General features: G+C 41.0%; 1 protein-coding gene, 1 long non-coding RNA gene and 1 pseudogene across 5 annotated transcripts; 1 reads left to right on the top strand and 2 right to left on the bottom strand.

Moving 5' to 3' along the window:
• Positions 1–10,563: 10,563 nt before the first annotated feature.
• On the bottom strand, positions 10,564–10,804 carry LOC124514640 (cAMP-dependent protein kinase inhibitor gamma-like; annotated as a pseudogene).
• Positions 10,805–55,125: 44,321 nt separating this feature from the next.
• AK4 (adenylate kinase 4) lies at positions 55,126–123,240 on the top strand. Its single transcript, XM_047085028.1, has 5 exons — positions 55,126–55,458; positions 93,428–93,547; positions 115,341–115,513; positions 118,788–118,906; positions 121,048–123,240. The coding sequence occupies exons 1-5, from the start codon at positions 55,314–55,316 to the stop codon at positions 121,160–121,162; spliced, it is 672 nt and encodes a 223-aa protein (XP_046940984.1). The 5' UTR covers positions 55,126–55,313; the 3' UTR covers positions 121,163–123,240.
• Positions 121,175–140,035, bottom strand: LOC124515947 (uncharacterized). 4 transcript variants are annotated; one of them, XR_006962938.1, is made up of 4 exons: positions 139,629–140,035; positions 137,663–137,776; positions 121,714–121,760; positions 121,204–121,285 (listed from the first exon to the last, which is right to left on the bottom strand). It is a non-coding gene; the product is annotated as an uncharacterized LOC124515947 (long non-coding RNA). The 4 variants fall into 4 exon arrangements; XR_006962937.1 differs by lacking the exon at positions 121,714–121,760 and having other exon boundaries at positions 121,175–121,285; XR_006962939.1 differs by lacking the exons at positions 121,204–121,285; positions 121,714–121,760 and adding an exon at positions 127,851–128,086.
• Positions 140,036–144,179: the final 4,144 nt, after the last annotated feature.

Here is a 144,179-nt window from a genome sequence, read left to right as displayed (position 1 = left end):
TCCTTAGGATACAGGTAGTCAACCCAGCTGCTAGAATTCAGGACTTTCTCCTACTCCCTACCTTCTTTGTTTACTCGGAGCCGCTTTATTCATTTTTCTTTGCAGTAGCATTTTAGTTTTGTTTGTTGGCCTTGAAAAAACAAGTTTCAGATCAATGATGGCACAGAAGCTGGACTGGAGAGAATTTAAGAGAGAACAGGAGAGGGGTGCCTGGGTGGCGCAGTCGGTTAGGCGTCCGACTTCAGCCAGGTCATGATCTCGCGGTCCGTGAGTTCGAGCCCCGTGTCGGGCTCTGGGCTGATGGCTCAGAGCCTGGAGCTTGTTTCCGATTCTGTGTCTCCCTCTCTCTCTGCCCCTCGCCTGTTCATGCTCTGTCTCTCTCTGTCCCAAAAATAAATAAACGTTGGAAAAAAAAAAGAGAGAGAGAACAGGAGAACAGGAATTAGAGGCAGCTAGTACAGTATAGACAACTGTTTGGCTGTGAAAGATTACAAAGAAGTAAGATGGTAACCAAATGAGGGAAATATAACCAAGGGGAGATTTTCCTTTGCTTGTCTTTAATGTGCCTGAAATGATTCTTGTGTATACCAATGGAGATGATGCAGTAGAGGAAAAATTCGTGATGTAGGATAGTGGGGGAGGATTGGCTGACTGGATGTTCCTGAGTCAACAAGAGGGTAGAATCTAATGCACACAGGGAAGCCTGTACATAGGAGCCCTGAGAGTGCATCCTGACTGAGAGGAGGTAAGGCAGGGCCTAAGGGGGCATGCGTATAGGCACATGCGGCTGTGGTGAGAACAAGTGGAAGTTGTCTTCTGATTCTTCAGTTTTCTCAATGAGGAAAGAAGCACAGTCATCAGCTGGGAGTGACCACGGAGAAGAGAGAAAACGGTCCTTTAGCAGAAAGCGGATGTAGTAATGGAGAATATAGGAAGGTGAATGGATGAAGGGGATGTGGGATGTTAGCTGGCAAAGAGCAAGGGTCTTCTTAAGTTCTTGGTGACGAGTTTAAAGTGAGACCAGTAGAGGTGGACAGTTGGACTTGAACAGTATTGTGATTTTGCCAACCAGTATGAGAGGTTAATGCAATCAAGGAAGTTGAGGGAATGATTGTATTTACCAACTCTGAATTTTAAGCTGAGCAAAGAGGGAATAGAGGGCCTCAAGGTACAAATACCCTGTAAAAACAAAACAAAACAAACCAAAAACACGACAAGGTGCCTAAGATGCTCCTCCTTCTGGTCTTTGCAAGACTGGCTCCCTCTTGTGGTTCAGTCATGTTCTAATATCACCCTTTTATTCTGAGTACTTAAGGTACTTTCTTTCTACTTCTCCCTGCTTCTCTCTCCCCCCTCCCCCTCCCTCCTTTATTTCACACTACTAGAACATAAGTCCCAGAGAGCAAGGACCTTGTCGATATCATTCACTATTTTATAGACACAGCACTTACTTGAACAGGAAAATCCAAAAGGTACTTGATAGAAGAATGATGAATGCCTAGGATATGATTTTAAGACCTCCACCGTCCTGATATGCCCTTCTACATGTGCTCCTTTTTGTAAATTTTCACCTTCCAACCTTCCTCCAAGAGAAATAAAAACCCCACCAGGGTTAGAGCTGCCTGCAAAATCATCCCTTTCAAGTCTTCCACGCAGTCTTCAGAGGGTGTGGAAAGGAAAGTTCAAGGACAGTTTTACCAGTTATACAGGCACCAGCTATTTCAAAGGTGAGCCAAAAGGGGTGCTATGAAGTCATAATAGCTTTCTGTTTTGTTTTGTTTTGTTTTGTTTTGTTTTGTTTTGTTTAAACCCTCTTTATAGAGGTTCCACTTAGATACCATAAAATTCACCCATTTTAAATGTAAACTTCATTGAATCTTAGTGCGTTTATATAATTATACAGCCATCACCACAATTCAGTTTTAGAGCACTTTTATCACCACAAAAAGTCGCCTTGTGCCAGTTTGCAATCCATCTCTGCTTCCACTCAGCCCTAGGCAACCACTGATCTTTTTCTGTCTCTAGAGTTTTGCCTTTTCTAAAATGTTCATGTAAATGGAATCATACAATATGTAGTCATTTGTGTCTGCCTCCTTCCATTTAGTATAATGCTTTTGCTGTGAATAATATTCCGCTCTTTAGGTACACAACATTTTGTCTATCGATTTACCAGTTTGATAGACACTGTTTCCAGTTTGGAAGCTGTTATGAATAATACTACAATGAATATTTGTATGAGTCTTCGTGTGGACATACATTTCCATTTCTTTTGGGTAGATACCTAGGAGTTGAGTTGCTAAGTCAATTGATAAGTCTATGTTTAGCTTTTTAAAAAGTGCCAAAGTTTCCCAAAGTGGCATTTACATTCCCACTAACAATGTATGTGTTTCTCTATATCTTAATGAACGCTTGGTCAGAATTTTTTGTTTCAGCCATTCCAATAGGTGTGTAGTGACATCTCATTGTGCTTTTAACTAGCATTTCTCTGACGACTAATGATATTTAAACATCTTTACACATGCTTACCTGCCGTTTATATATCTTCTTTGGTGAGTGATTATTCAAATATTTTGCTCATTTCGCACTGGATTGTTTGTCTTCTTGTTGCTGAATTATAAAAGTTCTTTATATATTCTGGATTCAAGTCCTTTATCAGATCTGTGTTTTGCAAATATTTTCATTCTGTTAATTGTGTCTCTTGAAGAGCAAAAGTTTTGATTTTGATAAAATCCAATGTGTTCATTTTGTCTTTGATTGTTGTTACCTTTTGTGCTATATTTATAAAGAACTCTGCCTAATTCAGGGCTGCAAAGATTTCATCCCATGTTTTCTCTTAAGTTGTTATGTATGGTATAAGGTAAGGGTTGAGTTTCATTGTTTTGGCAGATGCTTATTCAATTGCTCCAGCATCTATATTGAAAGAACTATCTTTCCCATTTAATTACTTGGCATCTTTCTCGAAAATCGATTGACTCTGTAAGTGAAGGTCTATTCCTGGACCGTCTGTTCTCTTCCTTCTATCTAAATGCCTATTGTTTCTTGATTATCATAGCTTTGTGGTAAGTTTCAAAGCCAAGTAAAGTCCTCTGACTTTTTCTTTCTTTTTCAAAATTATCTTACTTTCCCAGGTTCTTTGCATTTCCATATAAATTCTAGAAACAGCTTTTCAGCTTGCACCAAAAAAAACAAAAACAAAAACAAACAAAAAAAAACGCCTACTGGGATAGTCATAGATATTACATTGAATCTATACATCAGTTTGGGAAAATTGCCACCTTACCAATATTGAATCTTCCAACCCATGGATATTGTATATCTCCTATTTTTGTAAGTCCTCTTTATTTTTTTTTAATGCTTATTTATACTGAAAGAGAGAGAGAGAACGTGCGAGCAGGGGAAGGGCAGAGAGAGAGGGAGAGAAAGTATCCCAAGCAAGCTCCACTCTTTCAGTTCAGAGCCTCGTGTGAGACTTGAAGTTACAGGCGGGGAGATCATAACCTGAGCCGAAATCAAGAGACAGACGCTCAACCACCTGAGCCACCCAAGCGCCCCTATAAGTCCTCTTTAATTTCACTCAGCAGTGTTGTGTAGTTTTCAGTGTAGAGATTTGCACTTCTCTTATTAAATTTATTTCTAGGGGCAACTGGGTGGCTCAGTCGGTTAAGCATCTGACTTCGGCCCAGGTCATGATCTCAGGTCCGTGATTTCAAGCCCCACGTCTGGCTCTGTGCTAACAGCACAGAACCTGAAGCCTGCTTCAGATTCTGTGTCTCCCTCTCTCTCTGCCTCATCCCCCCTTGCACTCTGTCTCTCTCTGTCTCTCAAAAATGAATGAATGTTAAAAGAATTTGTTTAATAAAAAAAATAATTTTCTTTCTAGGTACTGTATTCCATTAATGCTATTATAAGTTGAGTTCATTCATTTTAAAACCGCTTATTGATAGTTTATAGAAATATAATTGTTTTTTGTATATTGACCTTGTATTCTATAATCTTGTTAAACGCATTTTTTAGCTTCTTTGCCAAGAAAAAAATTTTTAGCCATTTTGAATCATAATAGACAAATAAAATTGTAATTTATTTTATTACTTAATATTAACTAAATGATATTTGCTTAATAAATTAATAAGTTAATTAAAATTAACTTTCATACTTAAAATGTACATGTGATGATTTGATATACATATACATTATGAAAGAATTCCCACCAATGAATTAACTAATACACCCATCACCTTTCATTAATATACCATTCTTCTTTCTTTTTTGGTAAGAATACTTAAGTTTTACTGTCTTAGCACATTTCTTCTTTTTTAATTAACTTATTTACTTTAAGAGAGAGAAGAGAGCAGGGGGAGGGGCAGAGAGCAAGGAGAGAGAGAATCCCAAGCAGACTCCACGCTGTCAGCGAGCTCCATCTCATGAACCGAAGCGTGAGACCAGGACCTGAGTCAAAATCTTAACTAGATGTCGATGCTTAACCAACTGAGTCACCCAGGCACCCCTGCAAACTTCAATAATTATACAATACAGTATTTTCAACAATAGTCACCATACTATAAATTAAATTCTCAGACCTTATTCATCTTATGACTGAAAGTTTGTACCTTTTTACCAGCATCTCCCTAATTTCCCCCATTCTGTAGCCCCTGGAACTGCCATTCTACTCTCTAATTTTTTTTTAATTCCAGATATAAATGATACCATGCAATATTTGCCTTTCTCTTGTGGTTTCTTTCACTTAGCCTAATGTACTCCAAGTTCATCCATGTTATCACAAGGCAGGACTTCCTTCCTTTTTAAGGCTGAATAATACTCCATTGTGTGTGTGTGCATATATACATTTCCACTGTGTGTGTGTGTGTGTGTCATATTTTCTTTATCCAGCCATCATTGACAAACACATTGTTTCTATGTCTTGGTTATTGTGAATACTGCTGCAATGAACATGGGATTAGAGATCTCTCATTGAAATAGTGGTTTTGTTTACTTTGGATATGGTGATTTTATTTTTAATTTCTTGAGGGAACTCCATACTGTTTTCCATAATGGCTAGACCAGTTTACATCTCCACCAACAGTGTGCAAAGATTTCCTCTGTAATTTTTTACATATGTAATCATATTGCCCAAGAATCACAATAGCTTTTAAGTTCTTTGCTCATTGCATCTCAGTCAACCCTCTCCCTCTAACACCCAATCCTATAGCCCTAAAATAGCCTCATTCTTGATAATGTCAAACACTGTGAGGGTAGGCTAGAGGATCCTTAAATTCTTCCTAAAGACTGGAATGTTCCACTAACTGTTGTGTTGACCTCCATCTGTGGTAATCTTCCACATTCACTTTTTGCACAAAGATAAACATGTCACAAGAACTAAGTGCTTGTGTTCATGAATCTAGGATTCTTTTCCCCTTTGCTCCTATGACTTTCCTGTATCTTTGCTTCAACTGTTGACCAAGCATCCCATGGGCGTCCCTACTCTTCTTTTGAAGTATGATAATACATTTAACCTGATTAAAGTAAAATCCTTGTTGGGGCACCTGGGTGGCTTAGTCGGTTAAGGGTCCGACTTCAGCTCAGGTCATGATTTCACAGTCTGTGAGTTTGAGCCCCAGGTTGGGCTCTGTACTCACAGCTCAGAGCCTGGAGCCTGCTTCAGACTCTGTGTCTCCCTCTCTCTCTGCCCCTCCCCTGCTCATGCTCTGTCTCTCTCTGTCTCAAAAATAAATAAAAACATTAAAAATAATAATAATAATAATAAAGTAAAACCCTTGCCAGGAAGTTTTCTATCTCTAGTGATGATGCTTTTGTCTGCCCTGACCTATTACCTTTTTAAAGTTTATTTATTTATTTATTTTGAGAGAGAGAGAGAGAGAGAGAGAGCAAGAAAAACCAGGGGAGGGGCAAAGAGAGAAGGAAAGAGAGAGAATCCCAAGAAGTCTCTGCCCTGTCAGCACAGAGCCTGACACAGGGCTTGACCTCATGAAATGTGAGATCATGCCCTGAGCCTAAACCAAGAGTCGGATGCTTAACCGACTGAGCCACCCAGGCACCCCTATTACTTGTTTTGTAGTAACTTTGAAAGGGCATTCTTGTTTTTAAATTTCCAAAAGCTGTGTGTGTGTGTGCATGCGCAGGGGTGGGAGCGGATACCTAGTGGTAGCACCTGGCTGTCATCCAGTACTCAAGTCACACTCTCAGTCATCTAAACTCGGTGCAATTCTTTTACATGTATCACTATTAATTCATTTTGCCTCCAACTGATCTATTTTTTGGAACTGTTTAGGACTCGATGCTTAATTCTCTCGCACTTACATCTTGTTAGATTCAGCTCATTTTTCCAGACCACTGAGATCCTGTGCATCCTCAACTCTACCATCCAAGATAACTTACCTCACCAAATTCATGCTTTCCCATATTGGGCAGTAAATCACAGTCTTTATCCAAATAAATTCTGATGAAAAGATCAGAGGGGGACAGTTTACTGTGGCCTTGGAGACCTTCCTTCTAGCTCCTTGTGATAAACAGCACTCTTTAGGGATGGTTGCTCAGCTAGTTACACATTGATGTATCTGTGCTTCCTTTCCCTCTACTGTAAAATGATAACTTTAGTACCCACTCATAGGGCTGTTGTAAGGATTAAATGATTAAACACTCGCAATATACTTAGAACAGTGCCCACCGCAGTATATATGTTCAGGAAGGTGAGTCATTATTATTGCAGAGGAAAGGGCTTTATCGTCAATGGCTTGGCCTTTATCTTCATCTTTTCATTTCGTAGTTGTGTACCCTGAAACGAGTTATTTAACTTCTCGGAGCCTCAATTTCTTCATTGTAAAATAGCTGTGAGAACAGTGCCTTCTTCACAAAGTTGAAGGATTAAATAATGTAACATAGGGTGTTTAATGCAGTGCATGACCCTCAATAAGTATTTGCTGCAGTTGATTCCTATTGACATTTATCTTGGACAATCTCCTACCTCTATTCTCTTACCAAGATATCTCGAAAAGCTTGACGATCTTCAGATACATTATGTCTATAGCATTCCCCTGATCAAACTATTTGGGAATTAAATAACTAGCTTACAGAGTTATGGTTCACTTAACTCATCTTTTAAAAAACCCTAAAATTCTAAAAAATACAAGCAAAATAATTATTTAAGTTTATTTTTTAATGTTTATTTTTGAGAGAGAGATAGACTGTGAGTGGGGGGAGGGGCAGAGAGGGAGAGAGACACAGAGTCTGAAGCAGGCTCCAGGCTCCAAGCTGTCAGTACAGAGCCTGACAAGGGCTTGAGCCCACTAACCGCAATATCATGACCTGAGCCAGTCGGACACTTAACCAACTGAGTCACCCAGGCACCCCACAAAGTAATTCTTTAAATGTTTAGATTATTAATCTTGGACTGATTTCATGATACCCTAGACTTATATGTTATATATATGCTGTATTACAGTTTATAAGAGTACCTTGAGGACCCTTGGAAAGGTTGTGATCATTTAAAAAAATTTTTTTTCATGTTTGTTTATTTTAGAGAGAGAGAGTGGGGGAGGGGCAAAGAGGGAGACACAGAATCTGAAGCAGACGCCAGGCTCTGAGCTGTCAGCACAGGGCCCAACCCGGGGCTCAATCTTATGGACCCTGAGATCATGACCTGAGCTGAAGTCAGAAGCTTAACGACTGAGCTACCAGGGACCCCAAGATTGTGATGATTTTATACACTAGGAAGCATAGTTTGATTATTCAAAATGATTATGAAGGTATATATTTGGTTTTATTAGTGCTTTCCTCTTTGATTTCTTTCATGCTGAGAACAGCTCAGGCACGCAGCCACCAATGAGAGCTGTTTCTATGAGAAGATGGTCTGCCCCACAATGGTCGGCTGAGATGTGGCATCTCGGACTCACCCTGGTGAAAGGTGGATACCGCTTGCCCAATCACAACAGTCCTTACTGTGTCATAGGAAAAGAAGTCCCAAATCTCAAAGGTACGATTTCCACAAAACAAACAATTCAAAAGCTAATGCCTTAGAGCAACTAAGAATCAAGGCTTGATTTTTTAATGTAGTTTTTACAAATTACTATGTGTCAGATTTTTTAGAAAGTGTCTGTGGAAGCACAGTATAAAACCTTGCAAATCAAACGCACTTGTATTTTATTCATCGTGCTTTTTTTTTTTTTAAATTTGGGCACATTACGTATCTTTTTGGACTCTCAGGATTTCTTTTCCAAAATGTAGATAATAATTACCAAAAGGATTGTTCCAAAGATTAGATGATGAGTATAAAGTGCAGAATATAGTGTCTGGCACATGGTAGATATTTAATAAATGTTAGTGCTCTGCCTTTCTTTTTCGTTGTCAGTGGTGATCTAAAAAATATGAATAGAGTGGGAGAAAAAGTATTTTTTTTTAACTTGGCTCAGGTTTGACTTGCCTCCTTTCAAAGACACAAATAGAGTCCTTTATTTTGTTTAGTTTTATTTTTAATGGAAACACCATGGTAGAGTTTTCAGTTGTGGAAGGTGAGGCCCTCGTTGGGGAGCTTTTAAAAAATCCTGGTGTCTACATTCTATCCCCAGACACTTTGATTACTTGGACTAAGGTATAGCCTAGGCATTAGGATTTTGTTCAGTACAATTTAATGCAATAAACTGCACACTTCAGTCAGTTTTGACAATTGATTATTCTCTTATAACCACCACCCTTATTAAAATAACTTTCCCATTACCCGGAAAGTGTCCCTTTCTTGTCACTTTGTCCCACCTCCACCCTCGGTAACAGAGACTCTGATTTATATCAGCAGAGATTAGTTCTGACTGTTTTTCGAATTTCATATGGAATTTGCAAATAGAACCAAATAGTATGTACTCATTTGTACTCAATGCACCATTCTTGAGATTCATCAATGTTGATATCTCTATCAGTGGTTCTTCTTGTTATTATGCACAAAATGCCACAATTTGCTTATCCATTCTCCTCTTGGCTGATATTTGGTTTGTTTAATGGTTTCACTGTATGAATAAAGATGCTATTAATGTTCTTGAATAAGTCTTTTGTGAACATACGTTTGCTTTCTCTTGGGTATGCTTAGAAGTGGAACTCCTGTGTTTTAGGATGGGTATATTCTTTATTTATTTATTTATTTATTTATTTTAAAGTCATTTTATTTTTATTATTATTTTTTTCAACATTTATTTATTTTTGGGACAGAGAGAGACAGAGCATGAACGGGGGAGGGGCAGAGACAGAGGGAGACACAGAATTGGAAACAGGCTCCAGGCTCTGAGCCATCAGCCCAGAGCCTGACACGGGGCTCGAACTCACGGACCATGAGATCGTGACCTGGCTGAAGTCGGACGCTTAACCGACTGCGCCACCCAGGCACCCCAGGATGGGTATATTCTTTATAGTAAACTGCCGAACAGTTTATCCAAGTGGCTGTACCATCATATATCCCACTAGCAATGTATGCAAGTTCCAGGTGTTCTACATCATTGCTAATACTTGGGATCGTGTCATCCCTTAAAATTTGGCCATTCTGGTTGGTATGAAATGGTACCCTATGGTGGTAGTGGTGGTGGTGGTTGTTAATTTAATTTCTTTATTTTAAGCAATCTCTACACTCAACTTGGGGCTTGAACTCACAACCCTGAGATCAAGAGTCACATGCTCCACAGATTGAGCCAGCCAGGCATCCCTCATGGTTTTAATTTGTGTTCCCTGACGAATGATGAGGTATCCTAGGAATTTACGCAGTATTTTCACAGACACCTATGGTTACTATTTTATGTGCTTACTAATGATTCATGTATCTTCTTTTTTGAAATGTCTGTTTTGAAATCATGTCTTTTCTCCATTTTTATTTACTTATTTTTTTTCCTAGAAGTTATCAGCATTTATTTCCTGGGTCCTAGTTATCACTTATCTTGGTCGAAAGGACAGAGAGTTGATCAGACAGTTTTGAGCACAACAGCCCTTCTCTAGAAATGGATCTGTGGAGCTCCATGAGGGAACAGCAAAGCTGCATAGATGGCCAGTTTAGCTTACAACGCCTTCTAAAAAAAGAAAAAGAAAAAGAAAAGTCAGCTCCCTCCCTCTCTGCTAAAAAAAAGGTTTAAAGTTTTTAAAAAGTTTAAAAGTGTTTTTTTAAAAAAGGGGTACGAAGGTAATGACCCAGAAGGTTGAACATGGAGAAGCGGAGACAGAGCTGGGATGTGGTTGCTGCCCAGGCCGCCTGTGGGGGCACATTCCTGGTGGTGGTGGTGGGGGGGGTGGGTTGTTTACCCGGGTGCCCACTGAATAAATCTCATCCCGCAGCCACAAGGTCATGAAAGTGTACCAGTGCAAGATGAGAGGTGGTGGGCAAGTGGAACCTGAGGGTGCCGGTGGAGAGCCTTCCCGGGGTAGGGGCCTTAGTGGCCTCTGGGGGTGCCTTTTCACTCTGGCCTGGCCTGGCCTGCCTGAGACAGGGGCACAGAGAAGAGGCAGCCGGGCCAGTGTCAGGGCTCCCTGACCAGGCAGGGACAGCAGGTGTCTCTTCCACCCTCCATGGGCATATCAGACTTAAGACAAGGTGGTCTCATTGTTGCTCTCAGGCTGGTTGCTAGCTTCTCTGTCTGGGGTGTCTGCCTCTGCCTGTCCATCTGCCCCCTTGAGTGCCAACTCGCCCATGTCTTCTGCCAGCTGCACTGCACTCACACTCACAGCCTCCGAATCCCCCTGGATGTCAAGACCTTGTTCCAAAGGCCTGGCCTGGTCTGTCACAGGATATGCAGACCGAGTAGGAAGACTTGACCCCCATCATGCCTGTTTAGTTTCTTTTTCTTACTTGGCATCTCTTCAGATTTTCACCGTTGACCAATCAGTATGGAAATTCTGGAAGGCTCAGTAGCCCTGAAGCAGCCCGACTTGGGCAGGTATTTATTTGGTGGTAGGGGTGGGGGATGGGGTAAAGGGCTCATGTAGGAGCTTGAGTAATTCTCCTTCCTCTGCCATCAACCCTTTCTATCATTTCACTTTGAGCCTTGTTCCTTTTCTTCTGGAGAGATTTGGTAATGAAGCCTTCACTCTCAGCTCCAGGCTGGTTCTTTTCTCTATTAACAAAACAAAACAAAACAAAACAAAACTGGTTGTCTTTTGTTATTGATTTAGAGGAATTCTTTAGCTGACTCCTGTTTGTGCTGCCCTGTACCTGCTTTTGTTATTCTTATACAGTCAGGAAGAGTTTGTAATTTACACAGCCTGGTGTTGGTACCGCTATGAAGAATGAAGGGGAGAAAGAATATGGGCGTGCAGAGGTACAAAGAGTCAGAAAGGAGAGCAGCCTCAGAGGTCTGATAGTGTGCAGAGTGGACAAGAGGAATCAAGCTGGTGGCAGGGAGGCCAAGTGAACCATAGAAGGAGACTTCCAGCCACACTTAGGAGGAGCAAGACCACAGAAATCTTGGTGGAGAGGTGTTGTAACTTCCACACGGCCCTGAGAACAAGGATCGAGATTTTTTTAAAAAATGGAGATATTTATATATACTTACTCTCTCTCTCTCTGTATATATATATATATATATATATATATATATATGGAGACATCTATATTTACCTATAGAGATTATAGAGATATATAGATATATAGAGATATCTCTATTTTATATATATACACACATACAATATGTGAAGATATATACACAATATGTAATATATAATATAAAAAACAATATATAAAATATAAAACTATAATATATAATGTGTAAAAATATATAAAATGCCAGAAGACTGGCATACTTCTGTGTCAAAGATACAATTCGGACGCTTTTATAAGCAATTCAGAAGACAATATGTGGCTCAACTTCTACCTTGCTGTGAACTCCCCAAATGTGGCAACAAATCCTTTTAGAGTTTCTTAGAACAGAGAAAATCCAACTGCAATGCTACAGAATATTGGCTTCTCTCTTGTGTTCTTCTTGGTTCTTCTCTCAGCAATCTTTTGCTGTGGTTTCTTAGGTTACAGGTACAATTAGTGAGTGAAGGCTTTAATGTATGGGTAGATGCTTATTATTATTATTATTGGCTTTAATGTGACTATGGCTTAAGTCTTATTTCTGGACTTCAGTCATTACTGTCATCGTTAGATATGCTGATCATCAGTCATTCCAGGGCCAAAACCAACAGAACACCAGCAACTGAAATTCCAAAGACAATATGATCAACTCTGTTATTCAGGAACTCATTAATTCAAATCCCCAACTTAGAATTTATTAGAATTCCCCAATTGGATGTGCATTCGAGTTTAACTTTGTTGTGTCAGTAGCAAAAGACTTTGCAAAGCAAAATAATAAGCAAGAACAAGATTGCAGGAGGATGTTCACCCAACTAAAGAAAACAGTAGGATGAGAACATTGGGAACTCATTAGAAGTTTCCATTTACTTAAACAATTAGAAGCATGCACACACACACAAAGATACCACACTGTATTTTGCCGGTTTATTTTTCTCTCCGTTTTCCTCGTTAGACAGGGCTTTGTTGAGGGATAGGAACAATGTTTATGCACAGAACTATGTTAGCTAAATGAGTACGTCTTTCCATGCTGCATGGATGATTTTGTTGTTAGTCATACCCCTCAGTTCTTTACCTGTGTGTGTGTGTGTGTGTGTGTGTGTTTGTGTGAAACTTTGTCAGGAGGGTCCACTCAACCAGAGTTACTAGTGTAAGAGTTTTGTTGAGGATAATTGCCTGTAGAAGATACAAGGGGGGGAAAGCATCGTTGTGCTAGAAGAGCCTCAGACCATGATGTAGATCTGAGAAAGTCTTGGAGAATGCACAGGGAATCTCTGGAATAAAGATTGCCCATTAGAAGAGTGCCATTTCGGGCAAAAACAGCCAGGCCCTAGTATCTCCACCATATTTAGTTGTTGGCTGGGGCTGCTGAAAAAAGAGCATGGCCTCAGCTCAATAGCTGAGACAGATCCTGAAGAGGCCCACAACCAGAAGCTGTCAGCTAACTGTACTCCTGGTAGGCAAGCATCAACTTCTTTCTTGAAGGAAATCTGAGTGCCTTTGTAGTTGCCACAACTCCCACAGTAATAACTGTCCCTCATAACACAAGTTCAGATATGAGGCAATTGACCTTGCCACGTCCCAAATCATCACCCCATCTCTCCTCTGAGAAGGTATGTATAGAAAACAAAGAAGACGGTATGCATAGGAAGGCAGAGAGTTCTGTTTTACAAAGGCAGCCTGATGTCCCCAGTATTGGGTCACCCAGTTGGAGAGTCTGCACATTGTTACTGTTATTTACCACCAGTTGCAAGTCCCAAACACAGCCAGGGCAGAGACAGGTTGGGATGGCATCAACCGAATACTCCCTGGCTGGCTCCTCTGGTTTGCCCTGGTCATTTCAGTAACCTCACAGCACCAAGGCACCACACCACACTTAACACAATGGAATTTTAGCCCCAAGGATGCTATGATGGGGCTTTATTCTAATCATAATGTGTATCTTTATTCTTAATTATACAACTCTAGCTTGCTCTTTGTAGAAAATGTAAACAATGCAACTTATTCTACAGAATAAAGTAAAACCATTCGTAATATCACCTTCTAGAGACAATTATTAGCGATTCTGTGTTCTCTCTTCCAGTCATGTACGTAACAAAATATCCCTCCTTTTCGTCGATTTGTCAAATGTCACGTACATGTCTCAAAGACAGATGATTCTTGTTCATTCTTTGGTGCATCTGGAGACCTGGGCTGAGAAGTTCCTTGTGCTTCTCAGAGGGCAGAGCGGCTTGTAGGAGGGAGAGTGGGCTGGGGGAGGCGGAGGAGTTAACTTCCAAAGCTGCATTTTTGCTTTGGGCACTCTTTGACCAGTAGACCTAAGGGTCTTGGAATCTCATGATGAAAGGATCATTTTCTTCTCCTTGGCTTGGAGTCAGGCTGGGCTTGTGGGTGTTTTGGGGTCTGGGAAAAACACAGGGCTAAGGCAAACTTATTCCTCGGGTTCATCTATGTGTATGACCACCCCCCAAGCCACTGCAGGCAATTGCAGACCACTTTACCTAGCTAACATTTACTAAGTGCCTACTGTATGATAGAACATTTTTCTTGCCCTCAAGGAGTATAAAGCATAGTGAGGGAAACAGGAAAACTGAACTTTAATTTTTTTTAATGTTTTTATTTTTATTTTTGAAAGAGAGAGAGCGTGTGCGCGCGCGCGCGCGCGCGCGCGCACGCACACACACACACACACACACACAAGCGGGGGAGGGGCAGAGAGAGAGGGAGACAGAATCTGAAGCAGGCTGCAGGCTCTGAGCTGTCAGTGCAGAGCCAGACGCGGGGCTCCAACGCACGAACTGCGAGATCATAACCTGAGCCAAATTTGCACACTTAACTCACTGAGCCACCCAGGCATCCCTTAACTTTTTTTAAGTGAGTCTATGCCCAACACGAGGCTTGAACTGGTGACCCTCCGAGATCAAGAGTTGCATGCTTTACTAAGCCAGCCAGCCACCACAGGAAAACTGACCTTTAAAATATGTTCTGATATCTACTAAGCAGTAGGATGTACATGTGCAACAAAAGAATAAAGGAGGGAGTGTTTATCTGCATCATATACGTCTGGACTTGATGACTATGTTGACTTTCACCAGAAGGGACTATCAAGGCTGAGACAATGCCACGTGTAGAGACAAAAGAGTGAGATAAGTGTAGGGAAAAGGATGATGCTTACTTAGTGAGAGGGGAGGGGCAAGGGAGAGGCAGGGCTTTGTGGTGATTGATTTCATTGCATTAAAAAAAAAGCAATGATTGAATGCTAATTAGGTGCTGGACTGGGAATACAAAGTGAAATAACAGAATTTTGGGTAGCAGTCTTGTTGAGAATGAACCTGGAAATGTTGATTGAGACCTAGTAGCATCAATAATTCTGGGAGTTCCACTAAAGCAGCTCTCAAAGTCTTTCTCAAGCCAGTTACACATTTAGTAATCCCAAATTCTTGGTCTTCCCATCAAAGAGAATTTAAATCTGAAATAAAAATTAGCCAAATAATTTAATTTATAATATCTCTTTAACAAACTGTAGAACATGTAGTTTTAAAACATATGCAATGCATGGCGTGCCTGGGTGGCTTAGTCGGTTAAGCATCCGATTCTTCATCTTGGTTTAGATCAACTCATGGTTCGTGAGTTTGAGCCCTGTGTCAGGCTCTGTGCTGGGATTCTGGCTCTCCCTCTCTCTCTTTCAAAATAAATAAGTAAACCTTAAAAAAGAAAAGAAAAGAGAAAGAAAGAAAGAAAGAAAGAAAGAAAGAGAAAACATATCCAGTGCACACATATTGTTATGGGTTGTATTATATCCTCCCAAGTTCATTGAAACCCTAGCCCCCAGTATCTCAGAATGAGACTATAATTGGAAACAGGGCCTTGAAAGGGGTGATTAAGTTAAAATAGGCCAATAGAGTGGGCCATAATCCAATCTGACTTGTGTCCTCACAAGAAGAGGAAATCTGGACACAAAGAGACAGCAGGGGCATGCACAAAGGCAGGACCCTGTGAGGACCCAGCCAGAGGGCAGCTATCTATCAGCCAAGGAGAGAGGCCTCAGGAGAAACTAATCCTGCTCACTTTGATCTTGGGCTTCCAGCCACCAGAGCTGTGAGAAAATACATTTCTGTTGTTTAAGCCACCCAGTCTGTGGTATTTTGTTATGGCGGCCCTAGCAAACTGATAGAGTCCTGTTGCTTTGCAGGAGTGTCCATTTTGGTGGAGGAGACAAAGAAGGCAAAAAACAACAAAGGGGACGCCAGGGAACCATGGGCACACAAAGGTGGGGGACATCCCAGTCAGACTGAAGAGGGTGGTGTCAGGAAGGAATGTCTGGAAGATGTGCCCCAGGGAGCAGAGTCCTGGGAGAGGAGGAGGGAGGAAGTAGGAGGAAGCAGGAGCCTCTGCTCCTGCAGAGGATGCAGAGGCATGGGGACAGGAAAGAATATGGCACCTGAGGGACAGGCGAGTCAGCTGAAACACAGTGATGGAGAAAGTGGAAGTGCTATTGTATGATTCTGACACAAGCACATCGGGACCTACAGGAAGGAGATGTTATTAATGACAACAGTGATAATATTTTTTATAGTACTTTACAGTCTGACAAAACACTCCCTTATGCCTTATCTGTCTGTGTCAACAGGAGGGCTGAACTATTTCATACATGAGGCAAATGAGGGTCGAGAGGCTAAATGGTTTGGCTGCAGCCTTCCAGGAAGTTAGTGTCTAACGCTCACGGCCTTTTCTTCCCAATTCTCCATGGGATGGAGTGTCAGGAGCTGTGTTTCCTTGCCTCTGACCTTGCTCAGGGCTATACACAGGGCAGTGTGGGGACAGGAGTGGCTTAGGTTTGGTGGGTCCTACTGGACAGGAAGGACCTGGCCAAGTAGAGTCCCATTTGCAACAAGACCACCACATCCTAAACACAGTGCCTCCTGGAGAAGAGTCTGGCCTCTGTGGAAGTGCTTATCTCCTCGTTCATTCTGTCCCTAATTAAATGGTGATTAAGGTCTCCTTATCTGCCAAATGGAGACAGAGTAATACACACCCATAACCAGCACTGGGGCCCTCCCTGCCTTTCATGCAGGACACCTCCTAATTCCAGGAACCCCAGCCAGAGATGGATATTGGGGCCCCCTCTGGAACTGCACAACTTTGTAGGGGTATCTTCTTAGGACTGATGCCTTAGAGAGGTGAAAGAAGAATTTAAAAATCTAAGGTGTTTCATATAAGTAAGATAGTCCTTTTATCAGTTTGGGATGGATTGTGCTTAGGACCTGGGGTAGGGGAGAAAGAAAAGGTTTCAAGTAGGCCTTCTCCCTCACTCCTCACTGTATCCCTATAGCAAATACTGTACGTACCCCCCCCCCCATACCCTTTGGCCTTAACCGCTGCCATAGTCTCTGGTGCCCGCATCTCTTTTCTAGAGAACGTTCTCTAGATGCCAATGACCACTATGCCCTCAGCTGCTGCGTGCTGGGACCACCATGCGGTTAATGCCCCCTGGGAACAGCTCTCAACCATGGTCTAATGGAACTTGGTGGATAAGTACCCCAGTTCCTTCCTCTCTTACCAGGGTAACTACACTGATTCCCAGAGTTCTCCAGTCAAATTAAGCTCTGGTTGTCTATAGTGACGACTTGTTTAATATCACAATTTTTATTGGTATCTGTTCCTTCTCCACCTCACTTCTCCACTCCTCTGCCAGTGTTTCCTGGGGTCACCTCCTAAATAGACAACTCACGCTCTGATCCTTGTTTCATGGTTTGCCTCTGGAGAAACCCAAACTACAATGACCTTCTCTGTCCAATGGTTTTGGTGTGTTTTGTTTTGTTTTGTTTTTGCTGCTTTGAGCGTTATGAATGGGGATGCGGAGGAGAAAAGGGAAAGATACAGAAATATAATTCATCCATTCATGCATTCATACATTTTTCACTCAGTAAATACTTATCAAGCGTCTATTTCATGCCAAGCACCATGCTGGGGGAGCTGGGGTGGAGGGTAGTTAGAAATCTCATTTCCCAGAGCTCTCAGAAGCCATCCATCACTCAAACCCTATCTCATACACCCTGGCCAGCACTGCCTGGGAGATGGAAGCATGTGAAAGGGGTAGAGCCTCAAAAGGGGAGGAGAAGACAGAAGTTCTGGGAGTGTGTGGGAGGGGAATGACAAGAGTAAATGAAGGCCGGTGGGTGGGAATGAAACTCAGTCCTGAAGCAGCAAAGGCTTGGGGTGAGTACACGTGTCACCTTTTGAGGACCCGATTCTTGGGGGCATCTACTGTCAGGGCTGACAGAGCCTCAGAGGTCACAGGTAGATCTCCTTTACTTTACTCCTTAGGAAACCAAAAGAAAAGACAAAGTGATTTCCCCAACTCCTTATACTGTGAGTGTTCTTTCTCTTGAGGGAAATAAGGCTAGATCAGTGTTTCTTAAAGTTTTAATCATTATTGCCCTGAAACCTTTTTGGAGATTTTTTCCTAATGATGCTTCTCCAGTGAAATCTTAATACCACAGATATATTGTACATCAGTTATATACTATGGGTCTGTTTGTGTGCTGTAGACATAACAAGGGGAAGATTATTTTCAATCCCCAAGAACCGATATTTGCTCCCTTGGGGGCGATATTGCCCTGGTTGAGAATACATGGGACAGAGAGACCAAATGTGGTCAGGTAATAACCTGAAGCCTTGAAATTCCATCAGAGAAGCTGGATTTGGTGTAGTAAGCAATAGGAAGCCATAACAGGTTCTTGAGCAGAGGGATGCAGTGAGGAAAGAGGTGGACAGCCTACCCCACATAATAGTATCCATCAAACACCCTGGGCAAGCTGCTCTCCCAGCACTGTCAATGTCATTAAGAAAAAGGCCAGCATGGCTTTCTTATGCCCTTATAGACAATTGTAAGTATACATACAAACAATTATTTGTGAGAATTGTGATATGCTACAACCAGTTTTATTTTATTTTATTTTTTGTTTTATTTAACCAACATTTACATAGTGCTTATTATGTTCCAGATGCCAGGCTAAGCACTCTATAAATATCAGCTCATTTAATCTGAAGAGAGAGGTATAATTATTATACTCATTTTACAGATGGAAAAACTGAGGCACAAAAAGTGTCTTGCCTAAAGACACATGGCTTGTAATGGTAGAGATGAGATTCAAACGTAGGCAGTCTGGCTCCAGAGTCAGTGTTCTGAACCACTATACTATGATTTGTAAAATACTATCTATTTGGGCAAGGTGTAACCATAATTCTGTCTACACCCAGTGCGGGGTGCCAATATAAATTCATGGACATCTTGCAATACTCTAATGGAGCCGAGGACTACAGCTGGAAACTGGAGGGCTAGTAGATTTTTAATGTCTGTTTGACTCTAAAGTTTATAATCTTGGTAAAATTTTTCAAAGGGCATGGGAATTAAGTCTGTCTCAACATCAGCTGAAGTAACCAGAACAAACCATCTGACCTCAGGCTCCCTTCTCAGCATTGAGCAGAAGAGGCACCCTACTCTCTGCTACATGCAGAAGAAATGTAACACTGGGGCTGTAACTAAGTCATACATATGAGTCTCTAGTGAAGGACATATGTGCCCTTGGACTTGAAACTGGAGAGACAATAAAACCAAAGACATCAGCTCATGTTTTACTATTTGGCCACCTCTGTACTTTCTCCTTTCCGCCCTTTGTTACCAATGAATGAGATAGATTTTTTTAATGATAATTTTAGCTTACAGAGGACTCATATACCTGCTATAATCTGTACTTTTTTCCTTTAATTAAAACAATATCTGTTGTCTTTTAAACCAAAACCTGTTTTCTCTATGTGGTCTTATCCTACTGCTTTAGAAGGGAGTCCAAGATAATGAACAATGAACTAAATCCAGAAGAAATTCCTCTCCAAACCTATCTTCTTGTTGCTGTCCTGTCCATATATTTATTGAACACCTACTATATGCCAGGCACTATGGTAGATGCTGGAAATATAGAGGTCAGCAAGTCATTACTCCTGTCTTAATGGAACTCACAGATGAGTAGGGGAGGCAGATATGTACAGATATCACTGCCATGTGGGGGATATATTAATACATGTACCGCATGCTCCATGATATTTTCAGCCTGCAGACTTTTACACATGCTATTCCAAGACTGGGGATGTGTTTCCTTGGCATTTTGGCATGCTGGTTCCTGTGGGATAGAGCATAGAGCACGTAGTAGAGAGACATCAGAGAAAGCTTCCTGGAGGAGGAATATATAGGCTGAGACTTAAAGATTAGCACAACTTGGATGTCAATGCTGGTCTCCTTGGCTGAGTGGGGTACCCGCCCGCCTTTGTGCTCCCTAGCCTCCTGTCCAAACTCTTATCCTAGCAAAAAGTAAATATTTACGACTGCTGAGTAAATAGCATGCATCAATATCCTATAATTTCTATAAACTAGTTACCTTCTCCACAAGACTGGAGCTCTCCAAGGGAAAGGAGAGTGTAGGATTTATCTTTTTATCTTTGTCAGTAAGGAAAATGCCTTGCCACGACAAGCCCTCGCTGTGTTTGCAGTTTCAAGGATGGGTGGAGGCATGGGTGGATGGATGGGTGAGAGGTTGGGTAGATGGGAGCACAGGAGAAAGTAAATAACAGTGCTCAAGTGGAGGTATGTGGACAGGTTGGATAGGAGGATCAGTGGCACTTTTATAGAATGATGACTTTGAGTTGAACTCCAAAGAATAATCTAGTGTAGTGCTTTTCAATGTCCAGTGCATTCAGAAATCACCTGGGGATTTCCCACCTGTAAGCAGGCTCTAAGCAGGAAGATGAAAGAATAGGGGCTGGAAGACACCTAGGACTGGTTGTGAAGGTACGAGAAACCAGGCTTTCACAGAGACTCGAGGAAGCTTGAAGCAATGGACATGGCACCTGAAGCTGAAATGAGTGAAAAGCAGGCAGAGAAGACAATAATGTTCCTTGAATACTTAGGTATCTCTCTTTATATCCTAATCTATACCCACGCCTGTACCTAGCCATCACACTACATTATATCCTCTCAACAGCTCTGAGGAGATGCAGAAGATAGAGATCCTTCCTTCCTTCCTTTCTCCTTTTTTCCTTCCTCCCTTTTTTCCTTCCTTCCTTTTTTCCTTCCTTCCTTCCTTCCTTCCTTCCTTCCTTCCTTCCTTCTTTCCTTCCTTCCTTCCTCCCTCCCTTCATTCCTCTCTCCTTTCCCTCTCTCCTTTCTATCTTTCTTTTTTAAGTTGCTTAGTTCACTATGGTATCATTCTTTCAATGTGACACAGGTTGCAGGTTCAATCCCTGTTGAAAATCACACAGAAAACATGGTTTTGGCATCTCAGTTTATGCCATTGATCACAGAGAAAGAGAAACATAGATCTTAAGTACTTGAAAATGAATAAAATATATTGAACTAAAAAAAAAAAAAGGATATGGAGACTCAGAAAGTGAAGGTCACTTGTCCCAGGTCTTACAACTAGTGACAGCTAGGATTCCATCAAGAGTTAAGTAGGATGTTGGGGCGCCTGGGTGGCGCAGTCGGTTAAGCGTCCGACTTCAGCCAGGTCACGATCTCATGGTCCGTGAGTTCGAGCCCCGCGTCGGGCTCTGGGCTGATGGCTCGGAGCCTGGAGCCTGTTTCCGATTCTGTGTCTCCCTCTCTCTCTGCCCCTCGCCCGTTCATGCTCTGTCTCTCTCTGTCCCAAAAATAAATAAACGTTGAAAAAAAAATTAAAAAAAAAAAATAAAGAGTTAAGTAGGATGTGAAGACCCAAATAAGTAGACAGAGATTCAAGAATAGCTCTCAGTCTTGGTGAAGAATTCAAGTATAAATGAGAAATTTGGAGTCCTCATGCAGTTGCAGAATCTGGGGCAGGAGATCATGATTCTGGAGGGCTGGCATCTGAGGGTCGCTGAAGCAGGGTCCCAAGGCTCCTAGCACATTCAGGGTGGAGCCCAACCCCAGATTCCCAGATTTTTGTAAAGCTAGGGCTGGAGACAGAGGAGCCCCTTCTGTCCACGTGACAGAGGAGCCCCTTCTGTCCAGTGGACAATGCCTGCTGAAGAAGCCCACGATGAGGAGTAAAGAGGGCTGGGTAAGACAGGAAGAGGGAGTAGAGGAATATTTTATTTAGAATAAAATTAGAATGAAATTTATTTAGAATATTTCAGAAGTGAAAAATGCCCTTACTTAAATGTTAACAGATTTCCTATCTCTTGCCATAATAAAATCACAACCTTCTTGAGACATACACACATAGATTCTTTTTGAACAACTCAATACAAAGGTTCTCCCCAACCCCATCCATTCATTGAATGTTAGAGACTACCTGTTTAATTTCCAAGGACTACAACTTTCTTTCTTTTCTTTTCTTTTTTTAATGTTTATTTATTTTGAAGGAGAGAGAGACAGAGCATGAGCAGGGCAGGGGCAGAGAAGGAGGGAGACACAGAAGCTGAAACAGGCTCCAGACTCTGAGCTGTCAGCACAGAGCCCAATGAGGGGCTAGAACTCACAAACTATGAGATGATGATCTGAGCCGAAGTCAGATGCTTAACCAACTGAGCCACCCAGGCGCTCCTAAGGACTATAACTTTCAACTAAGAAATGTCTAAAATAAAAATGTTTGTTTTAGGAATGCAATTAATTTACTTAATTTGTAGTTAGCAGTATTGTTCCAGCCCATTACTTTATGACTCATTTAGTCACTTTATCAGAAAAACAGGAGACCTACTTAAACCTCTATGTTGTTGTTGTTTTTTAACATTTATTTATTTATTTTGAGAGAGACAGAGAGAAAGAGAGAGAGAGGGACCATGAGTGGGGAGAGAGAGACTGAGCTCCCCAGCATCCCCTAAAACTCTACGTTTTGTGCAGAGCTCTGTACAAACTAGGAATAAGTGGGAACTCTCGAAGTAAACATAAAAATATATTGTGTCAAAAGTCAAAATGGCAGTGCTGAGAGTGAGATCCATGCACGGGAGCTCCCCAGGTAGGATAGAGAACATGACAAGTCCAGGAAGGAGGAGAGCAGGACACTGAAAGACCCGCGGGTGAAGAGGTCACAGGCATTGTGATGGGAATAGTTCTACAGAAACAGAAGCTGCAGCAGGTGCCCGAGGGTTGGCAGGTGGTGACAACAAGGTGGGTGGGTGGTGGGCAACATGGTGGACGATACAGGACCCGCTGCTGGGGCTTATAGGGTCCTGGAAGTGTCTCTTAATTCTTTTCACTAAGAAGTTTACAACTGGGACCTGGTGACACACCATTAGGATCGTTATGTTTCTTTTAGTTAAGCTTGTGTGAATCAGGCATTGTTCTGAGTACTTTTACAAATAGTAAGCCACTTCATCCTCTGAGGGAAGTATTGTTACTATCCCCATTTTACTGTCAAGGAAACTTAGTCATACAGAGAGTTTAGGTCACTGCCTGAGCCTTAAGAAGCACGTAGTTCACTTGAAACACTAAAGCCCAAAGAGGTGAAAATATTTGTGCAAAAGCCAAAGAGAAGCAGGAAGGGTTTAGAACTCCTGTGTCCTGAGTCTCAGCCCAGTGCTTTGGAAACATAACATCTTGCCCCCTTGCTCAAGTGTAAGATTTGAGAAACAAAAGCATCATTTCTTTGACGTCTTCTCTGGTCCTCTGTGTCTCCACTAAACTTGGCCCGGACCATCTGTACACTTACCCCATTGTCCTTCAGAGGTTTGTTCTCATGTTCCCTACTAGACTGTGAGCGGTGCCTGGGTGGCAATCCTCTTTTTTGTATGGGCAGCGGCCGAATACTGCCTTTGGCTCATACTAAGTGTTTATTGAATGAATGAACGGATTAAATGCCCCCAAACCCACCTTCATTCTTTCCTGACTGCTGGTGCTTGGGATTTATCTTCCCGATGGTGTGGAAGCCTAGTCTGGAGGCATCGCCTGCCCTACCCGGTGGTTGTCTGTCTCATCAATGTTTCATAACTGCAGGCTGCGTGTTGCTCATTCCGGGGCCTGGCACTATGCCAGGGAGATAGCCGGCTGAGCGGTCTTCTGCAGAGCAGCCTTGATCTTCCGTTTCTCCGGTTATTTTAGTTCCTGGGTCTTGTTTTCTTCATATAAGCACTAGAAGTTTCATAGATTCGTCTTTGTCTCTGCTTTTCAGATCGAATGCGATGTCGAGTAAGCTGCATATATAGTGTAAGAACTTAAGACAGATTTATTTTGAGTAAACTGATAATGTATCACACATTAGCTATTTGCTACATACCTTGTATCCATTATCTCATGTAATCCTCAAAAACCTTATGTGAGAGAGGTGCTGTTATCCCCATTTCACAGAGGTTGAAAACGGAGGCTTAGAGGGGCTAAGTGACTGATCCAAGGTTACACAGCCAGTAAATCTTTCCTAGGGATTGTTGTGAGGATCCTATGAAATGACAGAACACATTTTGCACTTAGTCTAATAATGACCATGCCTGGCACTTTTCTAGAACCTGCATTTTAGGGAGCAACACCTGAAAACTTAAGATCAGAAGAAAAGAAAGGAAGAGAAGAGAAAAGAAGAGAAAAGAAAAGAAAAGAAAAAAGATTTCTAACAGTGTAAATCAAGGCATGACCCAGTGAACACGCTCCTATTATGAACAGCAAGGGCCCCAAGATCTTCCTGAATAAATAGGGCTCTGCCTGTAGGAAATGTGATCTGATTTTTCCTCTTCCTTTGCCATGGAAAAATTCCACTCCCACCGCGAGCGACTCCTTTGGCTAAGAGCCAAGAGGCAATCAGGCTGCCTTTTTCTACTTTTCTCCTCCCCTAGAACACAGAGTTCTGTTGGACCATTCCAGAGCTGGGCTTCCACAGCCCTCCGTGCTGTTACTCAGCAGGCTGGTCAATTGAAGAAAAGATTTCTGCAGTCCGGCCAGAGGATGTTAGCCTCCGTTTTTCCCTTTTTCTCCAGGTATACCGCTATAACAAGCTAACCAGGGGAGCCTTTCAGAGGAGTCAAAGGAATCTTACTTCTTAGAATGGTTTTTAGACTAAAAGCATCAGTTGAAGACTTTCATCTTCAAAGTCTGTGTGTGTGTGTGTGTGTGTGTGTGTGTGTGTGTGTGTTTAAAATTCAGGTTTTCACTCTGAAGTACAAATGTAAAGCCAGCTTGAGGCAACACATCAAACAATACCATTGTGTAAAACAGTCAACAGTATCCTCTTCTGCTTAATCTGCTGCCTCCACTATAATAAATGTGAATATTTCGGTATGTATCTGTCACAACCTTACCTATGTGTGTGTGTTTCAATATATCTATGTACACATACACTGTATACATGTATATATATATTCATATATTTAGATATTTTTGTCATGCTTTTTTGAAATGAGACTGTATAAACTCATAAAATAACTTGCTTTCTCTTCATCTGTGTTTCATTCACATGTCTCTGGACAAATACATATAGATTTAACTTATTATTTTTATGCATCATATCCATAGTTTGTATATACCACATTTTATTTATATATTCCTCTATAATACATATCCAAGTGGTTTCTGGTATTTTTGTCTTTTGCCCTTTCAAATAATACATTGCGTGTCATGTATTGATGTTCTTATTTATTCATACTTTTTGTTTATAGAAGGTATTTCCAAAAGTTGAATTTCTGGGTTCACCTGAGGATTTTAGATATCACTGAAGAGAAAGACTCCATGCCTAGCAAAACACACAGCCCTTTGGTGATAGCTGGCTTTTCCCTCTTTGTTGGAAAAGAGGCCTGGAAAAATAATGTCCCTTTCTCTTCCTTCCCCACACCATTATTCTCCTGCAGTAGAATGGGCAGGGATAATATATCCTTTGTAATACAGAAAGGAATAAGAATTACCAGTTTGCTGGGTTATTAGAGGATAGAAGAGAGGCCCAAATTAAACAACCATATATTCCTCCAGTAAGTCTTTCATTCCGTTTTTTCTCCCTTTATGAAAAGGCAGGTAATAGGGAAAAGGATGCAACGAATGATGGATTGTGCATTACTGGGCTTTAACAGGCAAATAATTAAATGATGGCACCTGTAAAACCATCGACTTATAGGGTCTGAATAGATCTTCCTTCTCTTTGTAGATCAGAGAAAAGAGGGAACAAGATGAATGAGATGAATCAAACATAAGTCCTCTTTCATTATTAATTTTCAGTTTTCTCATCCTACAGACTCATCAGAGTTCAAGGTTGGAAGGGGCCCCAGGACATCTAGCCTATTTTCCCCATTGTGTCTGGCCTCATCCTCCTCCTAGTTTTTGCATTCTTCTTCAACACATTTGGACTCAATTATTTCTCTCTTCCCTCCATGCCTTTTAGAAGAATATTTATTATAAGATCTCAAGCTAGATTCTGGGGACAAAGAAAGACACAGACCCTGGTCTCGAAGACCTTACAAATAAGGGGAAGAAAAATCAGCTGAGTTAAAATTATAAGGGAATGACCAAGATGCATGCAAGTATTAAGGCAACGCAGAATGCAGAGGAGAAGCACCTAACTAAGCAACAGCTAGGAGCGCAGGCAGTGAGAAGAGGCTAGTAAGAGTAAGCTGTGACTTTAAGATTGAATACAATTTGGGACACCTGGGTGGCTCAGTCGGTTGAGCATCTGACTTCGGCTCAGGTCATGCCACAGCTCCTGAGTTCAAGCCCCACTTTGGGCTTGCCACTGTCAGTGCCGAGCTGGCTTCAGATCCTCTCTCTCCCTCTCTCTCTGCCCCTACCCCCCCAAAATAAATAAACATTAAAAAAAAAAAAAGATTGAATAGAATTTTTCCAGCATTGACTGTACAGAAGGTGAATCACATACAAAGGCATGGGCATCAGTGAAAACATGACAGATTAAGGTTGTGTTTGTGATTGGTTTAGAAAAGAAGAAATATATTTTGCCTGTGTGGAGTAATGGAATATGAGGTTGGAGAAGTGGTAGGGCCTAAACTTGAAGGACCATATGTTCCTTCCTAAGAAGTGTGGGTTTCATTCTGATGGAAATGAGGAGAATTTTAACTGTAGAAGTGACAGGACTGGATATGTAGTTCATAAAGATCATTCTAGATTCAGTGCAGAAAATAACGTCAGGAGATAAGAGCCTGGAAGCAGAGAGACCAGTTGGGAAGCTGGCAAGTTGGTAAGAAATGGCAAGAAATGGGGGAGGATCTGCATTACTAGTGACACGGGGCACAGAGAACCCAATAGTAGATTGAATAGACTGGTCCTATGACTCTTCGAACATGGAGGGAAAGGCAGTAGGACATATCTTGAAGACATTTAGGTTTCTAGCTTAGGCAACTAGGGAGATGGTGCTTCCCACCAATTTAGATAGGGAATACTATGCAAGAAGCTTCTTTAAGTGAAAAGGTAATGAGCTCATCTACAGTCATATTAAGTTTGAAGTTCCTAGGATATACCCTAGTGGAGGTGTGCATAAGGATCAGTGCATGAGTTCAGAAAAGAAGTATGGGTTAGAAATATGAACCTTGGCTTCATCAACATGTGAGTGGTAGCTAAAGCCAAAGTCATGACTGAGATCACTCAATGAGAAAAATAGAGAGTGATTAGAAAAGCAGATCAGAAACAAAGCTGTAGGAAAATAATGCCCTGTTTAAGAATTAGTTGCCATTTGCTATAACAGGATGAAACTGGAGGACATTATGTTAAGTGAGATAAGCCAGACGGAGGAAGATAAATAATGTATGGTATCACTTATACGTAGAATCTAAAAACAAAACAAAACAAAAAAGCAGATTTCTAGAAACAAAGAATAGAATGGTGGTTGCCAGAAGCCAGGGGGAGGGGAAAACGGGAGGATGTGGATCAAAGGGTACAATTTTCAGTTATAAGGAGAATAAGTTCTGAGTATCTGCTGTACAGCATGGTAACTGTAGTTAATAATACTCGAAAGTTGCTGAAAGTAGATTTTAAGCATTCTTACCACAAAAAAAGTTAACTATGTGAGGTGATGGTCGTGTTAATTATCTTGGTCTTGGTCACCACGTCATGCACTTTAAATATATACAAGTGTATTTGTCAATTATTCCTCAATAAAGTTAAAAAATAATTAGATGATGAGGAGCTCAAGCACAAGAATGAGATGGGATAGACAGAAAAACAGTGAAGAAAACTAGATGAGAATGGCATGGTAAAAGACAAAAGAGAATTTTCAAGATGGAGGAGGTGGTCAACAGCTGGTGAATGTTGCAGTCACATAAGGTTAGTATAGATAAATGCCCTTTGATTGGATTTAAGGATTCCATTCCCCACTCTCATTTGGCTATTTGCTTTGAGATCTTTGTACTTGCTATTCCCTCTTCTTGAATTCCTCTTATCCCCCAGATATTTGTATGTCTTATACTCTAATTTTGGTCAGATCTCTGCTCAAAAGCCATCTTCTCAAAGAGGACTTCCTTGACCACTTTATGTAAAATAGCACACCAATCTCTTTATAGCCCCTTATCCATGAGAATTTCTCATCGTGGCACCTAACTCTACTTGACATTATATTTTTAAATTAATTGTCAACCCTACTAGAAGGAAAGTCTGTAAGTACAGTGATTTTGATTTGTCTGTGGCTGCATTCCCAGTGTCTGACACAGAGTAGGCCTTCAATACATACAGTTGAGAGAGTTAAGTGACTGAATGGTCATCTTGATAAGACAAATTTCAGTGGGTGGTTGGGCAGAAGTAAGATTGCAATGGACGAAGGCATGAGTGACAGTTAAGGAAGAGGAATCATGGAGTGAACACAATTCTTTCTAGAAGGGAAGGAGAAAGAGCTCAGGATATGAAAGACTTGAACTGGAATAAATAATAGAATAGGAAAGCAGTAGTGAGAGAGAAGTGGAAAATACAATACAAAAGAGGAGATAATTGAGAGGATGAGATTCAGAGCAATGGTGAACCAATTCACTTTGTGTGGGTGGAAGGACTTCTCCAGCAAGAAAAGGAAGAACAATATAAAGGTGAGTTTGGGAGACATGGGTAGTTCTATTCAAATGGCTACCATTTATTGAGCACTCATTATATGCCAGGAGCTGCCATTTTATTATATCCAAATTACAACTATGCAAGATATACCGTTTTACCTTCCAGAAAGCTGGGGGCAAGGAGTTAGGAGTTAGAGTTAGTTTATACAGTTAGTAAGTAGGTTGCAGAGATGTGACTCAAATTGCAGTCTTCTAATTAAGATTTTATTTCACATTCACGGTGCCTTTAGTAAACCTTTCCAAAGTTGAGTAATATCACTCCAGAGTCTCATTCTTTATTCCCTCCTCACCCATTGGGACATCTGCCTTTTAGCCTTGATACTTTTTGTATAGTTTTGACTGTGTCCCTACTTTTATTCATTCTTGTGGACACTATTTTTATGGCCAGACCTAATTCCTTCCTTATGAATCTGCATTTGCATTCATTCTCCCAGGGTCTGGTCCTCCCCACTGGACAAATCTAGCTCCAGCTTCCAATTCCTCACTGCTCTGAGTAAATTAGATTATTTTTAAAATAATAATAATAACTAGATGTTATAGTGTGTCTACTTTATGCACTAAACATCTATTATTTCTAATCCTGAAACTCCAGGCAGAGTATAGAGAGAAAATGGACTTCAAACTAGGGTATGTGTACCCTGCAAGTCAGAAAGACTTCCAAGGGGGGATAGGCATGGTTACTTTTAAAGAAATTGATTTTCAAAAAGAAAGGAAGGAAGGAAGGAAGGAAGGAAGGAAGGAAGGAAGGAAGGAAGGAAGAAAAATTTTCAGGGGCATCTGAGTGGCTCAGTCAGTTAAGCATCCAACTCTTGATTTAGGCTCAGGTCAGGGGATTGAGTCCCGCGTTGGTCTCCATGCTTAGCATGGAGCCTGCCTGAGATTCTCTCTCCCTCTCTCTCTGCTCCTCTCCACCACCCCTTAAAAACAAAAGAAATCAGTTTCAAATCCTGAGCTGTCATGTGCTGGTCCCAAATTAATCTGCCTAAGAAAGTGACCTGGAAAAGGTACAAGTCCTCTTTTCCAACACAGCTCTTCATCACCAGTCCTCTTCCCACTTCAAGAAAATAAAGGTGTGCATCCCACTCATGTCAATTTTGGGGGGCACATTACTCTCAGGATATTTGTAAAAATATCCAAACAAAGAGACCATTCAAAATAGCGGTGAAGATCCTGGGACCTGAAAGACCCTAATGGCTGGGTATCAATTCCTTTTTCAAGCCAGATGTTTTCAGTTTTTTTTGTTTGTTTGTTTTGTTTTTAACAAAACTGAAGGAAAACCTAATCAAACTGATAGTTGACGGATCATTAAAATTAGTTTTGATGACATGTAGCTGTGTTTCTTGACATACAGCTCAGAAGTAGTTCAAAAAACTGAGTAACATCGCTATAACAAAACTCCTTCCTTTCCCATCTACTTAATTGTATAAACATGTTTCTCAGTTCTTACATCCATAAAAACAAAAAACAAGAATAGAATTGAAGTGCAGCCTTCCCCATTCTAACAATAGCTTATATTAATCCAACTAATTGAAAAGGCAAAAACAAAACAAAACAAAAACTTCCAAAACAAAAATAAAACAAAGCAAAAACAAAGCATAACCAGCTCATTTAAAAATGGATTTCTGGGGCGCCTGGGTGGCTCAGTCGGTTAAGCGTCAGACTTCGGCTCAGGTCATGATCTCACACTTTGTGACTTCGAGCCCCATGTCAGGCTCTGTGCTGACAGCTCAGAGCCTGGAGCCTGCTTCAGATTCTGTGTCTCCTACTCTCTCTGCCCCTCCCCAACTTGTGCTATGTCTCTCTATGTCTCTCAAAAAATAAATAAATGTAAAAAAAATTTTTTTTAAATAAAAATGGATTTCCAATAAAATTTGCTTTTAATTATTTATCAAAATTTCAATATATGTATTTTTTAAGTTTGTTTGTTTGTTTATTTATTTATTTTGAGAGAGGGAGAGAGAGGGTGAGCAGAGGGAAGGGAAGAGAGTGAGGAGAGAGAATCCCAAGCGGAACAGAGCTTGACATGGGGGCTTGATCCCACCAACTGTGAGATCATGACCTGAGCCAAAATCAAGAGTCAGACGCTGAGCTGACTGAGCCACCCAGGAGCTCTGATCAATATATGTATTTTTAAAAGAGGCATGTGCAAGGATGATCAACAAATGACTTTCCTACATAAAATAAATCACAATAGAAAACAACTTTGAAGAAGTGAAGGAGAAATAGGAGTCCAAAAAGAAAAGGGAAAATTGCCATCCATTATGGACCTGCTCATGTGTTTTTAAAATAGATAATGTGGATATGAACTTACTTTTAATTTTAAATTCCACTGGATACATCTTAAAAAGTGATGCAGCTCTTTCTCTCAGTCCCAGATTGAACACAAGTTGTAAGATGCCAGTCTAGTCTCAAAATGGAAGTAAAACCAGGGTGCCTAGATGGCTCAGGCAATTGAGTGTCTGACTTTGGCTCAGGTCATGGTCTTGTGGTTCATGAGTTTGAGCCCTGCATCGGTTTCACTGCTCTCAGTGCAGAGCCTGCTTTGGATCCTCTGTCCCCCTCCCTCTGCCCCTTCCCCTCTCACACATTCTCTCTCTCTCTCTCTCTCTCTCTCTCTCAAAAAGAAATAAACTTTAAAAATAAGAACAGATAAAATCTCTACCTGATGGCCCCCTCCCAGACTCCAGCAGCCACCAGAGGACAAGGAACCAGAGTAGTTGAGAAAACTCTCTACTGGTGGTAGGAGGTTTGAAACTACAGATAATAGTTTAAGAGAACATTTTGAGCAATGAGGCACACATGTTCATTGTATGATGAGACCTCCGACCAAAATGTTCCTGGGGCTTTGTGACTTACTCTTATATTAAAGAGTTGAATGCTGCAGTTTGCTTAGATGAGGTTGATGGGCATGTAGTGGAACCAAAGAGATTGTTTCTAGAAAGGATTCCCCAAAGACTGGTGCCCATCTAACAGTGAAGAAAAATTTTTGTTTGTGGTATTAAAGAAGATACAGAAGAGGCGTGCCTGGGTGGCTCGGTTGGTTAAACGTCCAACTATGGCTCAGGTCATGATCTCATGGTTTGTGAGTTCAAGTTCTGCATCAGGCTGTCTGTTGTCAGCTCAGAGCCTGGTTCAGATCCTTTGTCCTCCACCCCCACCCTCTTTCTGTCCCTCCACTGCTGGTTTTCTCTCTCTCTTCCACCCCGTCAAAATACATAAATAAAAAAAAAAAGAAGATACAGAAGAATATAATTTTGAGAGACTACTTTGAAAACTGGTAAGATCGAAATCACAGAAGTTATGGATGACAAATGGAGTAGAAGAAAAAGATGATTTGCTTTTGAAATTTTTGATTACACAGTTGATAAATTCGTTGTTCAGAAATATTACACTATTAATGGACCTAACTGTGAAGTGAAAAGGCTCTTTCTAAAAGTACAGTCTGTTTGGGGCACCTGGGTGGCTTAGTCAGTTGAGTGCCTGACTTCAGCTCAGGTCATGATCTTGCACTTCTTGAGTTTGAGCCCTGTATTGGGCTGTGTGCTGACAGCTCAGAGCCTGGAGCCTGTTTTGGATTCTGTGTCTCCATCTCTCTCTGCCCCTCCCACACTCATGCTCTGTTTTTTTTTCTCCCTCTCTCCCAAAAATAAACATAAATAAATAAATAAATAAAAGTACAGTCTGCTAGATCACAAAGAGGTCGCAGGGGAGATCTGGAAACTTTATGTATTGTGGGGAACTTCTGCCATGGTGGAGGGCACTTTGCCCATGGTGGTCACTTCAGTGGAAGAGAGGGCTGTGGTGATGGAGCTGGTGGCAGCACAGATAATTATGGATGACATAATGGGACACATAGTGGATTTGGAGGTGTTGGTGGCAATTACAGCAGATATTGTCCTGGTTATAGTAGTTGAGGGGGTGATGAACCAGGTTGTGCAAACCAGGTTAAAGGATATGGTGGCAGTGGTGGAGGACATAATGGTTACGATGAAGGAGAAAATGTTGCCATTTTGGTTTTGGAAATTATAGTGGATAACAGCAATTAAATTACGGGCCAGTGAAGGGGGGGACATTTGGTGAAGAAGTTCAAGCAGTCCCTATGGTAGTGGTGGTTGTGGATATGACAGTAGAAGGTTCTAAAATCTTCGCAGAAAAGGGCTTCCGTTCTTAGGGAGAGGGAGCATAAGGAGTTGTCAGGAAAATTACAGGTCACTTTGAGCCCATTGTCCCAAATGCATTAGAGGAACTACAAAAATCTGCCGGGAAAGGAGAGATGGCCATCCGTAGCCAGAAAAGTTACTTAGATGGGAAACCTAAACTTAATAGCCCCTTAAGTAAGAAACTTTTTGTCAGGTCTGTCATTGCCACAGTTTGCAAAAAGTGCAATTAGTGATTAACGCAATGCCGGTCAATTAGATGTACATTCCTGAGGTCTTTCATATGTTGTAGATTTTCCTATTTTTTAGTTGCATCATGCATATTGCTCTGATTTGTAAATTGTGCCTGTGGTAGAGGAATCAAAAATTAAGGAATTAAAAAAAATTTTTTTAATGTTTATTTATTGTTGAGAGAGAGAGAGAGAGACAGAGCATGAGCAGGGGAGGGGCAGAGAGAGAGGGAGACATAGAAACCAAAGCCGGCTCCAGGCGCTGAGCTGTCAGCTCGGAGCCCAATGCAGGATTCGAACCCATGAACCATGAGATCATGACCTGAGCCGCAGTGGGACACTTAACCGACTGAGCCACCCAGGTGACCAAAAATTAAGGAATTTTTAAGTAACCCCACAAAGGTGATGCCATTTTTAAAAAATGTCAGTATTTATAATACCCAGGAAATTACAGCCTTTGCAATTACTTCAACTAATAATAAAAAATAAAAAATTCAACATCAAAGTTGCAAGATGAGTAAAAACATTGAAAGACCACAGGTAGAGGGGAAAGGGCAGGGGCTTTCCACGGGAGAAGGCATAAAGTCTGCCTGTCAGTGGTGTGTCCTTGGGCTAGTGACTTTACCTCTCCCATTTCAGTTTCCTCCTCTGTGCATGCTGACGTTAAAATGCATTTCATAATAGCACACACTTCCTATGCAGGATTAAGGCAGATAAGACACATAAAAGAGCCTGAAACGTGGTAGGTAGGTACTCAGTAAATGTTACTTCTTTCTTTCTTACATCAGTGCTGCAGGAAGTTATTGATTGATTAATTCAAAAGTTATTTTTAGCAGCCACGTATCAGCCGCTCTTCTGGGGACTGGAGATATGGAGTGAATAAGGCAAACAAGGGCCCTAAGACACAGGTAAGAGTGAGCTCTCGGAGCCAGATTGTCTGGATTTGAATCCGCTCTTCGCTAGCTGTATAACCACTGACAACTCACTTAATATGACTCTGTTTCACGCTCTGTAAAACAGGAATAATAGTACCTTGAATGATCTGGGTATTGAATCGTAAAGGAGTTAGCAATGTACCTGGTACATCATAAGCATTCTGTGAACGTCAGCTATTAATGTTATTCTTCATGAAGCTCATACTCTTAATGTGGAGAGTGGGGAGAGACTAAATGTATGTATTTTACAGGTAAAGAAACTGAGGTTCAGAAAGGTTAAGCAAACCACCTAAGTCAAATAGGTAGTAGGGGTGGAGGTGAGACTTCGTCCTCTGTTCCATTTGACTTCAAAGCCTACACACTACTTGTCAGGCAGAGTGGACCCTTTCATGACACGTCTTCTTTAGGACATTCCCTGCTATAGAATTCTATTGGTGGGCGAAGGAATTTTAGAGTTTCAAATTGGAGGTCTTAGAAAAATCCAAGAACACAATTTATAAGCCTCCCGAGCCCTTCATTATCTCAGGTCCATCAGGTGCGAAGTCTAGCTTCTGTCCCTTTGGGTAAAACAGAGCATTCCTTGGTCCATCAAACAAGTCATCTGGAAGGAAGTCAGAATGAGACTCAGGAAACGCATATTGCATACAGGCTGTGATTGCCTTACGTTCAATATAGTATCCACTGGCCATTTATTTGTTTCACATTTTACAACAGTGCTATGTTCCAGTCACTTTCATGCACGACGAGGACCCCAGGTCAAATACAACAGTCTCTGACTCTTCACAGTTAGTGGAGTCCCACACCTAAAACCAGAACCCCTAGCACAAAGCGCTACAGCCTACGATAACGTTGATAAGAAAAACCAGCCACAGGACTCCTGAGAAGGAAGCAATTAACTGACTAGAAGGGCCAGGTGGGAAGAATACCCTGGGGCCTGAAATGGGTTCTGGAAATCTGAGAGGGAAGGACACTCAGATGGAAGGGACCCGAACACCCTTGTGCAGGAAGGAATTCTGTGGTGAGGCAAGAGGGTGGAGCTCTGTGAGGGCAGGGACTTCCCTTATCCACTCAGATGCCTAAAAAGTTGCCCGGCACAGAGCGCTACTCATTAATTACTTGTTGACTAATTGAATGCTAAAATCCTGTGTCTACTCCCAGAGATTCTGACCAGGGAAAGGGCCAGTGTTCGGGTATGTTTTAAAAACTCGCCAGGTGATTCTGATGTACTTCCAGGTTTGGTACCACTGGATTAAATGAATGACCTGAACCAATAGAGATGAGGAAATTTACAGTTTTCTGTAGATCATAAACTGTACTCTTTGAAAACAGCTTGGATGAAGGTGCTATGGTGCTTTCCTGTTTTACAGAAGGGGAAATGTAGGCTGGCAAAGATTAAGAAGAGATAAGCCGGGGCGCCTGGGTGGCGCAGTCGGTTAAGCGTCCAACTTCAGCCAGGTCACGATCTCGCGGTCCGTTGAGTTCGAGCCCCGCGTCAGGCTCTGGGCTGATGGCTCAGAGCCTGGAGCCTGCTTCCGATTCTGTGTCTCCCTCTCTCTCTGCCCCTCCCCCGTTCATGCTCTGTCTCTCTTTGTCCCCCCAAAAAGTAAATAAACGTTGAAAAAAAAATTAAAAAAAAAAAAGAAGAGATAAGCCTTGGCAGGTATGGTGAAATTAATAGTAGAATCTGGGCAATGGGTATATAAGTGTGTATAAAACATTTGTTTCAATTTAGATATATTTCAAAATTTTTTCTTTCTTTCTTCCTTTTTTTTTGAGAGAGAGAGAGTGTGTGCACAAGCGGGGGAGGGGCAGAGGGAGAAGGAGAGAGGGATTCCTAAGCAGAGTCTGCCTCTAGTGCGGAACCCAACTCAGGGCTCGATCCCATTACCCTAGCTGAAATCAAGAGTAGGATGCTTAACTGACTGAGCCACCCCGGTGCCCCTCAAATTTTTTCTTTTCTTTCTTTTTTTTAATAGGGGAATTGATAGTAGTTTTGTCACTCTCCACTCTTTCCTTTTTTAAAAAAAAAAATGTTTATTTGCTTTTGACAGAGAGACAGAGTACAAGCGGGGAGGAACAGAGAGAGAGGAAGACACAGGAACTGAAGCAGGTTCCAGGCTCTGAGCTATCAGCACAGAGCCCAACGCAAGGCTTGAACCCATCAACATGAGATCATGACCTAAGCCAAAGGGGGGACGCTTAGCCGACTGAGCCACCCAGGTGGCTCAAATTTTTTTCTTAATAAGATGTTGAAAAAAATTAGCTTAAGCCAGAGATAAAACATGCTAATTGAGTCTCATTGAGAAATTGGTAAAAACTTGAGTGTCATTTAGTCCAGAATTCTATTAGGAAGCAGAGGCCTTCCAGGTAGAAAGGGGAGTGGTCCTGGGGTGGTAGGTTGGTCTCGGCTGGAGCAGAAGCAGAGGGTTTTGCTGAAAGAGCCTGGGATGTCACTTCAACCGGGTTCAGTTACCTTGGGTAATTGGTGTGGTGTCTTTGAACCTTAGACTCCTCATTGTTAAATGAGAGTCACATTAATAGAGGTTTTAAGTACCAAATTCACAGAGCCATTGTGAGGATCAAATGGTATACATGGTAGAAATCAAATGATTTTTAAAGATAGATACAGAGACTTTCAAAGAGATATGGTGGCTCAGATCATTTTAAGGAAACCAGTTTCTGGATCTTGATTTCCTTATGGAATTCTGCCCAAAGGGATTTCTCTGAGGAAATGCTGACTGTTGACATGTTATGTTAGTTTTCCTATCTCAACTCCCTTTCATAATCCTCCTTATCTCCTTTGATAAAATAAAAAGGTATACTTGGCCCCATCTTATCATATACCTTGCACTGGTTGTAAACACCCCCAGGGCTCCACAGAGACCATTCAAAGTACTGGGGTAGGCTAAGCTCTTTTAATCCAGACAGTGTGTCCTCAAAGTAGGGCTTGTGTTTGTCTTGATTTATCCACATCCTGTAAAAGAATGAAAGGTGGCATGTTGGGATTTTTTTTTTTTTAAGTTTATTTGTTTGAGAGAGACAGAGACAGTCTGGGTGGGGGAGGGGCAGGGAGAGAGAGAGAGAGAGAGAGAGAGAGAGAGAAAGAGAGAATACTAAGCAGGCTCTGAGTTATGAGCACAGAGCCTGATTTGGGGCTCCAACCCATGAAGCTGTGAGATCGTGACCTGAGCCAAAACCAAGAGTCCAAGGCTTACCTGACTGAGCCACCCAGGCACCCCAGGATGTTTTAAATCTAGTTCCACTAGGGAATAAGTAGGTCATGATGACAATTTTTGCTTTCCATCCTCTTTTTGTCAAGGAATCTATCACTTCTGAGAGTCTTGTGACAACAAATAAGCAAAAAAGGGGGGCATATTGAGAAAAATATTAAACAAAATAGCACTTTACATACTTTATTCCATTCAGGAACAAATTCTCAGCAAGGTTCTCCACTCTCTTTGAATTCAGAAGTGAGCTGGTTGTCATGGGGATGTGTCTTAACATGTTTATTTGAATAGAAGACATGTAGTCGGATCTTTTGTGACAGAGAAAAAATCTGATTTGGCCGGTTGGTTTGACAGTGAAGGGTGACTTTGCTAGTTAGGTGGTAGCTGGGTCTTTTCCATAAATCAAATGAGCTAAAAATACTGCACCAAGGTTTTTGAATAAAATATATTTAAATCACATGATTTAAGAGAGAATTCCTTGTCAAATTTTTTTATCACTCAAGATATTTTGGAATTAATACTATCTTCATTTTCTAGTCTTTTCTATACATGTCAGGTTAACCAAAATGCCTCTAGATGGAAAAGTATGATTTTAATCATCATTGATAATTCTTGAGAAAGCCTTTTTGATAAACTTTTCAGAAGTTCAGAGTGAATGGGTCTCATGACTAGGTGACAAATGCTTTTGCAATTCAGGTGCTTTCTAATTCTTTGCTTGCCACAGAATTGAGGGGAAAATCAAGTTTCTGATAACAAATGACTAAAAAACGCATTAAAATTTTTTTTAATTTATTTTTTAATTTAATATTTTTTAAATTTACATCCAAGTTAGTTAGCATAGAGTCCAGCAATGATTTCAGAACCAGATTCCTTAATGCTCCTTACCCATTTAGCCCATCCCCCCTCCCACAACCCTTCCAGCAACCCTCTGTTTGTTCTCTATACTTAAGAGTCTCTTATGTTTTGTCCCTCTTCCTGTTTTTATATGATTTTTGCTTATCTTCCCTTATGTTCATCTGTTTTGTATCTTAAAGTCCTCATACAAGTGAAGTCATATGATATTTGTCTTTCTCTGATTAATTTTGCTTAGCTTAATACCCTCTAGTTCCATCCACATAGTTGCAAATGGCAAGATTTCATTCTTTTTGATTCCCGAGTAATATTCCATTGTATGTATATACCATTTCTTCTTTATCCATTCATCCATCGATGGCCATTGGGGCTCTTTCCATACTTTGGCTATTGTCAATAGTGCTGCTATAAACATGGGGGTGCCTGTGTCCCTTCAAAACAGCACACCTGTGGGGCGCCTGGATGGCTCAGTCGGTTAAGCGTCCGACTTCGGCTCAGGTCACGATCTCATGGTTCGTGGGTTCGAGCCCCGCGTCGGGCTCTGTGCTGACAGCTCTGAGCCTGAAGCCTGCTTCGGATTCTGTGTCTCCCTCTCTCTCTGCCCCTCCCCTGTTCATGCTCTGTCTCTCTCTGTCTCAAAAGTAAATAAAAAACATTAAAAAAATTTTTTTAAAAATTAAAAAAATAAAAAATAAACAAAACAGCACACCTGTATCCCTCGGATAAATACCTAGTAGTGTAATTGCTGGGTCATAGGGTAGTTCTAGTTTTAGTTTTTTGAGGAACCTCCATACTGTTTTCTAGAGTTGCTGTACCAGTCTGCATTCCCACCAGCAGTGCAAAAGAGATCCTCTTTCTCTGCATCCTCTCCAACATCTGTTGTTGCCTGAGTTGTTAATGTTAGCCACTCTGACAGGTGTGAGTCAGAATCTCATTGTGGTTTTGATTTGTATTTCCCTGATGATAAGTGATATTGAGCATTTTTTCATGTGTCAATTGGCCATCTGGATGTCTTCTTTGGAGAAGTGTCTATTCCTGTCATTTGCCCATTTCTTCACTGGATTATTTGTTTTTTGGGTGTTGAGTTTGATAAGTTCTCTATAGATTTTGGATACTAACCCTTTATTTGGTATGTCGTTTGCAAATATCTTCTCCCATTCTGTCGGTTGCCTTTTAGTTTTGCTGATTGTTTCCTTCGCTGTGTAGAAGCTTTTTATTTTGATGAGGTCCCAATAGTTCATTTTTGCTTTTGTTTCCCTTGCCTCTGGAGACATGTCAAATATGAAGTTATTGCAGCTGTGGTCAAAGAGGTTGTTGCCTGTTTTCTTCTCTAGGATTTTGATGGCTTCCTGTCTTACATTTAGGTCTTACATCCATTTTGAGTTTATTTTTGTGTATGGTGTAAGAAAGTGGTCCAGGTTCATTTTTCTGCATGTCGCTGTCCAGTTTTCCCAGCAATTTGCTGAAGAGACTGTCTTTATTCCATTGGATATTCTTTCCTGCTTTGTCAAAGATTAGTTGGCCATATGTTTGTGGTCCATTTCTGGGTTCTCTATTCTGTTCCACTGATCTGAGTGTCTGTTTTTGTGCCAGTACCATACTGTCTTGTTGATTACAGCTTCACAATACATCATGAAGTCCAGAATTGTGATGCCTCCAGCTTTGGTTTTCTTTTCCAAAATTGCTTTGGCTATTTCTGGTCTTTTATGGTTCCATACAAATTTTAGGATTGTTGTTCTAGCTCTGTGAAGAATGCTGGTATTATTTTGATACAGATTGCAAAAAAAATTTTTAATGTTTATTTATTTTTGAGACAGAGACAGAGACAGAGTGTAAAAGGGGGAGGGGCAGAGAGAGAGGGAAACAGAATCTGAAGCAGGCTCCAGGCTCTGAGCTGTCAGCACAGAGCCAGACATGGGACTTGAACTCATGGACCAGGATATCATGACCTGAACCTAAGTCAGATGCTTAACTGACTGAGCCACCAGGTGAACCGCCACCCCACCCCCCCCACCAAATGCATTTTAATGACAGATCACTCTGTGGTTTTTGGAATATAACTTGGAAGGAGTTCAAATAAGTGAATGGTATTGCTTCAGCAAAACTCCTCCAATTCCCATCCTTTGACTTTTGTAAACAAGTTTTCTCAATTCTTACGTCTATAAAAATGGAAAATAGAACAAAATTAATGCTGACTAGTATTTCAGTCTAGCAATAATATTTATATGAACTATAGTTTTAAAAATTATAATTTATATTAGTAAAAGAGGCTTTTATAATAAAACATTTTTATTTCATATTTTTGATCAAAATTAGTAATGCATTAGTCATTTTGATTAGTAGTACATGACTAACAATTTTGACAACTTAGTTCCTATAATCAAATTCTTTATTTTTTTTAATGTTTATTTATTTATTTTTGAGAGAGCGAGAGAGGGAGAGAGAGAAAGAGAGAGAAAGGGAGTGCAAGCACAAGCGGGTGAGGGGCAGAGGGAGGTGGGGGACACAAAATCCAAAGCAAGCTCCAGGCTCTGAGCTGTCTGCGCAGAGCTTGAACCCACTAACTGTGAGATCATGACCTGAGCTGAAGTCAGGCACCCCAGTCGGTTCTTTAAAATAGAGCACCTGGGTGGCTCAGTTGGTTGAGCGTCCAACTTTGGCTCAGGTCATGATCTCACAGTCTGTGAGTTTGAGCCCTGCGTTGGGCTCTGTGCTGACAGCTCAGAGCCTGGAGCCTGCTTCGGATTCTGTGTCTCCTTCTCTCTCTCTGCCCCTCCTCACTTGCCCTCTGTCTCTGAAAAATAAATAAATGTAAAAAATTAAAAAAAAATACAATAAAATAGAGTGTAAGATCACAGGAAATTATCAAAATTAATTTCGATCTGTATAGATATTTTTATCACCAAATATGTTAGGGTAGTTGAGAAAAGACTTCCAAAAATGAAAATATATTACCTCACAATAAAATTGGGAAAGTAGGATGGACATGTTGGTTTGAGGTGCAAAAGAATTGGTGTAAAAAATTGAGTAGAAGAGCTTGTTCCCATAATTTTCAAGAGGATGATGGTGGCTATTGATATGCTATGGTATTTACATTCAAATACACTTAATAGAGATGGGGCGCCTGGGTGGCGCTGTCGGTTAAGCGCCCGACTTCAGCCAGGTCACGATCTCGCGGTCCATGAGTTCGAGCCCCGCGTCGGGCTCTGGGCTGATGGCTCAGAACCTGGAGCATGTTTCCGATTCTGTGTCTCCCTCTCTCTCTGCCCTTCCCCTGTTCATGCTCTGTCTCTCTCTGTCCCAAAAAATAAATAAACGTTGAAAAAAAAATCAAATACATTTAAGAGAGTGATATACGCTATATTTTAAAATTTCAGTCTTATAATATGGCTGGAAATTACACCTCTTGCCACTTTTGCATTCGTGATGTACAGTTTTAATAGTTGATGTCAACATGTGTTGGGGTTACATGTTTCAAAATTATTTTAGGAGATACTGGGGCACAAAGGTTCAAAGACCCTTGAAACAATACATGTGAAAAGAAACCCTCACCCCTCACCAGCTCCACCCCCTCCTGTGTTTCCTGGCTTAGTGAGGGGTGCCACTTTCCCTTGGCCATAAAAGTCATAAAACTTGAGCAGCATCCTTACTTCTCTTTCTTCCCTTACATCTGACCAATTTATGCTATTTCTTAGTAATTCTTAGATTCATTGCTTCTATCTCCCCAGCCTCTGTGTCTCCTAGAATATTGTTAACATCTTCTTAATTAGTTTGCCTGACGTTAGCCTCAATCCATTCTGCTGGGGTGTCTGCAAGCAGGACAAATTTATCTTCCTAAAATTCAAAATCAATTATGTCACTCTTGTATAACTCAGTGGTTTTCCATTCTCTTAAAATAAAATCTAACTCATTAGGACTATGTAGAAGTCTTCTGTGATTGACTCCTGCCACCTTTCTTGCTTTTTTTATCCTTACTCCTTTGTTCCCTAATCTCTAGTAATTCTGGGTGTTCTTCTCCCTCTATATCCCATATCCTTGATGTCATTCCCTCTGTCTGGGATACATACACTTTTGTGCTTTTGACCCCTTGGCTGATGCATCCTCCAAACCTAACTTCAAGAATTATTGTTCTTGCTGGGTAGGCTCCCTTGCCTCTCTCAGACAGACTTAAGTGATTTCCCCTTTTCTTCTGTTGGCTATCCACCTTTCCTTTTTTTTTTTTTTTAAATATATGAAATTTATTGTCAAATTGGTTTCCATTATCCTTTCCTTTTTCACTTTTCCTCTCCCTCTCCATGATTTGAAGGATGACCTCTCAAAGAAATTACTTGTATCCAATTCCTTTTCTCAGGATCTGGGAGAATCCCAAGCTAAGAAAACTAGGTTCCAGGAATACAATAGTGAGCTTTCATCATACACACCTTCATTTATTACTTTGCATGAAAATAGTCATGTAAGCTGCAGAAGGACAAGCGTTTTGTTTCTTTTTAAAAAAATTTTTTTATGTTTATTTATTTTTGAGAGAGAGAGAGAGAGAGAGACAGAGTGCAAGTGGGGGAGGGGCAGAGAGAAAGGGAGACACAAAATCCGAAGCAGGTTCCAGGCTCTGAGCAGTCAGCACAGAGCCCGATGCAGGGCTTGAACTAAAGACTTGTGAGATCATGACCTGAGCAGAAGTCCGACGTTAACAGACTGAGACATGCACATGCCCCAAGCGTTTTGTCTCTTATTCACTGATATATCACAAACATGTAGACCAGTGCTTAAATCATAGTGTTGAATAAATAGTAGTGATAGTATTTACTGAGTGCTTACTATGTGCTTGATAAATGATTTTTTTCAGAAAGCATTTAATCACCAAGAAATCTTATGAAATAGGTATTATTCCTCTTGCAGATATGAGAGCATTAAGATTAACCAATGGAGGGGTGCCTGGGTGGCTCAGTCAGTTAAGCGTCCAACTTCAGCTCAGGTCATGATCTCACGGTCTGTGAGTTCGAGCCTCACATTGGGCTCTGTGCTGTCAGTTCAGAGCCTGGAGCCTGCTTCGGATTCTGTGCCTCCCTCTCTGCCCCTTTCCCATTCATGTTCTGTCTCTATCAAACAATGAATAAACGTTAAAAAAAAATTTTTTTTTAAAGATTAACCAATGGATCCAAATCAACCAGGTTGTAAATGGTGGACCTGGTTTCTAATTAAGGTCCCTTTGACACTAGAGCCCATTCTTTCAAAATTTTGGTTTTGATTTGTTTTACTTTTATTGTTATATGTCTGACTCCTTCATTAAACTTAAAGTTTATTAAAGGCAGGAACCCCGTTCAAGTCTGTATCCTTGACTTAACAAGTCTGTATCCTGGAATATAGTAGGAACTCAGTAATCTTTGTTGAATGAATAAAGTGAAACCTGGCTTATTTATATATACTTATGTTAAGGAAGAAAGGACAATGATGTTTTCTGGAGCCAGTTAAAGAAAAGTCTTGAATATAGCATGAGGCAAATCATTCTTAGGATGCTCCCAATTAAAATTCCTTTGAGATTTTAACTTCACAACCAACTCAACCTGGACACCATTTGACTAGTTTTAGTTTTGGGAGATGCCTTCCTTGTTGAATTCTCCTTCATCTGAGAATATAACCCATTTATTTGTTTGTTTATGTATTTGTGTATTTATTTATTTATTTTTAAGTACACTCCATTCCCAGTGTGTAGCCCAACACAGGGCTTGAACTCACAACCCTGAGATCAAGACCTTAGCTGAGATCAAGGGTCAGATGCTTACTGACTGAGCCACCCAGGTGCCCCTCTTTCTTTCATTTAAATCGTTCCTGACCAGAGGCATCTAAACAACTGCTAAACCTGGGACACCTGGGTGGCTCAGTCTGTTAAGCATCTGACTTTGGCTTAGGTCATGATCTCCTGGTTCATGTATTCAAGCCCCATATCAGGCTTTGCACTATCAGATTCCCTCTCTCTCTCTCTCTCTCTCTCTCTCTCTGACCCTCCCCCTTGCATGCTCCCCCACCAAAATAAATAAACTTCAAAAGAAAAATAAACAACTTCTGAACCTGAATTCCTTGCATCTGATACTCTGTTAGTCAATGAAAATAGGGACTCTTAAGCACTGTTGTGTTATCAGGGCTGATTTCGTGCCTGGCGTGCAATGGAGACTGCAATAAACACTGTTAAATTAATGAATGAGGCAGAATTAGAGTAGGAACTGTCTAGTTTTCAGTGATTATCCATGAACAATTATGAAAGACATCTTCAGAGTTTTAGGTCAGTATGAAGTCATAATTACTGGGTTTGCCAAAAAAAGCAACAATTTCAAGTTTAGATTATATGAAATTTTAGCAAAAAGAATTGTAGTATTTCAACCACAATGTGAAAAATTGTAACTTTAAAATTCTTCTGTGACTAAAATTAATATTTATTTTGAGCTTAAGTTAGAATGCCTTAACTACAGGAAGTAGTTACCTTAAATGATATAGAATTTATCGGCTAATGTAAGAGGAAGCTCAAAGGTAGGGAAGAATTCAGGATTGGTTCAGAGGCTAAATTATGCCATCAAAGACCAATTTCTTTTCATCTTTCTGCTCTGCCATCCACGCTGTTGGCTTCAAACTAATGCTAGTCCCCCTCATGACTGTAGGGTTGCTGTCAAAATTAATTGGGCTACAAAGACATCTTGTTTGAAAGAAAGATTGATGGATTCCCATTGGTTGCTGTGAACCTTCCCAGAAACTTCCATGCAATTGCTTCTGCATAATTGGTCAGACTTGGGTCACTTATCCATTCCTGAATTAAGTAACAGCAAAGGGTAGTTGAAATACTCTGGGACCAATCAGATACAACACTGGAGTCAAGGTCAATTCCTCAGGCTTCATTAGTGGTATTCAATGAGACAGAAGGAACAGATTCTGGGGAGCCAACCACAATGTCCAACTCAAAACATCAGTTTTTGGTAGGTGGTAAAAACCTCATTTCAGTCAATTCAGTGTCTCTATGCTTTGCCCCAGTTTTGGTGGAGAGTGGGAATTTGGAATTGCCATAACTTTGAGGAAGCATTCTGGTCTGGTTGTCACCTATCCGCATCAGCATTCACTGAGACATTGTTGTTTACATTGGTTTTCAATCACACGGGATCTGTCTCTCTTTCTTTCCTTCTCATGCCACTCTCTTGAGTAAATGGAATTACTCTGCTGAGGCACATGTGAGATTATTTTCCATGTCCATCTGCCTAGTCAGGGATTTTAAACTCAATTGCCTTTATAGAGGCTAGTCAGTAAAATAGACCAGGTGTAAGATAACAGGGAATAAGGACAGAAAAACCTAGAGAGGGTATGCTCCACTCAAAGTCATTCAAAATCAAATTATTTTAAAATTCTGTGCTTGCCAAATAAGACCTGCTCATAGACCATATTGTCTGTGATACACTTCCCTCTGGTGTCTTGCCCTTTCTCTAGGTCCTGCCTGGGAAAGGGGATATAAACCTTCCCTGCATTTGGATCTTTCCAGCCTGTCTCCTTTCATCCTCCATGCTGGGGCTCAGTCCTGGGAAGTAAACAGGTGTGCACATCCTTTTTTCCCCCAAGGAATCATTCCCACTTAAATTTCCCTCTGACTCTCCCCTCTCTCCAACCCAGGAGATTTTTCCTAGTCCAGGATATGGGGAGTAGGAAGACTTCAGCCATTTACAGATTCCCAAATCAATTGTATTATATAAGCACAAGCATGTTTTCCACTTCTCGGGGCTTAGCCCTAACCTCAAACCCAAGAAAAGACTCTTGGCTTCTCTTTTCTACTACACTATTTCTTTCTAAGGTGATGGGCATAAAATTCCTTAGCTGTTACATGAAGAGGGAGAAGGATCATGGGTGGAAATATGGGAAAATATTATCCTGCTCTATAGTTAATACTGCTATGTAGTATATTTGAAGATTGCCAAGATAATAGATCCTAACAGTTCTCATCACAAGGAAAAATACATTTTTTTCTACCTATATGAGAGGTTAGCTAAACTTATTGTGGTAATCATCTTACAATATATGTAAGTCAAGTCAATATGTTATATACTTAAACTTGCATACTGCTTTTTGTCTGTTATATCTCAATAAAGCTAGAAGAAAAAATAAAAATACACTATCCTGCTACAGAAGAAATATAGTGTTCAGAACAAGAGGCTGCTTATCAGACTACATCTGGAATGTCTTATGTATTGCTGTGTACGTCACCTTAGAAGGAACATATTCATCCAAAGAATACCCAGTGTGTGAAGGGATTCTGAATCACATTATGTGAGTATAATCAATAAGACTTCTGTACAACATTCAGCATCCTAGGCTGAGAATGTAAAAGTCAAGATAGGCTAGCTTATGATGTGACTGACCTCAAAAATCTTGGTGGCTTAAGGGGTGCCTGGGTGGCTCTGTCTGGTATCCAGGATTCTTGATTTTGGCTCATGTCATAATCTTGCGGTGGTGAGATCGAGTCCCACATTGTGCTTTGCCCTGACGGCATGAAGCCTGCTTGGGATTCTCTCTCTCCCTCTCCTCTGGCCCCTCCCCCATACTCATTGCCCTCTCTCTCTCTCTCTCTCTCAAGAAGAAATACACATTAAAAAAAACTCTTGGTGGCTTACAACAATAAATATTTATATTTTCCTCATGTTACATGTCCATCATGGTTCAGTCTTTTGTAGGGAGGTGAGGTCATCTTTACTGTGGGACCTAAGCCATTTGCTGGCCATTGTGGCAAAAAAGAAAGGAACAATAGGAACGCTGGCTTTTAAAGTTTCTGCTTTCATTTCAAAGCAAGTTATGTGGTCACTCCTGAGATAACAGGATGGGGAGGGAAATCAGAGATCATGTGGAAAGTCCCGTATCATTCTGTTTGGGGATCCTCTATGGATCATCTTAACTCCCAGGAATTTGTGTAGTTCAAAACAAGATATAGTAGATGGCATAGTAATATTCAATAAATACATATTAGCTAGTATTGTTATTATTACATTTCATTAAGAAGGAAAAATTCTTTCCATATGTTGTGTATCTATAAATCTTTTGAGGATGAACAGGGGAACTTCCTAGTATTCCTTACTCAAGCAGCAAAAGACACACTGGTCTGTTACTTGCTAGTAGGATACCATATTACTTAGGGAATGGCTGAGTAATTCAGAATATTTAGCATAAAGAAGAGACGCTTCAGACAGGACAAGCAGCTGTTTTCTTTTTCTTTTTTTTTTAACTTTTTAATTTATTTTTGAGAGAGAGAGTAGGGGGAGGGGCAGACAGGGAGGGGAGACAGAGGATGCGAGGCGGGCTCTGTACTGACAGCAGAGAGTCCGATGTGGGGCTCGAATTTAAGACCTGAGAGATCCTGACCTGAGCCAAAGTCAAATGCTCAGCCAACTGAGCCACCCAGACACCCCAAGACCTCTGTTTTCTAATATATGAAAGTCTACGTGAAAACAAATTACACACACAGATAATGTGAGGGTCCTGAGAAGATAGCCCTGGTAGTAGAATAAGTTTGTCTGGTATGGCTTAATTCTTCCAGGGACCTGTCTTTAGTGCCATGAAGCACATTGTGCTTTGTGGGAGTTGAAGAAAGATTAATAACGAACTTATATAATGCTTACTCCACGCCAAGTGTTGTTCCAAGCCTTTGCATATACTAACTCATGTATACACAACAACCCTATCAGATCGAAACTACAACTATTCCCATTTTTCAGGTGGAAAAAATGAAGCACAGATTAAGGAACTGCTATGGTCACACATCTGATAAGTGGTTGAGCCAAAGACTGAACGTGTCAATCTGTCTATAGAGGCCACTCTCTTAATCCTTGTGCTGAATTGCCTTTCTATACTTGGAATTCACTTGGAAACCCTTATCTATTTGATCAGTCGATCTTAGAACTGGTCATCTCATTTCTGACCTTTGTTTCTCCTCTGGGTCTTCTGTGCAACTCTTCAACAAGATACACTTTTATTTATTTGTTTGTTTGTTTGTTTGTTTGTTTATTTATGTTTATTTATTTTTGAGAGAGAGAGAGAGAGAGAGAGAGAAACAAGTATGAATCAGGAGGGGCAGAGAGAGAGGGAGATACAGAATCTGAAGCAGGTTCCAGGCTCTGAGCTGTCAGCACAGAGCCAGAAGCGAGGCTCAAACTCATGAGCCATGAGGTCATGACCTGGGCCGAAGTCAGATGCTTGACTGACTGAGCCACCTAGGCACCCCCAAGACACACCTTTTAAATTATACTCCCTTTCTATCTTTTTGGTTTATCTCTCAAAATGACTTGTCCATAGTGACCTCTCAGACAAGTGGGGTCTATGATCTGGGTTGGGGATCTAGGAGCCATGTTTGGGACTGGTATGGTAGAGAGGTGTGGTAGTGGCAGGCGAGGACAGCTGGAACTTGACACTAGAGTTGGCAGGCTGGCCTGCGGTCATGGTGAAGAACAAAGTGGGAATGCCATTTGCGAGCCAGGTCAATAGTGAGCCCAGTGTCAGGTCAAATGGGTCTGGCAGCAAGACCAAAACCTGGGATACAGCAATGATTTGGCAACAGGTTGGCAGCAAGGACGTTGATGGATGAACTGGCAGATTCAGGAAGGGAAGATGTAAGTTAAAACCTGAGGAGATTCCTGAGAGGGAAGTCCTGGTGGGAAGAGCCTTTCATAGGTACCTGGTTGTTCAATCTGGCTCTTGAGGAAACCAAGCCAGTCAGGGCATGAGTGACTTTCTCTTTGTTAGTATTTCTCTATAGACCAGCAATCTGGTGCAGAACCCTCCTGACAGCCTCCTCGGACTCTCTTCACCCAAGTACTAGGGAGACTGAGCAGGGTGTAGTGGTTATGTGGTTTGACCCTGATATCTGGGTTCAAATCCCACTTCTTCCACTGACTGGCTCATTACACTGAAGGATGAATTACCTAACCTTAAAGTGTCTCAATTTCTTTATCTGTAAAATAAAAAGATAACAATGTTACTCCAGAGATCTCCGAATCAGCGTTGCACAGCGATTAAAGAGTATGGGCTCTGGAGTCAAGATGCTTGATTTATGTCCTTCATCTTCCACTTATAGCTATAAGACCTCAAGCAAGTTACCAGATCTCTTGCTTCAGTTTTAAGGTCTATAAAATGGACACACAATAATGGGCGTGACATAGGACTTTTGTAAGAATTAATATGATATATAACATATATAGTCTTTACTGCCCTTATCAGAAGATCAAAGTTAAAAGGCTCCCACAAGTGGGATCCCCTTTACCCACCCTGCCTTGGCGGAATAAACTCAGTATTCAGTTCTGTTGGAACAGGAAGAACATGCATTCCCTCAGGCAGTTAACTTAGCACACAGGAAAGACACACCCAAAGGCATTTCATCTCCAGACACGCCTACTAACCCAGAGGCAAATTCTAAAAGGAACCCTGCTGTTGATGGTGGTGAGGAAGGTAGAGTGAAGAGAGGATTGACACAGGCTTGTCCCTGCCCACTGCCAAATGTATAAATCAGAGTAAAGTTCCGAGCAAGACACCATCATTGTATCATTATATTTGGAGGGTAGAGCATAACTGATGGTTACTGTGATTTCCAGGATTTCACAGTGAAAAGACCAAAGATGGTAGTTTCCCATCTTCATCTCTTGACAGAGGCCCTCCATTACAGACTGTTATTTCAGGAGCGATTTTTTTTTAATGTTTATTTATTTTTGAGAGAGAGGGAGAGAGAGACCGAGTGTGAGCAGAGGAAGGGCAGAGAAAGAGAGGGAGACAGAGAATCCGAAGCAGGCTCCAGGCTCTAAGCTGTCTGCACAGAGCCCGACGCGGGGCTTGAAATCACCGACCACGAGACCATGACCTGAGCCCAAGTGGGATGCTTAACCGACTGAGCCACCCAGGCAACCCAGGAACGATTTGTAAAGGGTCTGTTGCTCATGGAAAATAACGGGTCATGCCAGGTAAATTGCAAGAATGTTGATTTCATTCATCCCAGTTCCTTTTTTAACTTCTTGGCTTAAGAACGTGTGTGCACACATGAGCATGGGTGTGTGTGACCGAGAGAGCAAGCTTGTAGAATAAATGCTGCTGCCTCTTTTCAGTAACTGTTAAGATGTTATAGGTTAATAAGCATGTGAGCTAGTAAAATTTGGGGATGATTCTTTCACTCTTAAGAATTCACTATAGTCACAGATAATGCCATGTTAGTCTTTTATTCACCATTTATTCTCTCAATACAACCTTATGACTTCTTGAGTATTTAATAAGTGCCTGCAGGGAGAAGGCAGCAGGTATACCGGGACTGGTACCTTGTCCCTTCTTCCCATTATTTTCCAGCCTTTTTTTTTTCCCCCTGAATCTTGACATGTCCAAGTAACTAGCCTTTCTTCCATCTCTTCAGTGAAGCTTCATGGAGGGCAAAGAGAAGCTACTTTATGTACTCATTCATTCAGCAGTGAGTCAGTTGTGCAGTGCTATTTGCTCTTCGTGTCTGTACCTAGCTATGTGGAGGCCATGATGAAGCCACTATGTTCAAGGAGCCTATGGTCTCCAACAAACACAACAGAAGGAAGCCTGAAATGATTTTAGAAAGATAGTAATGAAGAAGTGATAGCTAGAAGAACAGCAGGGGAATGGGGAGTCTAATCTTTGAAGTGGGATCAGTACCTTATCTGTGAATTGTGGTTGGGGTGACTGCATCATTTGAAAAGTCCTAATGAGTTATATTTCAAAGGTATGCTTTTTTATTTTTTTTAATGTTTATTTCTGAGATGGGGGTGGGGGGGTGGGGGGAGAGGCAGAGAGAGGGGTGGACAGAGCATCTGAAGCAGGCTCTGTGCTGACAGGAGAGCCCGATATAGGGCTCAAACTCATGAATGGTGAGATCGTGACCAGAGCCAAAGCTAGACACTTAACCGATTGAGCCACCCAGGCATCCCTCAAAGGTACACTTCTAAGTACATTAGAGTATGTGACATACATCCTTGATTATGCAAAAGATAATATGACATGAGACTAGAGATGATTCTAGGTGGCACATGGATTTGGCTTCCATTAAACTGGCTTCAGTTTAATACAATTAAACTGAATATTAAGAAATTCTTCTCAGTATTCTCTTTCTAATTCTATTTTGAGCTATGTGATTACAGATAAAGTTTCATTACAAAAAGTTTCATTTAGATGCTGTATGTCTTTTTTTTTTTTTTTAATTTTTTTTTTTTTTTTTTTGGGACAGAGAGACAGAGCATGAACGGGGGAGGGGCAGAGAGAGAGGGAGACACAGAATCGGAAACAGGCTCCAGGCTCCGAGCCATCAGCCCAGAGCCCGACGCGGGGCTTGAACTCACGGACCGCGAGATCGTGACCTGGCTGAAGTCGGACGCTTAACCGACTGCGCCACCCAGGCGCCCCATAGATGCTGTATGTCTTAAACGCCTGTCTAGGACTTGGTGAACAATCCCCTTACTTTTTTTTTTTTTAAATAAGGACTAAGTTCAGAAATTCAACAGGCTAGATTGGTAGGTTCCAGCTAGAATTTGCTAGCCTTATTTTTCTCATATTATTTTAGTGTGTCCCTTTATTTATGGTTAGTGAGTTATATTCAGTTTTTTAAAATAAATTATTTAAACAAATTGAGTCGATATAAAGAAACATGATAAGCGGATAAGAACCAAGGCAGTACAAGGTCATAGCAAAACTGCGAAAGTAATATGGAAATGACTCAAGTTTACTAAACAAGGACACTGCAGTCTAGATAAGAGAATCTGAGGAAGAAGTGTGTAAAATGTGATCAAATGTAGACTTTGTATTACTGTCCAGTGAAGTCACAGAGAGCTCTGTGCCAGGGTTTGAGGTTGAGTATGTTAGGAGAAGGGGAGGGGGAGGTTTGCCAACATTGACAGAGTACTTATTGCAGGCAAAGTGCTGTATATTTTTGAGGATAGAAAGATGAATAAAATTTGGACTTGCTCTCAGAATGAGTTTACAGTTTGTCTCTAGAGGAGACAGACACGTAGATGTATATATTCTTTTGTACACTATGATAAATAATATAAACAGATTTAAAACCCTAGGCAAAGGAAATAGGAAGAAGTTGATGATAGGAGTGTATGTGTGATAAGAATAGCTACCATTTATAGAGTATCTTCCAAGGGCCAGGAAGTTTACTAAATAACTTTGTCACATTAGCTCATTTATTCCTCGCAATTTGGGAACTGAGATCAGAGAAGCTAAATAGTTGTCCCAAAGTTAATAATAGTGATGATGTTCATGACTGAGTCCTTATTATATGCCCAGCACTGTGCTAAATCCTGTATGTACATTAATTCATTTAAGCCTCCCCACAAGCCTAAGAGGTAAGAATTAGCTCCCTTTTACAGATTAGCAAACCAAGGCTCACAGCAATCAAGAGACTTCAGAGTTAGTGAATGGCGCTGTTGCAACTTAAACCCAGGGATGTTTGACTCCAAAACCCATTTCTTCCAGTTCTACTGCTTCCAATAAGCAGCTGAGCTGTGGGACCATGAGTTGGCCGTGCACGGGGAAGGTTCATGGATGGCTCTTTTGTGAAATGCTAGGTTCAAATCTCAGCTGGGTTTCTCTATTGAGTTTACCTATGTCACAACTCCTTCTGTTTCATAATATAATCTCCTAAACTCCTAAACCACTAAATGCTAGGACTGCATGAGTGGCTAACACTGCTCCATGATATTATAAGGTGATGTTGGTAAAGACATTTCAAAAGTAGGCAAAAGAACTCGGTGATAGGGAAGGTTCATCCAGTTTGTGAGGACTAGAAACTATTTCCTGTGTGAACTCACACAATCCCGATGCTTGATAAATACAAAGGAATCTTTGGGAGTACTAAATCCAATGTCCTCATTTTAGAAAGAAAAAGAAACAAACAAACAAACAAGCAAACAGGTTAAGAGCCAAAAGTCCCATAGCAGGCAGAGGAATTAAGAGCCACACATCTTCCACGTCTCAATGCTCAATGTGGTAGACCACTGGTTTTCAAAGTGTGGAAATCACGGTTTTCCAGCGCTAATCTCCAGACCCACAGCCTCAGCAGTATCTGGGAACTTGTTAGAAGTGCCCACCTCAGACCCACAGATTCGGAAAATGTGAGGAAGGAGCTCAGCAATCTATTTTAACAAGCCCTCTGAGTGATTCTGAAGCATGCTCATGTCTGAGGAGGACTGCAAAGTATCTGCTATATATTATACAGCATATGGAGGGAAGAAGAGGCAAGATTGAAGTCACTCCCACATTCCCATAAGCTCTTCTCTCTCTTTGTTCCCAGGTGAAGGGCTGAAGGGGTTCAGGGTAACAACCTCCTGATGTCTACAGCAAACTCTGAGATATTTTTGACAAGGGGATGAGCCTATGGAACAAACACTGGCCTGAAGTGGGTGGCCTGGGTGTGCTCCCAGGTAGCCAGAGACTAGGCACTGTCTGGCTGTCTGTCTATGGAGAACTTACTAAAGGAGAAGGGCTGAAGATGCCAGGGAGGGGCAGAAAGGAATACTCTGCCACACTCTTCCTCACCCAGCCCCCAACACAAACAGTGCAGCCAGGACTCTAGAGGAGGTTCTTCTCCACGCTCTCCCTCCGCGTCTGTGAGCCATGGGTAGTTGCACTGAAAATCCTGCACTGATTTCCTGAAAGGCAGGAGGCCTGCAGAAAGAGGAGGGGGCAGGGGAATTTGCAAAGGTTTTTGGCAGGCACCTGTGTGTCCCTTTGTAAGATTTTTTATCCTGAAGGGATGATTTTTATCCGAGGTGAGGAAATAATAGAAATTGATTTGCACTTTACCAATGTCTCTGGCGGTTGCATTGAGGATAGACTAGCGGAAGCTAGCAGCTTACATGGGCTGGCAGTTATCACACTAGTCTCAGTGGGAAATGGGGGCCATGTGGGGAGTGGGAGCAGATTTAAGAGAATATGGATGGGGATACGCAGGGGAAGGGAGGGAGGAGATAGTGCCCCTGGGACTGAGTGAATTGTTAATTGTAGTGCCAACATCCTGGGCCCTGAAGTCCTGAAATTAGTAGGCTCTAAAAACCCGAGCCCAGGTGAGTGACCATTTCCTCCTTCCTTCTTCCCCAAAGAGCCTGGGCTTTGGAGCCAGGCAGATGAGGGTTCAAAACTCCCGCTGCACTCTGGGCAAGATTCCACCTCTTTGATTCACAGCTATATGCCAAGCGCCTAAAACAGTGTCTGGAACACGGTAGGAGATCAACAAACGTTTGTTGAATGAATGGCGATACTCCAAGCCTCCTTTCCTCATCTGTGAATATCTGGAACGGTTGTTGCGTAAGGAAACCACTAGCCCTGAACTTGACGCATAGTAGGCACTCAACAAGTTGTATTTTTCCTTCCCCTTGACAGTAAAAACGGGGTCCCCGGGCGAGTGCAAGAGGTGGGTCTGAGTCCTGGCGCCCCCCGCAGGGTGGTGGGGAGCACGTGGGCTGGGAGGGCGGGGTGGGAGCCGAGCGGCGGTAAGGGGAGGGGGCGCCGGCCAACAGCTCGCGCGGAGCCGGTCTCCCCGGCTTACGTAAGGCGCGAGTCCCGCGCGGCCGGCTGGGGCTCGGAGTGGGGGCGGGCGGAGGCGGCGCCGCCCAGCGGGATCCGGGCTGGAAGCCTCTCGGAGCGCCGCGTCCCAGCCGAGGTGTGTGTTTGACTGCTTGGGGTGGAGAGACGTCGGACTCGGGTTCCCCGCGGCGGGGAGCGCATCCGTCCGCCCTCGGCGGAGGTGGGCGCTGGGCGGTCCGCGCGGGCGGCGGGGGCCGAGGCGACTCCCGGGGATTGACAGCCGCTGGGGAGGGGCCGCGGCGCAGACTCAGCGCTGCCCACGTGCGAGGGTAGGGGCAGGGGCTCAGCCCCCAGGCCGACCGGTGCGTGGGGCGACTGGGGGCGCGCTTGGAGTCACCGCCCCTCCCGGCGTCCCCCTCGGTGGAGACTGGCGCGGGGATGCCAGGCCGCCCGGCCCCTTCCTCGAACGCCGCGTGGGAAACGAAAGAGGAAGGGATAGAGGTGGGCCTGGCCGGGCCGCCCTCAGAGCCCCCGGGGCCGACCCCGCCAGGGGCGGGGACTCCGGACTTGTCCTGAATCGCGGCGTGGGGGCGAGGAGGGCGGGGATGGGTAGCGTGGCGCCTTTCTCCGCCTTCGAGCCGGCCCCGGCGCGGGGCTGAAGGGAGGGGTTGTCTCAAAAGTCACTCCTTCCCCCTGCAGGGGCGCCCGGCGAGTCCCCGCGCGAGCGGAGAGTGTCAGAGGCAGAAGCAGAAGCCATAAAGTTCCCCGGGCTTCTCTGAGGCCGCTCGCTGTCCGGGTTGTCCGTTTGGCCGCCCCCTCCCTGCCTGGCGAAGGCAATGGCTTCCAAACTCCTGCGCGCGGTCATCCTTGGGCCGCCCGGCTCGGGCAAGGGCACCGTGTGCCAGAGGATCGCTCAGAGCTTTGGTCTCCAGCATCTCTCCAGCGGCCACTTCTTGCGGGAGAACATCAAAGCCAACACGGGTGAGGGGTGCGGGGGCGAGGGGCGGGGGTGAGCCGTAGCGGGATCGGGTTGGGTCGGGTCTCCTCGGTCCCCGGGCGCCCTTCCCCCGCCCGCATGTGGTCGTGCAGGCTCCTACGTGCCTGGGAGCATGCAAACGGTGGCCCGCGGTGGTGCGGCTTAACCGCGCCCCAGGAGGGTGCCGAGGCTCGCCGGGAGGAGGGTGGGAGGTGCATGCTTCTCCTCTCCTCGCCTGGACTCCTCTTGCCTTGGGGAAAAGCCTGTAACCACCCAGCTGAGGGAGAACCAGACAGCTGAAAACCCCGAGCTTCCCTCTCGCCCTGCTTCCTTAAGGATAAGCCCTCCCAGCCCACGCGTCCCCGGGGAACTGGGGCGTCCCCCCGCTCTCGCCGCCCACCTGTGGGAGTCCGGTCCCGCTGCGCTCTGGGGAACCTGTGGCGCCGCGGGGCCCCCAGCCGCGCACTGTTCCTGCCCCTCCGCGTCACCCTGGGCCTCCGGGCAGAGCCCTGGTGGCTTTGAAAGGCCTGTCTGTCCGCTGCCGCCTTCTAAGGTAAACTCTCACCACTAACAACACCCCTCCTTCGCAAGCCGGGGCCTGGCCGTTAGGAGACTACGTAGTAGGAGACTCAATCTGAGAAATTACATTTTGAATCCAGCTTCCCTGGAAATGGCTTCTTGAGAATGCCTCCCTTGGCTGGCGTCGTGAATTTGGGGATGTAAATCGCCTGATCGCTTAGTCTTTCAATAGGGCCCTTCACCCTTCTCCTTCCACCCCCACGGCAACCCCAGTTCCTGATGAATTGGCATTGACAGGCAAGAGGTAGCTGTTGCGCCGCTGGTACATAACCTTTCTGGGATGCATATTCTCATAATAAGCATCTCCTTTATGAAAACTTGTTATTTGCAAACGGGAGCTTCTCTACCGCCCTCAGCGGTGTCCGGGGTGGTTAATGCCCATCCGTGGGCTAATTACCCAGGGATCGTCATTACAGAAGCGCAGATTAGTTTCAAGAGGACTGTGCTGGAAAACAGCGTAAAACCTAGGAATCTAGGAAGTATCTAGGAAGTATCTCAAAGGCAGAGTTTTATTTATCTCTTAAACATTGCAAAAGCAAGCTTTTATTTTGATTTTCAAGAAGACTCGCCCGCTGCCCCTCATCTCTCAGAAGGAAAAGTTGTGTGTACCAGGTTGCACCTTGAATTTTCTCTTGCCTCAATTGGGTCTGTTTTAATTTTAATACCACTTTTCAATGCATTTTATTCTTTTTGTTTTGGAATGCAGTTTGGGGGAAGAGCAGTGTGAGAGGGAAGGCTGGCTCTCAGCCGGAGGGTTTTGTGATTGGCTCCAGCTTCTCCGTGGTAGGGAGCCAGAGACTTGGTCAGGGGAGGAAACGCTTAAGTGGCATTGGGCCCGTTTCTTAGCATTCTCTCTACCTGACTTGGGGACTCGTTTCCTTCTGGCCTGGAAGACCTCACCCTGTCCATCCCAGACTGGATTAGTGCCCTTTCCATTTTTAAAGAGAATGTGATAGGAAGTGGCTTACTTCAGAACTTTCTTAGAGGTTTTGAAAACTTTCCACTTGCTGTTTTCCCTTATTCTCACTTTTTTTTTTTTAAACTTTGTTTGGTTTTTGGATTTTAGTTTCTGTTCTCTTTCACACAGCTTCATTTTCTCCAAGTGTTTCTCCCTACAGTATGACATGACTACAAAATGTTTAGATTTTCTTTTTCTGTTGGGTACCAAGTAGTTTTTTTATAAACCAATTTAAAAACTGTTTATCAGGGAAAGAGAAGAAAAATGAAGGACAGCAATTTGTTTTCAAAGTGGCTTGTTTCTAGTGGACTTAGAGGGTTTTCTTGGATTATTTTTCTCGCAGAAGTTTCTTGGAGTCTCACAGTCTCATTGCCTGGTAAACAAAACATTCCACGGTATTTTTCTTCTGCCTGTTTGCTTTTAGCTAATTTCCTGATAGAGAAACACAACAGCTCCTCTGTATGTATACCTTTATAGTTGGAACATTTGAAGAAGATGAGGAAGCATAACAGAACCCCCGGAAAGAAAACCTTGGTAGGAATTCGAGTTGGAAAGTAGCTCAGGCCATCTGCTCCAACCTTGATTCCGGAATACTCCTGTCCACATGGCTTTCCTGCAACCACTGCCTGCTGAAAAAATGCTCTTCCAGGGAAGTGCTACTCATTGCTTCTGGAAGTCTTCCCTTACCTGCCCTGGCAGAATTCATTTCTTTCCTCTGTGCGTGGCTTTGTTGATTCTGTTGCTGCTGTCACATACAGTTACAATGCATTACAGCAAATGTCTGTCTGATTCATCCTGTATTTACCAAGTACCTTCTATGTGTCAGACAGTGTTCTAGGTACTGGGGGGCTGTAGCAGTATTTAAGATAATCATGTGTCACTTGTCACTTCTAACTTCACCATGTTCCAGTACCCTCTGAAGAGACTTCAAGGTCAGGGATATGGCAAAGTACTTAATGCATAGAAAGAGTTCAACAGGTCTTTGGGTCACAAATTCTGTCTACTATCCAAGAGTCAGATAGTCTCCAGCAATTGAGTCCATTCTGTTCAGTTTTGATTTATGGTAATAGTTTGTGCCTACTATGGATCTGAGATTAGTCAGTCTCATGATAGCTGTCACCCTTTAACTTTGTCTAATTGGCCTGAAGCAGTGTAGGCTGAGACTTAATCAAAGACTTTATTTGAAGACTCACACCCAAGTCTTTGGTTCTCATTTTCTTTCTTTCTTTCTTTCTTTCTTTCTTTCTTTCTTTCTTTCTTTCTTTCTTTTTTATTTTTTTAATGTTTATTTCTGAGACACAGAGACTGAGCATGAGTGGGGGAGGGGCAGAGAGAGAGAGGGAGATGCAGAATCTGAAACAGGCTCCAGGCTCTGAGCTGTCAGCACAGAGCCCAACTCAGGGGCTTGAACTCATAAACCGTGATATCTTGACCTGAGCCGAAGTCGGTTGCTCAGCCGACTGAGCCACCCAGGCTCCCCAAGTTTCTCATTTTCTTTAGTGTATGCATTGCATGAGTAAATAGAAGGGAGAATTATAGATTGCCAGGAGGTGGGTCCTACATTCTGTCATAAAGAATATTAGCTTTTCTGTGTATGTGTGTATATGTGTATGAATGTGGGTGCACACACACTGCTGGTGCTTAGTGGTGAGTCTTATTAAAACTTTATTAGAAGTTTGCTAGAGACATTAGTCTCCATTTGTTGAGTGATAGTGGCTGAAACCTCCCTCTGAAAGGATGTGAGAATCCCGTTTTAAGGGTTGGACAAACAGTGGCATTTAAAAAAATCACCTTATTCTGTACTGGATCTCCTATCTCAAGTACAGGAAAATTGGCAGATTTCCATTTGGAAGCATCCTGGACTTGATTGGGTGAAAGAATATTCGAGAGCAAACGTGTTTCTGCTCTTAATTAATATTAACTGCAGCTTTTGCTGGGGTTTGCATATGGGACCAGCATTCCAAATTAGACTATGGCCTGAGCCTCTTTTCTGTGAAAAGATGACCTAGTTCAGAGGGCTCTGGATTTTTTTTTTTTTTTTTTGCATTTGTTAAGTATAAATGTGTATCTTATGTAAGAGTGAAAACTTCTGAGTCTTGGAGGATAGAGAGGTTGTATCTAGAGACTTGACAGAGTTGAACAAGATAGCTGAAACAAATTTAAATAGTTGTTCTGTAGGATATTAATAGGATTTCTGGGATATGCTATGTTCCATTTTTTTTTCTAGCTTGGTAAGACTTGGGGTATAGCTCGGGTCAAGGGTCTGACCATTTTGGAGGATCTGTCTATTCCACAGGTCCACTCTACAATGCCTGGTTTCTTTGAGGGTTTTTATGGGTGTTGAAAGAACAATTTGTGACTTGAGTAAGGTGTCCCCTGAGAGTACATCTGCTTTGGCTACATGAACAGCGGAATCTAAGCAGTCTTCAGTGTGGTCTTTTTTTTTTTTTTTTTAAGTTTATTTATTGATTTTGATAAACAGAGTGAGCTAGTATGGGTGGGGGAGGGGCAGAGAGGGAGAGAGAATCCCAAGCAGGTTCTGCACTGTCAGCATAGAGCCCAACAGGGGCTTGAACTGGTGAACCATGAGATCATGACTTGAGTCAGACACTCAACCAGCTGCCCAGGTGCACCCAGTGTGGTCATTTTTTTTTTTATTTTTGAGAGAGCACAAGCAGGAGAGGGGCAGAGAGAGGGGGACAAAGAGTCTGAAGCCAGCTCTGCCCTGACAGCACAGAGCCCGATGTGGGGCTTGAACTCATGAACTGCAAGATCATGACCTGAGCCAAAGTTGGACGCTCCAACTACAGAACCACCCAGGTGTCCCCAGTGTGGTCATTTTTTAAAAGGAGCTTTAGTTGTACCTTGTGGAAAATTTGGAAAATGTGAATTAGATTTTATCTAAAGGGCACTAAAAAGCTATTGAAGAGTTTTAAATAAGATAATGACATGAAAGGATTTACTCTAAAAGTTGAACTTTGGGATGCTGTGTGAAGTGACTCCAGTTAAGCTAGAGTGATACCAGGAAGACCAATGTAGATGAGGAGAGTGGACCATGGCTTGGGTTGGGGGGTAGTTGTGAAGGCAGAGAGAAATGAAGGGCTTTAGGATGCACATGAAGGCAGAGCTTATGGGGGATGAATGAGCTGGTGGTGAGCCTTGATGGAGAGAAAGCAGCCCAGAGATCAGTCCTGGGATTTTGGCCTTAGCACTTGGGTGAATGTGCCTTAGGGTTGAACTGGAGTGTGCCTAACCACTCTGGTGTGGAACATTTGGGTTACTTGCTGTTTAATAATGCTCTTATGAACGTCCCTGCATGTAAATCATTCAGCAAATATATTTTCCTTGGCATAGGTTACTAGAAACAAAATGACTAGGGGTACCTGGGTGGCTCAGTTGGTTAAGCGTCTGACTTCTGCTCAGGTCATACTTCTGTTCACTTCATGATCTCATGGCTGGTGAGGTGGAGCCCCGGGTCTGGCTCTGTGCTGACAGCTCAGAGCCTGGAGCCTGCTTTAGATTCTGTGTGTGTCTCTTTCTCTCTGTCCCTCCCCCATTTGTGCTCTCTTTCTCTCTCTCAAAAATAAATAAAATTAAAAAAAAAATTTTTAAAGAAAAAGAAATAAAATGACTGGATCAGAGTAGTTTTTAAACTGTAGAAGAAAGGAATTTTAAACTTAGCTTACAAGAGTGCCTGGCTGGCTCAGTCAGTAGAGCACGCAACTCTTGATCTCAGGGTTAATGAGTTCAAGCCCCATGTTGTGTGGGGAGCCTACTTAAAAAAAAAAAAAAAAAAATTAGCTTACAAGCCTCTAGTCAAGGGCTTGGTTGAAAAGTAGATAATAGGTTCTAAATTATTCATGTAGTTTTTGGCTTACTAAATATTTAAGTATAGACATGGGTACACATACATTGATACATATGTATTTAAACTCTCCTTGTTTTTCTGGTTATAAAAATAGTACGTGTAAGTTATCAAAGGTTTAAAAAAAACAAGAAAAATAAATAAGACAAACACTTGTAATCCCACTAACTGGAAGGAAAAATACTGTTAATACTTTTAAAAACAGTATATCCTTCCAGACTGAATTTCAAGAATAAACTTTGTATTACTATTTTGAAAATTGCTTGCTTTATTGCACAACATATCATTTATTATTTTCTGGTGCAATTACAATGTGTTCTTTAATATGAGCTTAGTGCCCCTGTACTCTTTTAATATAATTTTTATCCCACTTTTGTTTTTTTGGAAAGGTAATATGTGCAGATGGTAAAATTTTCAAACTACACCAGAAATGGTGTGGAAAGTCTCTCTCCCCTCCTTGACCGGTGGTTCCCCAGTTACTCTCTATAGGAACACATGTTCCCTGACCCATGGTTCCTCTCTCTACCAGGATACCTACTAGTTACTTTTCTTGAATGTTCATCCAGAGAATTTATGCATACATATATAGCATATATATAGATGGCAGTAGCCTCTTTTTTAAAAAGTACAAATTTATATTTTGTTTTTCATATCTTTCTTTAGACTTAGCAGTATAGCTTAGACATGGTTTCTATTAGCAGGTATCAATCTATCTTACTCTTTTTGAAAAATGGCCACATACTCTTTTTTTTTTTTTAAGTTTATTTACAGAGAGAGAGAATGGCTGAGAGAGGGGCAGAGAGAGAGGGAGAGAGCGAGGATCCCCAGCAGACTCTGCACTGTCAGTACAGAGGCTGATGTGGGGCTTGATCTCACAAACCAGGAGATCATGACCTGAGCAGAAAATCAAGAGTCAGACGCTTAACCAACTGAGCCACCCAGGTGCCCAGACCCATAATTTTATGTTACAGTTGTACCATAGTTTTTCTAACCAGCCATTCTCAGACATTTTGGTCTCACATTTAAAACTCATTGAGGGGGACCTGGGTAGTTCAGTTGGTTAAGCACCTGACTCTTGATTTTGGCTCAGGTCATGACCTCACAGTTCCTGAGATTGAGCCCCGAGTTTGGCCTGGGGCTGACAGTGTGGACCCTGGCCTGCTTGCTGTGCTTTCTCTCCCTCTTTCTGTCCCTTCCCCCATGCATACTCACTTAAAAAAAAAAACAAAACTCATTGAGGGGTGCCTGGATGGCTCAGTCCATTGAATGTCTGACTCTTGATTTCGCTCAGGTCATGATCCCAGGGTCATGGGATCAAGCCTTGACTTAGGCTCTGTGCTCAGTGGAGGATTAAGATTCTCTCTCTTTCTCTCTCTGCCCCTCCCCCACTCTTTCTAAACAAAACAAAACTCACTGAGCACTCCATAGAGCTTTTTTTTTTTTTTTTAATTTATTTATTTGTTTTCAGAGAGCACCCTCGAGCAGAGGGAGAGGAGAGAGAGAATCCCAAGCAGGCTCCATGCTGTTGGCACCCAGCCTAACACTGGGCTCAATCTCAGGTTTCATGAACTGTGAGATCAGGACCTGAGCCGAAATCAAGAATTGGATCCTTATCTGACTGAGCCAGCCACCCAGGCATCTCAATAGAGCCTTTTAGATGGATTATACTTCTAGCTACTAACTATATTAGAAGTTAAAACTGGGAAATTTAAAAAAATGTTTGTGAATTCATTAAACATGACGATAAATCCATTACATATTAACATTTCTATGAAAAATAACTATTTTCCAAAACAAAATCTGAGAAGAATAGTGTTGTTTTCATCTATTTGCAAACCTCTTCAACGTCTTGCTTTGTAAAAGAAAGCTGGATTCTTCTATCTGGTTCTTCATTCAGTTTGTGTGCTGTGTTGTTTTGGTTAAAGTACAGAAAGAATACTTGGTTTCACATAGATGTGTAGTTAGAGAAAAGGGGAATTCACAGACCCCAGAAAGGGTGTTAATGGACTCTTGGGGTCCTTGGACCTCACTTGGAGAACTGCTGATTTAACTAATCTTCTGTTGATGGAATTTAGGTTACTTAGTGTCCTTTGGTATACAAAGCATGCTTGACTAGGACTTGAATGTCCTAGTAACTATGTCTTTCAGCAAATATGTAAGTGCCAAGCAGTGTTGACTTGTGGGATACAAAGAAGGGAGACAAAGTCTATTTCCTGAAGGAGGTTGAGGCAGGTAAACAAGGGTAAGGTAATAGAGGCTGAAAGATGTACATGTGTAGGTCCTGTGGGATATGGGGTAGTATGGCCAACCTAGCATTGAGAAGGTGGTGAGATTACGGAAGGGTTTCTAGAGATGATTCCCGAGCTAAGTTTTGACGGATGAGTCCAGCTGCCAGGTGAGGAGATGGGATGGTTGTTGCCACCATATAACTGGAACTCCTTTCAGAGCTCGTGTATGGTCCACAAGAGATCATTGCTCTTGTGGCTTGATCACACCTGTGTGTTACCATTTTGGCCTTTATTCATCTCTTATTATGCTATTAAAGGAAAAGGTTGCTGTGCCTGCTACATATCACTTTTTCCAGTTTTCATTACTTGGTGCTTATCTTTAAGATACACACAAATATATTAGCATCATAATTTATGAAGCTTTTACACTTCTGCTCCAAACTTCCTAGAACTCAAGTGATGGCACCTGATCATGAAACTCATAAGTTGGGTACCAGACTATTAGCTATAAATCTACCCATTATAGAGGACATATTGAATTGCCTATTTCCTTTAAAATCTACCAAGTAAATTGTTAAATGGTATTAGGCTACTCTGTTCTTAAGCAATCTGTGTAATGCATGTTGTAAGAAGATTTAAGGACTAGGAAATTGTTTTTCTTGTAAACTTTTAGACAGTATTCTTTTACACAGTGGGTCAGATAGCTCAGCTCTTTTAGCAAACTAGATTGTTTTTTAAAGCATGATCAGGTAGTAGAGACTTTGAATTACTCTGTGCCCCCCCCCACACACACCTTAATGTTTAGTTCTCAAGTTCACCTTTAAGACATGGTCCAAAAGGTCTCATTGGTACAGTTTCATGAAGTACAATTAGATGGCTGATGTTATATTTTAACAGTCCCATGTCCAAGTTCCAAGAGTTCTTGGTACTAGTTAAATGACAGACCTGGCAGCAAGCATCCCTTATTTAGCCAGAGAGGCTGATGATATTGAAATAATGCACAGTCACTCCTGTTCATCAAATTCCCAACAAGCTAGAAATCAATTGTTTTCTGTTCTTCAGCACTTTGTTATTGACCTACGACCTGTGACTTTGGCACTTTATAATTCCTGCCACTTGGTCATCATAACTAACATTTGCACTGGTCGAGCATGTGCTAGGCCCTGCACTGGCTAATGGATGTGTCTTATTCTCTAGTCTACACACAAATCTACAGAGCAGTTGTTACTACATCCTTTTGCAAATGAAGAAATGGGCTCAGAGAGGTCGGATTACTTGCTTTAGGTCAAATAGCTAGTAAGGTAGAGAAGCTAGTAGTCAAACTTGGGACTCCATAGGTAGGGTTAAACTTCCCATTATGTCATGCTGCCATCCAGGTACTCCAGTACATAGTGAAATATCCACTTCATGTCTTATAAACAGGACACGGAACAATGGATGGCCAGGGCATCATTGCAGCTCAGCTCTCCACAAGTACACTGAGGTCAGCAGGTTCCAGGGTAGTCTAGAGGTATGTGTTTTGTTGTTCTGTTCCTGAAACATTTAAAACAAAAATCTAAGGAAATGCTGACTTCCTCCTCCCTCCCCAAAAAAAGAACCCCAAAAGGTCTAAAATAGAAACTTTATGCAACTGTGAGGAGGTAGAAATTACCGTTCATTGTAATGGTAAGACTTCTGGAATAATACCTGAGCCTGCTGTTTCGTTAGTCATTTGGCAGATGTTTCTATGCCTACATTAGGTATGAGGAGGCATGCAGAAGAACCCTTGAGGCACTCACCATTTCGGGTTCAAGTTCTAGGTTTCGCATTATGTTCCCATGAGTCATGGTGGGATGTGTGTGGGTGAAGTGTTGTGAGGTCATGGACAAGGTGGGAAGGGCATTGTTCAGGTGCACCTTTCTCCTGGAATGCCTTTCACACTTAATCTCTCAAAGTCTATTTTCAGTCTCATCGCTTCTGTGAAGTTTTCCACAGCTGTTGCAGCTACATACCATTTTTTTCTCTGAAATTCCTCTTATACCCATCTGTATCTATAATATGGCATTCATTATCATCTCCCTGTAAGGTGATCTGCTTTGTAACATCAGTTATATAGTCTCTAACCATCTCAATAGTAAATTCACTAGTGTCAGTTTAGTTCAACAAACGTTTTGATTGCTTGTTATGGCAGGAGGGGAGATGGGCTATAAACAAGGGAAAAATAGTCAAGGTAACCTTGTATACCTTGTGCTTTAAGCCTTGTATGCTATATAAGTATTCCCCCCAAAATATGATAGTGCAGTGATGGAGAATGCCTGGGAAGGCCACTTTAGACTGTGGGTTGGAGAAGGCCTCTCTGAGATGATGTTTAAGCTGAGCCCTGAGTGAGGGTAGGAGCCAGGTGTGTGAAGATTTGGGGGCAGAGGAAGGGCATGTGGAGAGACCCTAGAGTAGGAGTGATTAGGATTTACATTTCTCTAAGAACTAATGATAATTGAACATCTTTTCATGTGCTCTTGACCATTTGTACATCTTCTTTGGTGAATGTCTATCCTGTCCATTTTTTAGATGGCCTCATATGTTCCTTCTGTGTTGAGTTCTTTATATATTCTGGATACAAGTCCCTTTTTATTTTTTTAATTTACTAAAAAAATTTTTTTTACGTTTATTTATTATTTTGAGTATTATTCTGTCAGCACAGAGCCTGGCACGGGGCTCAAACCCACAAACTGTGAGATCATGACCCGAGCCAAAGTCGGACACAACCAACTGAGCCATCCTGGCACCCCATGAGTCCCTTTTTAGATATATGACTTGCATATATTTTCTTCGATTCTGTGGGTTGCCTTCTTACCTTTCTTGATGTTGTCCTTAGAAGCACAAAGTTTTAAAATTTGATGAAGTCCAGTTTATCTGTTTTTTTTCTTTTGTAGCTTGAGGTTTTTGGTGTCATTGCCTAATCCAAGGTAAAGCCCTTGTTTTTAAATACGGTACTGACAATCTGATTCATATTCTATTCTGCTTGAAGAAATATACTATTTTTGTTTGTTTTATTTTATTTTAATTTTTAGTTTTTTTGAGAGAGAGCAAGAGAGAGTGCATGCAAGAGGTGTAGAGGGGTAGGGGGAGAGAGATTGAGTATATTAAGCAGGCTCCACACTCAGCACACAGCCTATTGCGGGGCTCCATCCCACAAACTTGGGATCATGACCTGAGCCTGGGATCATGACCTGAGCCTGGAATCATGACCTGAGTCGAAACCAAGAGTCGGAAGCTCAACTGAGCCACCCAGGCACCCCCATTCACATTTTAAATAGATCACTCTGGCTATTTGTAAACTAGATTGGAAGGTTCTAGAATGAAAGTAGGGAGAACAGTTAAGATGTTAAAATGTCAACAGATGGGTAGACTTCAAATATCAGTAACTACTTGTTAAATTCGGCATATTCCAGTAGCATCCTGTTAATAGGAATCAAAAATGGTCTCTACCTTTAAGGAGATGACAAGGTAAAACGTACACCCAATTAATTGTTTATTAAGGCAGATTATACTGAGTGCTATTAAAAAAAATGAATGAGGAGCAGCTGGGGTGGGCTCAGTTGGTTAAGTGTCTGACTTCAGCTCAGGTCATGATCTCATAGTTTGTGAGTTTGAGCCCTACATCGGGTTCTCTGCTGTCAGCACAGACCTCTGTCCCCCTCTCTTTCTGCCCCTCCTCTGCTTGCACTCTTTCTCTCAAAAAATAAACATAAACATTTAAAAAAACCATAAAAGAATGACAAATTTTTTATAAGAACACTGAAGGGGTGCCTGTGTGGCTCAGTTGTTTAAGTGTCCGACTCTGGATTTCGGCTCTGGCCATGATGTCCTGGTTTGTGAGATCGAGCCACCCCAGGTTGGGCTCTGTGTAAAGAACACTGAAGTCATTTGTATAAACTTACAGAGTTCTTTTTGTATTTCCAGTGTCTGACATACCGTCAGACAGTGTTTAATAGTTGTTTGATCTATTTCTGGATGAAAAAGTCCATGAAAGCTGTGGGAGAGATGGTGTTAGAACTGAGCCTTGTAGGATGGGTAAGGTACTGCAGGTAGAAAAATGGGAGCAGGGTGTTTTTGATGGAGGGATCATATATGAGAGGAGGTGATTACAATTAAGGATATTTTGATTGAAACCTAGAGGTGGAACAATTACAGGCATGAAAGTTAGAATTGTCCTTTGGGGCTTTCATGTAATTCCACATTGAGTTTATAAATAGGAAGGTGGTTCGGAATCAATTCCTTCCTCAAATTCCTTTAGGGGTATGATAGCTGTTTTTCATAGCAAAGTAGGAGTGGATTGTAGGGGAGAGAAAGTGGAGCACAGCTAAGGTGGTGTCACAAACAGTTTAGATAGGTATAAGGTAAAAGTAATGAAAACGGGAATTTGGGAGAAGCTGCAATACCTAATATGACTCTGTGCATGGGAATGGCAACGCCAAATGCAACTCTTTAAAGGGATGAGTTTCAGTGATTGTGGGGGCAAGTGGACCTAGTTAAAAGGAAGATAGTCCAGGGTTGATGATAATGACAAGTTTAACATACCTGCAGGAAGTTCCAGGTGCAAGTGTCTAGTGGATTTTGTCATAGCGAATGATAGGCACCGGCAGTTGGCTCTGTGGCCTAGAGGAAATAAGGTTGGGCTTTGGAGTCATACCTCTATCATACCTCTGTCTAAACTTCTTATGGACTTAGTTAACTTTGGGGAGAGTTAATTAACTTGATTTCCTCAGTTGTAAGAACCCCACCTCACAGGGCTGTTTGGGAGGATCAGATGGGGTCATCTGCGTAAAATGCCTGACAAGTAGGAGGGTTCTCTCTGTGGTTTCTTCCCTCTTCCCTGGAGTAGTAATACTTTGATTTCATTTAAAATCTTCTGCAGTAAATGTGGTGCTTTGAATGGAATCACTGGCATAATCTAGTGGGATTTAGGCAATATATAGGTGTGTGTGTGTGTGTGTGTGTGTGTGTACGCGCGTGCACCACTCAGCTGCTCAGCAGAGGCTACAAGCACTCATTGTTTTTAAACTATTAATTGTGCTGACCTAATTTTTAAAACTGTCTTGTTTCCATTCTTGTCCAAAGAAAAATACTTCCACTAAATTTCTTTGTGTGCCTCTTTTGGAAGACTCCTTTGGGAAGACCCAAAATTGCTTTTTAGAAATTTTGTCATCATTAAGATGGACATTTTTCTAACGTTACCTGTGTGTCTGATTGGATAGATTTTCTCAAGGTCTTTTAATGTATTGGGCTGCTGATGTATCTGATTTGACTTTGGCTTTGCTTTGTTTTCCTAAATTCTGACTTAACTGCTTCTGTATTTTTTCTTCTGCATGACCTCTGTAGATCTTGGTAAGAATAGCTAATGTAGTTTGCAGGAGAACTATAAAATATTGATTGCATATATGAGTACAGCTTCCTAATTTTCTTAAATGGTAACTATAAATACTGTCTCAGGACACAGTTTATTTTTTCTATAAGGGAGATTGATTTTTAACTTGTATTACTTCAGTGGCTTAGTTTTAAAAAAATCAAGAATCTAGCTTAGAATACAAAGAGCAAGACCTCCTTCCCATTGAGCTCATAGTTTTGTTTTAGTTTTCTAGGGTTTTTGGTAACTAAACACTATGCACAACAATGAATGTGTTAAGTTTAATTATTTGTTCCTTTTCTTAATGCCTTAGAATTGGAAGGAATTTGAGTTCTTCTGTCCAAGTGGCCATTCTGTGCTGGGTCCCTTCTCTAGGAGCTGACAGCCAACTCCCCCACTGGAGAAGGGCTTTTTCATTGTTGGATGGGCCTAATTGTTGGAAGACTTTTTTCTTTATACTGAGATGAAAGCCAGTCCTTGAAACCATCATCCATAAGCTGTCATCCACTTGTCCAACTTGAGTCTTTTGGTGTCACACAAATTAAATCCACTAACTCTGCAGATAATTGAAAATAGTTGCTAGGCACCACTTCCCGGACCTAAGTTGTCCTCCCCCCGGCCTCCCATCCAGAAGAATAGCTCTGGTTACTTCAACCATTCTTTCCAAGATAACTTTTCTAAATTCTTTTCAGCCTGATTTCATTATGACCCTTTTAAACTCTGATGGCTACCTTCAACAAACAACTGACTAAAATGGTGGGATCATTGTAGCTGTAGTGGCTTTACTTCTAAATCTACTCTCTTTCTAAGTTTTTTTTTTTGTTTTGTTTTAAGTTTATTTATTTTTGAGAGAGAGAGGAAGAGCAGGGGAGGGGCAGAAGATCCGAAGGGAGCTCTGTGCAGATAGCAGAGAGCCTGATGAGGGGCTTGAACGCACGAACTGTGAGATCATGACCTGAACCAAAGTCCGACACTCAACCAACTGAGCCACCAGGCACCCCTCTACTCTCTTTCAAATGAACACATTATTTGGGAGTATTTCTGAACATTGTCCTGCAGTGCACACTGTGGCTCAGTTAGCTTTGAAAAGCCGACAGTATTTGAGGGTATCTCAGAACCTAAGCACAGACACCTGGTACTCTAGGCTACTCAGATCTGTAGCCCTGTCCTTTGAGTGAGGGGTCAGATACTCTCTCTCTCCCTTGGTTCATTCTGAGCACTGAGATGGCTTAAAGTATTAGGGACAAGTTAGAAAAATTTGGGAGTTTGGTGGAATTACCACTTAGCCTAAATATTGCAGGACACTGATCAGTGATGAATAGATCATGACTAAATTTGCCCAGATTGTCATTAATTATAGTTTATTTGGATAGTTTCTACATACTGTTATATCCTAAAATCTAGGACTGTATGATTTTATGCTGAATGCTTTTGTGATACAAAACTCTAAGAGGTGGTATGTTTGTCTTTAAGAATTTGGGCTCAGGGCGCCTGGGTGGCTCAGTCGGTTAAGCATCCAACTTCAGCTCAGGTCTTGATCACATGGCTCATGAGTTTGAGCCCCGCATCGGGCTGCTTCGGATTCTGTGTCTCCCTCTCTCTCTGCCCCTCCCCCTCTCATGGTCTGTCTCTCTCCCCTTCAAAAATAAACATTTTAAAAAATTAAAAAAAAAAAAAAAAGAAAAAAGAAAAAGAGTGTGGGCTCCGAACTACATAGCTGGGTTTGGAATCTGACTTGGCGACCCTTACTCTACAATCTTGGGCAAAGTAACTAACTTTTTTGTGTTTATTCATTTATAAATGAAAGTAATGGTGAGACTACCTCACTAGATTTCCTCGTGAGTATTAAGTTAATGTGTGTTGGTAGGGCTGAGGCTGCGGTAGGGTGAGGTGAGTAAAGCACTGTCCTCGAGTGAAAAATTTAAGGGGTGCCCATTAAACTCAATAAATCAGTGGTAGTGCAATAGAATGAACAAAATACAAGAATTTAAAATAAAAACCAGACCTGACAGATTGAGAAAGAATTGTTATAGATGGGAGTGAGTTGTTTAAATGCAGGGTTGGATTGATTTTCATCATAGATTTTTTTGCACTAATTTTGGTATTTTGAAATATTGCATTAAAATATTATCTTAATGACTAGAATTTGGTTTTTTGTTGCCCTCTTCCATTTTTTTTTGCCCAAGGTGAGTGCCTCACCCAGCTGATCCTAGTTGTAGGCCAGTGTGTTAGTGTTTGTTTTTAGTAGTTGATTGCAGTGTTAGTTTTGTTAAGGAAATACATTTAAGATCCTTGCGGAAGGATTTTTCCCCTCCCCAGCTTATATGTTTCTGTTAGGTTGTCTCAGAACACCAGTCAAAATCTATCTTGTCAAGGTTAGTTTTAGATTTGAATGTCATGTTACAAACACTGCTGGAGCTCAAACCCTGGAGAATAAAAAATGCATGCACTTAGCTTATGTCTAGAGGAATCTAGCCAAACCAAACAGCACTGAAACATTGCATTTCCTTAATGGCCAGGATTGTGAAAGACAGCCACAGATGGTTGGCTGAGCCATAGCTGGAACTACTGTTAGTCGGCGTGAGATGTTCTAAGTGGCAGAAGCCAGGAGCCCAATGCGGGTGGGAAGTGGTGTTTCTAGAAGTGAAATTAAGATGATAGAATCTTTCCGTAATTCTGGTTCTGATCCAGTTTGCCTTTAGTTATATAGACCTGATTATAAACATGTTTTGGAAAACTGTTTCATCGTTACTGGCCAGTGAAAGGCAAAAAAAGTTGTAGGATTGATTTTTAAAGCGTGTTGTTCTTAACAGTTGAAGTGTTACACAAGGCAAGGCAGCTGTCTGTTAGGACATCATCCCTCTTAAAGTGCCTACTTGCTTGCTTTTTTTCTTTCTTTTTTCCTTCCTTCCATCTTTTTTCTTTTTGATACAGATTCATCCAGTGTTGCTTTCTACACAAAGGAGAAGTAATTGCTCTTAAGAGGTCGTATAAACTGGATGTTGATATTTTGCGTAAAATATGTGGAGTTAAGTAAACGAATAATCATGATAGCAGTTATTGTTTGCTTTGATTAGGTTTAAATTTACCCGAAGACTTTATCATTTTGTTCTGAGATTGCGAAGAGATAGAATCCAATTATATACTTGAGAAGTGCAGTGACTTGAAAACATCACCTTATTTTGCTGGTTGCTGCCAGACATTGCTGCCTTGCTGTGGCGGGGTGGCTCTGTTGTTTTGAGTTTGGTCCTTTTTAGAGACTCCAGATACCTTCTGGCTTTATAGTTAAAAAAAAAAAATCGGAAAAAAATTTTTTTTAATTTTATTTTTATTTTAGACAGAGAGAAAGGAGTGCGAGTCGGGGAAAGGGGCAGCGGGAGAGAGAGTGAGAATCCCAAGGAAGCTCCAGACTCAGCACCGAGCCCCACACAGGGCTCCATCTCATGACCCTGGGATCATGACATGAGCCAAAATCAAGAGTCAGACGCTCAACCGACTGAGCCAGCCAGGCGCCCCAAGAGGTGGAAAATTCTTGTCTCAAAAAAGTGTATGTCACCTCTGTACCAATTTTTGGAGAACAGCTGTGGCAGCTGCTTTGTTTTCCTCCTTTAATTTGGCAGGTGGAGAAAGCATGGAAATTTCAAAGTGAGTTCTAAAATTAGAAAGTCTGGTGGAGCATTCACTTTCATGTATACGGTGTTTGGAATAGCAGTGTGTGGCAGAAGAAGATGTAGAGACTTGAGACTTAGGGGTTGAAATCGAGCAGCCAGTACATTGCTGGCAACATACGAGGCAAACATCTTTAGATATCTAGGAACTCATATTTGGAATAGAGGCAACTATGGGAGTCAGTCGTCTTACCTGGAAAGTGATCCTTGGTTTAATGAGCAGAGTTTAATATTTCCTATTGGGCAATTTACTGATGCAGGCTGGCTGGGCCTGAGGGTCCTTGGCTTCGTGCAGGATAGAAATCAAATGAGAAGAAGTGAGAGCAGAGTTTATTGAAGATATAGAGAGAGCAGATACAGATAGAGCATGTGGGAGCCTCTGAAAGGAAAGGAGAGAGACTGTCATCTCGCTTGAGGTTTGGGTCTTTATTGAGGACAGTGGTTTGGTGGATGTGCCCTCTCAGGCACCGAGCTAGGTGTCCTGCATGAGTCTTTTATGCCCTGGAGCCCCAGGTCTTGGGGTCAGGATGTTTGCAGTCAGTGGTCTTGGAAAACCTTCATGACATCCCTGTCTGCCCAGTCACTCCTTAGATGTTACCTATTGTGCTAGAAGACTCCAAAGAAATCATTAAGTCCTTTAGGGAGAACATACATTATCAGTACCATAAGCCATGTGTAGGGTGGGGTACAGGTCCTAGCAAGAATAGAAGCAGGAAAATGAGCCCCCAAAATCCCAGGTTTTTGTTTTTGTTTGTCTTTTCACAAGATCCCTTCAGTTTCTCTGTCTCATTACCAGCTCATATTTAGATTGGTTAGACTTAAATTAGGTGAAGACTTCTAGAGTCCTAAGATGAAAATGCAATGTTTTTTTCTCTTCGTCTTCACTTTCTTTTCTGCTTCTAGGCCAGCTTGCACTGAGTTTTAAAGAGACTTGTGAACCACAAATCCTGGTGGTTGGTGTTGAGTCATGATGTGTGGCGTGGGAGTGACCGCAGTGCATGGGACAGGCGTTCTCTCCCTGTGAGGGTGATTAGTAACACTGGGTAATAGTCTGTGGTCATGGACTGGTCCTCCATCATTTTCTATTGAATCAGAAAGACCTGGGCTCTCACCACCTGCTTCGTGGGCACACAGCTCTTTACTCCACCGCTTATGGTACTGGCCACTATCCCTAATTACCTCCTTCTCAGATTTCATTCTTCTCTAGGATTCTTCACTTCTGCTTTTCAGTCTTGTAAGGGCCTCCCTTTTCAGCATTCTTTTCATCCCATATTGGACACTACCCAGATTTTCCTCTCCCAAAGGAGAGGTGGTCCTATTGAAGTTTTGGCATGATGATTAGAGTCTGCCACAAGCAGCATCTTGATGTGGCATGTTAGACACCACTGTGCCCAAACCTGTCAGCCATTCTTCACACGCTTCATTAGCTCCACCTGCCCATACCCTAGTTGAGAGTTAATTTGTTACCTTCTTGTTCTTTCCCTTTCTGGAGAATTTGCTCTTTTTCTGTCTGCCCAGCTTTCAGTCCTCTAATACCTGTTACTTGCTTATCTAGAATAGTTAACCTCTTTACCATCTACTCCCAAAATAAATCACAGTCCCACCTTTGTTGAGCTAAAAAGTCGTTAAATTGCTTTCCCTGAACAAAGGACCTGGAACAAAGCATAGACAGATGCTTTAAAACTTCAGTATGTGTGTGTGTGTGTGTGTGTGTGTGTGTGTGTGTGTGTGTGTAATCTGATTTAATTTTTACATAAAGTTCCTTATTTCCCCTCTAGTAGCTCTAAGAAAGAGAGTAGTGTTATTTGGGGACAGACCCCAAAGAGTCAGGGTTTATTATTTTTTCTTGCTACATTTTATTTTGCTTTTCTTTCCTCCTTTTTCTTTTTTTAAAATTTATTTATTTATTTTTGAAAGAGAGAGAGAGCAAGGGAGGGGCAGGGAGACAGAGAGACAGCATCTTAAGCAGGCCCAATGGGGGGCTCCATCTCTCCACCCTGAGATCATGACCTCAGCCAACGCTTAAGTGACTGAGCCACCCAGGCACTCTGTTTTTTCCTTTTTTAAAAACCCCATCTTTATTTATTTGCTCATTCAACTTAAAAACTATTGAAGGAATCCTTTGCTCCCTGAGGCTCAGTTTAAGTCACTCAGCTGAACAAGACCTGCCCTTGCGGTGTTCTCATTCAGAAGGGGAGGGCAGATGGTTGAACAAAGGATTCAAGGGTGGGAGGTATTGGAGGGAGAGACAAATTGTTTAAGGAAGTGGTAGCAGGCTCTGGAGCTGGGGGTAGAAAGCCTCGCACTGATCTGACCTGTGATGTGTGCAGATTCTCAGATCCCCCTTCAATGGGAAGCCAGCCTGCAAGCTGCTGAATCACTTCGTATCTCCAGTTATTCAACTACAAACCAAGAATAATAATGGTACTGCTTCCTAGTGTTGTAGGAATGAAATGAGATAATGAATATATGAGATTAGAATAAAATTTGGTCCATTATTTAATTTTTTTTAATGTGACCCATAATAGTGTTGACATAAAATTTGAGGCCCAAGATGGAACCTGTGCTGTCTGGTGTGCCACGTCAGCAAAATGAAACTTAGGTAACCTTTGTGCCCCTACAAATGCTCCACTTGACCAGAAAAGCAGTGTTTCCAGTCAGCTAATCCCCAAAGGCGATGCCAGCTCTGGGGCATCTCTTCCCAAAGATGGTTGATTCTGGGCCCCACCCAATCAGATACTTTCTATTTTTTCTTGTGCTTTATCCTACAAAACCTTCCTACCTTCCACCTCTTTTTGTAGTTCTCTGAAAGGAGACTGTCCATGTGCTGTTAACCTAAATTGTCTTCTTTAATCAGTAGGAATTCGCTTAAGCTTACAATTGAGTATATACATACAAATACATAAAACCGACACACATCCTAAATTTTATAATATTCTCCCTTTTTTGTGTACAAAATGCTTTTGTACACAAAATACTTTTTCAGTTTCAAAAAAAATAGTGATCTTGACAGCAGTTGGACAACCACTGGTCTAGCACTTAATAAGTGTTTAACGAGTGATGCTTCTGCTATTTTTTTCCTATTACATTCTTTAGTTTAATTAGTTACCTGTTTTATTCAAATTGGATAGCTAACATACAGTGTAATATTAGTTTCAAGGGTACAATATAGTGATTCAACACTTACATGCAACATCACAACATGCTCATCACAACAAATGCCTTCCTTAATCCCCACCACCCATTTAACCTGTTCCCCCCCCCCCACCTTCCCTCTGGTAACCAGCTTTGTTCTCTATAGTTAAAGTCTGTTTCTTGGTTGGTCTTTTTCCCCCCCTTTGCTTGTTTTGTTTCTTAAATGCCACATATGAGTGAAATCATATGGTATTTGTCTTTGACTTATTTCACTTAGCATAATACTCTCTAGCCCCATCCATGTTGTTACAAATGGCAAGATTTCATTCTTTTTTATGGCTGAGTAATATTCTGTTGTATATGTACACAACATATTCTTTATCTATTCATCAGTTGATGGACGTTTGGACTGTTTCCATAATTTGGCTATTGTAGATATGCTGCTATAAGCATTGGGGTGCATGTGTCCCCTTATTAAAAAATTTTAATTAGAGAGAGCACGAGCAGGAGAGAGTGGCAAAGGGAAAGAGAGAGAGAATCCCAAGAAGGCTCCATGCTCAGTGCAGAGCTTGATGTGGGGCTTGATCCCATGACACTGGGATCATGACCTGAGCCAAAATCAAGAGTCACTCAACAGACTGAGCCACCCAAGCGCCCATCCCTCTGAATTAGTTTTTTTGTATTCTTTGGGTATACACCTAGTGGTACAATTGCTGGATGGAAGGGTAGTTCTATTTTTATCTTTTTGAGGAAGCTCCATACTGTTTTCCACAGTAGCTGTACCAGTTTGCATTCCCACTAACACTGCAATATACTATTATTAACTATAATGAGTAATCTGTACATTTTATCACCATTACTTATGTATTTTATTACTGAAAGTTTGTACCTTTTGACCACCGTCACCCATTTTGCTCACCCTCACCCTGCATTCCTCCCTGCCTCTGCTCTGGCAGCTACCAATCTTTTCTTTGTACCTATGGTCTTGTTTTGTTGTTGTTGTTGTTGTTGTTTGTTTGTTTTAGATTGGATATGTAAGTGTGATCGAATGGTATTTGTCTTTCTCTGTTTACATCTGAGTTATTTCGCTTATCAGGATGCCCTCAGCGTCCATCCATGTTGTCACACATGGGAGGATTTTATTCTTTTTTATGGCTGAATAATATTCCAGTATGTGTATGTGTGTGTGTATACATACATACATATGTATGTGTATATACACACACATATATATACACACACACATATACATATATCTCATATTTTCTTTATCCATTCATCCGTTGCTGGACACTTAGATGGTTTCCATATTTTGGCTATCACAGATAATGCTGCAGTGAACATGGGGGTGCAGATACCTTTTCAAGTTAGTGTTTTCATTTTCTTCAGATAAACACCCAGAAGTGAAATTGCTGGACCATATGGTAATTCTATTTTTAATTTGTTGAGGAACCTCCATACTGTTTTTTACAGTAGCTTCCCTCTGGCATTACTACTGCTCTTGTTCTTCCTGGGTGTTCAAGGATGATTGCATGTCACCCTACCTTATGACCCTCCTGGGAGCCCTGTCATAGAAGTGTTAGCATCAGTTGTTTCCCTCCTCCTTGTCTTTGTAGGACTGTCTGCTGTCAGCCCATGGAGGTTGGTGAGCATGGCACATCTTTGGTGTTGCTGTAGTTCTCCACCAGAGCACTGCCAGGAAGCTGTGAGATGGAAGGGTGTGGAAAAGAGAGAGAGGGAGGGGGGGAGAGAGGAAAGAATCCCCCATGGGCAGCATAGCAGTGCACCCTGTTTGAACAGATGGCACTGGAGGAAACAGCAGCTTCCCTTATGTTGACCTGCAGCCAAGATCCTGCACAGAGAGGCAGCCAGCAAGGTGCCTGGTGCAGCCAGATCCACACCCTGGGCCTTTTGCAATGGGAAGGAATTCCTTTTTATGTTGCTTTAAAAGTGAAATTCCTCCCTGTCCTCTGAATGCACCTAGTAATTGAGTTGTGATAAGGTTACAAGGGAGGCAGAGAAAATCTAGAGAGTCATGAGATTTGAAAAGTATGATCCTGCTCAGGGCTGAAAGTGCCTGGTATGGTGGGTACCAAGGCAGACTTGAAGAACGTGAGCTTGAGATGGTTAAACACTGTGAGTCTAAAACTCATCTATGATTTTGGCAAACCTTTCAGATTACTTGCCTTTTCCCATTTGTTCCCTTGCCCAACTTCTGTTCTTCCATCCCAATCTGCTTTTTTCTCCTCTGCTGCTTATATAAGCCAGCATGTGGTACCGTGCCAGATGTTCATGGTATGTTTATAAATGCATGTGTTCCTATTCTGGGCCAAAAACATTCTCCTGACATAGGACATCCAAAATTTTTTGGCTTATAAAATTCCAATATCTTTTTCTTTCACGATTTATTTAAATTCTTAAAATGAGGTTACTGCACTATTTTATTCTTTGAATCAGTATGGAGTGTCAAATAATAATTGATAAGCTGGTGTGGGCAGAAAGCTTAAGGATAAAGAATCTGCTGGATTTCCTTTGTGCTTAGATACCGGATCACCTTTTTTCTCAGCACTGTGAGCCCCTCCCCTACCCAAAGTCATGGCTTTTGTCCATACATATTTTTAATCTTGGCTATTATAGAAACACATCCATTGGACCCAGGGTACAGAATTAGACTAAGTGAATGTACATATGCAGTCTGGCTAGAGAGAAAAGAGCAAATAGGCCAAAGCACTGGCCCTTATTCTCAGGATGTCTTGCAGGCAAGGTGTGATGGAACACTAAGAGATGGCGTAGGCCTGAGGTCTGGTCGGGATTCCACTCCTCATATGTCAAATGGGTGTAATGACCATGAAAGCAGGGAGATGCTCCTTAGTCTGTGAAGTCCATCTCCTCTGCTCACTTAGAATCTTGGTGATTGAAAGCACACTGGCGTGGTTGGACGCATACTGGGGAAGCTGATCCTTCAGCCCCGACACATACACAGAGCCAGGTAAAGGAAATTGAAATTCCACCTCCAAGATGGCAGAGCTAGAAGGGTCCAACAGCCTCATGTAGGTGAGGAAACTTGAGGCCATGATAAGTGAAGTACATTGATATGTTCAGTCCTGTGAGCAGTCCTTGGGAGCAGAACTCTTAACAGCCAAGGCTTCTGATTTTCAGCCTAATACAATTTTCAGCCTGATACAGTTCCTTGTATCATATTGGCTCTTTGTCTCTTGATGGAGCCATTCCAGTGTGTTTAAAAGGGTATTGTCCCATGGTAAAAATGCAGATAGAAAGAATAAGTAAACTATATGATCTCGCTTATATGTGGAATATAAAAGCAAAACAAAACAACTCTGAGCTCATAGATACAGGGAATAAATTGGTGGTTGCCAGAGGTGAAGGGTACGGAGGAGGTGTGAAATGGGCAAATGTAGGCCAAAGGTACAGACTTCCAGTTATAAAATAAGTCAGAGACGTAATGTGCAACATGGCGACCATGGTTAGTAATGCTGTGTCACATATTTGAAAGTTACTAACAGAATAGATCTTAAAAGCTCTCATCACAAGAAAAAAACATTTGTAACTATGTATGGTGACGGAAGTTGACTAGATTTGTTGTGGTAATCATTCTATAGTATTTACAGATATCCAGTTATTATGTTGGACCCCTGAAACTAATATGTTATATGTCAGTTTTACCTCCATGAAAAAAATCACATTACATATTTTTTCACTTTCAATCTCACAATTAGTGGTAAAGAGGTGCACATTTGTACTTTACATAATTTTGGGTTCAAATCTAGGTTAAAAGAAAAATCTTTTTACTATTAACCTTCTTTTGATCTAGGGAATGATTGATTATATAGATCATAGATTCAAATAATGTTAGCTACAATTTTCTGTGGTTAAAACACCAATACTAATTATCCCCATGATAAGCTAGATTTTGTACCTTAAGACTAAATGGCAAAGGACAAGCTTTGAAGATGGGTACTTTGTGCCAAGTCACTGTTCCTCAGGAGAGACCTGTGGTCAATGACTTGATCTCTTCGGGGTCTTAGTCTCATTATGTCCACAAGAACAAAGAACAAATAGGATGGAGGTCTTACTTCATAGTTTCAAAGTTTTGTATTATGTTATATAAAATGAAATAGAACTTCTTTAGCAATAGTTTACAATCCCTAATGTCTTGTGATTTATCAAAGAAACTCTTTTGGTAAGCTTATCTGTGTCACACAGACATCCAGTTTCATCTCAAAAGGAGACATCAGATTTTGGGTAGTCTAGCCTAGTATAACTTCTCACTTGGGGTGACTTCCATGCACCTGCCTGTTAGTTTGAAAATCAGTTGTTTTCCTCATGTTAAACTTTCTGCTTCTTCTGTTTAGAGAATATTTTTAGTCTTAATCTTAGAAATCTATAAGAGTTGACTCATATACATTTTGTGGGTGTTTAAGAATGTCAGATAGCGTTAGGAGGAGCAAACATCCACTTGTTGGAACAGATCCTTTTTCGTTAAGAGGTCAGGCTTGGGATCCAAGTGCAGTCTGTGGTAATGATCTTTCTGCACCAGCTTGAGTAGACTGAAGCAATAGGTGTGAGAACCATTGACAAAAGGGATGGAATGTCCATTTATGTAGCTAAATCAGATAACAGTGTTTTGCTCAATTTAGTGATTTATTTTACTCAGTTATTCAGTGCCAAAGAATTAGATGGTAAGATAACATTTAAAGGAAGCATTGCTGCACATAGTTTTTACTGTGTGATTGAGAAGGTTTTTCTGAGTCTTAATTGCCTAGAAGTCGTGACTGTGGTTAGTAGGACTGTTGTACAATACAGTCCACAGAAGATATGGCAGGGGTAGAGTGAGATGAAAGTTTACCAATAATCCGTAGGACCTTGGAGACGGGAAGATGGAGAGTTTAAAGATCATGATACTTTTTCATCTCAAGTGGTACCTATTGATGGTTAAAATAAGATAGTCTCTAGCCTCAAGGGCATTACAGTCTTGTATGGAGGATTTGTAAACAACCCCACTTAACAAGAAGAGTGAAAGGTAGACACAATATGTTTGTGCAGACTGTGACCTGCATGGGGTGTGGAGCAGAGACATACAACGTGACTGGAGTCTTCTAGCCTTTAAGTGGCAGTGCCAGGATTTGAACCTAGGCAGTCTGGCTCAAAAATGTATACTCTTGGCCATTATATTAGGTTCAGACTTTTCCTCATAGTTACCAAAAGCAAGTGTCAGGGAGTAATTAAAAATCATGTCTTTTTGTTGTGAAGGAAAAGAAAGCCTGGCTGTGAGCAAGGCCAATTGAAGGGTGGATACCGGACATCTGAAATGAGTCATTTGAATTAGTGCCAAAATGCCTTATATTTAGGAATTTCTTCCATGGTTTCTCTAAAGCTCTTTGATATCTTTTTTTTTTAAGTTTATTTATTTTGAGAGAGAGAGAGAAAGACAGCACAAGCAGAGGAGGGGCAGTGAGAGAGAGAGAGAGAGAGAGAGAGAGAGAGAGAGAGAGAATCCCATGCTGTCAGTGTAGAGCCTGACTCGGGGTTTGATCTCACAAACCACTAGATCATGACCTGAGCTGAAATCGGGGATCAGAGACTTAACCGACTGAGCCACCCAAGTGCCCCAGGACTTTCATATCTATTCACAAATTTTTTTTGTAAAGTTTATTTTCTTACTGAAAGAGATTTATCAAAATGATATCAGTGATAAACAGTTTATGGAATGAAGATTTTCTTCATTTTGTAACTACTCTAGTGCCAAAATATTCTACCAAGTAGGGGAGATAAGGAACTTGTGGTTTGCAGAGTCACAATACTACAGTTCATATCTGACCATGCCTTATATAGGGAGTGTGTGTGTGTGTGTGTGTATGTGTTGGCATTCTCAGTGACAAAAGTTTTGGAGAAGGGATGATACTGGAGGCAGGCAATGGTTTCTATTGATTTTAGGTAGCATTATGAAGAAATCAAGCTCTTTTACAGGGGCCTTTCACTCAGCATTTTCTAGCTTGAACAATGAAAAGAACATTGAGTAGTTATCTGTTTCTGGTGATTAGCCAGGCATCTTGGGAATTTGCTGCTATGTGGACATTTGTCCTGCTCTGTTTTCTGTATCCAGTTTGCCCTTACTTTATAGGCAACCAGAACAAAATAGGGTATGTAGTGTGTATATGTTTCAAAGGATAACAGTTGTTTATCTACGACTCAACCTAAGGGATAGAACGTTACCAGTACCATAGAAGCCTCCCATATGCCCTTTCTCCATTACTCACAACTGCTATCTTGCATCTTACAATTATTATTCTCTTGCTTTACCATGAAAATATAATATATAGTTTTTATTTATTTATTTTGGAGAGAGGGAGAGACAGAATCCCAAGCAGGCTAGGCACTGTCAGCGCAGAGCCCAGTGTGGGGCTCAAAATCATGAGCGGTGAGATCGTGACTTGAGCTGAGACCAAGAATCAGGCACTCAATCAACTGAGCCACCCAGGCTCATATATTTTTGCCATATATGCATGTATCCCTCAGCAGTACTTCAAGGAATACGCAAGTTTAATTTTGTGAGTTTTAGACTTTTATAAAAATGGGCAGATTATTTGGGCAAGAAAACATAAAATTAAACCTTGTTTGTTTTTCTTTCTGGTTGTGTCGGTAAAAGATAGGAGATCATTCTTAGAGCTTGATTTTGTTTTGAAATAGGCCAAGTTGTCAACTGTTTGATGCCTGGCCAAGCCATCAGAAGCATATGAGAGATTACTTCTGATGTTCCATTGTTTGCCTGACATGTAGGGAAATATGCTATAGCATGGCACAGAGTTTAGTTGCTTAGTAAATACTTTTAAGTGAATGGCCGAATTATAATTGCAAGATCAGTGAACTTAGGACAACTTCCATGTAGTTGTTTTTGATATTTCTTTGCAACTGAACTGAATGTGGAAGTCCTAACTGGGAAAGATCTGTTCCAATGTAAATTCTTAAATTTCGAGTGCAGATAAGTAGCTGAAGTATTTGTACTCAGATCTGATTGTTATGTCATGAGTAGCTACCTCTGTTAACAAAAGTTTAGTTAGCTCTGGTCCTCTAGGGAATGAATGGAGTTGGAAGGACCAATCAATTTTCAAGTGCATATATTGTTTAAAATCTTTATATATTTATTTTGTGAGAGAGTGCAAAGAGCCCAGCATGGGGTGGGGTTCAATGTCATGAACTGTAAAATCATGACCTGAGCTGAAATCCAAGAGTCAGATGCTTAAGTGACTGAGCCACCCAGGTGCCCCTCAAGTGCACATTGAATGTCTGTTTTGAAAAGGTGCTGCAGAGACAGTGGTTGGTGTACCAGACACATTCCATCTGTATGGTGGTGCAGACTGGCATGAGAAATACAAACGTGATGAATGCTACAGAGCTGGAGGACAGGATGCCATGGAGTATATAGAGGGGACCTAACCTCAGTTTGGGGAAGCTGAAGAGAGAAGAGAGACCTGGGGCTGGACGGTAGAGATGGGCTGGGGTGGAGCATGTGAGTGAAGGGAGAAAAGCTACCAGGCTGCTTGAGGGTAGGTGTGGGCCAGATCTTAGAGGGACTTAGAAGCCACTGAATGGGCAGTAGAGCTGATTTGTTTTAAGTAGAGACTCAACATGATCAGAGGTACAAGTTGGTCCATTCTGGCTGCAGAAAACAATGGCATGAGGTTGTGGGATGTGGGGGAAAATAGTGTTAGGAGGAAGCTACTGATTATTAAATCCTATCTTTTGATCAAAGCCTAGCCTTAAAGGGGAAATAAAATCAGTTTGAGATTTATACCAGAGGCAAAGTGACATTTAGAATTTCAGTAGCCTAATTATGAGCCCTCTCTTTGATGCTGTTTATTTTCCAAGGTTAAACTTGAGGTTAAATGCAGAGTCCTTTGGTTAAACTTCTTCCTTTCATCTGCACATGTGTCATGGATTGCTAAGAACAAAGTGCTCTATTTCAGAATAGTTCCTTTCCAGCTCCCACTGTGGAAGCTTAAGGAGATTTTTCTCCAGTATTAAAAAAATTTTTTTAACGTTTATTCATTTTTGAGAGAGAGAGAGAGAGAGAGAGAGAGCGCGCGCATGCGAGCACGAGTGGGGGAGGGGCAGAGAGCGAAGGAAACACAGAATCTGAAGCAGGCTCCAGGCATTGAGTTGTCAGCACAGAGCCCGACACGGGACTCAAACCCACAAACCATGAGATCATGACCTGAGCTGAAGTCAGATGTTTAACCGACTGAGCCACCTAGGGACCCCATCTCCAGTGTTTATTACTATGGGAACCTGGTGAATCTCCTGGAGGTACTCTCATAATATTGTGCCCCCCCCCCCGCCCCCTCCAATGACTATGTCCCCTGGAGTTTTTGTCTATGCTTCTAGCAATTCCTCAATTACAATTTAGGATTTCCTACCTAGCACTGGTTCCTGAGGTGCTTTCCATTCGTGAGTCTCTGCTCAGGTAAGATGTGACTCCTTTATTTGCCTGTCTGTCCCTCTAATCTTGGGGGCAGTAGTTTGCCCCGTGTCCTCCCCTCTCTTATGGATCCAAGAGAGTTGTTTGTGGTTTGTTTTTCAATCTATTCAACTTTTTCTTCCTCTAAGGACAAAGTGGCTGTTTCCAAGTTCCTTACATGCACACTAGGGCATACATTGTTGTTGTTGTTGTTGTTGTTGTTTTTGAGAGTACGAGCATGCATGCAAGTGGGAAAGGGGCAGAGAGAGAGAATCCCAAGCAGGCTGTGCACTGTCAGCGCAGAGCCTAGTGTGGGGCTCGAACTCACAAACCTCGATTGTGACCTGAGCCAAAGTCAGAGGCTTAACCAACAGAGCCACCCAGGTGCCCTCAGGGCACATACTTATTAACAAGTAATTATTTGTTCATGAGTCTGTTCCACTTCTCTCCTAATTAATAAGCTCCTTGAGGTCATTCCTATATCTGTGTCTGTAGTGCCTTGCATGGTACCTGGCCTGTAGTAGATGAACAAAAAATTTTGGTTGGTAAGTGGTATGTTCCTGGAGACGAGAACCTTCACGTGTGGTTGTCCGTGATTGGAGTCACCTGGGTGGACTTGGGGTAAAATGGGAGGCTTCTTACAGGATACTGGTGGGGTCATTGCATAGCTGATTAGAGGCCTGTGGCACCAAGCACACTTGACATTGTTGTCCTGATGTTGGCACTTTCCAGGTTGGTCATTGAGATAAGAGGTACGACAGATATTCAAATGAAATAAAAAGACCTCATTTGCTTTTGCTTAAAGTATTAATAGTAATTGAGGTTTGATCCTGTAAGTTGATTATCTTGAAGTTCTAATCCTTGCCTTTGTTAAAACAAATATTTTGTCTCCATTGTTAAGAACTAAGGGAGTCTGGTTGGTTTTCTGCAACTCTGGACTGGTATTTCAGGGATAACTCTTTACTGGTCAAAGGTGAATGAGCTGGCATTTGGTTTGACCAAATTCATATAGTGTGTGACCAATAACCTATTACTATTTCACAATATATTTATATGGAACTGTACTAGCAAGTAAGAGCCCGTATAACTTAATTGTGATAACTGTTATTTAGTTTTTCTGCCCGACAGAATGAAATTCTGTAAAATTTGGCTGTTTAAAGTTTTCAGTGGGTTAACACCCAATTCCAGTGTTTAGGTTCTAAGCTCTAAGCTGAAATACCAGGTTGGTACGGTCTGCCGCAGGGTAGATGCTTAATCAGTATCAACTGAAAGAATATTTAGTGGGTTCAGAAAGTATGTATGTATGTATTTATTTTTAATGCTTATTTTTGAGAGAGAGAGAGCACAAACAGGGGAGGGTCAGAGAGAGAGAATGAGAAGAGAATCTGAAGCAGGCTCCACACTGTCAGTGCAAAGCCCAACATGGGTCTCGAAACCGTGAACCTGAGCTGAACTCTGACACTCAACCAGCTGAGCCACCCAGGCGCCCTCACAGAGTATTTAAACTACAAAACCCACCATACCATGTTCTCCAGTTATCCCCTCCCTGAATAGGGAACCATTTACTTCCTGTTTCATGACACTCTGTTTTTCCCATGTTGAGTTGATTTCTGTTTGGAGGTCATTCAGTCTCTGGAATGTTTAAGCTGGCTGTCCTGAGTATTTAGGGTCCTGTTGAATGGATTTTGTACTACCTAAATATGCATGTGTGTGTTCTCATGGATTTTCTAAAGAAATGTCATTTGCTTAATTGGCTCTCCTAGTTATTCAGAAAAAAATATTTTCTTATTACCTAGTCTTAAGACAATTCATTATAAATCTAACATCCTCCCCATTGAGCAGCTGACAATGTTTTGTTATATTTACCGCCCTGAGTACAATAATCTGTGTCACTCTGTTAATGTGACAGTGGTAAATTTTAATTTTTTAAAATGTTTATTTATTTTAGAGAGAGAGAGAGAATGCGAGTGTGTGCCAGGGAGGGGCAGAAAGAGGGAGACAGAGAATTCAAAGCAGGCTCTGTGCTGTGGTTCTGTGCTCACAGCACAGAGCCCCATGTGGGGCCCGAATTCAGGAACCCTATCATCATGACCTTAGCTGAAATCAAGAGCCGTTTAACGGACTGAGCCACCCAAGCACCCCTGAAAGTGGTCAATTTTAATGTGAAAGAAATGAGGCCAATAAAAATACCTTTTCTGTATCTTGGAAGTATAAATTTTAGACAGATGACCAAGTTAACAGGTAGTCTTAAGTTGCATATTATCTTAAAATTTTAAGTTTGGTATTTCTTAAATACACAACTTAATAGGTAGTCTTAAATTCTGACAATTTGTATATTACCTGATCTAGTTGGGAATGGAAAATATATATTTTTCAAGGTTACTAAGATTATATCTTATTTTAATTTACATTTAGCAATTGAATGAAATAGGTTAAGCTGCATTGCCACAATACTTATATTGTAAAATAGGTGGAATATTGATTTTTTATAATGTATTTAACATTGAAAATGATAATATATATCTATAGATATACTCACATAATTTTGTAATATATTACCATTTTGTAATCTGACACTTTCTCTTTTCCTTTCTGAGGAAAGTTTTTTCAAATGTGGTCTTAATCACTCGTGTTCTGTTCAGTCTTCTAAACACATGATGGATTTTCTTTTTGGTTGTTATGAAGCTTAAAAAATGCAGAACTGTTGGCCTGTTTTTGGCACTCTAAATTTATTGTTTATTTTTGAAAACTTTCTGGTGGTTTATGACTTACTCATGTGTGCGCGCATGTGCACATATGCGCATCTATATATACACTGAGGATTCAGAAGCTGCGTAAGACTGTGTGTGTCCACAGCCTTTCTTTGGAATACTACTTGACAAATTGGAGCTGGTATGTGTGTTATCTATTTAATGATACTACTTTCAAGCAAGCTGACAAAGGCAGATGAAGGTCCCGGTTTTCTGAATGGGCCTCTGTCTTTATCAACATCTTATCTCCATTTGTTGTTGTAGTGAGATCTTCATTCAGATGCAGATACACTGTCTGTTTTGTTCTGGCTTTTAAACTTTCCAGGTTTTCATTTGGGTGGGGATTGAGGTGTGGGGGGGTAGAAGTTTGATTTTGTATCAGATTAGATGGATGTGTTGTCTGTCCTGCTCCAGAGAAGATCCAAGACTGCCAGTAGTTGGGAAAGTATGTTGAACTTAGATCTTTCTCTTACTTAGTAAATTAGATTAAAATGATTCTGGAAGTCTTCCACAGAGTTATTTTAAACTTGGAATTGCACAGTCTATGTTGGGTTAGCTCAAGGTGATGTAGGCAGGCTGGGCCTGAGGATCCAGAGGGGATCCTGCAGGAGTGACCAAGAGGGTCCTTGGTTGGCTTCGCGCAGGATAGAAATCAAATGCAAGCTGGTAGGAAGTGAGAGCAGAGTTTATTGAAGATACAGAGAGAGCAGATACAGATGGAGCTTCTGGGAGATTCGGAAAGGAAAAGCAGAATGAGTCTCATCTTTGCTTGGTGTGAGAAGTGAGATGATTCATTTTCAAAAATACCAAATAAAAGTTGTGCTGTCTAGGTAACAATAGGTTTACAATCTATTGGAAATATGTACGAACCCCTTTCCCACTGCACAATGGAGTCCCCAAACCCGTAGACACTTCACTTCCTGGTTCTTCTTCCCCTCTCCATTTGGTGGGCTTATTTTTTGCGGGCTTTGCAATGAGTATGTGCCAAAGAACTCAAGTCTCTGCATCACCTCAAGAGATGTCCATTTGTTCCAGTCAGACTACTTTTCGGCCTCACATGGGCATCAGTGACTTCTGGGTAAGACTGTAACCTCTGTAGTACTCAGCGAAGGGACTTCGCTCTAGGAGATAAATGCCTGCTGTAACCAGACACCAGCTCTTGCAAAAAACGTTGATCAAAGCCTAGCTTCTCTGTGCTCCAGTCTTCGCGTCCCTCATTTGATTGGGGCAGTGGGCTTATTTCTCACACTTGGGGTCTGGGCTTTTAGTTGAGGATGGTGGTCTTGTGTCCCTGTCCTCAGGCATCCAGGAACCGGTCAGAGCTGGGAGTGCTTCAGGTGTCCTTCATAAGTCACTTATGCCCAGGAGTCTTGCTGTCAAGGTGTGTAGAGTCAGTGGTCTTGGAAAACCTCCATGACAACCCCACCTAATCACTCCTTAGATGTTATCTATTTTGCTGGAAGACTTCAAAGAAATCATTAAGTCCTTGACCTTTACAAGCAGGACATAATAAGGCATGTGTAAGGCAGGGGTGCAGGTCCTGAGAAGAATAGAGGTAGCAAAAAGCAGTCCTTTATGGGGTCCCTTCAGTCTCCATGTCTCAAAGGTATTCTCTCAAGGGGCAGAATGTCTTCTAAGGTTGCTTCTGCTTTAGTGCAGTCTATTGTCTCCTGCTTGGATTATTGTCACAGGCTCTTTGGCTTTCACCACACCAACCCAATCTAGAGGTCACAGTGTGGTGGGCACGTGACCTGTGTACTCACAGAAGGATTTGCACTTAGTTTAATGCTTTGCTGTTGCCATTTAGAGATTTCTAATTTTTGAACAGGAAGTCTCCATATTTTCATTTGCACTGGGCCCTGTAAATGCTGGTCTTGGCTGTGGGAATGGCATTTCTAAAACTACATGTTAAAAAAAAAAATCTTTCCCACTTGTCTAGCTGCATCTCTCATGATGCTTTTCTCTGTACTTGAAGTTCTTCCAGGTATGCCAAGCAGCCCCCTGCTTGGTGGCATTATTGGCTCATGGTGTTTCTTTCTCCTCATTTTCCCTATTCGACCTTGTTCATCGCTATACATGATTTAAAATACTGATGAAATAAGACTGAGCTGTGAAACCTGACATGGCCATCTCAACTAGTACTGATCATACTTTGTCTCATATCTCCCTTGAAAAAGTTGGCACATGGCAACAATTCATTCATTCATTCATGCAACAATTCATTCATTCATTCATGCAACAAATTGTTATGGAGTTATCTCATACATGCCAAGCTATATTCTAAGTACTGAGGGTATGGCATTGAACAAAATACCTCAGTTTTTCTGAATGAATTAATAATATTCTTGTTGGGGGAGGTAAAAAGTGAATTGATAAATAGATCAATATATAATATGTAAGATCTGGGGTTGTAGAAGACAATGAAAAGCAAGATAAGAGACTAGAGGGTGATAGGGATGTGTGTCTGTCCTTGTGCTATTTAGATGGGGTAGAACGCCTGTTTGAGGTAAGATTTATCAGAGATCTGAGTGAAGTGGGGGCTTGATCCATGTGAAATTCTTGGGGAGAGAGTGTTCTTGGCAGAGGGAGCAACAAATGAAAAGTTCCTAAAGTGAGCACATGAATGTGATTGTCAGAAAACTACAGGGAAGCTGGTGTGGCTGGAGTAGAGTGGACAATGGAGAGGAAGTAGGAGATGGCTTCAGGGAAGGAGGGCCTGATTACACAGGGCCTTGTAAACCAAGGTGAGGGCTTTGGCTTATACTCTGAGTGAGATGGAAAGGTCCTGGAGGATTGCAGTTGGCTTGCATTTTCAAAGGTTCACTTTCCTATCATTTATGCAAAGGAGCCATCTCAGATGCTACTGAGAAGCGAAGTAAGCTAAGAATTGAGAATTGGCTGTTCAAGTAATGTAATGATTTGTTTGGTTGACTAGTGTGCAGAAGACCCCAGAAGCAATCTGTTGATTTTGTGGCAGGTCACAGATTGCTATGAGTAAAGGACCCACTTTGATCTTATCTCAGAGATTCTTTATCAGTGTGATTCTTTGGCCAGTTGTCTCTTTTTCACTATGTAAAGATTTGTGCAGTGGTCTTGGAGTATAACTCATTGCTTCATTTTTTTTTTTTAAGTTTATATATTTTGAGAGAGAGAGAGAGCAGGGGAGGAACAGAGAGAGGGAGAGAGATCGGACCCCAAGCAGACTCTGTACTGGCAGCACAGAGCCCGACATGGGGCTTGAACTGATGAACTGTGAGATCATGACCTGAGCTGAAATCAAGAGGCAGATGCTTAACTGACTGAGCCACCCAGGCACCCCAAATATATTTAAAATTTTTTTTAATGTATATTTTATTTTTGAGAGAGAGAGAGAGAGAGAGAGAGAGAGACAGAGCACGAGTGGGGGAGGGGCAGAGAGAGAGGGAGGCAGAGGATTCGAAGCAGGCTCCAGGCTCTGAGCTGTCAGCATAGAGCCTGATGCGGGGCTGGAACTCACGAACCGCAAGATCATGACCTGGGCCTAAGCCAGCACTTAACCGACTGAGCCACGCAGGCACCTCCATTGCTTCATTCTTTCAGCTCTGCTTTTTACTAATCTGTGGCCTCTGCTTAACCACCAGGGCCATCCGGGGCCATGGTTGTGATTTCTTTCCTCGCAGTGTCATCGCTTGCTCTGCAGCCATCTTCACAACAGTTACTGTTGCACTTTTATGTTTTGATCATTTGGCTTGGATATGACAGACGCTGTGGAAATGTAATGGCAGGAACTTCATGTTCAATTAGATATAAAGAATGGGGGAAGTGAAGAAAATCAAGACAACTGGTGTTTACTCTTACATGACATCTGAGGAGAGTAATGTTATAAATACCAGGGCAAGAGCATGTGGGAGGGAAAGTATGATTTTGGCCATGATAAGTTTGAGGTGTTAGAGGGGGTACATATTGCACCATCTAGCAAGTATTTAAAGGCCTCAGGGGCATCATTTGGCTACTGTTCTGCATTAAACTCCTGAGTCCAAAAGTATCCCAATACCATAAATCCTCACCCAAAAGGACCTTAAACATTAAGTGGCCCAATCCCCAACCAGTTTTCCGAATCTCTCTATAATATCCCGTCTTAGGCAGTCTTTGAATCTCCATTCAGACATTCCTTAGGCCATTTTTTCTCTATCCATTTGTAATTCCCATAACAAGTCCTAATTGTAAGCCCTGGGGATTAAGTAAGATAATGCCCTTTCCATGTGTCAAGTATCAGGATATGGGCAAATTGTTTTCATGCCCTTCTCTGGGTCTTCTCTTTTCCAAATAAAATGTTTCCTATGCTTTCACTGTCTCCTCATGGGATATTTGGAGACAATTCACGTCTTGGTCTGTTATCTTGGAAGATGTCTATATATATTTTTTTTTTGTTTGTTTAAATCTGTCTTAATGTTTGGCAGATGGGACTAAGAACAGGGCTCTGGCACTGGGCATTGTATGGAAACCAATTTGACAATAAATTTCATATTAAAAAAATAAAAAGGAAGCATTAAAAAAAAAAAAAAGAACAGGGCTCTGTGGTTGGCCTGACCATTGCAGAGTAGGACAGCACCAATCTTGTCAGTTACTCCAAGCATACCATCCGACAGTGATTTTCCTGATATAAAACATACATAGTATACAGGTATTACCAAGAGAACAGAAAGCATATGTTCACCCAAAAACCTGTACGTGAACATTCCTTGTAGTGTTACTCATATTAGCCAAAAAGTAGAAACAATGCAAATGCGTATTAACTGATGTATATAAACAAAATATGGTATACCCATACAGTGAATGATCAACCATGAAAATGGATGAAGTACTACTTGAAAACATTATGCTAAATGAAAGAAACCAGACACAAAATACCACATATTGTATGATTCCATTTATATGAAATGTGCATGATAGGCAAATCTGTAAAGACAGAAAGTAAATCAATAGTTGCCAGGGGCTAGAGGGAGGAGGGAATGGGGAGCGATTGCTAATGGGTACAGGGTTTCTTTCTGAAGTGATAAAAATGTTCTGAAATTAGGTAGTGGTGATAGCTGCACAGCATTGAGAATGTATTAAAAATTACTGAGTTGTACACTTTAAAGTGGTGAATGTTAATGGTGTGTGAATTGTATCTTAGTAAAGCTGTCATAAATATGGGTATTACTTCCTATCTGAAGGTGAGGATCTTATGAGGATTAAATGAAATAACACATACAAAGTGCTTAAAGCACAGTGCCTGGTATAATATGTTTCTTCATATGTTAACATAGTATGTTACTTTATTAGTGATTAATATTGTTGCTCTTCATGAAAATAACACTGCTTAAACATTGGTAGGTAAGCTGCAACTTTTATTCACTGCTCCCTTTGTGCATTATTACCTGTTACCTAGTATAGAGTTAATAAATACTTTGTGAATGAATCTGTTTTTGTTCATATGCATGTTTAGCCACATTTGCCAAAGTGGTTGTCTTTTGCTGTTGTTCTTCGCAGCGTGTTACTGAATCAGCATCATTGGATCTAACTTTGAGCTTGTAGTAGTAGCAATCAGAGCCAATAGTTTGAGCCAGTAGTAGTAATCAGAGTGATATGAATCTCTTGACAGTGCATATTTCAGAGTTGGAGTTAGGAGTATTGACTCAGTTTGGGGAAGGAAAGGTTCTACCTTGAATTCGAGGTGAAGGTAGGGACAAAGTGATTCTTGAGCTTTTTTGCAGTAACATAATTCTGCTTTATGTTTTTATGAGAACATAATTGGCCTTTCTTAAAGTCAACATCAAATATAGGCAATATGCTAGGTAACAGTGCAGTGAATATCTTCTTGGGGGCACTGGTGGTTGAAATTGTATCAGTCACTTGAAATGTAAATTAATATTTATTATAAAAGCATAAAATATGGTCCTATTTAATAACCATTGTGAATGCAGCCAACTGAATAAAAACAATAAAGTTCGAATAAATAAATAAATAAATAAATAAATAAAAGAGCATAATTGGCCTGTCAAAAACGTGGTTCTTAATGGTTTATTATCAGTTCTCTGAAGAGTAGAGGACTTCATCTTGTTTTAAAAAAAAATCTGTTCCTAGAAACTTAACAAATTTAAACTGATAATTTGTTCCACTGAACCTAACCCACAATTTCCACATATAAGAAATTATTTTAAAATAAGATAGAAACATTTTTTCTTTGAAAAAAATTTTTTTGAAAAATTCACATCCTTTTATATATGTTAACTAACTTGGATGTAAATTCAAAAAAATAATAATAAAAATAAATTCACATCTTTTGATAAAGTTGGCATTCTACTAATAACACTGAGTTGCTTCTACAACTGTATCAGCAAGGTGCCATCTACTTATACTGAGGTTCATGAAGAGAAGTTTTTGTTTGTATTATCCAGCATTCTTTCTAAGCCCAGTGGAAATGTTTTCCTTTGGTCTCTAAGGAATGGTTGTGCTCCTCAGCTTCTTTCAGCCTTCTGCATCCCATGAACCATATAGTTGATCACATTTCCTGGCTGTCGTAAACCGTTGGGGGGCTCAGTGTCCACTTCGCGGCTCTCACCTCTGGGAAGTTCCAGGACTTCTGTCCTGGCCTTTCACGAACACCCCTTCCTCTGGACTCCCAACTTTTGTTTCTTACTTTTCTCTTCTAATTTATAGAAATACTCTTTTATTTTTATTTCTGTTTGTGTATATCTTATTTATCTTCAAAAGCTGCTTTTATAATTCTTTGGGAGACAAGGCTACCATTGTTGAAACCAGTATTCTAAAAATTACCCCCAAAACATCTACCTATAACTTTCCCCTCATACCAATAGGGAGGAATGGAAGAGAAGGCAAAAGGAGTTTGTAAGCTTTTCTTTTTTTGAAGCTTTTTTGAGTGTCTCTTTTTCCTGTTTTTTTAATAGAAGTTGGTGATATGGCAAAGCAGTACATAGAGAAGGGTCTTTTGGTTCCAGATCATGTGATCACACGCCTAATGATGTCGGAGTTGGAGAATAGGCGCGGCCAGCACTGGCTACTAGATGGTGAGTTGAACCTGTGGGTAAGCTGGATTTCTGTGACTAGTTGGTTGTGCACACTCCCTTAATTTCTGACCCATTGCAAAATACTTTTTGTTCCAAGCTTTCAGTCATTTATTAAGGCATATTCCAATTTGGCAAAATGATAGAAATTCACTGTGATAAAGCGTTTTCATTTCTGTCTCCAGACTACCATCCCTAGAGCCATTGACTTGAAGCAAACCTTTACTGAATTCCCTTTACTGTTACAGTTTCGATGGTGCTCATTGTTTCCATGACTAAGTTGTCATAGGTATGACGCATCTTAAATCAGAGGTTCTTTCATTCATAATAGGCCACACAAATTACACCATGAGTTACCATTTTTCATCTGTCAGGTTAACAAAGATAGAAAATTTGAAGATCTTTTATCGAGTGTAAAGGAAATAAATATTATTGAGAGTATAAAACAGGCAACCATTGGAGGACAGTTTAGCCATCTTTATACTTTTTTTTAAGTTTATTTTTATTTATTTTGAAAGGGAAAGAGAGAGCATGTACATGTGAGAGCATGGGGGAGAGCAGGAGGGAGAGAGAGAGAGAGAGAGAGAGAGAGAGAGAGAGAGAGAATCCCAAGCAGGCTCTAAGCTGTCAGCACAGAGCCCAACGCAGGGCTCAGTCTCAGGAACTGTGAGATCATGACCTGAGCCGAGACCAAGATTTGGACACGTAACTGACTGAGTTGTCCAGGCACCCCAGCATTCTTTATATTTCCTGACTCAGCAGTTCCCTGCCGGATTTCTTCCTAAAGAAAGGTTGTCAAGGTTGTCTGTTCTCATCATTATTTGTAACTAGCAAGACACTGATAACAACCTAAGTATCTATCATAGGGATGCCTTAAAAATTAGTATGTCTGTTAACCGAATAATGTGTACCTATGTGTTGGCATGGATAGATCTCTAAGATGCACTGCCGAGTGAAAACAGCTAGCTGCAGTAGAGTCTATATCATATACTATTATTTATGTAAACATGGAAGGATGCTGTGGTATTTATTACTCTCTCCATGTAGAAATACATGCATAAGCTCTCTTTGAAAGGATATTAAAAAGACTGATATAGTCTTTGATACTGTTTGATTTTTTTTTTTTTTGAGTACGTATTTAGGTAACACCTGGACCTTATTTAAGACCTCTATTAGAGGTTCCTAAATTTTTTAGGCAAATAGGCCCCTTGATGACAACTATGATATTTCTCCTAGGAAATGCCTGCAGATGCTTACACACAACATATTACAATTCTCCATGAAGCTGAAATTCAGAATCTTCTACTTTAAATTTTAAGAAAAACAATGGACTGGGTGGATTATTTCTTATTCTTGAATAGCAAGATTCCTGGGTACAATAAAAATAGAAACTTGATGAGCATGCTACTTTCTAGGACCACAGAATGGCAGAGAATGAGATTTCTCTATGAGGAACTTGTTTCCATTGCAGAGCGGTTTTTAGTTCACACAAGGCACTCAATCCCATATTAATTTTGTGAAACTGAAGCTTCAGGAAGTTGTGACAGTTGAAACCTTGATGTTTGCCAGCCACAGAGAAGCCAGATGAATTGCCTACATTTAAACTATGAGATTGGCTATATTTCTCCTAAAGTCTGGAACCATGAGTCTCCAAAATGACTAGTATGGTGCGGTCTTTATTGTCTATTGGTGTTTCTCAAAGTGTGTAGTGTGCAGTGTTAGTAATTGCTAGACAAGAAAGCAGATGTGTCAAGTTAAATATTAAAAATTGCTAGCATTTATTGAGTACTTATTGTGTGCAAGCATTGTTTGGAACACCTGATATTTTTTCATTCAATCCCTACAATACCGTAAGAAGTAGATACTGTTATTCCCATTTAATAGATTAGAAGACTGAGGCAAAGTAGGCTTTAGCTAACTGCTCAAAGGTAGTAAGTGCCAAAGTTAAACACGTTTTCTTTACTTTAGGACTTCATTGAAACTTTAATATAATGCAATTTAACTCTTCACAGAAGGAGACATCATGAGGCATTTTCTGAATTTATTTGATTTTAGAATCCCCCACCTCATTCCCAACACTCACCAAGAACCTACAGGGTTTGTTCTGTGGAGCATTCATTGTGAACTACTATTTAACATATATTCCTCACTTTGTAGGTTTTCTGAACAGTTGACTATAAAGTAGATCACGTCTTTCTAGACTTTGGATTTAAAAATTTGTAACTCTGTTCTCATGGGACTAGAGGGAACTGGTGGATTGAATTAAAAACTTTTGCTGAGAGAAAGGCTATAATGGCCTACAAAAGGCATCCTCTTATTCATTGGGCAATAACGAATAAAACTCCTCTTGTGTGTCAGAAATTACTAGGTGCTGTTGATAGGATGCTAAGACACTGTCCCTATCACAGTAGGGGAATCAGTAAAATAGTTACTGATAGCAGAATAGAAGCATATATATGTGGTACCCCGCAGACACAGAGAAGAAAATTATGTTCTGGTAGTGAGAGGAGGTATTGGAACAACGTTATGGAAAAAGAGATAAATAGAGGTTCTGCAGGTTGATGAATGGGGGTTGGAAGGCAGATGTTCTCTGCAGAAGGGCATGTGAACTAGGTAAGAAAAGGATGACATAGCTTAGTATTTTCCTGGGCCTGCAAGCAGAGGCACGCAGGGGAAATCCTGGAGTGGATGGTGTTTGATTCAGTACAAAGATGGTGGAACCAGAAATTGTTTGCTCCCGGGACCATTGAAAAGTTAATTAGGGCCATAACATGATCAGATTTGTGTCTCAGAAAGACTGTTCTGTTAGCAGAGGAGAGAGTAGGTGGTGGGGCAGGGACGAGGCGGAGGCTAGAAGCCAAATACAAGACTGTTGGAATATTTGGACCATGGGATGTTGAAAGCCTGAATTTGGGCAATGGTGGTAAGATGGAAAAGAGGCACCATCCAGGAGAGAATGGATTGAGGGGGAAAAATTGACAGGAGTTATGAGTGAGGTTAGCTACTACAGCCCTGTGGTTTTCTTTTTTTTTCTTTCCCTCCTTCCCTTCCTTCCTTCCTTCCTGCCTTACCTTGCCTTTCTTTTTTTTCTTTTTTCTTTTTTCTCTTTTCTTTTCTTTTCTTCTCTCTTACTTTCCTTTTCTCTCCTCTCCTCTCCTCTCCTCTCCTCTCCTCTCCTCTCCTCTCCTCTCCTCTCCTCTCCTCTCTTCTCGTCTCTTCTCTCTTTTGTCTTCATACAGGGCTTGGATTCAAGAAGAGTGTGGGATCAAGACCTGAGCTGAGATCAGGAGCCAAACTCACTTAACCAGCTGAGCCACCCAGGCACCCCTGGAGTTTTCTTTTCTTTTTTAGAGATTTTAATTTTTCAAGTAATCTCTATACCCAACGTGGGGCTCCAATTCACAACTTGAGATATAGAGTCCACATGTTCTACTGACTGAGCCAGCCAGGTGCCTCCTGGCTTTTATTGCTCACGGAGGTTTGCACTTTTTGTTTCTTGACTGTCATCACCTCCTTTGCACTTCTCTAGGCCACTTTAATTTCTCCAGGCACGACACATTGACTCACAAAATGTAGTCCTCCACAGTGTGTAGGTGTTTGCCATGATGGGTAAACTTTGACTTTGCCACCACCTGACTATAATTTCTCTGGTTTAAATTCTTTAATTGTAAATCTTGTCACCTTGCAAAGCAGACTTCTGTAGTTTTAGTGTAAACTTTGTTTTAAAAAAGGATTGTCTATATTAAACTCCTTTGGAAAGGTGGTTAGTGTAATAACCACTAACCCCAGTTAGGTGCCAGACTGCCCGTTTGAATCCCAGCTCTGCCATTTACTGACAGTCTGTGACCTTGGGCAAATTGTTTTACCTCTGTGGGCATTTTATTCCTCATGGAAAACAGGGATTAGGAAAGGGTTTGTAAGGATGAACTGAATATATGTAATGTTCTTAAAAGAATGCTTGCCATATAATAAGTGCTATATAGATATGCTATATATCTGTCCTAAGTGATATACAGGTCCTGAATGTTTTTTTTTGTTTTTGTTTTTTTTGGTGACTACATGAAGTGTTAAGTACAGGAATAATTTAAAAAATATTTAGCCATGTGAAATTGAAGGTCAGTTTTAGTTATGGAATGCTTCTGTGTTTTGCTTTTGCCATAACTATTCCTCTCAGGGAGAATAACTAAAGTTCTTTTACATCACAGGCCTGTTTTTAGTGAAGTGCGTCAGTATCATGGCTGATTTAGTTTGTATCTTTCTCCTTGAAGACCCATCTGGTCACTTTTTCAGTTGTGATTTTCCTTTAAAGCTCTGGAATAAATCCATTTGGCAAAGTGAGGAGTGTTAAGAATGCCTCATTCTGTGTTCAGCCTTAAACTCCTTATGTTACAGGGCACATGCTCTGTGGAGGACGTGCCTGTTGAGTGTGCTAAAGGTGATTGAATGTGCAAAGGTCGAGAAAAGAATTCTGGATGACAGATGACTCATCATCTTGGTCCATATGTCTGTAGAGAGGCATCTGCAAATGGTGGGTGGAAACAAGTAGAGTGGACGCCAGCCAAGGGAAGGCCAGGAGGGGTTGGTGGATGGGGTGCCTGAGTGCTGTGTGGTTTGGTCAGCTATGTCCTTGCTAAAGATAGTTCAGCTCTACCTTACCTTTGCAGTTTTCTCTCCAGCTGAGTAAGAAACACTGTTTTATGTGTTAATACTTGTATATATCTGTGGGGGGCTTTTCTCCTTTTTTCTTTCTCTCCCTCTATCTTTTATGTCCTTAGAAGTTGAATGTATGAGAACAGTTTTAAAAAGTTTCTTTAATTTTTAAGACAAATATTCTACTAGAAGAATGGAATGTGCTGCAAGCTTTCTAATTTTGTTATAAAACCATGCATGTTTTTTTTTTTCCAGTTTCATATAAAGAAAGTATTTACTACTTATTAGGTGAAATAGCTAGAGAACAGTAACTCTCTTTAAAACAAATATAAATTCTTCACTTTTTAAAAATAGGGCTGGCAGCTGGGTGGGGCCGGTAGGGAGATGTGTTGGTAATAGGGGTTTTCATTTCTAAATTTGACTGCCAACCTGTGTGTTTAAATAGTAGCCTGCAAGTTCTCAAACTCCTTCCTAATTTATCTACAGGTAACAAGAAGTAACAGAATTGTCTACCATACGATTTTAGGTGAGGCATCAAAATATTTAACATTGGTTGTCACAGTTTGGTTTCATAAAAAAATATTAAATTTTAGAATAATGAGTGGAATATAATTTAAGCCTTTCATCGGAATAAAGATCCCTTTGGAATGAGAGTTATCATTCAGTCTGTGGTTGTATGTTTCATTTGTGGTTCAGCACAGTGTCGAATGCTAATAACTAGGGCTTTCTGTAGATAATTCTGGAATTTTTTTTTTTTTTACCAGAAGTCAGAGTTGCTTGAATGTGTGCAGTGTTTGTGTGTGTTTGTTTGCCCTGAGAGTTAAATGATCTCAGATCTGCAGTATTTCCAAGGTACATACTTACTCAGAGCCCTTGGTAACCAAGTAAATGGTGGATGGTAGAAAACCAAACTACATATGATAGCCATGTAGCCGTAATAGTCACCTCCAGAATAGAACATCTGTAAAATTCTGTTTTTAAAACAAACTTGACATTTTTTTTTTTTAATTTTTTTTTCAACGTTTATTTATTTTTGGGACAGAGAGAGACAGAGCATGAACGGGGGAGGGGCAGAGAGAGAGGGAGACACAGAATCGGAAACAGGCTCCAGGCTCTAAGCCATCAGCCCAGAGCCTGAAGCGGGGCTCGAACTCACGGACCGCGAGATCGTGACCTGGCTGAAGTCGGACGCTTAACCGACTGCGCCACCCAGGCGCCCCCAAACTTGACATTTTTTATCATCTTCTTGGAAGAAGGAATTATAACTGCTTTTGATTATACTTTGTACATCATTACTAAATATTCAGATATTCTTCAATGAAAGGATTTGTAGACATGTCATTAATTTCAGGTTGAATATTGTACTAGGGGAGAACACATGACTTCACCAGGGGAAGATGGGCAAAAAGAAGAAATGGTATCTGTGTATACTTTAAATGAAACTTAAAAAATAAATCAATGAAACTAAACAATAATATTGGTCGAGTTACACAGGAAAAGACCATTACTTAGCAGGGTTAGGTTATGAAAAGTCATTTTGGTCACACCTGACTTGAAATTTAGCACACTCTCATCTTGTGCTATACCTTATCCAAAGAGCGGAGCCTGTTCAGACTTTATGTCTAGCTATTGATTTCATTAAAGCTAGTGCAGCCTCTTTGTTAGTGGTCCCAGGTGATTGTGCAAATTTCTTTCGGTTCTAAGTCTTCATAATTTTTCCTACAACTGAGTATTTATTGAGCACCAACTCTGTGCCAGGCACTGTCAAGACACCACAATAGAGCAACATAGTAGGTGGGACCTGGCCTTCTTGGCATTTAGAATCTAGTGGTGATTCAGCTTTTGTGCTGCCCTAGGCAATGAGGATTGCCTTTGATTTCTGTGATTTAAATCTAACCTATAAGAACTTTGTTTTTATTCTATGACTTCCCTACTTTCAGTGTCCTTGGTGTCTGTATGAGCTCAGAGGATCGGACTGAAAAACATGGTAAAATAAAGCCTTGGGTATCTTCTCTTGTTCATTTGGTTGGATTCTGTCCTGAGACCCTGTTCCCATGTCCATTTCTGGTGGCTTTTTTCTTCTGTGTGATCTGACTGCTGTCTTGGGATGGGGAACAATTTTAATATGGCAGGCAACTCTGAGTTTGTTTATTTGCTCTGTGTTTCCAGAGAATGACTAGATTTTAACAAGTAAGCATTAAGGGCCATATGGAAAACATATGTATACAGATATTTGAACACACCCTAGAAAAACTTGGTTCAGAGATCAAAACGCAAATTGAGTTATACATTTTATGGTGCGTCTTGATGAGCTTGGCATTGGTCTGTCTGAGGAGGGAATAGCATATTTTCTGAGCTTAGTCCAGGAGGAGCAAATGCTGAATAAATAACTGCAGTCTAGGACCTTGGGAGCCCCAGTGGAGGGGGTGAAAGGTGAGAGGTAGCACCCAGGAGAAAGGAACTGACCCTATCTTAGGGGTGAGGGAGGCAGCTGTTAAATGGAAGGCTTCCTGGAGTAGGTGACAGCAAGAACTAAGTTTTGAAAGTGAGAATAAAAGCTTAATCTTCTAGGTGGAGGGATCACTATATGCAAAACAGCATGGTGTATTCTGGAAACCACAGGTAACTGGATAATTCTAGAGCTGAAAATATGAGCATATGAGGTCAGAAAAGTGGGTAGGGGCAAAAGTTAAACACTTCATGAAATTCAAATACAGGGCATTGAATAAACATCAAAGTCAATACTAATTTTTTTTTTACATTTATTCATTTTTGAGAGACAGAGCACAAGCCGGGGAGGGGCAGAGGGAGAGGGAGACACAGAATCTGAAGCAGGCTCCAGACTCTCGAGCTGTCAGCACAGAGCCCGACGTGGGGCTCGAGCTCACAAACTGCGAGATCATGACCTGAGAGAAGTTGGACGCTTAACCGACTGAGCCACCCAGGCGCCCCAACATCAAAGTTAATATTAGAAATGAGTTAGGAAGCTTAAAATGTAAAACTTTGAGTTTGAAAGAATAACTTATTTTTTAACTTTTTAACCAACACTTTAAAATTAACTTAATTTTTAACATGTTTAGATCTACTTTAGATATTAAACTGTGATTTCTCTCTATTTGGGCATGTCTCATACACTTTAAGATACACTTAGCCCCTTTGCTGTTGCCACTTAATTAGAAGTCTATAAAGTAAGGCATAGGATGAAGCTGTCTTCAAATCCTAATTTTAGATGGAAGGAGAGCCTCCTTCCCTAATTTATGAAACAGGTATCTTGGGAATTGGATGGATTGAGAACATTCATTGCAAAGCTTTATCCAAAGCATCTAAAGCATACTTTGCCAGGTTTTTTTTTTTTCAAATTAAAAAAAATTATTTATTTATTTCGAGGGAGAGCAAGAGCACAAGTGTGGGAGGGACAGAGAGAAGGAGAGACAGAATCCCAAGCACTGCTCCATCAGTGCAAAAGTCCAATGTGGGGCTCAGACTCACAAACTGTGAGATCATGACCTGAGCCAAGGTCAAGAGTCAGATGCTTAACTGACTGTGCCACTCAGGCACCCTTTTTTCTGGTTTGTTAATGAAACAATTGCTGGGCATTTACTAAATACACAGCACTATATCAGAACAGTAATGTGGTGGAAAAAGCGCGGACTTATAACTGAGTATCATTATGTAATTTATTAGCTGTGTAGTCTTGAGCAAGCAAACTTACCTTTCTTGGATTCTTTTTCCTCATCCATAGAATTAGTAGCAGTATGTATGGCATAGGTTCGCGAGGATTGGCTAACAAATATGACGACGCTCTTAGTGGAATCCTAAAACGTAGTAGGTGGTCACATGATAGTATGTGTTATTATGTATCGATGTTGTATATACATACAACCACATGTTGATGCTGATACAGATGTTAGAACTTAGCATTTCATTAATAAATGGCTGATAAACTTAAAAATGTCATTTTAATAAGCAAAGATCATCATATTCATCCCTCATTAAGTACACCTGGGGAAAGTATAACTAAACAAAATTCCCCAGCCTCCATTAAACCTTACCTACTAATATAAAACAAAACAATATAAAACTCTGATGACTGCCCTAGTACTAGGAAGAAAAACCCAGATTTTGTGAAGGTGAACAAGTTGATTAGGGTTAAGAGGAGAGTAAGATGTGGGAAAAGTGCAGAGAATTTAATTTTATCATTTGACACTGACTTTATAAAAATGGTACATGATTACTGTAAAGCATTCAAGCCATATGGCAAAATATAAGGGAAAGGAGCTAGTCACCTAAAATCCCAGTAGCCAGAAATAATCAGGGTTAACAGTTGAGAACCTGTCATTCTAGACCCCTCCTCACGCACATAGGTACCTGAAAGTGTGTAAGTGCGGCTCCCATACTTGATGTACTTTTAAAAATATTTAATTTTACTTAAGTTTAACAATAGCAGAGCTAAAGTGAACCTGAAGGAATTATTACTGAATTTCAGATAAAATCTTTCTTCATCACCCAGGATATTCTTGGGAGAGCTCTTTAAGATTATGAAAGCCATTAGGAGTTGACATATTTGTTTTTTTATTTCATACTTCAAATTGAGACAGAGAGATATTGTCTTTCTTCAGTGAACAGTAAGAGGATTAATGTACTTAGGCTTCCTCCCACCTCTTTTCCCCTCCCTCCGTCTCAGTTTTCAATGGTTTTTGTTGCTAAAATCTATTACAAGTTTTCTTCTGTAACCTGAATTTCCAATTTTTTTTTTTGTCTTACATCTAAAAGATTTAAATGAATTCTGTGGCCTGGTTTTCTCACACAGTACCACATCTCTGTTTCTTTTATTTTGACGATTCTTCTCGTTACGTCTGTGAATAGACTAGAAACCATCAAATTATACACTTGAAACAAGTGAATTGTTTGGCATATGAATTATATCTGAATAAAGCTGTGCTACTTTTTACCACAGCTTTTCCATTCATCATTACCGTGGTGAGCTGGATCTTACTGGATAATTTCCTCCTGCTGTTCTTTCCCTCCTTCCTTCCCTCCGTTGTAACAGAGGGGCTCATGTGATGCCCTCTTCCCTGAGTTTTCACGTTTGAGAACGTCTCCTCATCATTCAGCAGGTTTAGCTGGCCGTGATATTCCTGAGTGACCCCTGTGTCCTTCGGCACTTTGCAGCCTCTGTTTCATCTTGTTCCGACCTGGATTATTTCTCCGCAAAGCCCTGAGGCCAGTGTGACTTTTGACTATGATTTTTTTTTCTTCCTGCATAGACTTCCTGAAGAATTGTTTCCTCATACTTGAAGTAAATAGACCATCTCAGTGTTGTTTCTTGTCCTCCCTCCTATAGGTACTGTGTCCTTTTGATCTCCAATTCAGTTCTTTTCCTTTCAGGAAAGTTCTCCTGTATTACATCTTTTTTGTCCTTTTGTTCAGTTTTTCTATTTTAAGAAAATATATCCACTTACAGTGGATATTATTGAATATTCTTTGTGTTTATCATGTTTTAAAGTTTCATGTTTTTTGTGTTTCCTTTTGCCTTCATCTATGTTCAGACCTCTTTTCTTGAGGGCAAGGGAGGGCAAAACTTTGTTTTTATTCCCTAATGACGTCACAGTTTCCTTACGTTTATGTGCTGTATGTGCTAATGCTGCCAGGCCTTTGCACTCCCTGTGCCTTCTGCCTGCAGCACTGTGCCTTGAGATGGTTATGAGGATGCTCCATTCACGTCTTTACTCAGATATCCTCTCCTTGCCGAGTCCTTCTGGTACCATCCTGTCTACCCATTTCATTCTTTCTTCTTACCTTACAATCATGTAACTTACAGATTGATCTGGATGTTGATATTTTATACCTTCCTGTACCTACAATTATGTTTGACATGTAGAAAAAGCTTATAAATACTTGCCTGATGGTAGGTCTCACCTACCATGTTATATGTACACCATATACCTGGGAGCTGAGCCCATGGAGGGCCATACTCAGCCTCTGTTCTTTTATTTGGGGCAAAAATACGGGCCTGTGGTAAAATCATTGACAAGTTCCTTTTGTCTCAAGTGAGATATAGTGGGACCAGTTTTCCTTTAATTTGTTTATATTGGGATTTGGGTCCCCATATAACAGGTAAACAAAATTCTTAAAGAGAAGGGCCTTTAAGCAAAGGATTTACAGTTAACAGCTCCTTCCTCAATGCAGTATGCATATTCCTTTACTGGCAAAAGGGCTCCATAATTTTTAACTTGTTTAAGAACACAGGTTATAAGCTATGAGTTTCATCTATATCCTTAAACAGGAAAAATCGTTGCACTGATGCCAGAGGACCTCAACACCATTTGGGGATTTCCCCAAGAATCCCTGCCTAATAGGAATTCATCTTTTAACTAAGCCACTTAGAAGATCCAAACTTATGGTTTAAACCCAAATTTTCTGTAGTATGTCTTCTATCAGTGGATCCCGAAGTAGTGATTATAGCATGTCCAGGTTTTTAAATCATTTACTACTAACCTATGAGCTCCTTGAGAGCAGGCACTATTTATTTCAACTCTAAGATACATAATAGGAGAGTTCCAAGTGTCCCTGGAAGATTTCAGTGAGCAGGAAGTAGGTCCTAAGCTCTCAGCACAGTGGGAAATGTGGAGCTCACAAAGTGATATGATGTAGCTTAAGCTCTTGTTTGCCAACATCTGGAGCACAGCTGTGTCTTAGTCTTTTCACCATCTGTTAATAAAAACTGGAAGAAGTGGAATTTGGAGGTCTTGGATACACATACAAGTAAATATTGTGCAAACAGATAAGGTAGTTATAAGATGTAAAACGGAAAAGGCCTTCATCGAGCAGGTTTTGACGGTGATTAATTTTAAGTTGCTAGTGAGGCTTCTGCTTGGTGGTATGAATAGTTTGAATGCCCTTGCGTTAGGGAAGACTATGGTAGAATAACTACCTGCTTTGAACTTCAGTTAATCATTCAGTGATTAATTGTGATGGATTATGGCTTACATATTTTTAACTTGGTTCTTGCTTTCCCAACAGCTGGGAAGAGATGGCTGGTCAGAAGCAACCGTGTTGGCCCCAGATCCTAATGCACATAGGAAGGGGGCCTGGTGTTGTGTGGCCTTTTCTTTTTTTTTTCAACGTTTTTTTATTTTATTTTTGGGACAGAGAGAGACAGAGCATGAACGAGGGAGGGGCAGAGAGAGAGGGAGACACAGAATCGGAAACAGGCTCCAGGCTCTGAGCCATCAGCCCAGAGCCCGACGCGGGGCTCAAACTCACGGACCGCGAGATCGTGACCTGGCTGAAGTCGGATGCTTAACTGACTGCGCCACCCAGGCGCCTTGTGGCCTTTTCATACGTTGCCAGTCCCAGGCGGATGTTAGAAGTTGCCCTTTAAAACTGCGCTTCTATTTCCATCAAGCAGAGGGCTTGCTTTTCTGCCTGGGAATGTGGTGGTGGACTCTGGCTCCCTGCCCTTCCTCTGGAATGAATGCACAACAAATTAGAAAAACAGAAGTGTCCTAGTTCCCCATTCCCCTCCACTGTCTCAGCTTGTTGCTGTGGCACCTCCTGCTTCACCGGCCCTCCCTCAGGCTCTTGGCATGGCTGAGAGGAGCAGATGCCAAGGCCCGGTGGCTGGCACGTCAGGGATTTAGCGACATCTTCCTGCACATGGTGAATCTTTTTTGGGAGGGAGGCTGTCTAAAAAATAACCTGTAGGCACCACAATTAGTGATATAGCATGGTGGATTTTGGGAGAAATTTAACTGCATGAAATTTCAGCTTTCAACATGGATTGGCTATTTGATTAAGCAGGACATGGTAGCTTTTCTAGGCTACGAGGGAGAGGGGACAGCTTAGTATGGAAGCATGAGGTAGGTTTTCTGTACTCCTGGTGAGAAACCACGTGATGGAGTGAGCAGTCTCGTATGTGTCGTTACAGGGAGGAAAGCAAGCTCTCTGGGCTTAAATGTGTTCATTATTTTGCTTTGCCTGTTGGATTCTCTGGTTTCCTCAACAATTAATGGAATATATTCACTTGGATTAGGTTATCTAGGGAGACTGGGATTCTGCTTGTTAGTCATTTAGAAAATGTGTTTCAGGATTACTTTTAGTGAAAATAAAAGTATACCACAATTTATTGCAGTTCTTTCTAAATTGAAGAATTATTCATGCTGCCACCTGTTGACAGAATTAGAGTGTACATCTAGTCTACTTGGTCAGTAATCCCTGCCTACCAGAATACCAAATCCACATGAAATCTGACTATTCTGTGGAATCTGACTGTTCTACATGGAACAGGGGCTACAAGCAAGCATGTTTAAAGAATACACACCCACAGCTAGAGTGGCAAATTCTCTTGGGCCCACCTGTGTAACCATAGCCTGTCTAGTCTGAATCTCTTAGAAGATAACCTCTTAGAATGTACTTTTGAATGCTTTATGTATGCATGCATCTAAGTACTTTCATGTCAAGAATGGCTATTCTTATTTAGAGGCAGATTTTCCATTACAAGATTTACGGGTCATGCTTTAAATTCCATACATCTGCTAATTATATGTTTCCTTTCAGATTCCAATATCCTTGCAATTTGAGACACCAAGGAATTAAATCTTACACCATGAGTAGATCTTTGGAAGAGAACACGGATCAGTGGATGTCAGATGTTAACTAAAGAGCAAAATACCCACATGTTTCCTCACCAAAGTTAAAGTGAACATCTCATGCCCTGATACTGGGACACTCTTGGTTGATAAACAGTTTTCACAGTCTTCATATTGTGATCCTCTGACAATATGTTCACTTAAAAAAATATATGTATGTGGTTGGATAATGGCTCTTCGCTAAAAATGGTTTAAAATGTCCTGGTCAGGTTGTACCTTATCCGACAGTCTGTTCTTGGCAGCTGATTGATGTGAGAATTACATCTTTGATTTGTTCAGCCCAACTTGAGACACTGATATAAATCACTTCAAAGGATGCTGCCTTTTAGGACACCATTTCATGTTGTGTGCCCTGAAGCTTTACATTAGGATGTGTAAGCTGAAGAATATTCATATCTTAAGAGTCTTGCAGACAGATAACCGCCTCTCCTTACTTCGTGGAGCCTTTGCCTTCTGCCTAACCAGGGTGACACAGAGCCCCTCTCTAGGACCTGTGATCCCCCAGGTTTTTGACTCTGCACCCCAAACTTCTGTGAGAGCCCCAGCCCACTGCCAGGGCCTTTGTGACATCTTCAGAGATTAGGACACCACACCTGCCCTAACAATTACGCTATTTGAAGCTAGTCACTTCCAACTGGGTCTTTTATGTCTGTGATACTTGGTTATTAAGGGAAAGGTAAGCCATCCCTCAGTGTCCTTTTTTCTTCTTTATCCTTTTCTCTTTCTCCATTACTCATTCTCCTCTTCCTCCCCCTCTAAGTCTTTACTTTTCCACTGTACCCTCTGGGATTTTCTTTCCTTATAACCTTCTCCACCTTCCTCCTCACACCTACTCTGACTCCGCAGAATACCCTACCTTCTGCCTTAAAGTAAACCTGGGTCTCCCCTTCACGTGTGACCTTCCTGTTACACCTCCTGTTATTGAGGAGACTTGTTCTCTTATATGAACATACTGTGTTTGGTGATGGTGATGGCACTATCCTGTCTCCCCACTGCTCCTTTCATACTTTTATAAAGGTTCACACTTACCCGTCATGTCTTTCTTGTTATCAGACTTGCTGTCTGTCCTTTTACCTCCGGTCCCACATGGTCTTCATTTTCCCTCAGTGTTGGCTCTTTGCCCCACTTGCCACACCTCCCCCCACCCTGTGCCGGCCGCTGTGCTGGGATTTACATACAGAAATTTGTTCCTCACAACTTTCTGGATTGGGCATTACCAGGCTCACTTTATGGGTGCAGAGAGGTGGGTAACCAGGGTTGCAACGTGAGCAGGTGACATAATTGCACCTCAAACCAAGGCAGTGTGTCTCTGGAGCCTGTATTTCTGTCTGCTAAGCTATTTTTCCCTAGTGTGCTTCATGTCGTGTGTACCTTCAATGCCTGTCAGTAGGGAATTGGTTAAATTGTGGTTCATCCAAACCATGGAGTACTCCACAGTTATTAGAGCAAGAGAGCAATGCGTATGTATAGAAAAGAATCTCCAAGATCTATGAAAAGAAAAAAGCAAGGTGCAGAACATTTGTGTATGTGTGGAGAGAATCTGACATGTCTGTGCCTGCAGCACCCCGAAGCCACGCAGGATTTGGATTTCTCCAGTCGTTTGGTATACTGACTGCTGTATACTGTATACTGTATAGTAGACTATTGACTACTGTAGCTGTCACAAGCAGGTATTTCTCACAGGCTGCGCTTTTCCCCGTGGGAGGAAGGCAGCATTGTGTGGTATGTGATGTGTGATTCTGGAGTCAGCACTTGGTTCTTAAATGTGTGGTCTTGGGCAAGTCACTTAACTTTTCTGAGCCTCAGTTTTTACAACTTTAAAATGGGGATGATACCCATCTTGCAGAATAATTGTGACTTTTCAGATAATATTTATTCATTGATTCAACAAATATTTATTCAGCACCTATTATGTGCCAGGCACTGTTCTAGGCACGAAGGATGTAGCAGTAAACAGCTTTAAAAGTTCTGCTCTCATTTAGGTAACATCCTAGTGAGAGTAGAAACACTTACAAAATAAAGTAGATCATATGCTCTAAAAGATGTTGAAATCTATGAAGAGAAAACCGAAAAAGAGGGGTGGGTGTGAATAGGGGTGCCGTGGGTGGGGCGCAGGTTTAGTTGAACAGGATGGTTAGAAAAGTCCTCACTGACAAGGCATGTTTTGAGCGAAGACTTGTAGGAGCCGAGGGCACACGTAGATACCTACAGCAAGAGCGTGTCATGCCGAGGGGACATAAGCTACTTGTCCAAGGTGGGAATGGACTTACCGGTTTGAGAACAGCAAGGATGTCAGGTGACGTGGGGTGATGGACAGGGATGCTAGGTGAGAGACGTAACAGGAGCGAGAGTAGGCCGTTTAGGCCCTGCACAGTTTCAGATTTCCTTCTGCATAAAATCTATCTGGCACAGCAAATAGTGGCCGTGATGATGAGGATGCTACCAGGATGCTCTGCTCTTGGGGTGGAAGTAAGATAGATGGGGTGACGTTTAGGATTCTTTCAACAATTATTTTTCATACCTGTGGAAGAACAGCATAGTGTAAGAGAGAGGGGGCACTTCCAATACCAGAGACCTGATCCTCAATCCTGTTCTGCTGCTGATCCTCACTGAATGCCAGCTTCATCTGTTACACGGAGGGTGATTGTTCCTGCTCTGCCCACCTTATAGGGCCGATGTGCAGAGTAAGAGAGAAGTAAATTTCTATAAATGCTTTGTGAACAGCAGACTACAATACATAGGAAGCACACAGGGTGTGTTTGCTGATTGGACATGGACTCAGGAGCCACTGACAGTTGCCTCGTCTGTGCGAATGTTCCCCAAAATGAGGCACTCACTTAACGAGAAAGACTACACAGCTGTCACATTTCTTTTTCACGTTTATTTATTTACTTTTGTGTGTGTGAGAAAGAGAATGGGAGCAGGGGAGGGGCAGAGAGAGAGGGAGAGAGAGAGAATCCTAAGCAGGCTTTGCGCTGTCAGCAGAGCCCAACGCGGGGCTTGAACCCACGAACCACAAGATCGTGACCTGAGCTTACCCGACTGAGCCACCCAGGCGCCCCAGGCCGTTACGTTTCTTCACTTGGATTCCGTGTTATAGTTAACGCAGGCTGCAAACAGATTAGTTCCTTGGAACTTAATGTCCCGTTGCCACATCAAGGTACACGTGTATTGTCAGCAGCTTAAGGCTGAACCTTTGCACTGAATTTACCAGTTTCACTTTCACCCAGATCAGAGCTCATCATGATGACGTATTGAACTGGATCAGGAAAGTAGACTTAAGGTGCTTTACTATTCAAAAAACCAGGTAGGTGGTGTGCCAGGTTCAGAGCTTGCCTGGCACGAGCTCCCTTTTGATGGGTGGGTTCCAGAATGTGCAGTCTGTGCAGGCTAATAACTAGAGGTGCTGGGCTCTAGTTATGGTAGAGAGCACAGAGCACCAGTGACTCCCCAAGCTAGCAAATCTCAGGAAAGGAATTAAATAGAAGCCAGCTGGGGGATGAGGACCTTTCCTTCACGCTGAACTGGGAAACCAGTTGAGCTCCCAGGAGAGCTCTACCTAGAGCAGCAGCGGCCATTTATTGAGTGCTCACTCTGTGCCTAACACTTTACATATTAAACATTCTAGAAAGATTGTCTCTCTTAATCCTCAAAACAGCCATGCAGTAGGCATTACCTTTTGTTATGGACTGAGTTGTGTCCCCTGCCCCCGCCGCCTTAAATTCATCTGTTGGAAGTCCTAACCCCTAGTACCTTATAATTTGACTCTTTTTTGGAGATAAGGCCACTGGAGAGGTAATTAAGTTAAATGAGGTCATGAGGGTGGGCCCTAATCTGCAATGACTAGTGTAGTGTCCTTATAAGAAGAGGAAGTTAGGATACAGGCACACACAGAGGAAAAATCCTATGGGAGACACAGGAAGAAGGAAGCTATCTTCAAGCCAATGAGTGAGGCCTCAGAAGGAACCAACCCTCCCTGACACCTCGATCTCAGACTTTTAGCCTCCAGGACCATGAGACCTTAAATCTCTGTTGTTCAAGCCACCTGTTCTGTGGTACTTTGTTATGGCGACCCCAGCAAATTGATACGCCCTTGTTGTATATCTGGGAAAACTAAGGACCAGAGAGATTACACAAAGCTGGTGGATGTTCTTGCAGTTCTGGCTAGGGAGAACTGGGAAGGAAGTCCAGGTGTGTCTGGTTCCAGACACGTCCCACCGAGCCCTGAGGTTTCTGGCTTACTGCTGCTTCTCCTCACTTTTGAAACCACAGCTGGCATCCAGATCTTTGCCCACTGTTCTGTTATACTGTACTTTCCCTTGCCACACCACTTTTTTTTACAGGTAAGATCCTGGACAGGAATAGCATAAACAGGTGGCTTGAGTTAGGGGGCTTAGTGAATCTGGAAAGATTTGTCTCTGGGAATTTCCTTCCCAGTTCCCCTCTTGCCATGAAACTGAGGTAAAGAGGATTCTCTGCAAAGTGTTTTTGTACCTGTTTAAAAGAAGTGTTGAAACTTCCCCCAAATGGGATAGATACAAGTAGTTAGTTTTGCACTTACACTGTTGCTGTCACTGAGAAGTTTGGTGGTTCTTAACCAGTCCGAGTCACCTAGATAACTTTAAAAAAATACCTAAGTCCTGCTCCCGCTCCCAGATGATCCATTCTAGGAAGAATGGTATGGAATCTGAGTACCCATAAGCTCTTTTTCCCCCCTTGTAAGTCTTCCCTGATAATGTTGATGTGCCCCATCAGATGGAGAACCCTTAAAGTTGTGGAATGACTTATTTCTCTTGTTGGTACTTCTGAACCATAAAAATGGTTGCATTCCAACAACATTAGCATCTTAAAATATAACTCTTACATTTTAGCTTTCATTATGTAGGCTTCTGTATTTTCCATGGTTCTTTCAACTTTAACACATTTTGAGGATGGGAGGCTATGATAGGAGCCACTGTCCTAACAGAAGACCTCTAAGCCACAAGAATTAATGATTCTCTGGTCATTAGTGGGTCTGAATGTGAAAGCCTAGAAGGTAGACACTACCTAACATTTTTGAAATCTGTTTCGAGTTTATTTGGTACACAGTTGCATTTTCCACCCATTCCTCCAGAGGGCACCAGAGTTCAGAAACAGTTGTGGGGGAGTTGAACAGACTGGTCTTTAGGCTAGAAACTTTAGCCGATAAGATTTGAGCTTTTATTTGTGGGAGGAACTGTGTATTCTCTTTCAGAGCTTCCTATTCTTTGTTGACGCTGTACTCAGTTTCTATATTTTATGCAAAGGATAAAGAACAATGTTTTATTGTCAGCATAGTGGCTAGTGATGCTGAGAATCCCAGGACAGGGACTGAGGCTGAGAACTCAGGTCCTCAGAGGAGTGATTTCTAAAATTCTTTGTGCACAATTTTCAGTAAAAATGTTTACTTTATATTTTCAGTATATGGATATGTGTGAATTATGTGCATATACAGTTTTACTACCATATACCTTATAAAATGCACTCTCCAGACTAGAATCTGAAAAACAGTGAACAAAACAATGCAACAGAGGCTCTGTTTTCTTTCATACTCTAGCAAGGGTCCCTTTGGAAGCCACTGATTTAGAAAATGACTTTTCCTTGAAAAAGGATTTGGGGAAAGCATAGAGATTGATCTTGGGGTTGTTTTGGCTGCAGGCCTCTAAATCTAACTCCAGTTGTCAATTTGAAAAAATTTTTTTATTTTTGAGAGAGAGGAGAGAGCATGAGCAGGGGATGGGCAGAGAGAGAGGGAGACACAGAATCCAAAGCAGGCCCCAGACTCCTGAGCTGTCAGCACAGAGCCCGACATGGGGCTCGAGCCCACGAACCATGACATTATGACCTGAGCAGAAGTTGGATGCTTAACTGACTGAGCCACCCAGGCGCCCCTCCAGTTGTCACTTTGGAGCCTTCATGAAGCGTGGGCTCTGCAGGGAAAGCTAGGACCTGGCAGTCAGGGAAAGAGTGCCCTTCTGGGGAAGGCTCACTGCCCTCACTTTGCTGGAATTTCAGTTTAGAATGTCCCAGGTACAGTGCCAGAGAATAACAAAGGGAGTAAGGCATATCTTAAATCCCATTTCAGGAAACCCATCTTCTAAAGCAGACTGTGGTGCACAGTGTAGGGGAACTTAGGCTAAAGTTGACTAATAGACTTAAGTCTGGGGCTCCAGGTTTGCTACCAAAGTTCTCTCTGCAGCATCTCCAGTCTGACCTAGAGTGAGCTGTTGGAGAAAGGGAGATGGAAAAAAGGACCTGGTTAAGGGTATGTGTAGTATTCAATAAGGAATTTGGTGGAAAAGTAAAGGAGGCATGGTTTTATCTGGACTCTTCTGAGACTCCTTGCCTACCATCCAACCTATGTAGCCATAGATTGAATTGAGCCATGAGGGCCCACTTGGGGCCAAATCTTGCTCCTTGGTGGCCCAGAGAGTATCACGTTGTTATCTGCCTGGTAGTTATCATATATTTGAAGCTCCAGGATACATCCAAGTTGCTGTGAAGCCCCAATTCTAAAATTAAGTTTCTTTTTGAACTTAATAATCAAAAGAGAGGCCGCTTAATAAGTTCATATGTAAGCAGTCAAGCCATTCCATAATAGAAAGAAAAAATTACATAATGAGTTTACAGAGCTTGACAGAGTCCTATAATTTCACAGAATTAAACTGGGATTTTAAAGTAAGGCAACTGGTCAAATAAGTATGGCCACTGAACAGAAGACTAGAAGACAGCTACCCTAGTGTTACATGGAAATGTTTGCCCACTGTGTGCCAGTGTTAAGGCCACGTCTCCACAGTGTGCTTGACCTTAGGCAGATACAGTTTGACCTTTCATTTCCCTAAATGTTAAGTAATCGTAACTTGGTCTAACAAATTATATTGAGATTTGAAAAAAATCCACTTAGCAGCTCTTTATTTAAGGGCAGAATTTTGTTTCCATTCTGAAAGCACTGTATGCTCAATTAAAAAAAATGAGAAACTAGAAGAGTAGAAAGGAATCCCCCATCTTCCCACTGCAAAGAAAACCACCATGAACGTACTTCTTGTATAGTTTCCCAGTGTGTGGGTGCCTTTTTTGTGAAGATGATGCTTAGCCAGAGAGTCACTCTGGGAGGAGGGAGACAATGCTGGGCTGTTGGCTCAGGCAACACCTGGGCTGCAGGATTAGAAGTACCTATTTCTAGGGGTGCCTGGGTGGCTCAGTTGGTTAAGCATCTGACTTTGGCTCAGGTCATGATCTCACAGCTCGTGGGTTTGAGCTCCACGTCAGGCTCTGTGCTGACACCTTGGAGCCTGGAGCCTGCTGCAGGCTCTGTCTCCCTTTCTCTCTGACCCTCCTACATTCACTTTGTCTCTTTCTCTCTCAAAAATAAATAAGCATTTTAAAAAATTAGAAATAACCTATTTCTCTGTTGAAGCCAGTCCAAATGCATTAATGGGTCATGGGAGGACAGCATACAAGAATGTGAAGGCAGTTTCTTCTGGGAGCCTGTGATTACCTTGTGTTAGCCATGTGATAGCTAATGAACTGAGATCTGCCCTGCAAGATAAGCTTTTTCCCACCTCTGTTTGAACTTGCCTTTTCTTTCCCTGTCATAACAATAGAGTTGAACACATGCCCCAGGTTTGGTGCTCTCTATTCTTGTGTCTTTTTGGAAAAGATGTAACTTCATCTTCTGTAATAAACAACATCACAGGTGAGACACTATGGGGACCGTTGGATAATTTTCCTTATTGGAGAAATTAGAAAATAAGTTCCAAGGGAAGCCTGGAGCTTCCAGTTTCTCGCACCCCCCCCCCCCCCCCCCGTCTACTGCAGAGCAATCCTTTTATCAAATACAAGAGCAAATTACTAGAAAAATTAAAAGAAAACCACAAATTCAACCATAAATTTTAGATTCACTAGGCTTGAAATTACTGTGGAATTGCTATAAAATTCCTAAATGCTTTTTCTCATTTCTGTGGTTACTGTACTAGATTGCAGACCACATGTTGAGTTTTGTAAGAGTGGGGAATGGAGAAAAAAATATATACATGTATATGTATATATAATTTTGGGGATAGCCTATGAATAATATACTTATCAGCTGTTAAAGCTATAAAAGGACACAAATATAATTTTGTTCCTTCACTTCTTTAACAGAAGAGGCAATGGAGGTGATATAACTTGCCTAGGGTTACATGAGTAGTTAAGAGCAAAGCTAGAACTGGTTTAGTGTTTTTTTTAGTTTAGTATACTCTCTGCTTGTGTCATGTGACCCCTTAATCTTTCAGTGTCCCAAATGCCAAAACTGGGTTTTAAAGTAGCCTATTTTCTTCTAGCATTAAATTTAAGGAGGTAGACATAAATGTCTGATAAAAACTTCATTCTGGGTGACATATGTATAGATTTGATTATTCTGTCACTGAAAATATTTCCTTGACTCATTGGAATTGGGAAATGTCTTGCATTTGATATGTTTTGTTTTTGGCATTTAGGTTTTCCTAGGACATTAGTACAGGCTGAAGCCCTGGACAGAATCTGCGAGCTGGATCTAGTGATCACTTTGAACATTCCATTTGAAACACTCAAAGACCGTCTCAGCCGACGTTGGATTCACCCTCCCAGTGGAAGGGTGTATAACCTGGACTTCAATCCACCTCATGTGCATGTAAGACTATACAGGGCCCTTTGACAGACTGACAAGAAAGAGGCACAGCATTTCGGTTGTAAAGTATAGGAAGGATATGAATAGATGATTCAAAAAAGAACAAATTTACATGACCAAATGTATTTGAAATTTCTCATTCACTAGTGGTCAAAGAAGGCAAATTCAAGTTTATAACATCTATTGCTGGTGGGGATCTGAGAAAAATGATACTCTCATCTTTATCAGACCTAGTATTTGTAGTCTTTTTAAAAAGCAATCTAGCAATGTACATTAAAAATTTTTTTTAATGTTTATTTTGAGAGAGAGAGAGAGAGAGAGAGACAGAGTGTGAGTGGGGGAGGGGCAGAGAGAGAGGGAGACACAGAATTCGAAGCAGGCTCCAGGCTCTGAGCTGTCAGTACAGAGCCTGATGTGGAGCTTGAACTCACAAGCTGTGAGATCATGACCTGAGCTGAAGTCGTCACTGAACCGACTGAGCCACCCAGGCGCCCCTACATTAAAATTTTTATTTCATTCAACCCACCACTGGCAGTATAGGTTATGGAAATGAAGGCACTAGCAGGTAAGATCATGTACACAGTGTCGCTTATTCCAGGGTTGATTTTAGGGAAAAACAAAACAATCTGAAAACAAAAATGAATGCTCATTTGCAGGGGATGATTAAATGAATTAGAGAATATCTACGTCTTGTAGTCAGTAAAAAGAAAGACTTTGTGCTATATACTTTGACCTGAAGAAACATTTCCTCCAGGTGTATTACTGAATATGAAAAGCAAATAGCACAATGATTCCATTTTTGTAAAACAGTGACTGTCTTTCTTTACACGTATCTGTTTGTGTGTGTGTTTATAAGTGCTCTCTGGCTTCATAAGACCAGGGATAAATGGTTAACACTGGGTCTGGATGAAGAACTGGGGTTAAAGTGGGCGGGGTCATGGGAGAGATGGGAGTAAGGATGTAAAGGGGGAAGACTAGAGGAATAGCAAGTTCAAAAAAACAGCATGTTTACATAAAATAAGCATGTATAAAGGTACATGTTTAAAGAAACTTCTTTATTTTTTTAAATGTTTATTTTATTTTTGAGAGAGAGAGAGAGTGTGTGTGTGCAGTGGGTAAGGGGCAGAGAGAGGGGTGGGGGGAGAGAGAATCCCAAGCTGGCTCCATGCTGTCAGCATAGAGCCCAATGTGGGGCTCGATTTCATGAACTGTGAGATCATGACCTGAGCCAAAATCAAGAGTCAGACGCTTAACCGACGGAGCTACCGGGTGCCCCAAGAAACTTTTTAAGTTAATGAACTCATTTAAAGAATTACTGTTCTTTCTGGTAATGATAGGAATTAGTTCAATATGATTCTTAACTCCAATTATGGGGAGGCAGATAGTATTATTTTTAATCCTCCAAATGTGAAAGAGGTGACAGTTGTATCTTATTGGATTAATGTGTATGGAATAGGTAGACCTGAATATCGATAGAGTCAATAATTACTACAGAAAACCATCTTCAAGAGGGTAAGGATGCCTTCCCAGCTCATGAGCGCCATTGATAAAGTTCCAGTGAGTCTTATTCATTTGGGCGAAATGAACTAGTTGCCTTTTGAAGTCTTTTTTTTCTTTCACATTTGTTTATTTTTGAAAGAGCATGAATTGGGGAGGGGCAGAGAGAGGAGACACAGAATCCAAAGCAGGCTCCAGGCTCGGAGCTGTCAGCACAGAGCCTGATGAGGGGCTCGAACCCACGAACCATGAGATCATGACCTGAGCTGAAGTCGGTGCTTAACTAATTGAGCTACCCCAGTGCCCCAGAAATCTTTTTAAAAATATAGTAAATACTTCTGGAATTCCTGTATTAGGTCCCTTCCTCCTTTCTTTTTCAAGAAGCTAGTAGAGGGGGAAAAATGATGGAGGGGAAAAGAGGGTTCTGAATACGCACTGAAGTCCAACACAGATGCTTCACATTTTAGCTCCTCCTAGCCCTGCTGAAGCAAAGATTCTCTTAAAGTTTGAGAACCTTTAATATTAAGTTGCTTTCCAAAGACTGGGTATACTAAAAGAGCACCTGCAGTTATTACAGTGCTGCCCCCAAAGTCAGCAGTGGAAGTGCTAGTCTGGGCTACCTCTACCAGCCACTGTGGCCAGGCTGTCCTGGAAGGAGGGATGCTGTCACTCCAGCATCATTCTGCTCGTTCTAGAAGTAGTTGTTGTATTCACTGGTGCTCTGAGGTCCTAGAAATGACTTCTGAGCTTTGCAACCATAAGTAAAGGAGATGAAAGTAGAGGTGATGTACAGCTTTCCCCCACCCCCATCTCTCCTGTTGTGTCAGGGTAACAGCCATGGAATACACATGTGATGATTATGGGGCTCACCAACAAATCATAAGCATAAATTATGTACCCAAGGCCCTGAACTGTAATGGAATTTTAGTGTGTTTCAAATTTATAGCTGGTTTCTGATTATCCAGTTGAGTTGCCTGAACCTTTTGGTTCTGCTCTAGCCTGCCTTTTGACAGATTTATTTCATGTGACTGTCTCCTCTGGTGGGTAATAGCCGTGGACACAGAAGGCAAGATCTTCTTATGTGCACGTTGCCATTTTTAAGTAGATATGTTTCCTGAGAAGGTTAAAATATGTCAAAAATCAGGTTCTTAGAATTGCAGCTTTTCAGTTCTCGGAATGTTTGTTCTTGTTTATCATAGGTATATGATTCATGCCTATTTAATCTACCTTTAGGCAAGTCATTATGTGATCTAGTAAAATAGCCTGAGTAAGATTAATCTCAGAAAAGGATTTGAAAGCTAGCAGAGGTAGGAGAGAGATACCTTCTCCTAGATCAGTGTTCTCCTAAGTAAACCACTTGGTTCTTTGAGATGATTTATTTTCCTTATTAACAGCTCAAACTTTAGAAAGCAAGTCAGTTTTAGGAATATTTAGAGGGCCAGAGTGATAGTGTCTAAAGGTCGTTTATTGTTGGGGGAGGCAGCATGGAGTTTTAAACTATAAATTGAAACTATCATTTATCAGTAGCAGTGTAACATGTTCAGAAAGATCTGAGAAGTTAATAAAGATTTCATGTCAGCTCTCAATGGATAAGGTTAACATACTGTTAAGAGTGTTATTTCTTTTTTTCAACTACTTTCACTATTACCATTGTCATCAGGCCTAATTCATCATGTGGGAGGGGTCAAAGGTGAATACATAGGTTTTGCATAGGAAAGTTTTTCGTCTATGGAATGGCCCAGCTATTGGCTGTATTAACTGGTTTCTCTGGTATTTGTAGGGGATTGATGACATTACTGGTGAACCATTAGTCCAGCAGGAGGATGATAAACCTGAAGCAGTTGCTGCCCGGCTAAGACAGTACAAGGATGTGGCAAAGCCAGTCATTGAATTATACAAGTGAGTGTGCTTCAACATTTTCATGGCGGAGGGCCAATTAAAACAGTATGGTGCCCAGTGGGAAGGACACTGGACTGAGGTAGGGTAGTGTTTCTTTAAGCTAGATAAATCCTAAAGGCCCAGTTCCTCCCTGCAGGTCAGGTGAAATGTTGGGGGTTGTACATGGGAGATATAGTCCAGTTCTTTTATGCTGAAATTCTTGTAATACAAGGACCGAAACCTGATCCTCTCTGTCTGGTTGTAAAATTACGTGTAGAATTATATTCATCTTTCTTTTTAAGGAGCTGAAATAATGGTTTATATTTTGACACTCCCACGTATGTCATTTGGATGGAAGATTAGAAGGGACCTCTTGACTAGCTATGTCTAGGAGGGAATTTAACCAAAGGAAAAAAAAAAGCTAAAACTATAAGGTACAGATGGCAGATTCATATGGTTCCGGGGGCCAGGCAGGTATTGGAAATGAGTGTCAAACCTGGTATGGCTGTGTTAATCTGGGCAGGTGAGTGACAGTTGAACTGTACAGCTGCTGTGTGATGTTCAGCCAATTATTACCACAGGGGCACTCAGACCCAGAGTGGCTAGTGATACCTATTTCTCAGGAGAAGCAGAAATCTGGCTTTGTGTGTATGTGGGAGCGGTGTGTGTGTGTGTGTGTGTGTGTGTGTGTGTGTGTGTAAATCCCAATTTTTAAAACTGTTAGCAACAGATAACATTTTTAACAGCGTGCAAACCAAACAAAACCCAGTTGCAGACTGCATTCAGGACAGCTGTCTACAGCCTCCACTATAAATCAATTTCTGACCCTTCAGCTCCCAAATAATTTAGCAGGCCTTTAGATTAGAAGTTCCTGATCATGTTACTATGATCTATCCTGTGTTTTGTGATCTGTTGTAAGTAACAAGGGTTTTATAGTACCAAAGTTTGTCAATGATCTGTTTTGTTTTGTTTTAAAATTTTTAATGTTTATTTTTGAGGGAAAGAGAGACAGAGTGACAGGAGGGGTAGAGAGAGAGGGAGACACAGAATCTGAAGCAGGCTCCAGGCTCCGAGCTGTCAGCACAGAGCTGGACACGGGGCTCAAACTCAGGAACCTTGAGATTGTGACCTGACCCGAAGTCAGATGCTTAACTGACTGAGCCACCCAGGTGCCCCAGTGATCTGTTTTTTGAAAGTGTGTACTGAGGCAAATTTGGTATTGTCCATATAGTGTTATTCTTGGATATGTTTTTCTTTTTTTTTTTTTAATTTTTTTTAACGTTTATTTATTTTTGAGACAGAGAGAGACAGAGCATGAACAGGGGAGGGGCAGAGAGAGAGGGAGACACAGAATCTGAAACGGGCTCCAGGCTCTGAGCTGTCAGCACAGAGCCCGACGTGGGGCTCAAACTCACGGACCGTGAGATCATGACCTGAGCCGAAGTCGGACGCTTAACCGACTGAGCCACCCAGGTGCCCCTCTTTTTTTGTTTTTTTTAAGAACATGTGAGCCACAGAGAGGGGCAGGAGAGAGAGAAAGAGAGAATGTTAAGCAGGCTGCATGTTCAGTGCGGAGCCTGTCAACGCAGCTCAGTCCCATGATCCTGGGATTGTGACCTGAGTCGAAATCAAGAGTCAGACACTCAACTGACTGAGCCACCCAGGCGCCCCTCTTTGATATGTTTTAAATAGGAGAAGAAGAGGTGGCATCATGCTAGGCATGCCAGAATTGTAAAAGCTGTGGCCTTATTTAAGTATCCCCAAGTGCAGATGTTGATACATTTGTGGGGGCTGCTTTGGCACTTAGCAGTGTGTGTGATAGACCATGAGATCATGCTTGCTTTATACTCAGGATCTTCACCTGCCCTAATATCATGTTAAAAAGAAACCTAAGGGTCGCCTGGGTGGCTCAGTTTGTTAAGCATCTGACTTTGACTTCGGCTCAGGTCATGATCTCACAGTTTGTCAGTTCGAGCCCCACATTGGGCTTCCTGTTGTCAGTGCAGAGCCTACTTTGGGTCCTCTGTCTCCCCTCTCTCTGCCCCTCCCCTGTGCATTCTTTCTCTCTCTCTCTCTCTCTGTCTCTCTCTCTCTCTCAAAAATAAACATTTTTAAAAAAAGTGAACCTAAAATGCGTTTATGTGTTGGATTTTATTTTTCAGGAGCCGAGGAGTGCTTCACCAATTTTCTGGGACGGAGACTAACAAAATCTGGCCCTATGTTTACACGCTTTTCTCAAACAAGATCACACCTATTCAGTCCAAAGAAGCATACTGAGCCCGCCCAATGAAGAACCAGGAAGATGTCATTCATTCAGTTGTATGTGTAGTATTGGTGCCGTGTCCAAATTAGAAGCTAGCGGGGATAGCTTGCAGCGTCTTTTCTAGTCTAAATGGTGAACTGAAATGAAAACAAATGAGGAGAAAGAGTTAATGAAGAGGCTCTTCTCTGCCTTTCTGATGAAGGGTCACCCACACATGTCTAGGATGTCTCTGCACGTCTCAAGCCCTTCACAAGAAAGCAAGTACAGGCTGGATTTCAAAGGGTGTATAACCCAAACTCTAGCTGATTTCTGACCATCACATTGTTGCCATAGTAGCCTTTTAACATGTGATGGTGTTGGCCTCTGGTTCTCCCTGCCCCCCAAAGGCTATTGAACCACAGCACCAGGTGGCCTGAGAATGCCAAGGGCAGTAGCCCCGGCCTTGTCCCAAGTTCTCTGGTATGTGCCCTTCCTGGTGACCGTGCGATTGAAGCCAGTTGCTCTGTGGTCACTTCTCTGGCCTTGAGTGACTGTCCACAATTAGCTTTTCTGTTCGGAGTGATACCTTTTTCTGCCTCCATGCTCTGTAGAGTCTCTCCTTTTTCAGACATCCTGGAATGAAAGGATTTGGCTTCTAGTATTTTTATTAGACTGTATTTTGGTACATCTGTTTTCTCCCTTCCTAGACTATGAAGTAATAGATAGTTACTGCTTTTATCTCTCTCAGATTCCTTTCTAAGAGCCGAGAGTGAGGGGAGGGTGTCCAGATGCTTCTTGCAGCAGGAACTGAGCTCTGCAGAGGGTCTACTTACGCTGCTGGGCTGACCCTCATGGGTTGACACTGCTCTTTTCTTTTATCATGAAAAAATAAAATCCTCAAAGTCTTTGGGAGTCTTCAGAAAAATGGGAGATACTACATACATGTTAAAGAATCATATCTTGTGTATAGAAGTAATAAGACCATATGGAATTACTGCACTAAAAGAATAGTTTAGCTTTTTATTCAAGACAAAAAAAATGTATTTTGAAATGCTGCTAAATATTGATGCTGACAGTGTTTTTCTCCTGTGAGTGACCCAAACATATTATAAATAGTTGGTAAAGGGAATGGAGCCTGTGTGTTGAGGAAAATGTTGCACTAGCTGTGCCCAGACTGAGTATGACAGCTTTGTGATTATGGGAAAACAAATTCTTAATTTTTTTTCTTTCTATTCCAAAGATGCTTTCTGTGGGGTGGCCATTAAGTCTAGAAATATAGATGATACAATTTTGTCATTCTTTGTAATGTAATATCAATAAACCATTTATTAAAGATTTGCCTGGTTTCCAGACTTGGTGGCCACCTAATGTAATTCTGGCTCTCCTCTGGGAAGGACAATGAAATTTATTCCTGTTGCCTTAAAAATAAATACCCCTCTTCATGCATCGTGATTGTCCCTAAGGAGGGTTCTTTGCTATTCCTGAGAGTGACTTCTGACTCCTCATACTGAAGAGAAGGGGGGGGCGGGGAGCCTATTTCAGCACGCCTCTGGTGTTGCAATGCATTGTTTATTTTCTGAAGATGTCCTGGAGAATCTCCAGTCAATTCCCTGGCAGGTGTGTTCTGTATGGTAATGGTTGCATCTTCCTTACAAATACTGCCCCGCTCTTGACAGTTCCTCTCCTCTATACCTTCGTGAGAATGTTCTTTGACTACCTTAGTGGAAACATAGACTGGTCTCCTCCTCATTCTCTGAATCACCATGTTACTTTTTGGGTGTATGCAATGGAGATGCCCAGTTCAAGTCTGTGAAACATCAGTGCATGATATGGACTTCTAGTGCTTTAGAAGAGCCGTGTTTGAATGCCGGTTGGTGGGGACAGGGTGAAAATCAGACCTGTAGGTAAAGCTCAGGTTTCCTGGGGAACCAGGTACGGAGAAACAAACCTGATATGAAGAAAGTTGCACAATTTAGACTAGTACTGCCATGGAGACAATTTCTAAAAACTAGGAAAAGTAGAGAGTTAAGGTTGTTTTATGGGTAATTCAAGAGAGGAAAGTGTGTGTCCTTTTGGAAGTAGAAAAACCTACATGACTCTTCCTTTACTTCTCTTTGTGTTTAACAGACTCCTTTGGAGTTTTTGAGAGAGTTATGGGAAATGGCTGGTCCCTGATGCCATACTCTAGTTCTCAATCCTTCCCTCCTCTCCTCCAGCAGAATAGATAGTTATAGTCAGTGTGGGAGCCTCTCAGTGTCTCAACAGCATTTGCTGTTTCTGTGCTTGGTGAGGGCCCTGTGCTTGGTGAGACCAATAAAAAAGACAAACACCTTTTCCATGCGTCTTTGAAAGATGATACTTATTTCATGTTCGGTGGCCTAAAAAGTCTATTTCAGATTTTCTTCAACAAGCTCTGTAGCATTTTCTCCAGTAATTTTGTAAAAAATTAAAATTCTCTTGAAAATATTTTGATAAAAGCTAAAGGGACATCTTTTCTTGGTTTTTCTTCTACTGCCACAGATACGGTTCCTTCACAGTTCTGCAAAGAGAGTAATTTGGGTGTCTATAAGATTCCTACCGGTCCACATATTCTGTGGTTTAGCCAGTTGTGAATTAATACTGCTTTTCATTGTCTGAACAGGCTTCCCACTTACTTAGAACTTGGAGACATTGCTGTGTTTAATATCCTTTAACACTAAGGCAGACATAAAATAAGTATCATTTACTGAAGGCCTTTGGGCGATAGGTAAAGTTCTAGGACCTTAGCAAACGCTCATTGAATCTTTCAAGCATCCTTTGAGATAGGCATGAGGCCATGTTTATGAACAAGGAAGTCAAGGGTCAGAGATGTGAAGTATCTTGCCCAGGCTCTTGCTGCCAACAGACAGTCCAGCCAGGACTCACACCCAGGTTTTCCTGATTCTGCAGCCTGAGTTTGCTCCTGGATGTTAACTATCTGTGTCCTGTCCCAACCAACCTAGGGTGCTGAGCCTGCTTGATTTTGCTCGTATTTCCAAGTGGCCTCATCAAAAGTAGCAGAAGTGACATTCAGCTCTATATGGGACTGTTCTCCCCCTCCCCGCTTTGCTTAAGCAAAGGGAGCTGCTAGAGGAAGATCTGAGCCTTTGATCTTCTTTCCTAACTTCTCACTTATAAAATGAAAGGCTGTTGAAATAGGCTGGGCTTGGGTCCAGGCTAATCTGTGGAGGGGTCAGGTTCCTTCATGTTCCTCACCTACCTATGCTTTTGGTATCCATGGTATTGTACCCCTAAGGGACCTTAACACTTCAGCCGCCTTCAACTATAGTTCTCCCTGTAGATCTGGGCTTCTGGGAGTTAGATGCTACTCACTTTTCTTCCCTGATACCAGGAGAAATCACTCCCTCACTCCCACCCCTAAATAAGGCCCTGATGATAAACATCCTTCCTGAAGTGCTGGCAGGTGATGGAGCCCCCAGCATACCATCTTGCCTATGTCACATTGCATATTAACATGATCCTGAATGCTACATTCACACCTTTGCCTGCCATCTGATGTGGCACTGCTTGTCATGCACAATTCTGGCGGAAACCAGGGGAGATTGGCTTCCTGTGTTATCCGCCCTGCCCAGGGTCACTCCCCACCACCCTCCAGCAGCCAAGCTCAGATGAGCTCCAGCTTTACCCAGGGTGTGCCCCTCCCTTTGGTAGGGAAGGAAAAAGGTAATAACAGCCAATGGATAAGGGGGATTCTTGGAAAGAGCTACTGCTGTGGCTTCGCCCACCTACCACTTAAAAATGTTGTTGAGACAGGATGGTTTTAGATAGATGGGTGCCTGTGCAAAACCATAAATAGGACTGTTAGAAAATTTAGTTCACTAAACTGATTTCAGTATTTGACTTTCGCTGTTTAGCAGTTTAAACAGCTTACCAGCCTGCTGGGGGTCCTGCTTAGGTCATAAAGACCACAAATTTCAAATATGTTAAGGCATAGGCATTCCTAGTAGTTCTTGTTTATTGGTACTTAATGCTAAGTGCATTATGTGCATTGTCTAATTAAATCTGCAGTAGTTACCCTAACGTAATAGATGTTTTAGTTATCTTGCCTCTGTGTAAAAACTGCAATCATTCTGTTCACTTAAGTTTGTATTTTCATGTATCTATAGGGATTAATCAAGAAATCCAAAAGGGCCTTTTTTTGTACCTTTTCCTCCTTTGAGTTCCCCATTCTAATTAATAGGTAAAGCAGTGTTATTTGATTGTACCTGGAATCTTTGCTTTTGGCACTCTGGTGCTGAGGCAAGAAGTGGGCACTCAGTGGGTCTTGGTGGTAGTTGCACACTGTATATACAGAGAGCATATATCTCATCTGCACTCTGCTGAGTTACAGGATCTCGGGAGACATTCATATCTACCTGATGAATTTCATTTATTACCTTTCATTTAAAACACAGTATCTTTTTTTGCTGCATTTAATTTTGCCAGAGAGGCAATTCATAAGGCCAAGTTGTGTTCTTAGTATGAATTGCTTTCTTTTTAATTCCCCTGCATTTTTAGTAACTCCCTGGTCTATTTGGTGTCTCAAAAGGAGAACCTAGCAATGCAGCCTGTTTTTTGTTGTTGTTGTTGTTGTTGTTTTTTAATACGGGAGTGTGGTCTAGTCATAAGTTATCATCCCTTTCCACATATAACTGATCCAGTCTGGTTTCTAGATGAAAAGTGTGCAAGAGCAGATGTTGGGAAACCCATGAAGCCGTATTTCAACTATGAAGAAAAATATACTTCCTGCATCTGTTGAGATATACTATAATTACAGTTGTTCATAAATGCCATACCTTATCTTTCTTTTAACAAATTGCACAATTCTTGCCAAAATAAATGCCATTATTCTGTATGCTTCAGGGAAATTCCCCCAATTTGATCAGTGAGCATGTGTGTGTGTGTGTGTGTGTGTGTAGGGAGAGGGAGGGAGAGATGGTGAAACATTTCCAAGGGGACAAGAGCCCTTGGATGGCATGGATGTGCATTCCTTCCGGGTAATAATTACGCTATTCCAGGAAACAGCATGTGTCTTCCTGGAAATAAAGATTTCCTGTCTGTAACTTTTGCAAGTTACACCAAGTGCACCTTGTGATTCTCCCTGGGGTTGGTGTGTGTCTAATTCCATTTCATAAAACCTTTCTTCATTTTAAAGCTTTGGCTGTGAAGTCAGAAATGTGCTAAATAAAAACAAACTGTTTTGTATTTAATTTAGAGAAGGGTAAAGGGAAGAAAAAAAAAACTCAGTCTTTATGTAAGCTCCAAGGTGTTAGGGCTTAGAGGGTTTTTCTAGTTTAATGAGAATTTGTACTACTGATTTTTATATATTCCTGTTTTTGAGATGAACAGATCTCTGGGGAAATTGTTGCATTACAATGGCGTTTCACTGTGACCCCTCTCAAGCTCAAATCTGTTCTCTTAAGCCAATGACAACTTGTCACTTCGGTTTACTGTCCTGTGAAAAGTCAGCTCCAGTTTCCCAGAAGTTGTGTGTTTACGATGAGTCAGTGCTTTTCTTCAGTGAAAGTTGTCAGCCCTCTTGATTTGGGTGTATGTGCTTAATTCAGAGTATCTAAACCTGTAGTCTAATCTGTACATGCTCTCCTAACTGTTAATTGTTATTGACTATTTTGATTATCTTGCTTGAAGATTGATTCCTACTTTTTAATTTGATAGAAATAAAGTTTTTTTTCCTGCTTATAACTAGTGAATTAATTTAACATTTGTATTGCTTTTTACACTTGAGAGTATACATCTTCATAGCTCTTCACATTTATGCTATTCTGTGACCGCTTCATTATCAACATTGTTATCTCCAATTTGCAGATGAGGAAAATAGTGAACACAGTGTTGCCTGGATGAGGTGACAGTTGGCGGCAGAGCAAGATCATGAACGTAAGCATTATGATCCCCAGTCTCCTTTTCTGCAACACCATGTTGCCTCACTTTGTATACATTCAAGCACTTTTTTTTTTTTTATATGAAGTTTATTGACAAATTGGTTTCCATACAACACCCAGTGCTCATCCCAAAAGGTGCCCTCCTCAATACCCATCACCCACCCGCCCCTCCCTCCCACCCCCCATCAACCCTCAGTTTGTTCTCAGGTTTTAACAGTCTCTTATGCTTTGGCTCTCTCCCACTCTAACCTCTTTTTTTTTTTTCCCTTCCCCTCCCCCATGGGTTTCTGTTAAGTTTCTCAGGATCCACATAAGAGTGAAACCATATGGTATCTGTCTAAGCCATACAGAGAAAGACAGATATCAAGCACTTTTTTTATCTAGCACTTCATTCTTTGCATATTTTCATAAACATTCTTTAGTTTTGTTCTTGAAACAACTGGATGATGTGAGTAGATTCTCCCCCTACCTTGCAGATTAGGAGACTGGATCAGAGGATGTGAGTCTAAGATCATAGTGTCAAGGGCCAACTCAGCAGAAGCAGGAAACTCAGCAGACCTGGCTGCTGGATGCTAGAGTCATGGAGGAAATACAGCCAGCCTCTGCAGAAGCCTTCCTGCAACTGGGGGGTGGGGGGGGGGGAGGGAAGGGGGGAGATGGGGGATGCCCTGGCTTCTCCCAACCTCACATTCTCCTGTCTCCTGCAGGGGCTTCCCCTTAGCTGGGTTCCAAAGCTCACTGACCTAGAAGCCTGAGGAAATGTCCCACAGGCCTCCATGCCCCTAGAAGGTGAACCGGATATGGTGGCTATATGGTAGATTGTATCAAAGTTAAAGCCATTCACTCTTTAGGAGAATTTTACTTTTCTGCCCCATGGCTTTATGTTTGGGCATACTGACTTGCTTTAGCCAATGAAATACGAGCAAAAATGAAGTGTGCCACTTCTGAGCGGAAGCCTCAGGAGCCAGAGCATGGTCACCAATCTCTTTCCTTCTCCAATGAGACTGTCAGTCTCCTAGGGCTCTTCTTTCAACTGGGATCCTAAAATGGACGTGGAGCAAGATTAGTCCATGATGGATTAGTACTGTGCATGAGAAATAAGCCTTTGTTTTTCTCATCCCCTGGGATTTGGGTGGATTTGGTACAACAGCATAATTTAGTTCAAGCTGACTGATAGAAAATGGGCCCAAGACTAGTATATCATGTCATCTAGTTATAACTTTGATTCTCCTATCAAGCACTATTAGGCTCTGGGGATGCAAAGATGAATAAGACCCAGTTTTTGCCCTTGACTTCCTTAGTCTCCTGGAGGAGATGGAAATATATTTAGATAATTATACATAACTGTTGGGATTATTCACTGGATTATAATTGAGAATATACAGATGTAGTAACTTTTTCAGCCAGCCAACTAGTCCAAGGAAGAACTAATATTTGAGCTGAGTGATGGAGGAAAGAGGGAACCCAAGCAGAGGGAATGGTATGTGGGCAGAAGTATGAGCACATAGGCCAGGTGGAGGTCAGACAGGTATGGAGCAGGACTGGGGAGATAAAGGTAAGATTGAGTTGTTTGGGGAAGTTGTACTGACCTGGTCTTAACTTTGTTTGTAGTAGACAGTACAGAGTCTATGCCAGAAAGTGACTCATGAGATTTACATGATAAAATTGTACTACAGATGTGAAGTAAGGTGTGACTGAGTTTAACAGAAAGGGATGGTTGGATTATAACGAGTATGGGGTGCCTGGGTGGCTCAGTCGGGTGAGCGTCCGACTTCAGCTCAGGTCATGATCTCGCGGTCCGTGAGTTCGAGCCCCGCGTCGGGCTCTGTGCTGACAGCTCGGAGCCTGGAGCCTGCTTTGGCTTCTGTGTCTCCCTCTCTCTCTGCCCCTCCCCTGCTCATGCTCTGTCTCTCTCTGTCTCAAAAATAAATAAACGTTAAAAAAAAAAAATAACGAGTAAAGAAGGGTTAAATGTCTCCAGGGGAGGCGTGCCTGATTGGCTCAGCCCTTAAGCATTCCGTTCAGGTCATGATCTCATGGTTCACATGTTCGAGCCCTGTGCCAGGCTCCACGCTGGCAGTGCAGAGCCACCTTGAGATTCTCTCTGCCCTTCTTCCACTCATTTACGTATGTGCACATGCACTCTCTAAATAAACTTAAAAAAAAAAAATGTCTCCAGGGAGAGATTGGAAACAACAATGAAACGGGGGGTGAGTATAAGGCCGTAGGAAGTGACAGAAGCTGTGGAGACAGCAGTGCACTGCTTTTTCTCAAGGGAGAGTCACTTCTCAGCTCCAGCCAATTGTTGTTCCTGGGGATGCTGGCAATGCTACCCGGTCATTCAATTTAATTAAAACAATGACAACAACAAATACATTGCACAGGCTAAACTATATTAAGCCAATCTGGGACTAATGGTTTAGACAGAGACACACCGGAAGTTAGGAATGAGGGTCATAGTGGCTCGATAGATGTCTATGAAGTAAGAAGGTAGGATATGTGAAGGCAAACGAGTATGAAGGTGAGGACTGTCTAACTTTGAGGAACAAAAAAAAAGTTGTGTAGTTGTATAGAATTGTGGTTTGTCAGAGGATACCACCTATTCAAATAAATCACTTGAGTTTTTTACCCTAGAGTTCAACTGAGTGTGATTTTTTTTCCCTTAATCCTTTTCAGCCAGTGAATATGTAAGCATCCAATAATTAAATGAAAACCATACCCATACTTAAGGAAACCTCCTTAAACTGTGTATGTGTATTTTAAATATGTGTGTATGTATATATATATGTATATATAACGCACGTGTGTGAAACAATTATATCTATGTGTATATATGCATATGTAATAGGAGATAGCTAAAATTTATTGAGGGTTTGCTCTGTGGTGCCAGGCAATAAGCCAAGCCTTATGTACAGCTAGAAGTAATGAACCTGAGGTTCAGAGAAATTAAGTTATTCAAGATCACTCACCCAGTAAGTGGTAGAATGAAGTCTTCACTCCAAGTGGTCACTTATGATTACTCAGTTGTTCTTACTCATTCTGACTCTCGTTGCCCAAAGGGACCACAGTTAAGCGCTGTGCAATCAAGGGACCTGTGGCCTTGGGCAGGAATTCCAGGAGTCAGGGTACACCTCCACTTGGAGGTAACTAGACTTGAGCAGTGTTGAGTCTCTCTAGTGGCCAGCTTTTCTCCTAGCCAGAATCCTGTGGCCAGTCCCTTTGATAAGTCTCTTCCCTCCCATGGAAGATTAGATCTCATATTACACCAGGAGCTGACACTTTGCATTCCCCCGTTTAGAGTCATGTACCTTGAGAAAAGAATAAGTTTTCCTGACAAGGAAAAATCAGTGATACCAAAATGAATGCTACATATCTAGATCAGTCGGAACAGATCAGCCACTCTTGTCACAGTAATGGCCCACATACACTGACCACTCTAGATCCACTATGTCATATGCACCAACCATCCTGGGTGCACTGACCATATCGGACTACTACGGACATGTTGGCCACCAGACATAACAACTGCCCTGGACATATCATATGCACCTACTGCAATATGGAAACAATGTATCATTGTGACAGGGTCAGAGAGAAGGGGTGCAGGCTAAAATTGCTTAGAGACTTGAATGAACCATCTTCTGTATTTTATCTGTATAAGACCCTCCGTTGCGTTTCTTCATTTGAAACAAAACAAACAAACAAAAAACCCAGCCTAATTGTCTAATGCTCACATGAAAGCCTCACCTAAAAATTTACAAATGTTGGCATTTATCAACTGAGGTTAGATAGCTAGGACTCTTTGAACATAGATGGCAGATGTCTAAACCTTAATCTTTCTGCACATCTTCCAAAAACCACATAGACCAAGGAAGGCAAATAAAATCGCAGTTAACTCACCACACAACACAATTATATCTACTGCACATAGCAGGAAATAGAAGACTGCAAACCCCCTTTTCATTTGAGTAGGAAAATAGATATCTGAAATCAGACCAGCTATGGACCTGTGTGGAAGTGGAGAGGTAGGAATTATTTGGGGAAAGTATTGAGAGGGCACAGCTTCTGGGAGACAACAAAGGAACTTGAAAGGAGTAGCTATCTCTTAAGAGATCTGGTGATTAAGAGGGAAGAATAAAGAAGTTTGTGGAAATTCAGCGTTCTACAGAAATAAGATCTTCATGAAATCTGACATACTAAACTCTCCCTAACACCCCTGCACACCCCAAATAAGAGATGCTTTTCATTAAGGAAATTGCGTTTCACTGTACCAACTGAAGAGGGTACTCTTGAACTAAGAAACTAGTAAGTCACTCAGATCCTTCAACTCCATCTGTAAATACACCTGATTCAGAAAAATCCAGAAGTCTTAAAAATGAAGAGGAAAAGGCAGCCAACATCCACACAAAGTTACTTTGAAAAGGAAATTAATTAGAATCAAAATTCTTCAGCTGATGAAAATACTCAAGCCCCAACCCTGAGGCAAGAAGAAACTGTATCACAGCTCTCCAATATGAGTCAAATACAGTTAGACAATCAATAACAGATTTGAAAAAAAAACCCACAAGTCAGAAATTCACAAATGGAGATGAAAAGTGGGCACAGAACAAAAAATTTGTGAAACAAGAATTGCCTGACTACAGAAAAGGGAGTGAAGAAAAAGACAATGGTCTTCCAAATTAGGACCAAACTGCAAGGTGCATGAAGAAGAAAAGATTCAATAAAGCATACGTCGGAACATGAAATGAAATTTTCCAAGAGAATTAAGCTAAGAAAAAGTAAAAACCTCAGAAAAAAAATAATAGCTATAGAAGACAAAGAAGATCTAACACACCTATAATTGAATTTTCTAAGAAAGAAAAACAACAAGTCAAAACCAATGTTTAAAGCTATAGTCTAATAAAAACATATCAAAAGATAAATAAATGAAAGAAATCCTGAATCTACATATTAAAATGGTACACTGTGGAACTGTGGGAACTTAGAAGAGTCAATTTTAAGACATATTCTACCATACCTAGGAAAACATATCTGGGCTCCCAGGCAAAGAGACTAAGTGATTCAAACACAAATTAAAACCACAATGGGGCAACATTGTCAAGGAAAGAAAGTGTACTAAGGATTTTATGTACAGCCAAGCTGACTTTCAGTTATCAAACAAATGTGGCAAAAAAATGTTTATAGTTGCTGACTCTGAGTAAAGGGTACCAAGGATAATATTCTTTTAACTTTTCTGTAGATAGATACTTTTCTAAATATTAAGTTGGGGAAAATATCTTAAGTTTAAAAAAGTATTGCCTATTTATTGCTCTCTGAATTCCTCTCCCCAGCCTCTGGCAACCCCTAATATACTTCTATCCGTGGATTTGCCAATTCTGGACAATTTCATATAAATGGAGTCATATTAGTGGCCTTTTGTGATTGGCTTTTTCACTTAGTGTAATGTTTTCAAGGTTCATCCATGTTGTAGCATGGATCAATAATTCACCCCTTTTTATGGCTGAATAATACTCTATTGTGTGGATATACCACATTTTTTAAATTCATCAACTGGTAACACTTTGGGTTTTCCCACATTTTGGCTATCATGAATGATCCTATAAACATTTGTGTACAAGTTTTTGTGTACACATATGTTCTTAATGCTCTTGAGTATTTAAGAGTAAACTTACTGGGGTCACATGGTAAACCTATGTTTAGCTTTTTGAAGAACAGCCAAATTATTTTCGAAAGTGGTTGCACTATTTTACATTCCCACCAGCAATGAATGTTTCATTTTTTTGCACATTCTTCTCACTCGCTTTTTGAGAGAGAGAGACAGAGAGAGAGAGAGAGAGCAAGTGCACATGAGCTGGGGAGAGGCAGTGGGAGAAGGAGAGAGAATCTTAAGCAGGCTCCACTCTCAGCACAGAGCCTGACATGGGGCTTGATCCCATGACTATGAGATCATGATCTAAGCTGAAATCAAGAGTTGAACACTTAACTGACTGAGCCACCCAGGTGCCCCTCAACACTTGTTATTGTGTCTTTTTGATTATAGCCATCCTTGTGGATGTGAAGTGTTATCCCATTGTGGTTTTGATTTATATTTTCCTAGTGATGTCTAGCATCTTTTCATATTTTGTTATTGGCCATTTGTATATGTCTTTGGAGAAATATCTATTTAAATATTTAGCCCAGGGGTGCCTGGGTGGCTCAGTTGGTTAAGGGACTGCCTCTTGATTTCAGCTCAGGTCATGATCTCATGGTCATAGGATCAAGCCCTGCATTGGGCTGTGCACTGATGGTGTGGAGCCTGCTTGGGATTCTCTCTCTCTCTCTCTCTCTCTCTCTCTCTCTCTCTCTCTCTTTTTCTCTCTCTCCACCCCACCCCCCACCCTCCCCTACTGGTTCTCGCATGCTCTCTCTCTCTTAAAATAAATAGACACTAAAAAAGTATTTGTCCATTTAAAAACTGGGTTGTCTCTTATTGTTGTGTTTTAAGAGTTCTTTATATATACTGCATACTAGACTTTTCAGATGTAACATTTGCAGTATTTTCTCCCATATATGTATGGGTTGTTTATCACTTTTGTGATAGTGTACTTTGAAACACCAAAGCTTTTAATTTTGATGAAGTCCAATTTACATACTTTTTTTGTGTTTTTGGTGTCATATTTAAGAAACAATCCATAGTCACAAAGATTTTACATCTATGCTGTCTTATAAGAATTTCATAGTTCTTACATTTAGGTCTTTGATCTAATTTGAATTAATTTTGCATATGGTTTGAGGCAGGAGGTCTAACAATTTTTTTCATGATGTGCAGATATCCAAACACCACTTGCTGGAATTATTATTTTTTCTCCATGGAGTTGTCTTCATAACTTGGTTGAAAATCCACTGACCATAGATATATGATTTTATTTCTGGACTCCTAATTCTATCCCATTGATCTATATGTCTGTCCTTATGCCAATACACACAGTCTTGATTACTGTAGCTTTGTTGTACATTTTGAAATAGAAAACATGAGTTCTCCAACTTTGTTCTCTTCAAAGAATGTTTGGCTCTTCTGGGTTCTTTGCATTTCCATATGTATTTTACAATCAGCTTGTCCTTGCCAATTTCTGCAAAAAAGACAGGTGAGATTTTGATAGGGATTGTGTTTAGTCTGTAGATACATTTGGGGAATATTGCCATTTTAACAATATAGTCTTCCAATCCATGAACATGCGATGTCTTTCTATTAATTCTTCAATTTCCTTCAGTGATATTTTGTGATTTTTACTGTATAAGTCTTACATACTTTAAAATTTTTTATTCCTAAGTATTTTGTTCTTTTGATGCAACTGTAAATGAAATTGTTTTCTTAATATTTTCAGATTGTTCATTGTTAGTGTATAGATATATAATTGATTTTTGTATATTGATTTTGTATCCTGACACACTGCTGAAATTCTTTTTTAGCTCTAATAATTATTATCTTTCATGTTCAAATTGTCCCAAACTTGGCAAGTAGGATCCTTTTCAAGATGTTATTTCTTTTTGATATAGCTCCATCCATGTTTGAACACTTACTTGATTTTTGGCATAAGATCTCAGAGATATCTTGCATTTCCCTTCTAAGACCTGGTATTAGCCATTTCTCCACAGAGCTCTAGTTTCTTTTAGTGGGGTATGATATTTAGAACCACTAAGATCTTGGTACCAGCTGTGTTCGTTGTTATTGTAGTGACATTAGACAGAATTAAGAATACAGTAAAACCCTGGATTGTAAGTAACTTGCTCTGCAAATTTTCCACACGACAAACAAACATTTCTAATAAACTTTAACTTGATAAATGAGTGATGTCTTGCAATACAAGTACTACATGACACTGAATATCACATGATCACAACTGAGCCAATGGCAGGATTGTGGGTGATGCTCAGATGCTTGGTCTCCGTGTTTGGCAGAAATCAGTGATTTTTCAGAATATTGTAAGGTGCCCACAACTGGCACTAGTGTATTTTTTGTCACTTCAAAGCATCTATGGACAGTCCTTTGCTTTTCCATACAAGAGTAAGCTTAGGAATGCTTTGCTTCATTCTAGGTCAGGTCTGCTGCCTTATTGCCAGTTACATTAAATACAATATATGGCAAGAGTTTATTAATAATGTACTGTAGTCAACATCCGTATGAGCATATATAATGGCCCCCTTGCAGAAAAAGATTCCATTGAGCCAATAGATAGCAGCGATTCCGTTAGTGATAGTGAAAGTCATCCTACACAATAATCCTCCTCTCTCTTGTCTCTCTCAAACCAGTCACAAAGGTTTTCAAAGGTAAGTGCAGGTTGATTTGTTTATTTTTCATATATTTTGTATTTTCTTTATTATTTTGTATTATATTACAGTATTATAATCATTTAAAAAAATGTTTTTGATGTTTATTTTGGAGACAGAACATGAGTGGGGGAGGGGCAGAGAGAGAGGGAGACACAGAATCCAAAGCAGGCTCCAGGCTCTGAGCTGTCAGCACAGAGCCCGATGTGGGGCTCGAATTCACAAACTGTGAGATCAGGATCTGAGCTGAAGTCTGACTAAGCTCAACTGACTAAGACACCCAGGCGCCCCTGTAATCATTTTTATATGAATATTTTTGGGTTGTAGAACAAATCATCTGAGTTTCCATTATTTCTTATGGGGAAATTCACTTTGATATGCAAGTGCTTTGGATTAACCAGCATGTTTCCAGAATGAACTATCCTTGCAAATCAAGGTTTCACTGTATATATATTTTTTCTGTTTTTTACTTTTTGTTATTTTTTATATTGCAGTGTAATTAACATAAAATGTTATATTAGTTTAGGTGTACAATATAATGATTCAATAGTTCTATACATTACTCAGTGCTCATCATAATTAAGTGTACTCTTAATTCCCTTTATCTATCTCACCCATGCCACCAGCCACCTTTTGCCTGGCAACCACCAGTCTTTCTCTGTATTTAAGAGTCTGTTTTTTTTGTTCTTGTTTTTTTTCTCTTTGTTCATTTGTTTTGTTTCTTAAGTTCCACATATGAGTGAAATCATATGGTATCTTTCTCCATCTGACTTATTTCATTAGCATTATACCCTTTAGGTCCATCCACTTTGTTACAAATGGGAAGATCTCATTCTTTTTTATGGCTGAGTAATATTCCTGTCTGTGTGTGTGTGTGTGTGTGTGTGTGTGTGTGTGTGTGTGTAGCACTCTTCTTTATCATTCACCTATCATGGGCACTTGGGTTGCTTCCATATCTTGCTACTGTAAATAATGCTGCAATAAACATAGGGGTGCATATATCTTTTCAAATTAATGTTTGTTTTCTTTATGTAAATACCCAGTAGTGGAATTACTGGATTATATGGCAATTCCTTTTTTTTTTTTTTTTTTTGAGGAACCTCCAAACTGTTTCCACAGTGGTTACACCAATTTGCTTACTTATAGTGCATGAGGGCTCCTTTTCTCCACATCCTCTCCAACACTCGTTATTTCTTATGTTTTTGATTTTAGCCATTCTGACATGTGTGAGGTAATACCTCATTGTGGTTTTGATTTGCATTTCCCTAATGATTAGTTATGTTGAGCACCTTTTCATGTGTCTATTGGCCACTTCTATGTTTCCTTGGGGAAAATGTTTATTCAGGACCTCTGCCTATTTTTTAATTGGATTTTTTGGGGTTCTTCTGGTGTTAAGTTGTATAAATTTTTTATATATTTTGGATATTAACCCCTTATTAGATATATCATTTGAAAATATCTTCTCCCATTCAATAGGTTGCCTTTTTGTTTTCTTGATGGTTTACTTTACTGTTCAGAAGATTTTTATTTTGGTGTAGTCCCAAATAAATTTGATTTTGCTTTTGTTTCCCTTGCCTCAGGAGACCTATCTAGAAAAATGTTTCTATGTCTGATGAAAATAAATTACTGACTGTGTTTTCCTCTAGGAGTTTTAACTCTTTAATCCATTTTGAGTTTATTTTTGTGTATGGTGTTAGAAAGTTGTCGTTTCACTCTTTTGCAAAACCACTAAGATCTGGGCACCAGGTATGCTCATGGTTATTGTGGTGACATTCGACAGAGTTCAGAAATATATATATTTATTTAAGTTACAAGTTCATACAGTATTTTCTTTTTTCTTAAGCGTTTTTAAAAAATATTTATTTTTGAGAGAGAGCTTGCGTGGGGAGGAGCAAGGAGAGAGTGGTGACAGAGGATCCAAAGTGGGCTCCATGCTGACAGCTTGAGCTTGAGCCCACAAACATTGATTCTCTTGGCCTTATGCATATGATATCTGTATAGTTTTACTCATTTTCCACTTCTTTTTTTAATGTTTGTTATTTTTGAGAGAGAGAGAAACAGTAGGAGAGGGGCAGAGAGAGCGGGAGACAGAGGATCAGAAGTAGGCTCTGCACTGACAGCAGAGAGTCAGATGCCGAGCTCGAACTCAGGAACTGTGAGATCATGACCTAAGCCAAAGTCAGATGCTTAACCAACTGAGCCACCCAGGAACCCCTCCACTTCTTAATCCTAATTGTCTTCTCTTGCCTGATTGAATTGGCAAATATTTTCAATGCAGTTAAATAGTAGTGGAGACAATGACATCCTTACCTTGTTCCTGATCTTAGAAGGAATGCCTCTTGTGTTTCTCCATTAAATAGGAATTTTAAATTTTAAATTTCCTCTGCTTCAAAAGTTGTATATGTCTCTTCCATTGATTTTTTCCTAAGGAGTTATAAGTACATGACTATATTATATTCCATTGATTTCTGTTTTTATCTTATTTCTTTCTTTGTACTTTCTTTTGGGTCAGCTTGGCTTTTTCTAGCCTTTTGAGTTGAGAATTTTATTCATTTATATTAATTGTATCAGTTTTACATGAATTTAAGGCTATAAATTTTTGTGCAATTATTATACTGATGTATCACAAATTCTGAAATGTAACATTTTTTCTTTATATGAATTATATGAACATTTTCTTTTCATGAATACTTGAAAAGAAGGTGTGTTTTCTATTATTGAACATCTTCATTTAAGGAAAGCTTTAAAAAGTTCAATTATTATATATTTTTTTTTTCAACGTTTATTTATTTTTGGGACAGAGAGAGACAGAGCATGAACGGGGGAGGGGCAGAGAGAGAGGGAGACACAGAATCGGAAACAGGCTCCAGGCTCTGAGCCATCAGCCCAGAGCCCGACGCGGGGCTCGAACTCACGGACCGCGAGATCGTGACCTGGCCGAAGTCGGACGCTTAACCGACTGCGCCACCCAGGCGCCCCTCAATTATTATATTTAAGTGTTATATCTGAGAAAAATGAGAGTATTATTCAGGATTATACTGCAATATATTAACATTATCTAATAACTTTTTAGATCTATTAGAACTCTAGTTTGGCTGATTACTTTTGTCTGTTAGAAGTCTGTACTTCTCAAAGTCCTAAGAAGATGGGATGTGCCAGTTGGCGAAAACTAGAAAAAGGAAGAAAATTTCATATTTTAAAATTATCCTGAAATGTTCTTCTTTTTATGGTCTACCACTTATTCCTTTGTTGTATTTTTTTTCTGGAGTCAAAAAGACAGTTCAAAGAGTGATGTGAAGTTTCATTTTTGTCTTTGTTCTTACATTTTAAAAATTACAGAAATGATATGTGTTTAGTAAAGAAAAATGGGGTGGGGTATAAATTAATAATAGTCCCATTGCCCAAGTATAGCCATTGTTGACAGTTTGGTATTCCAATTTCTTTTCATCTGTGTATACATTTTCCTCACATATAGTTATAATAATAATTATTATGAATTTATATCCTTTTTTCTTATTGACATTATAGGGAAAGAATTTCCATATATTAACATATTATTTTCCTAAATACTGTTTTTAGTACCTTCACATGTGGACATATCTATTCTATGATTGGATTTTTAACACTTTTGCCAAGTGAAAATCTGTTCTTCTAATTTATGAACAATACAAATTGCTATATAACATTCACACAGTACAGAAAAATATAAAATTATGCCCTTAATTCTTTCACCTAGAGGGTGAACTCTGCTAATATCTTCATACCCAATTTCCTGTATCTCCTTACTTATCATAAATGCGATCACAGTTTACTAACCTATAGCCTTAAAAAATTTTTTTTAATGTTTATTTATTTTTGAGAGAGAGAGACAGAGTGTGAGAGGGGCAGAGAGAGAGGGAGACACAGAATCCGAAGCAGGCTCCAGGCTCTGAGCTGTTAGCACAGAGCCCCATGCGGGGCTGGAACTCATTGACTGCAAGATCATGACCTGATCTGCAGTTGGACGCTTGACCGACTGAGCCAGCCAGATGCCCCTATAGCCTTTAAAAAAAAAAAAACAAAAAAAAAAAAACAAAAAAAAAAAACCTCAACAGTGCTGTTAACAATAACAACAAAACCCTTCCAGTATTATTTTGCACCAAAGAATGACCTTGTATAAGATGACAATTTTTTTGTTTCAAATTTGTAATATGAAAATTTCCAAACATTGGTATTGGTAGAGAGAGAGAACAGTTCAATGCATTCCATGTAACCACCATCCATCTTCAACACTTACCAACTCTTGGCCAATCCTATTTCCTTTATATCCTCACCCATTTCCCCACTCTCAGATTATCTGTGCTTATTAATTGAATCCCAGGCTTAATGATGACTCAGAACTTCATAAAGTCGTGCACAGTTTTTGAGACCCTTTGTAATCTGGTCTAACTTTCCCACTGCATCTTTTGCCACATTCCCATGAGCCTGATACTTAAGTTATTTCAAGCTAAGATGTGGCCACATCATTCTTCCAACATGCCTTGCTCTGTGGGGCTTCTGTGTCTTTGTATATGCTATTCCATTTTCCTGAAAGGTTTCTTCTTCTCTTCTCTGTCAAACCTTTCTTTATCTTTCATGGTCCAGCTCACATCACCTTATCCATGCAGGCTTCTCTAAAGTCCTCCTATGAATATTCCTGTACCACTTTGTACTACTTCTGCTTTTGCCTTATCACACTGCACATTCTGAGCAAGTACTGAAGCAGGGTGGGGTCCAGCCTGCCACAGGGCCTGATATGAGGAAAAAACTTGGTAAACAGCGTCCACTGGAAATTTTGAAAAGTGTGCTTTAAGTTGACTTAACCACTTAAATCTATAATGATATTAAAAGAAAATATAAAAGATTTAGTTTTATAATACTGAAGTGTAAAGCCATTCATAATTAAGACATTTATAAAATAAAAGATCAAGAGCCCTGACTACAATAAAGAGTTAAATTTCATGTACAGGAAAATACTCTAAAGAATTAAAAGAAAAGTGACTAATGTGGAGGAAAATCTCACAGTATTTATATTGATATCCATAATGATATCCATAAAGAGCTCCTACAAATCAGTAAGAGAGAAAGCCAATAGAACAGTGAGTGAAAGATATGAACAGATAATACACAAAAGAAACATAAATGGTAAATAAACATGAAAGTCATTTAAACCTCTCAAGTAAAGCATCTTTTCATGTGCCTGTTGGCCATCTGGATGTCTTCTTTAGAGAAGTGCCTATTCATGTTTTCTGCCCATTTCTTCACTGGATTATTTGTTTTTCGGGTGGGGAGTTTGGTGGGTTCTTTATAGATTTTGGATACTAGACCTTTGTCTGACATGTCATTTGCAAATATCTTTTCCCATTCCATCAGTTGCCTTTTACTTTTGTTGATTGTTTCCTTTGCAGTGCAGAAGCTTTTTATCTTCATGAGGTCCCAATAGTTCATTTTTGCTTTTAATTCCCTTGCCTTTGGAGATGTGTCAAGTAAGAAATTGCTGTGGCTGAGGTCAGAGAGGTTTTTTCCTGCTTTCTCCTCTAGGGTTTTGGTGGTTTCCCGTCTCACGTTCAGGTCCTTATCCATTTTGAGTTTATTTTTGTGAACGGTGTAAGAAAGTGGTCTAGTTTCATTCTTCTGCATGTTGCTGTCCAGAATGGATACAGAAGTTGTGGTTTATATATACAATGGAATACTACTTGGCAATGAAAAAGAATGAAATATGGCCTTTTGTAGCAACATGGATGGAACTGGAGGGTATTATGCTAAGTGAAATAAGTCACACAGAGAAAGACAGATACCATATGTTTTCACTCTTATGTGGATCCTGAGAAACTTAACAGAAGACTGTGGGGGAGGGGAAGGAAAAAAAAAGTTAGGGAGGGAGTCAAACCTTAAGAGACTCTTAAAAACTGAGAATGAACTGAGGGTTGACGGGGTGGAAGGGAGGGGAAAGTGGGTGATGGGCATTGAGGAGGGCACCTGTTGGGATGAGCACTGGGTGTTGTATGGAAACCAATTTGACAATAAATTTCACATAAAAAAATAAAGCCCTCAAGTAGAGACTTAAAAACAAAGAGAACAATGTAAACCATTTTTAGCTATCAAACTCTCAAAATTAAAAATATTAATAATATTTAGGATTGTGAGGTTATGGTGTAAAAGCAAATTCATATGCTGTCACATGACACACAAATTGATAGAATCATTTTGCAGGGTAAATTGCCAGTACATATTAAAATTAAAAATTCACATTCCTTTGATCCTATTATTTCATTTCAAGGAATCTATCCTCTAGAATACATTTTGCATAAAGTTATATACAAATGATATCCACTGAAATCTTTATTGAAGGAGCAAAAATTGGAAATGACCTACATATCTTACAGTAAGGATATGATTAAGTAATAATAATAAATCATAATCTACACTTTTATGGAATGCTATGCATCAGAAAAATTTTCAGATATATTATTAATGAAAAATAGGAACAATATGTAGATTATGATGCCATTTATGTAAACAATACTGTATGTCCATGTGGTGGATAGTAAGTCCGTAACTCAGGTGTAGAAGACATAGAACTTCTCTTATTCGTCTATACTTCTGTCTAATTTCTGTTTTGAATCCCCACCACATTGACTTTGTAGCTACACTCTCAATGAATCTGAAGTGTCTTGTTCCTTTTCTGCAGGTCTGTATCTGACTTCCAAGGATATAGCCAAAGGGACAGCAGTCAGCCCATCTGTCAATGCAGGCATCTAGTGAGCTATTCATCTCCCTGTCTGATGCTTGTTTATCCAGTTCACATGAGTGTACCTGTCCTGTCAGCCCCAGAGGTTCTGTTGTCTGCTCCACCCTGCCCATGGCACGATAGCATTCTTCAGGCCCAGGACTTGTTTTGTTGCATTTGCTGTCTGTCAGGGCACTGGAGTACCTGAGAAACTGTCTACAGGCAGCTGCTCAGGATGCTGCCTCAGAGACAGGTCACCGAGCCCTTCATTTCAGGACCCTCCAAAACCTATAGTCTTACCATTTTCTTTCAGTCTCCCTATTCCCCACTTACCAGGGAATGACCTCCAAGGTGGGAGAGTGACACGTGGGCCATTCCTGTGTCCTCAAATCTTCTACTTTACTTATTATGTTTTTCTAAGAGCTTTGCATATACTGGGATTCATCCTCATTCCAAGGGTTCTAAACCTTTGAAAAGCAAAGCCAGGGGAAGACCCTTATAACCCATATACTTGTTTTTTGTCTTCCTTCTGTCACCATGGCAATGAGCACAAAAAAAGCCAAAGTGTTTGAATTGGAGAGTTATGACAAGGAAGGAATTTGGTTAATATTTCTAAATGTTTTCTTGTGATAATTTTTAAAAGTTATTATTTGTTTGTTTGTTTTGAGGAAGAGAGAGAGAGAGAGAGCCAGCAGGGGAAAGGCAGAGAGAGACAGGAGAGAAAGAATCCCAAGCAGGCTCTGTACTGCTAGCGCAAAGCCCCATGTGGGGCTCGAACCCACGAACCATGAGATCGTGACCTGAGTCAAAATCAAGAGTTGGATGTTCAACTGACTGAGTCACCAGGTGCCTCTCTTGTGATATTTTTTGCTTGTATTTATTCATATTTGGAAATGTAGAAGAAAGGTCTGGAAAGGTATCTGTTAAATAGTTAACAGTGGCTTTCTGTGGGGAGGGCTGTGAAATGTGGGAAGCTTCAACCTTGCCATATGCCTGCAAGGAGAGAGCCTGACATTTGTGAATCCTGTTAATGACTCCACACAACCACAAACTAGAGGTTTGAAGCAAGTGACATGTACAAAAGAGACTCCTCCTTTTCTTCCTTGTTTGCTGATTCTTTATAAAGAGAGTAGGTATCACTTCTCTTTCATGTCCTTCAGACCAAGGATATGATTAATAAGTCATGGGTTCATCAAATGAGTTTCTGATCTATATCTAATTTTCAGTATTCTTCAGTGGGCCCCCAAACCCTATTTTATCTCTATTGTTTCAAACTTGTCCTGTGTTGAATTTTGTCACCAAAGCTGTTAGCGAGTAGTAAAGTCCATTGATACATTCTCTTTTACCATGTGTGACTGTCTGTTGGTTGAAGTCTAAACCTAAAATGAAGGAAGGGGGAAAACAAAGGGTCAGGATCCAGTAGAACATGTAGTCCCAGATCAAGGCTCCTGCAGACATTGGTGGAAGGGGAAGCAGATCCATGTATGTGGAGCGAGGTCACACTGCTTTCATCATACACAGGACTCTGTTCTTGGCCTTGGATGCTTCAGTGACTGGGAAGTAAAATCATATTGATTACATTTACAACTAGGAGAGAAGCACTGTCTGGATAAAAGAATCAAGATTTCAAAAGACCTTGAGTCTAGGTCAAAACAACAAAATGCACTTTAATGGAAATGAATGCCAACTTCCACATTTAAGCTTAAAAAATTCATTTGCAGAAGTATAGAACGAGAGGAACTTGGCTTAGTTGCAATTGTTATAAAAAAAATTCTGAGATTTTAGATGACTGTACACCAGACTCTACACTATCCTAATGTTAAAAAAATCTTACTCCCTGCAAAACAAGTGAAATGGGCTTAGCTCCTATAATAGAAATGTAGTATTGTGTTCAGATTAATGGAGATCATCATATCACTGTTCTCGGCACTGGACATGCTTCCAGATATAACAATAAAAAATATGAATAATATGTAGATTATAATACCATTTAGGTTAAAAATGTGTGTGTGTGGTACACATGAACTTAGTCTTACATTTACGTATCAAAATTTAGTTGCAGAAGTAAAATCTTCATAT

This window comes from Lynx rufus, unplaced genomic scaffold (assembly GCF_022079265.1).
Source record: "Lynx rufus isolate CCGP_SWC_20201006 ecotype Redwood Valley unplaced genomic scaffold, mLynRuf1.p SCAF_2, whole genome shotgun sequence".
NCBI lineage: Eukaryota > Metazoa > Chordata > Mammalia > Carnivora > Felidae > Lynx > Lynx rufus.
Note: the sequence above shows the minus strand (reverse complement) of the source record. Positions and strands in the feature narration are given on the sequence as shown.

Bases quoted from the DNA above. Each gene is read 5' to 3' on its own strand.
- AK4 (XM_047085028.1), top strand. From the start codon at position 55,314: ATGGCTTCCAAACTCCTGCGCGCGGTCATCCTTGGGCCGCCCGGCTCG. The intron at 93,548-115,340 runs GTGAGTTGAACC...TTTGGCATTTAG, and splicing joins CCAGCACTGGCTACTAGATG to GTTTTCCTAGGACATTAGTA. The intron at 118,907-121,047 runs GTGAGTGTGCTT...TTTATTTTTCAG, and splicing joins CCAGTCATTGAATTATACAA to GAGCCGAGGAGTGCTTCACC.